Source organism: Muscardinus avellanarius (genome assembly GCF_963383645.1).
Source record: "Muscardinus avellanarius genome assembly, chromosome: 4".
In the NCBI taxonomy this organism is placed as follows: domain Eukaryota; kingdom Metazoa; phylum Chordata; class Mammalia; order Rodentia; family Gliridae; genus Muscardinus; species Muscardinus avellanarius.
The window spans coordinates 118,512,891-118,649,331 of NC_137789.1; the positions used below are offsets into that span (position 1 = coordinate 118,512,891).

Genomic DNA, 136,441 nt, shown 5'->3' on the forward strand with positions numbered 1-136,441 from the left:
ATTTTTTTTTGTTTTTTTGGTTTTTTTTGCTGGTCTGGGAATGGAACCCAGGAGCATTTGACCTCCGAGCCACACCCCTGCCCTATTTTTTATTCTTTATTTTGAGACAGGATCTCGCTGAGTTGCAAAGAGCCTCACTAACTGAGGCTGTCGCGAACTGTGATCATCCTGTCTCAGCCTCCCAAATGCTGGGATTACAAGCGTGCGCCACCAAGCCCAACTGTATTTTCACTTTTTAACGGTGTTCTTTTGAAGCCCCAAATGTTTAACTTTTATGAAGTTCAATTTATTTTTCTTTCGCTCTTTGTAGTTCTAATGTCATATCTAAGAAGGCTCTGCCTAACCCAAAGTTAGGGTTGACTTTGATGTTTTCTTCTAACAGTTTTGTAGTTCTAGCTTTTACATTTGGATGTATGGCTATTCACAGTTTTTGTGTAGTGAAAGATATCTAACTTCAGTTTTACATGTAGATGTGAAATGGTCTTATTAACTTTTAACAATATCTGTGCTTGACACAAAGGCTCTACAGATACTGGCTATGGTTTGAATGCTTGTGTCCTTCTAAAACTCATGTTAAAACCTAATCCTCAATGTAATAGTAATGGGATTAGTGCCCTTATAAAGGGGATGGGGGAATCTACTAGCCCCTCTTCAGTTCATCTGTCCTTTCACCATGTGAGGACACAGCAGCAAGATGCCGTCTGTGGAGGAGAGAGACCTCACTGGGCACCGAACCTGCTGGTGCCTTCATCTTGGATTTTCCAGCCTCCAGAATTCTGATGATAAATCTCTTTCTTTTTTATTTTATTTTTTTATGGCATCGAAGGTCAAACCCAGAAGCATTCTGCCTCTGAGATATACCCCGACCCTATTTTATTTTTTAATTTGAAATAGTGTTTTGCTAAGTTGCTGAGGCCGGCTCGGCCTCCCAAGTACTGGGATTGCAGGTGTGCACCACCACGCCTAGCTGAGAAATAAATTTCTATTATTTATAAGTGATCTACATCCTATGGTTTTAATGTTTGTTCTGAAGAATTCATGTACTGTAAACTTAATTCTCAAAGTCATATGCTGATGGTATTTGGAGGTAGGGCATTGGGGCCCTAGATAGAGTCATCAGGGTACCCATCCCCACGATGGCATTTGTGGCATTTTAAGCACGTAATGCACTACCTCTGTCTTGGCCTGTGAGGCCCTTCACCATGTTAGGATGCAGCCAAAAAGGCCCTCACCAATTTCTGAACATAGGTTAGCACCGTGCTCTTAGATTTCCCAGACTCCATGACAGTGAACTGAATAAACCTCTGTTCTTTATATATTACTTGGTTTCAGGTATTTTGTTATAGCAAAAAAAAAATGGACTAAGACACCTACCTGAGGTATTTCTTTACAGTAACAGGAACAAACTAGGAGAATATTCTACATAGACTACACGAGGGAGATACCAATCCTGATTGCACGTACTGATTTCTACTCTATTCACTATGTAAACTATAGCCATGAACTGCAAGCAAGGGTCCTTTAGCAAATAAAGTATTTATTTATTTATTTATCTATTTATTTATTATTTCTGTGTGTGTGGTACTGGGGATAGAACCCAGGGGTCTGCTACACCTCCAGACTTATTTTACATTTTATTTAGAAATAAGGCCTCACTGAGTTGCTGAGGCTGGCTTTGAACCTATAATCTTCCTGTCTCGGCCTCCCAAGTGCTGGGATTATCAACATGTGTTACCATGCCCGGCTGAAATGAAGTGTCCGGATGGTACTTAATGTGCATATGCTACCGATCCCGAATGCAGTTACAGGCGATGTTTGCCTTGCTCCGTAATACTTCTCTGGTTCCTGTTCTTTTTAAGTATGTGAAACTTAGATGTTTTTCTTCTCCCCCCCTCATAGGTGTTAGCCACAGTTTTGCTCATTCCCCCTCAGTGTTGAACACGAGTTGAAGTCACTCCTTTTATTCCGTGGAAGATTTGGTAGAATGTCAGCACTGTTGTGTAATCGGGTAGATGTTGAGTCTGTGTCTTCAATAGTTCTAGCTCTATCCAGGTTTTTCCCTTTATTTTTTTCTGGTTCAGTTTTGTCAAATTACATTTTTCTAGAAAATTTTCAGTTTTGTCTAAAAATTCACACTTCTGGGTCGAAGTTGTTTACAATCTATACATTTGCTCTGTCTTTATAAAGATTTTTTTTTTTTTTTTTTTTTTTGGTGGTACTGGGGTTCCTGGAAGCCCTTCTACCTCCGGGCTACACTCCCAGACCTATTTTTACATTTTCATTTTTGGAAACAGGGTCTCCTAAGCCAGCGCGCGCGGCTGGCTTCGAACCTGCGCGATCCTCCTGTCTCCGCCTCCCAAGCGCGGGGATTACAAGCGTGCGCCACCACGCCCGGCATTATAAAGATATTTCTGAATCAGTAGTGATGCCTCCCTTTTGATCACAGATTTTTGTGTATGTGGTATTTCTTTTTGTTTCTAGAATAGTCTTGCTAAAGATTTTTTTTTTTTTTGGTGGTACTGGGGATGGAATCCTTCTACCTCCGGGCCACACTCTCAGACCTATTTTATATTTTTATTTGGAAACAGGGTCTCTTAAGCCAGCGCGGGTGGGTGGCTTCAAACCCATGCGATCCTCCTGTCTTCGCCTCCCAAGCGTGAGGATTACAAGCGTGCGCCACCACACCCGGCTTGCTAAAGATTTTTATATTTTGTATTATTTGGGGGAGAGTACTGAGGGTTGAACCCAGGGACATTCTATCTCTGAGCTATACCCCCAGTCCTTTTTATTTTGAAACAAGGTCTTGCTAAGTTGCTGAGGGTCTTGTTGAAGCTAGCCTTGGACCTGTGATCCTCCTGTCTCAGCCTCTCGAATGCTGGGATTACAAGCCTGTGCCAACACGTCTGGCTTGGAATTTTAAATACTATCTCTTGGCAGTGAATTTCTAGCACAGATGCCCTGTAGACAGAGCAGGTTGATGCCTATAGAAATGGTTTTCTATGATCTGCTAAAAGTTTAGTTTTTGTAAATGGTGACTAGGTCTTCCTTTCAGATGTGTCTAATCTACTATTAATTTATCCATTGAAATTTTAAGTTAGGGGATTCATTTACCAAGATGCAAAAACCAGAACAAAATAAAAAGGAACGTAATGAATAATGTCTCTCTCCCCCACGTCCCTCCACAGATGTCATTTTACTTTTCTCCTTTTCAGTTTCTCTGGTGTCCCACAGAAAATTTTCACACAAACGTAACTCTAAACAGTTACTAGTATAAATAACTTCTTATTTATCCCATTTTCCTAGGAAATGAAGCATATTCTACCTTTTACTGTGAACTTGGATTTCATTATTAAATAACACAGGCTGAGCTGAGTGCTGTGGCACACGTTGATAACCCCAGTACTTGAGAGGCTGAGATAGGCAGATCACGGGTTTGAGGTCAGCCTCGGCAACTTAGTGAGGCCCTCAGCAACTTAGCAAGACCCCATTTTTTTGTGTGTATGTGTGTGTGTGTGTGTGTTTGGGGATGAAACCCAGGGGCATTTGACCTCTGAACTATACCCTCTGCCCTATTTTTTATTCTTTATTTTTGAAACAGGGTCTCACTGAGTTGCAGAGGGCTTCACTACGTAGCTGAGGCTGTCCGCGAACTGCGATCCTCCTGTCTCAGCCTCCCGAATGCTGGGATTACAAGCGCGGGCCACCACACCTGGCTCCCATTTCTGAATAAAAAAGAAAATAAAATAAGATAAGGTGAGGGTGCCGGGCATGGTGGCGCACGCTTGTAATCCCCGCGCTTGGGAGGCAGAGACAGGAGGATCGCGCAGGTTCAAAGCCAGCCGCGCGCGCTGGCTTAGGAGACCCTGTTTCCAAATAAAAATGTAAAATAGGTCTGGGAGTGTAGCCCGGAGGTAGAAGGGCTTCCAGGAACCCCAGTACCACACACAAAAAAAAATAATAAGGTGAGGGGTATAGATCTGAGGTAGAATTCCCCTGGGTTCAATTTTCAGTTCCAGTTCCTCTGGCCCCCACCATATTCACATGGCTTATCATGCCTGGCTTATTTAGTTAATTTTTATTTTCAGTAATTATTTTTTTATTTGAAAACTTTCTGTATTATTTTCTTCACTAATTTTCCCCAGCTGGCTTCAAATTTATAAGTCCTCCTGCTTTAGCCTTAGCCTCCATAGTTAATGGTATTGCAGGCCTCTACCACCACATCTGGCGCAATAAATTTGCAAACTTTCTGTACCATTCTGTTTCATGATTTTATTTTTTATTTTTATTTTTTTATTTTTTATTTTTTGTGGTACTGGGGGTAGAACTCAGGGGCTTTCTACCTCTGGGCTATACTCCCAGATCTATTTTATATTTTATTTGGAAACAGGGTCTCACTAAGTTGCTGAGAGCCTCACTAAGTTGCTGAGGCTGGCTTCGAACCTGCGCGATCCTTCTGTCTCAGCCTCCAAAGCGTGGGGATTACAAGCATGTGCCACCATACCCGGCACCATTCTGTTTCAAATTTCATGATTATGTTTTCTCTTCCTTTAAAAATATTTAAAAACATTTAAACGTGTGTGTGTGCGTGTGTGCGTGTGTGCGTGTGTGCGTGTGTGTGTGTGTGTGTGTGTGTGTGTGTGTTACTGGGGATTGAACCAGGGGCATTCTACCTCCAAGCTATACCCATAGCCTTATTTTGTTTTTATTTTGAAACAGACTCTCACTAGGTTGATGAGAGTCTCACTACTTACTGAGGCTGTCCTCAAACCTGCCATCCTCCTGCCTCAGCCTTCCAAGTACTAGGATTAAAAGCATGGACCACCATGTCCAGGTAAACATACTTGTTTGAGATTTTATATCAAGTCATGCCAATGTATGAATTCTTTGGTGCAGCCAATTCCTTATCTTATATTGGCCGACTCTCCCCTCAACGTAGCTTGCTTCCTTGAGTGATCTGCTCATAGTTTTAGACTGTGAGCTCATTCTTGGCTGCCCTTTATCGGTGGGAATCCTGCAAAACCAAAGCAGAGAACATTTCTCGAAGGCCGTTTGCATTTGCCGTTTTGAGGTACCTCCCAATTTTATCAACTCAGAACTATTTGCATGTATGTTTTGGTGTGTCATGTACTGACCATACGAGTAGTGAAAATTCAAACCTCAAATGAACAAGAGAGTAGGCCTGTGATTATGATGTTTTAAGGAGAGACTGCGCTTCCACTCAGATTTGAGACTGAGACAGTTTTCTTGACTCCCTTGTTAACAATAGGTAGGTCCTTTTGATAGTCAATCCTTTCATTGATGCTATGAGCTCTTTGAGGATCTATTCAGGTTTTATGTGGTTTCCTCTTATTGGACCATTATTTTTCATTTTATTAAGATCTTTTGGAGCTGGGCATGGTGGTACATGCTTGTAATCCTGGTACTTGGGAGGCTGAGACAGGAGAATTGCATGTTAGTGGCCAGCCTCAACAATTTATGCCCTCTGCAACTTAGTGAGCCCTTGTTTCAAAATAAAAGATGAAACAGATCTGGGGATGTACCTCAGAGGTAGAATGCCCTTGGGTTCAATCCCCAGCACAATACACACACACACACACACACACACACACACACATCTTTTCATTTTCTTCTGTATTCTTGGAACCTCACTTTTTATCTTCTAATTTTTTTTTTCAGCACAGGTATTGAAACTTGGGCTATGTGCATGCTAGGTCTTGCTAAGTTGCCCAGGCTGGCCTTGAACTTGCAGTCCTCCTGCCCCAGCCTCTAGAGTCGCTGGGATTACAGGCCTCAGCTTCAGTTCTTTACTCTCCAGCCCACATCGCCTGGTATTTATTATTCTAGCTACCCGAGTAGACTAAGAGATCTGCGTTTGCTCTGTTTTTAATGGATGAGAATAGTGAGGACTGCTACAAGGATATCTCCACGCCGCTGGTACTCATAGGAGGTAGAAAGACATCAGGATCCCTTCCCTTTTGTCTTTTCTATATTTCCCTTTCAGATTCAGAGCCTTTTTTTTTTTTTTTTTTGGTAGTACTTGTAGATTATTGAGCCCATGGGCATTCTACCTCTGAGCTATGCCCCCAGCCCTGTTCTTTATTATTATTATTATTATTATTATTATTATTATTATTATTATTCTTTATTTTGAAACAGGGTCTCACTAAATTGTAAAGGGCCTCATGAAGTAGCTGAGGTTGGCCACAAACCTGGGATCCTCCGGTCTCAGCCTCCCAAGTACTGGGATTACAAGTGTGTGCCATCTTTCCTAGCTTGCCAGAGTTCTCTCTTTCTCTCTCTCTCTCTCTCTCTCTCTCTCTCTCTCTCTCTCTCTCTCTCTCTCTCTCTCTCTCTCTCCTTCCCTCTCTTTTTCCTCATTAACTCTTCACTTCCACCATCTGGCCTTCTTGTCTCATTTGCTTCCGGTTCATTCACATCTGTTTAAAACTGGCAGCCTCAGCTCCCCTACTTGGCTTCGTGCCCCACTCTCTTGATTTTGGATAGCACAGACTCCACAGTTTATAAAGAATTTTACATACATGATTCCCTCTAACACCTAACAATGTTGTGGCATAGGCAGAATGTTGTTATCTCTAATTTTTTGTTTTTTGGTGGTACTGGGGTTCCTGGAAGCCCTTCTACCTCCGGGCTACACCCCCAGACCTATTTTATATTTTTATTTGTAAACAGGGTCTCTTAAGCCAGCGAGTCTGGCTTCGAACTTGTGCGATCCTCCTGTCTCCGCCTCCCAAGCGTGGGTATTGTAAGCGTGTGCCACCACGCACAGCTTATCTCTGATTTTTTTTGTGTGTGTGTGGTACAGGGGCTTGACCCCAGAAGCACTTTACCATTGAGCTATATACCTAGCTCTTAAAAAAAAAACCTTTAAAAAATTTTATTTTAAGACAGGCTCTTGCTAAATTGTGTGGGCTGCCTTTAAACTTGTGATCCTCCTGCCTCAGCCTCCTGGGAAGAAGCTGGAATTACAGGCATTTGCCACTATTCCTGGTTTCTAATATTTTTTAGAGTTAAAGAACTGAGATCCATGGCTGGAAGCCAGCGCTCTCTTATAAGCTCGACACATGTAGCATCTAGTCAATCTGCATTCAAGGGAAATTCCAACGTCTGGAAAAACTGGATTTCTAACTCATCACTCGGCTCCCAAGTTTCCGATATTTTTATTAAAGAACAGTGGGTCTGTGATTTCTCCGTGAGAGCCGTACCTCTGACTACAGTTTCAGACTTTGGTGTGGGTTTTGTGGTTGTTCTGAGGGTCTGCCTCTCACTTGGTATTGCCCCTCCAGCCATGTTTTGCCATGGCTAGAAATTGTTACTAGTGGCCAAGGACTTGTGAAAACATAAATGTCCCCCTGAGCTCAAACCTGAATGGAAAAAAATAAGACATTCTGAGTAAGAGTTTGACTAATGACTCTTTGGAAGAAATGGAGCAGTGTCTGAGACTTTCCACATGCCTTTCAGTTAGAAAAGTTTCCTCCTAAAACCTCATAGCCCTCTGCATTTGACCCACACAGTGCACGAACACAGTCATCTATCACGTCACTCATTGATGAAGTCTTCCTGATGGTTACAGAGGAGCTGCAAAGACACACGAGACGGGGTTCCATCCTTAGAGGGGCCCACAAACCATAGAGGCTAGGTGCTAAACTTAGGTGCTAAAGCACCTGACTGAGCCAGACTGCCTATCAAAACCCCTCTGCCGCTTCCAGCTAACGGTCTGCCTTGGATAATATCCAATCTCTTTAAGCCTCAGAGTTCACATCAGTAAAAATACCACTTGTTTTTACCCACCCAACAATGCCTAAAGTTTAGAGTGTTGATGTGAAGGTTGAGGGACTGTGTGTAAACGGCTTGGCATAAATGGAAGATGTAGACAAAAGGTCACTTGCATAAAATCATAAGGGCGTGGGATAGATGGCTTATAAGAGGATCTGTGGTGGTCCAGAGAAGGGAGCGGTTGTTCTGGGTAGGGCCCAGCCAATATTGTCACCAGAATTAGATGCTCTAGAAGGATGGACAGGTACAGAGACTGTGGAGGCTTTCAAGGAGGAGGAGAAGAACAGGTGCAAAGTCAAAGAGGTGTAAATGACAACCTTTGGTGATGTAACGTGTGTTAGCTGGGTGTGCTGATGCACAGCTATAGTTCATGCTACTCCAGAGGCTGAGGCAGGAATGAATTCTACATCATCCTGGGCAACCTAGCAAGACCCTGTCTCAAAACACAAGAACAAAACAAAACAAAGACACAATCAACCAACAAATCAAAAAACACCCAAGACTATAGCATGTGTTTATGGATAGGACTAGTAAGAAGGTACAAATGAATGGGTATTGATAACTCCAGTGATTGTATTTCATATTGAATACTCAACTGAGAGGCACTTGTGAAATCCTCCCACAAGTTGTGACATCCCCACCCCCCTTAAAGTCTTGAGATGCCAGTGGATTATCCCTCTAGGGCAAAGCTTCACACTGAGAGGCGTGGTTAAGAGTGGATCTCAGCCGGGCGTGGTGGCGCACGCTTGTAATCCCCGCGCTTGGGAGGCAGAGACAGGAGGATCACGCAGGTTCGAAGCCAGCCGCGCGCGCTGGCTTAGGAGACCCTGTTTCCAAATAAAAATGTAAAAATAGGTCTGGGAGTGTAGCCCGGAGGTAGAAGGGCTTCCAGGAACCCCAGTACCACCAAAAAAAAAAAAAGAAAAAAGAAAAAAGAGTGGATCTCAATGAAGTGAGAGCCAAGTAAAAAGAAGGGCCGGATAAAAGAGGGGAGAGTTAACACCCAGCAGTTTTCAGCCTCCCCTGAAGCCACATTTTTAAAGACTTTTTCCAGCACCACAGAAGAGGGCGCTCTAGAGTCATGAATCTTGGCCAAGAAATCCTTGCCCATTCTCCCCTCTGAGGGGCACAGAAAAACTTATCTCACTTAAATATGTGACCAAAGAGAATGATAGAAAAGAAACCCAGCCCCATTCAAGGTTCTCAGAGGAAAAATACTAATGTCTGTAACAACAGGTCATCAAACAATGAAGTGCTCTAAAAAGACATACTCACAAATGTAAATTTTAATTTAATATTTCAGAATGAAGCAAAAGATATTTAAAATATAACAATCTGGGAAACTAAAGCATAAATAAGGGCTATAAAAATTAAGAAATAAGATAACTTGACAAAAGAAAGATTTAAAAAATATTCACACAAGAGCTCAGAAAAATAAAGCAACAGGTTTTTTTTTTTTTTTCCTTAAAAAGAAAAACCATTTCAGAAATAAAAATTATAGTTGTTACCATTTTGGTACTGGGGATTGGACCCAGGGGCATTCTAACTGAAATCTATACCCCCAGACCTTTTTATTTTATTTTTTTTCTAATTTTGAGACAGGGGCTTGCTGAATTGCTGATAGTCTTACTAAGCTGCTGAGGCTGGCCTCAAACCTGCCATCCTTCTGTTTTTAGCCTCCCTAGCACCACCACACCCAGCAAGTCACTACCAGTTTTGAGCCCAAACTGGGTCTTTTTTTCCCTGTTAGACTCTCAGAACCAATAAAGAAAACCAAATCCTAATTGAACAATGAAGGAAGACTTAGTCTTGGCCAAATAATAGAAGAAGCAGGGAGATGGGCTCACAAATCTACTTTCAACCAATAGAGTTTTTGAAAGTCATAGGTTTAGGATAAAAGGAATTATCAGGAGGGGCACACTAATATAAGGGAGGATATTCATGTCTTTTCTGGAAATGGGTGGAGATTTTCCTGGAATTTGGGTGCCACCTCTTTTTGCTTCTTTTATGGTTCTTTCTGGCCATGTCATGGCAGTTGTGAACTGTCATGGTGATAAAGGATTTGCCATTTAGTATGCAGAGGAAATTATGGTGAGGTTAGAGGTTGTCTTGTGGTCACTTTGGCAGGCGTCGTAGACCCAACTAGTTTTGGCTAGCCCACTTGAAGAGGGGCTTCTGGTCTTCAGGCATCTTGCTCTCAATGAAATATGCAATAAAGGTAGGGTATAAATTCATTTAGGTCGCACAGGCAGCACACTGGGTAACAAATCTTCCCTTTCTTATTTTCTTCACAACTCACTCTTCCTCCTCCTCTTCCTCCTCCTCCTCCTCCTCCTCCTCCTCCTCCTCCTCCTCCTCCTCTTCCTCCTCTTTTTTTGGTAGTGGGGATTGAAGTCAGGGGCATTCTACATCCAAGCTACATCCCAAAGTACAAATCTTGAAAAATTTTTTTTTTTAATGGTACTGGGGTTCCTGGAAACCCTCTACCTCCGGGCTACACTCCCAGAACTATTTTATATTTTTATTTGGAAATGAGGTCTCTTAAGCCAGCTAGGCTGGCTTCGAACCTGCACGATCCTCCTGTCTCCACCTCCCAAGCGAGTGGATTATAATTAAGCGTGCGCCACCATGCCCGGAAAATTTTTAATTTTTTTATCAAAATAAATTTATTTTTATTTTGAAACCGGGTCTCACTAAGTTGCTGAAGCTGGATTTGAAACTACAATCTTTCGGTTTCAGCCTCCCAAGCACTGGGTTTACAGACATGTACCACCATTCCCAGCTTTCACTCCCCATTCTTAGGGGTGCTGGATGGTGAAAATCTGTGTTCTGTAACTTCTTTAAGTTGAGTTTGGGCATCATTAAGGGACCTGTCAGAGGAGATCGTCCTTGGCCAACCTTAAATAAGACTGATTGTGCTCTGGCGGCAGGCTTCGCTGTTCCTAACCTTGAGTACCATTATTTGTAATTTTATGGCCTCCAGACTTTTATTCATGAATGAGATTAAGCAGAGTAGGAGAGATGTCAAGAGGTCCCAAAGAAGCAGAAACCACGTAATATTTGTAGGGCACCCTTTAACCATGAATCAAACAGCCAAGGCAGGAACAACTGGACTCTAGTCTTGGAGCCAGGTTACATTTTAAAAGAGCTTATAAGTTCCTTCTCTTATGATTCCATTGGTGTTTGCATAAAAACAACAGAATGTGTTGGATACCCATCATTGTTCCTGGGAAATAGTACCTTAAAAAAAGCCAGACATTTAATCCTAGAATAAGAAGGGTCATTATAAACTACAAGACTGAGCATAGAAAAGAACCCAACCTGCCGGGCGTGGTGGCGCACGCTTGTAATCCCCGCGCTTGGGAGGCAGAGACAGGAGGATCGCGCAGGTTCGAAGCCAGTCGAGCACACTGGCTTAGGAGACCCTGTTTCCAAATAAAAATGTAAAAATAGGTCTGGGAGTGTAGCCCGGAGGTAGAAGGGCTTCCAGGAACCCCAGTACCACAAAAAGGAAGAAAGAAAGAAAGAAAGAAAGAAAGAAAGAAAGAAAGAAAGAAAGAAAGAAAGAAAGAATGAAAGAATAGCCGGGCGTGGTGGCACACACTTGTAATCCCCGCGCTTGGGAGGCAGAGACAGGAGGATCGCGCAGGTTCGTTCGAAGCCAGCTGCGCGCGCTGGCTTAGGAGACCCTGTTTCCAAATAAAAAATGTAAAAACAGGTCTGGGAGTGTAGCCCGGAGGTAGAAGGGCTTCCAGGAACCCCAGTACCACCAAAAAAAAAAAAAAAAAAAGAAAGAAAAGAACCCAACCTTACAAGAAGCCAAGTGAAGATATCTGAAAATGGGAAGGGAGGTCAACCCAAAGGGGCAAGGGGTAAAATCTCCTTTTTGACTTTGCTAGATTTAATGCCTTGCATACTTCTAATTCCACATATTAGATATGGTGATATATATGTCTCTTGGTGATCTCATTATAAGTGTAGCAGATGGTATGTGTGACTGAAGGTTCCTCTTTTACTACAAGTGATCAAGAGTACCCTGGTCTCTAAGAACTACAAGGGCAAGGGAAAATCTTTAAAGACAAAAACGAGGAGGGTTATAATAGTCTGAGAAATAATCATTGACCACGATGATTAACAATAAGAGTGTTGCCAGGCTTGGTGGCACATGCTTGTAAACCCAGTACTTGGGAGGCTGAGACAGGAGGATTGCAGGTTTGTGGCCAGCCTCAGCTACTGAGTGAGGCCCTGTGCAACTTAGTGAGAACTTGTTTCAAAATAAAGAATAAGAAATAGGGCTGGGGGTATAGCTCTGAGGTAGAATGCCCCTGGGTTCCATCCCCAGTACTACAAGCAAACAATCAATCAAACAAACAATAAGGGTGTTAATGTGTCAAACAGACAGTTTCCAGCAGAGGTTTTTTTTTTTTTTTTTTTTTTTTTTTTGTGGTACTGGGGGTGGAACCCAGGGGCTTTCTACCTCCAGGCTATACTCCCAGACCTATTTTTTTTTTTTTTTAATTTGGAAACGGTCTCACTAGGTTGCTGAGAGCCTCACTAAGTAGCTGAGGCTGGCTTCGAACCCGTGTGATCCTCCTGTCTCAGCCTCCCAAGGGCGGGGATTACAAGTGTGCGCCACCACGCCCGGCTCCAGCAGATGTTTTTATACAAGTACTTTGTATGTAAGGTTATGGTGGCCTCTGTGCAAGTGTAATGGTCTGTTATAGCTGGCCTCCCCTGGGAGGAGAGTTGTTCTGGGTGCCCTGGTTAAGGCTACATCATTAGGTAGAAGAGGGGCTGACCTGAGTTTAGGGTAAGAAGCAACTGTAAGTTAAAAGCATCCTAGCATAAGGGATAGACATTATCAGATATATGCATGTTTTATAAAAATACAGATGTCTAGACTGTGCTTCCAGACTTGCCAAATCTCTTTATTTGATAAACTCAGAATATTATAACAATGCTTTGTTTGTTGTTAGGATGTAGGTTGTTAGGATGTATTACATCTCAGGATTATGTTATGAATCAAAATTATTTTTTCTGTACAAGAGCATGTTCATTTTCTGTTTAAATTAGATGTATCCCTTTACTGACTTCCTTGAAAACAGGCTTAACCAGGACCCTTAAAGATATTTTACTATACACTTTTGGGAATGTTTTTATTGTCTTATTTTTCATGCCACATACACAAAGCAAATTTGCTTGCCAGTTGAATTATTCTTGTTATTCTCTGGGCTGCAAAGTTGGCTACGTTGGCGTGTGCACTGACCACAATAACCTTCATATTGGCTCTTGGCACAGGGACTATGCTGAGTCCCACCTGCCAATCATTGTGGATGCTACTGGCCACATCCTGGGCCACTTCTTCAGAGAGCCAGGCTTGACTCTGGCTAGGTAATGCTGGCAGCTAGAGCTCTGGGCATGACAGTGGGTGGGTACCGGCAGGGGAGGCAGGACATCCTACTCAGAGGGTGCAGGAACCGTGGGACCGCAGGAGCCTGCCTGTGTCCACCAGGAAGGAATGCTAGTGGCAGAGACTGGTTTACGTCCTCACCCTCCCCAGCCCACCATGCTCTGGACACAGGCCTGCAAACACACTGGCACCCGGAGCTGTTGGCTGTGTGGCAGGGGCTGGGGTGAGAAACAGCAGAAGGAAGATGCCCAAGAGGAGGGACCAGGCGGCCATGGAGCTGCACACAGGGGGCACCAGGGAGTACGAGACTCTCCACAGCTTCGGCCGCCTTCCCTCCTCCCAGCATATCCCCGTGGGGATGTATGAAGACCCCAGGAGCATAGCAACAAATGCTACCGCCACGTGGCGGGTGAGGACTGAGAGATAAGGGCCCCTCACCATCCTGTGAATGCAGCTGGAGGCAGGTGGCAGGATGGAAACAGTTGCCCAAATGTCATCAGCTGTTGTTTACCCTCCTGTAAGCAGGAGAAAGATGCCAAGGAGTCCCTGGAGCTGAACTGTGGACCATGAGGGTCTAAACTGAGCCCAGGTGCTCACAGGGCTGCTGAAACCAAAGCAGGGGCACCTCCCCTTCCCCCAAATTGACCACTTGAATCTCCATCAGCAACATTTCTTCGTATGACTGATAAGCCTAGTCTGGGTTTTGTGTTTGGCTTTCGAATCTTGACCCTGATGTGCTCAGCAGGGATTGCATGCCGGACCCACCTCCTGCCCAGCCAGGTGCTCACGCCCCAGTGCTGAAGTTCCCTGGGCATGGGGCTCTGTGTCCTGTGGACCTATTTTGAAAATTCAGTTGTGGTCAGTCACTTCCGAGAGGGCGCTTCCTCTTGGCCAGATGGGGTGGACGCTGGCAAGGTCACAGCTCAGGGGCCCTCGTTTTGCCTCTCGTAACATGCAATCTAGAGACCTTTTTTTAGCTTGATCCGGATTTGAGTCTTCACACTGTACTTTAATTCTCTGTGCACTTTGCTCTCTCTGTGACCCTGTCCTCCTGGGCTCTCCAGAGAGCTCCACCCAAGGCCCATGCTCAGCTCCGCGGGCCCTAAATAGCCATCTGGTGCCTGAGTCAGGGGCCCTGGGAGGAATTTCTGACCCGGTTCCCACCCTACCACTTCCCTGTTTCCCAGTGCTGACTTGGCTAATTGATCTAGTGGTCTTGCCAAAAACACACCCCGGGGGGTGGCTATGGAGTGACAGTGAGCGGGGGTGCAGGGCCCAGCTGTGCTCAGCTGCTTGGAGTTATAAAAAGAGCAACAGTGCCCATGGTGGGCGGGTGACTAATGGTGGCTGCTCAGGATGTCACATCAGCCACTGGGCGAGGTGATGTGTATCAGCCCCGCTCGGTTCCCAAGGCTCATCCTTGGAGGCTGACAGTCTTCCTCACGGTCCAGACTGTGGGGGACATTTCTGCCATGGACACAGGACTTAGTCAGCAGACCACTGACTCCCCTGGTGCCTGGCTGCGATCCAGCCCAGTTCCAGCCTTCGTGGCAGGACTTGCATCTGAGGAACTGTTTTGAAGCTCAGAGTTTGGTGAGCAGCGATAAAGCTGAGTGTATGCAGACCCTACAGGAGCCTGGAGAGGGTGGATATCGGAGCCCAAAGAGCTGATTCCAAGTCCCAGCTCTGCCACTTATTAGCTTAGTGACCTTGTGCTAGTTATTTAATTTCTCTGAATCTCAGTTCATCTTTTCTGTAAAGTGGGAACAATACCTACCCCACAGGGATTGCATGAAAAATATATATTTTTTAAAATTGTGCTACTGGAGAGTCAACCCAGGAGCATTCTACTTCTGGACCTAAACTCTCAGCCCTTTTTATTTTTTGTTTTGAAACAGGTCTCCTTAGGTTGCTGAGAGTCTTGCTAAGTTGCTGAGGCTGGTCTCAAACCTGTGATCTCCTGTCTCAGTCTTCTAACTATTGGGATTATAGGTGTGTGCCATCATGCCCAGTAGTAAAATCAATTTGAACCTGATCTTGTGTCCTAAAAAAGAAGTTATCCTTTGCTGGGTCACACTTGGTATATCTAGCCCTTCTGAGTACAGGTGTGAGCAGAATGAGTCCAGTTTCTCAATAGCAGCAACAGTGTGTGTGTGTGTGTGTGTGTGTGTGTGTGTGTGTGTGTGTGTGTGAGAGAGAGAGAGAGAGAGAGAGAGAGAGAGAGAGAGAGAGAGAGAGAGAGAGAATATATTACTAAGTTGCTGAGACTGGCTTTGAACCTGCAATTCCAAGTACTGAGAATACAGGTGTGAGCCACCATAGTTGGCTTCACTCGTGCTATCATCATGTTAGTTAGTAGGAGAAATGCCTTGAAGACCGTTTTCCTTAAGCCTGGGTCATTTAACCAAGGTGGTGACAGTTATCTCGGCCACACTATTGGAGTGAGCGCCATCCTACCTACCACCTGGAGCTTGGCCAGCAGGTTCCTACACTAGCACAAATGTGGATATTTTTCGTCCTAATCGAATTCCTACATCCCTATTTGTACACCCTTTGTGGTGATGAGTTCACACTGTAGAGGAATTGTTTGCCACCTCCCCCCACCTTGGAGATCTTGTCACCCGGTGCGGGGGGCTAGGGCTGGGTGCGGGGTCACCACTTATTATTATCCAATGCTCCGCACCTTTATTACACATCTATGGTGCCAAGCTCTGGTGAGAAAAAAAGGTAAGCGAGGAATTGCCCCTGCCCTGAGGAAATGTCTAAGAGAGGAGAAGAGGGATACAACTCAGTGACAGCGAGCTGCTTAGCATTCAGAGGTGTCTGTCTCTGAGGACCATAATAGGAATTTCCTAACACTTAGAGACCATAAAAGTCGAATTAAAGTCAGGTGTTATGATGTTCACCTGTAATCTGTATGCTTGGGAGGCCAAGACAGGAAGATCACAGGTTGGTTTGTGGTCGATTTCAGCGACTTAGTGAGGCTTTCCAGAACTTAGTGAGTCTCTGTTTCAAAATAAAAAATAAAATAGGGCTAGGGTTGTAGCTCAGAGGTAGAATGCCTCTGGGTTCAATCTCCAGTAAAACACACACACACACACACACACACACACACACACACACACTCATGCATTGATTCAGCAAACATTTATAAAACCCCTTACCATGTTCTGAGCTCTACACTCGTCAGTTAAGGTGAACCGAAACCTTTAGTTTGTAGTTAGTATAAGCCAATGAATAGTTTCAGCACAGGCAGCCCCCAGGAGCTTTATGTCTGAGGCATTGAAATTGAGCAGAAGAGGGAGCACTGAATGGTTTGCAGGTGGAAGGGTAGGGGTAGTTCTGTGTCTGGTAGAGTTTTGTGAAGAAACTGGCCATGGAAAAAGGATTTAAGAGTCAAAGCTTGCCAGGGGACACCTGGAGAAAAGACACCTCGGGCTAAAGAAACAGCCTGGTCAAAGGCGTGGGGCTGAGAGGCAGCGGGGAGGTGACCTCATCCGCCCACCGGGGTTCAGATGTGGCTGCGGTGCAGAGGGCGGAAGGGACAGCTCCCCAGCTGGCTGGCAGCAGAGATCAGACTGGACTGTGGCCGCCTAACTCCCAGCAGGACTGTTTTCTTGCTGAGCAAATGCTGGACGTCAAACACTACAGTATCTTCCCTGCTTCAGGCTCACAAGGGGCGGGCATACATCCAGGCTGTCTAGATTTACTTCAAAGTATGGAAGTGGGGAGCTGAGCTGGGAGGGCTGATAGTTACTGGAGACTGCGTGGTGCTTTTCAGAGTGCCAGACATACAGTAGGTGTTTGATAAGTGTCTGTGGAGCCGGGCATGGTGGCACACGCTTGTAATCCCAGCATTTGGGAGGCTAAGACAGGAGGATCATGGTTCGTGGCCAGCCTCAGCTACTTAGGCCCTTTGCAACTCAGTTAGACCCTGTTTCAAAAATAAAGAATAAAATATAGGCTCAGAGGTAGAATGCTCCTGGGTTCAACCCCCAATACCAAAAAAAAAAAAAAAAAAGAAAGAAAGAAAATCAAAACAACATCAACAAAAATTATAATGTCTTACCCATAATACCTTTGTCACACCTAAGAACAAAAATTCCCTTAAATCATCTTATACTCACTCATTGTATTTCCTGAGGTATCATACATTTTTTTTTTTTTTACAGTACTGGGGATAGAACACAGGGGCATTCTACCTCCAAGCTACACCCCTTGCTCTATATTTTATTCTTTATTTTGAAACAGGGTCTCACTAAATTGCAAGGGCCTCATTAAGTAGCTGAGGCTGGCCATGAACCGTGATCCTCCTGTCTCAGTCTCCCTAATGCTGGGATTACAAGCATGCGCCACCATGCCCGGCTCAGCACTATTTATTATTATTATTATTATTATTATTATTATTGTTGTGTGTGGGTCTGGGGATGGAACCCAGGGGCATTCGACCTCTGAACTACACCCCCAGCCCTATTTTTTATTCTTTATTTTGAAACAGGGTCTCACTAAGTTGCAGAGAGTCTCACAATATAGCTGAGGCTGTCCGCAAACTGTGTTTCTCTGGTCTCAGCCTCCCAAATGCTAGGATTACAAACATGCACCACCACGTCCGGCCGTGCACTATTTATTTTGAAACAGGTTCTCACTAAGTTGCTGAGGACCTCTCTATATAGGTGAGGTTAGCCTTGAGCCGGTGATCCTTCAGTCTCAGCATCCCAAATACTGGAATTACAGGCATGCGACACCATGCCCAGCTTGCTTTAATTTTTTTTTGAATGCCCAAGGGTATTTTACCACTGAGCTACACCTCCAGCCCCTTTTACTTTTTAATTTTTGAAATAAGATCTCACTAAGTTGCCAAGGGCCTTTTTAAGTAGCTGAGACTGGCCTCGAACCAGCAATCCTGTCTCAGCCTCCCAAGCCACTGTGCCTGGCTTTGTTTTGATTTGTTAAAAAAAAATAGAGTTGTTATCTATTAGCTACTGATATTAAGTGGGACATAATGTCTGGGATTTGCTTTCGGATTACCCAGGGCATGGGGGGAGGGGTAAAGACGATCTAAGTCTGGGTACGTGATCATGAGTAAAGCTGCGCGATGGGTACATGGAGGGGTCTTTATACTATTTTTCTTTTATGTGTTTGAACATTTGCATAATAAAATAAAAAGGGGTAATGAGAAAGCACCCTCTTCTGGTGCCTCTGGTCTTCGCTGCATCTGGTGAAGGAATTCGTGATGCTTGGAGGTTCTCAGTGATTTTGTGACTAAGGGGGGGACAAGCCTAAAGATGAGCCAAGTCACCAAGCATGGCAGAGTGGAAAGGGGAAGGGGCTGAGGTGCTGGGATTCTTTTGGGCTACAGATCCAGATGACTTTCTTTAGGACTCTTTTTTATGTGAGATAATAAATTAAGGCATATTTAATTTCTTTCTGGTTACATGTAACTCAAAGTACCATAACCAGTTTAGGGAAAGGAAAACGATAGAGGCCTAGTCCCTCTTTGCTACAGGATGCCACCCAGGGCATCTTAGAGGACACCAGGGTTGAAAGACAAGCTTTGTGAGGAACAGGCCCTTCTCCAATCCTGCTGGCAGCTTCTGTCACCCACAAAGGGCTCCAGAAAATGGGGAAGGTCTTTGCTTTTTCTACGTTAGCACTCTCAAACCCCAGAGTCCAATGGCAGGCCCTGGACTTTGGTTAGGAGACTGCAGATGTTGCAATCATGGACGGACAGTTTTAGGAGAGGAAATGGCAGAGCCAAGGTTTGGGAAGGACAGCTGGTCTTTCTGGCCTCCTTCCTTACAAGGAAAAAGACACCTCCTCTCTCTGTACCCCTCTCCATGCAACGATTACATACAGGGCACAAACAGCATTGTTTCTAACTGACCTCATGGTTCAGCTGGTCTCGGGGGGCATCCAGGCTGTTCTGTAATGCATGACAAGTCACTGTGCTTAGCTTAGCCCGTCCGGGTCGCCTGGATACCGGCACCAGTCACTTGCCAAAAATGTGCAGGGGGAAGGCTGGAGAGAAGGAGGAGGAGGAGGCATGGAGGAAGGCCACGAGGCACGTTTCTCTCTGTCCATCTGGATTTTCCTGGAGCTCAGATAAGGACCCAGCCTGGCCTTTGGAGAGTGGGATGGGAGTCAAGGGCAGCTGCCTTTAATTAGAAGCAGGTCACACTGAGCTTATTCTTATACTAATTTGGCCCCAGTTTTCAAGGCTTTGCTTAGAACAGTGATGATTCTTAAGATGGAGCGCATATTAGAATCCCTCAGTGAGCTTGTTAAAATTGCCCCCCACTCCCCAAAGTCTGCCTTTCTCTCTTTCTTTCTTTCTTTCTTTTGTGGTGCTGGAGATTGAACCCAGGGGCATTCTACCTCTAGACAACATCCTTCACCCTATTTCTTATTCTTTATTTTGAAACAGAGTCTTATTAAATTGTGGAGGACCTCCCTAAGTATCTGAGGCTGGCTGCGAACCTGCGATCCTCCTATCTCAGCCTCTCAAGTACTGGGATTGTAAGTGATCACCACAATGCCTGGCTCCCCCGTAATTTCTGATTGCATAGGTCTGGAGTGAGCACGGGAACTTGCGTGTCTAACAAACTCCCGGTGATGCTCATTCTGCCTGTGGGAGGGGCCTGGCTGGACAAACACAGGTTTAGAGCTTTTTTTTTCCTTCTTTTTGAGATGGAGTCTCTCTATGTTCTTCAAGCTGGTTTCAGACTCCTGGGTCAAGAGGTCCTCCCACCTCAGCCTCCCCAGAGCTGGGTCTACAGGCGCACACCATGGTGCCAAACTGTAGCGTTTCTATGCAGGAATATGGCTTTCAGGTAGCAGGAGGAAGGGATCCCAACTCTGCTCTCTCTTCCCTCTGGGTTGAGTTGAGAACCAACAATGAATAATCAAAGGACTCGTGGTCCTGGATGGGAAGAACCAGGATCTCTAATGCTCTAAGATCCCTAGATCAGAACCGGAAGGCGTAGGATGTCAGGAATCCCCAAACAGATCTCACTGTGTGGCCTCAAGAAGCAACATCTACTCTTTGGGCCTCAGTTTGCCTCTCTGTAAACTGAGCAGGTAACCCGTGTATATATTATAATTCTTTCCCTTCCTTCCTTCCTCCCTCCCTCCTTTTCTCTCTCTCTCTCTCTTTCTTTCTTTCTTTCTTTCTTTCTTTCTTTCCTTTCTCCCTGGTGGTCCCTGGGTTGTTCTACCTCTGAGCCACACCCTCAGCCCTTTTTATTTTTTGTTTTGAAGCAAGGTCTCACTAGGTTAGCCTTTCTAAATTTAAAATTTAAGTTTAGTCTCTCTAAATTGCCGAGGCTGGTCTTGAACCTGTTATCCTCCTGCCTCAGCTTCTCAAGTACTAGGATTACAGGTATGCACCACCTTGCAGGGCTTATGTAATTTTTATGGCAAAACATTTGTCAAAAACAACAACAACAACAACAACAACAACAACAACAACAACAACCACCACCAAAATGAACTCTGTGAGCTGGAAGGGTGTGGAGGAGGAATCTTGGGGGAAAAAGTGTGCCTGGAAGCTGACTTGGGTTTGAATACGGCTCTGATGTTTACCAGCTGTAAGAACCAAGGCAAATCTCCTGACCTGGCCGAGCCTTGGCCTCCCCATCTGTGACTGGAGGTAAGATACCAACCTTGCAGGGTGAGGGAGACTGAGGTAAATGTGAACTGCCCCTGGCCAGCAGGTGTCAGCTGTGGCGCTAGTTTCTGCTTTCAATATCTTCTCAGGGCACATGGGAATAGGAAGTCAACTCTTCTTCCCCAGCCCCGCCCCCTGGAGCCTGGTCACCTTCAAGGTGATGATGGGCTCGTCATCCCAGGCCTGACTCATGTTTTTCCCTGGAATGATGGCTTCGTTCTCCAGCTCTCATTTATTTGATTACTAATTTAATATTTATTGAGGGCCTACTATGTGCCTAACATAGGACAGGCGATGGACACGACAAGGGAAAAAATCTCACAGATGGTGCCTGTCTCCTGTGGGGCGCACAGGCTGGGGGGAAGCAGATGTGAATCTCTGAATCACACAGAACCAGGTGAAACTCAACAGCCAGAGCTGCCAGGAAGGAGGTGGAGATGATGCAGCATCTGGGGATTTGGCTGAGCTGAGAGGCTAAGCTGAGCTCTGGGAAGGGCTGAGTGAAAGGACCTCTGAAGGCAGCAGGAACTGACTGGGTGAAGGAGCGGGGGAACCTTCAGGGTAGAGGAAAGAGCCTGTGCAAAGGCCCCGGGGTAGGATAAGCATGGCTCCTACAAGGGGCTAGCTGGAGGACTGTGGAAGCAGTAGGGTGAGCAGGAGGGAGGCTAACCTTTATGCCAAGACCAACAGAGTCTTTGGAGGCCTGACCGCAGAGAGAGCCACAAGACATGAGCCAGGTCCCACATATCTCCTCTGGATGTAGTTGGAGAAGATTCCAGGGGCCAGAGAAGAAGGGGGAGGGTGATCTATTAGAACAAAACTATGGCAGCATCCAGAGAATAGATACTGGTGGCCTGGACTGGGGAGGGGGTCCAGATGGAAAAAAGTAGCTTTATTTGGAAGATCCCTTGGGCTCGACTCCAGAGGACTTGGAAGTGACTGATGCGGTGGCCCCGTGGCCTGGCTCCCTGGCCGGGTGTCTCCGGTAGACGGGGGTGTCTTTCACTGAGCTAGGGTGAAATTCCCCTTCCCTTCTGAGTGTTTCAGAGCCCGGCTGGTCACTGGTTGCACTGTGTTTTGGGGTCCTCGTCTCCTCCAGATGGGGATATATCATGCAAAGGGCTTAGCACAGCAGCTGTGCTCACCAAATGCCAGCCACCTGCTGCGCCCCCGCCCCCAGCTGTGACGCACTGTGCCTCAGGTCACCCGCGGCAACCTCTCTTGGGAGCGCGCTCCTTGGCTCTTGCTGAAGACAGGTGTCTCAAGCTGACACTCTTACTTCCTTTGGGGGCATCTGGGACTGCCCTTCATGTGGGGAGGTTATGTGTCTCAGCCTTGACCTACTTCATCTTCATAGGGAAGCCAGGAGAACTCTAACTCACTCTCTCTCTCTCCCTTTATCTCCCCATCTCTCCCTCTCCCTTTCTCACTCTCCTTTCTTTTTTTTTTTTTTTTGGTAATATTAGGGATTGAACTCAGGAGCTACATTCTGCAGCCCCTTTTTATTTGGAAACAGGGCTTTGCTAGGTTGCTGAGAGTATTGCTACATTGCTAAGGCTGGTCTTGAGCCTGCGTCCCTCCTGTCTCAACCTTCCCAGTACTGGGATTACAGGCATGTGCCACTGCACCTAGCTGAGGTAGTGCTTTTGCAGGTGAGTGAGCAGGTGTCTCAGATCTGAAGTCAGAAGTCTGGCCCTCCTCCAGCTAGCTGTGTGACCAGAGGGGAATTCCTTTGCCACTTCAGACCTCAGTTTACCCAACTGCAGAATGGAGGTGGGGCCAAGTGTGGGGTGCGCATCTGTAATCCCAGCGACTCAGAGGCTGAGGCCGGAGGATTGCAAGTTCAAAGTCAGCGTCATCAATTTAGCAGGAACCCTGTCTCAAAATAAAATAAAAAATGAGCTGGGCGTGGTGGCGCACGCTTGTAATCCCTGTGCTTGGGAGGCAGAGACAGGAGGATCGCACAGGTTCAAAGCCAGCCTCGCTGGCTTAAGAGACCCTGTTTCCAAATAATAATATAAAAATAGGTCTGGGAGTGTAGCCCGGAGGTAGCAGGGTTGCCAGGAACCCCAGTACCACACACACACACACACACACACACACACACACACCCCAAAACAAAATAAATAAATAATAAATAAAATGAATGGGAGTGTAACTCAATAGGAGAGCACATGTCTGAGGTCCTGGATGGGGCATTGTCTATGCTTAAGAAGGTGGCAGGAGGCCAGGACTGTGTCCCTCCCCAGTTCTGGGGTTTGCTCCACTCTAGCCCACCCATCCCATCTGCCTCAAACTTGCTGCACGACCTTTTGGTGCTGGGCACCTCTATTTTCCATCTTTCTGAATCACGGGCTCCAGTTCGTCCACCTCTCTCCTCCTGCCTGGGACACTCACTCTAGGCAGGCTGGCCACCTCCTGCCATGCTTGGCCACCCTCTGAGCAGGACCCTGTGCTCTGGCCCCTCTCCTGCAGAAGCCTGGGCTCAGATCCTCCGTGACCCCGTCTACCTGTCTCCCCTGGCTTTCAGACTGTCTCTACATGAGCCCGGCTCTCCCCATTGCTCCACACAACACCAACATTCTGCATTCTCCGCCCGCAGGAACTGGGCTGGATGTGGTAAAAGCCTGAGGAGACCACTAGCCAGAGAAACAAGCCCTTCTCTCCTGCACCAAGTTCCAAGCCAAGCTGGGAGGGTTGGAGATGTAGAACTCGCCTTCTCAGGAGGGTCCGCAGCCATGCCCATGGAGTTCTTTGCTTTGGCCCCATTTGTTTGCAGAAATGGGGCCACCCAGTCATTCCCCCACCTTCTGGCCCAGACTCTGAATTATGCCCCCATATTCCCTCTGCCTAACAAAGGCTTCCTCAGTGGAAAAGAGCTTGGACACACAATACTTGCCAACAAAAGCAACCATTGTAGCCCCAGGGCGGGGGGCGGGGGCAGTGAAACAGGGTGAGGTTTGCTTTCAGATTGCCAAGTCTGGCTCCAGGGAAGTCCCTAGTGCCCTGCTCATGAGTCAGAAGCTGGGGTCCCAGCTGCAATCTGTCCCTCTTGACTTGCCCTACTGGAGGCATGAGGAAGGGGTGAGGTGGGGCCAGGGCACCCTAGTTTCTGAGGGGAATTTTCTCTGGGATGGCCTCTCAGCAGAGGCAGAAAATGAGCAAATCTTATGATATGTGTCTCTTCTGTCCCCACAGGGTCCCCGCTCTGCAGCTTGGAAAACTGCAGCCCAGCAAGGCGAAGCCACCATCCGTGGTCATTAGCTGGCTTGCAGAGGGCTGGAGCAGAACCTCCCCGACCCAGCCATGGTTCAGCTGCTTCTCCTACTGCTCCCCTTCACATTTCTGTTCCTTCATCCTGCTCAAAGCCCTATCTTGACTTCACAGATGTTACAGGACCAGAAAGAGGAGGAAGAGGAGTCATTTCTGAACTTAGTGTAGGTCAGTTTGGTGGCGGCCTTTCTGATGTTACCTGCAGTATATAATACACGTCAGCTCTCTGAATCCGCTTCAGAAATGACTTGGCTCTGAGAAACGTCAGCATCAGTTCAGACGTTCTTTATTTCACACTTACAATAAAAAAAAACCACCTCCTTTCTCTAATTCCTACCTCCAAATTGCTTAAAATATAATCAGTTTGCAAATTCTTAGGAAGGAACGTGTGCATAGAGTAAACCAAAGCATAGGTTGGGCCCTTGGCCCTGAATTCTCAACACCTGCAAGAAGGAGCGTCCACTGTCATCTCTCAGACTCTCGGCTCTTCCCACCGCGGGCCACAGCTGGTCTGGCGGTGCCAGGGTGGAAGCCAAGGGCACTCGGGTATGGTGCGTGTGCCTGTGCTGCAGTTCACGCTCATTTCACAGAGGGGTAACTGAGGATCAGAGCTAGGATTTCAGTCAGGGCTGCTGACTGTGAAGCTTGGCTCTTCATTCCTGTCCTGACTAGGATACAGGACAGTCGGTGCACCTGGGACCCAGGGAGCTGTAGTTTGCGAACTGTAGATGTATGGGGGTCAGTGGTTCCAGCGCATCGAGTTCATTATGAGAGGGAGGCGCCTTCTCTTGGGGGGCTCACCACCCCCTGCCCTCCAAATGCAGAGAGGCCAGGAGACCGGATTCGGGCCATCACTCCGGAGAGCCCTGGCGTGCGAAGGTCCCGCTGCTCTGTGCGCCGGGAGCCCCCGCTCGGGTCCGCGTGGCACTTCCGATCCGGGTTGCTCCGCAGCACTCCCCAGCCCGCGCCCCGCCCCCGGGCGCGCGACGCCCCCCGCTCCGACCCGCGCCCGGCCCCGCCCCGCCGGTGTGCCCACCCCTGGCCCGCCCCCGGCCCCTAGCCCTGCGCCCGCCGCGTCCCGGAGCGTCACGGCGCGGGCGGGCCGAGCCGCGGGCCCTTGGCACCGGGCGCTGGAGCCTCGGCGGCTCTGCGGCCCCGCGGCGGCCTCTGGAGCCCGAGCCAGCGGTGCCGGCGGCGGCGCCGTGCGGGGTCGGCGCGGGCGGGCGGGAGGCTGCGAGGCTGCAAGGAGACGGAGGCCGGCGGGCGGGCGCTCGGGCACCCCCGGCGCGCCCCACCTCGCTCGCAGCCGGGGCCTGGGGCTCCCGAGCCTGCCGGGCCCCGTCCCGCGCGGCCACATGGCTCCGCTCCGCGCGCTGCTGCTCTGCCTGCTGCCCCTGTACTGCGCCGCCGCGGGCAGCCGGACCCCAGGTGCGGGCAGCCGGACCCCAGGTGCGGGCAGCCGGACCCCAGGTGCGGGCAGCCGGACCCCAGGTGCGTGCGGGTCGGGCGCCAGGGGACGCGAGGGGTCCGGGGTGCGTTCCAGGGAGGCTCCAGAGGACAAGGCCATTGGGACAGGGTTCCAGCCTGTGGGAGGCAGTGCGCATTTTGGGACTGCACTGCTTGCTCAGAACCCCCCCCCCTTATTTTTTTCCCCCCTGTCACTAGAAGTAGAGAAATCTCCAGGAGGGGATTTAGGAACCTTGAGTCGTCTTAGGGTGTGTGTGTGTGTGTGTGTGTGTGTGTGTGTGTGTGTGCCTACCTGCGTGTGAACATCCTCCCCTTGCCCCACTGTCTTTCAGCACAGTATCTTCTCTATCTCCAACTTGTGCATGCGTGCGTGCATGTGTGTGCATGTGCATGTGTGTGTGCATGCGTGCGTGTGTGTGCATATGCATGTATGTGTGCGTGCGTGTATGTGTGCGTGCGTGCGTGCGTGTGTCTGTCACATACAGAGTCAGGCTAGCAGGTGATCGGCTTCCATCACAATGAATATTGGCCACTCACTTCTGCCCTGAAACACACCGGTATTCTTGGTTCCCAAACCCAACACAGTTTTTTCAGACTCTGCAGATACCCCACCTCAGTGGCCTTGGACCAGCTTGAGGGATTTTCAGGACACATCGTTTTCTGTTTTATCAGTGCTATGAACCAGAGAGGTGAGGGATAGAACTGTGTGGAAATGAAAATTCTCCATGAATCACCAGGCCTGGGAGTCAGGAGCTGTCATTCCCACCCAGCCTGGCTGCGCGCCGGGAGAGCCTGGGGAGGATGGGGTGGCATGTGGCCTGGAGCACTGGCCATGACCTCACGCTCCACTCAGCCCAAGTGGGCAGGTCACCCCCTGGGTGTCCTTTTATTTTTGAAATTCTATATTTATTCTGCTTGGGGCTGGGCCATGTAGAAATCTCAGCAGCCTCTGTGAGGCATTAAAAAGTTTTCTTTCTAACCTTGAGGGGGGGGGGAGTATAGAATGATGTATTCCGTCTCACCTCCCCATCTCCACCTTTTTTTCATGACGGGACCACGGTGAGCCCGTTTCTAGGTGTGTTTGTTTTTCCAGCTGCATTCCTGGGAGCTTGGCGAGGAGGGCCCTACCCCAGGCAGGGCTGGTGACTTCAACTCACTGAGGGATTTGGGCAGATCTAGCCTTCCCTCTCTTGCCCTGGAGGATTTCAGAGAATCTCAGTCCTTTCCTAGGCAGTGCCCAGGGTTGGAAGCCTTGTTGCTAGAGGGATAGCACTGTTCATCATGTGTTTTCTTCTGCTGAATTTAAAAAGGACCCGAGGGCTACGGGGAGTGATTTATGTGGGCAAAGCACCTGAACACCACTCACCTGAGTGTAGAGCCCAGGAGCTCAGGAAGCGGTGGCCGGCAAATGGATGCGCTTGAGCTAAGGGGTCCATCCGATGTGCTACTCAGGGTTGCCACTTCCCCTTACCTCTGCCCATGGAAGTGACTCTTTGCTTACCTCCATAGAGCTGCACCTCTCTGGGAAGCTCGGTGACTACGGCGTGACAGTGCCCTGCAGCACAGACTTTCAGGGCCGCTTCCTCTCCCATGTGGTGTCTGGCCCAGCAGCAGCCTCCACAGAGAGTGTGGTGGTGCACCAGCCACCCATCCCGCCGTTGCGCTCCAGTCGCAGGGTGGCCCGCAGCCCCCTGCGCCCAGAAGGAGAGACCTTGCAGCCTGGCAGGGCGCGGCGCCACTTCCTCTACTTCAACGTGACAGTTTTTGGGAAGGAGCTGCACTTGCGCCTGCGGCCCAACCGGAGGTTGGTGGTGCCAGGAGCCTCAGTGGAGTGGCAGGAGGATTTTCAGGAGCTGTTCCGGCGGCCCTTGCAGCAGGAGTGTGTGTACTCGGGAGGTGTCACCGGAATGCCTGGGGCAGCTGTTGCCATCAGCAACTGTGATGGATTGGTAAGGGGCTCACTCAGCCTCGCTCTCCTGTGGGCCTCTCCACCAGGTCTAGCTCTCCTGGTTTTCTCCTTGGCTCCCTGGGTTTGGGATTCTTATAGGCATGTGTAGTGTGGTCTAAGTCAGGGGCTGTGTTGCCTTCCAGAGAGGGTGCTGCGTGCCCTCCTGGCCACCAGGCTCACTCTGCCAGGCAGGCAGCCACTGCATTGGGATCTTGTTCATCTCTTCCCCATCCACAGACCCACCTGGGCCATGAACTACCTGGCTGGAACCTCTGTGCCCAGACAGACAGGAGGCCTCCCTCTCTATCTGTCTCTCCTCCCGCAGCCAGCCCAGTCTTTCCTGTGCTGTGCAGGGTCCCTGTCCGAGGCCCTTGCCCTTCCTCCTCAGGGGATGCACCTACTGGCTGACTCCCCATTGCAAATCAGAAAGCCGTGGTGGCTTCTTCCTTGCTGTGGCCTGGGGCTTGCTCTCGCTTCCCTACTGCTCCCTCCCTGTGTCAGCCATTGTGAATTTTGCCCTGGTGAGTGGCTCTTTCCACAGTCCACTTTGCCAGCAACATCTGGTATGTACTGATACATCCCAAGAAGGGACCCACTTGCCCCTGCGCCCTTCAGCTTTGAGAGGCTAAGTCAGATGGGGGGATGGTAAGGAACCCCTCCTCCCCCTCCCCCGCTCACCTTCCCCTCTTTAAGGGCTGTCTTCCTGCTGAATGTCAGGAATGACTACCTGTGTCTAGGCCTGTGCTTCTCAATCTTATTCATGACCAGCCTCGTAACAAGCTGTTTTAGACGTCCCCCCACCTTTATCCTCTCCTCCTCCCACCTCATGAAGGTGTATTACCACAGGTATGCTGATATGCTTGTGGACATCTGGGCTTTATATAGAGAGAATAATTTTTTTTTATTTTGCTCTCCCCCAAGCCAGTTCTCATGCCACTTCAGGTAATAGGATGATTGAGAGTCACGGTCTAGGCAGTGGTTGGCTCTCAAAGCAGAGCGTGTGCTAGGATCACCTGAATTCCCTGTCAGAGGCACAGAATGAACTTCTCCTGGGAGGGACCCAGCATCTACATCTTCCACTAAACTCTCCAGGTGATCCATAGGACAGACTTTGAGAGACTCAGGTTGTAGGGTCAGTGGGAGAAACCTTAGACATCGCCTGGGTTTCAGGGAGAGCTTCCCTGCCAGCCTGCCTGGGCTCCACAGTTCTGTGCCACAGGGTCCTCGGTGCAGAAGCTGTACCATGGCCAGAAGTTCTGGTGGATGTGAGGAATGATCTGGGGGTGTGGTGTCTATGCAGATGGAGAGACAGAAAGCGCTGGTTCACTCCAGCAACTTTGCTAAATCACACAGGGAAGTCTTTCTCAGGTGAGTAGCCGGGTAGACGGTTAGCTCGACAGTCCCAATTCTCTGAATGTTCTCTCTGAGTGAGTCAAGGAGGAGATCCCCAGTCAGTCCAAGCTGGGATCCCCACTGAGGCACCAGGGCATGATCGGCACTGTTAAAACCTCCTCAAAGACCTCCTTTATCTGAACCAGTGCAGAAGTCTGTTGACAAGTCATGACTGGCTGCCAGAGGCTGCAGGGACCAGGGCCATAAAGGACTTGGTCTAGCAGCCCTTGAGGCATGAGCACATGTCCACATGGCACAGCACACTTGATGACAAACTGTGCTCTGCTTGTGGCTGGAGGAGGAGGAGGAGGCAGAGATGTTCAGTGGCTCTGGGTTTGGGCTTCCTAGGATGATGTTGCTGACTTTTGATGGCGTCTGAGAAAATGTTCTCATTAGCTTTGTGACCTTGGGTGAGTTTCGCCCTATCTCTGGGCTTTATTCTTCTTCTTTGTCCAAAGAGAGGCTGCAGTTTGATGCTCCCTGGCAGGTAGGAACTGATTCCGTGTGCCATTCTCAGAGTCCGGAGAAGGTCTCAGGGGATGTCTGTGAAAGACCTCCGGAGCTTTGTTCTGCACTTTGTATAAAACTGAGGCTCAGGGAGTGACCTGCCTGGATTCCCCTGCTCTTAGCAAAGGCTAAAGTGGACCTTACTTCATCAAACCTCAGGATGGGGCTCTGCTTACCTCCAGGCCACTGCTGGTGCCCTTGGGGGCCTCCAGAGGCCATTCCTGAAGTCCAGCATCCTTGACTGCCTGTCCCCAGGGGTGTCAGCACAGTAGCCTCCCTAGCTCAGCAGCCTCCCCTGGTTGGGGTTTTCTTACTCCCAGCCCACAGGAAAGAGCCCAGAGTCCTGTGAGAGCAAGGGGTGGCCTCGCATGACCCGGCCGAGCTCACCTATGGATTCAAAGCCCCGGTGTAGCATTTCCAGTGATAAGGTTTAACTGCACTTCTTTGTGGTTGCTGGATTCCAATCCCATTTTGTCTAACATCTCAGGCACCAAAGTTATTCAATCCAAAATAACTAAAAAAAATGTACTAAGAACATATTGAACACTGGCCATGGGCAAGGTCCATGGGGAAATCATAAGAAAACGACAGTAACACAAGTAAGACATTGGGCATGAATTCACTGCAACGCAGTGTCTGTCCCCGGTGCCCATGGTAAACCACTCTGTAGGTGTCAGGAGTAGAAGGGGCGATGGTTGCGGATGAGGACCGAGCCATCCATTTGGATGCTGTGCTTTTCACCAACACAGCGGACATGCCAAGTGGCCACAAGTCTATCCACAGACAGGGAGTTTTCTTCTGGCTCTCAGAGTTACTCAGCTATGAGGGCCGAGCGCAGGGACGAGGCAGCTCTCCTTTGAACCTGCAGTCCTGCCCAGGCCTGACACAGAGCTAGTGCCCAGTACCAACCAGGGAGGGGGCGTCCGCTGTAGGTTTATAGGGCTTGGCTTCAAACTCCTGCGGTGGGGCCTGTTCCTTGGTGAAGCATCAATACCAGAGCTGAACATGGCTCCCTGGAGGAGGTGGCGCTGGCTGGAGACTGTTTAAGCATTGTAAACATGAACAGAAGTGCTGGGCCCCTGGCCAGCAGAGAGAATGCCTGCCCAGACAGTCCTGAGGATGTTTAGGGCAGGAAGTAAGGGATGTGGGGAGGCTTGGCTGCACCTGCAAAGCTTTTTCCCTGGGTTTTGGAGCTGCTAGCCTGGGATGCTGTCAGACCTGAGTCCCAGATTGGAAACGTGTCCAGGTGGCGGCAGCAACTGGATGGGCTGCTCTTCAGAGCCACCGATGCTCTGCATCTGGGAGGAACCTGGAGGCCTGGGCTGGAGGCCAGATCTCTGTGGGACCTGGCAGTGTTGGAGGATACAGGGATGTGGATGGCAGAGTGGGGTCCCTGCTTCTTGGTGGGGCTGAGCACTTGCTGTGTCCATCCAGAATCCATGACTCCAGTCTCCGGAAGGGTTGCTTCCCCCACTGCCAGCCATCTCGGCCTCTCTAGTCCTGGGCCTTGGTGCCTGTGCTGGGCTGCGGGGCCTTGGCTGTGCCAGGCCTCCCCCTCCGCCTGCAGTGCCTCCGTGAGTCAGGGCCTGGCGCGGAAGCGGCCACACGTGTAAGATTTGTCACATCTGGTTCCGTTTTTCACTCTGTGCAGATCCTGCATTTTTGACGGGTTACTCTGAGGAGACCCTGGCAGGCGGCAGGAGGGGACTCTGACAGGGAGGCAGAATCCCAGCCCTGCCCCTTACCACGGAAGCCCTCGGAGCCGGAGCCGCAGTCCTTGTGTCTTTAAGATGGGGCTTCAGGGACCAGGAGGCGTGGAGACTGGTCACTCAAGGGCAGGGCTTTCTTTATGGAGTGATGACAGTGCCTCATGATGGGTTGTGGCTATGGCTGCACAGCTCTGTTTTATTCGAAAACCCATTGTGTACTTCAAGTGATGAGTTGTATGGCCTGTGAACTACATCTCAGTACACTGTTAAAGAAAGTGTCCGACCCACAGGAAGGCTGCAGCAAGGCGCTGCTAGGTGTCCTTTGGAGGAGGCAGTCTACAGGGTGGGATAAGTGGGCTTCGACTCTGGTGCAAATGTGTTTGACCCCAAATAAATTTCTGGATTTAGGTTAATTTCTGGGTTTAAGTTCCTCATCTACACAGAGGGGAGCAGAGCAGTTGTCTCTGTGGGTGTTCAGAGGATTAAATGAGATCATGTAAAGTGGGGCCTTGAAAAGTGGGGATCATTGCAGTGACTATTCATAGTCCCATTTATTACTCAGTAATTGTTATGGTAATTATTAGTAATGAGAAATCCTAGCTGGGTCCAGTGATACATGCTTATAATCCCAGTACTTGGGAGGCTGAGGCAGGAGGATCACAGGTTCAAGACCAGCCTCGGCAACTTGGTTGGATCCTCAGCAATTTAGCAAAGACTGTTTCAAATTAAAAAATAAGAAGGGCTGAGGGTGTATCTTGAAGGTAGAATGCCCCTGCATTCAGTCTCCAGTACCGAGGGGGGAGAAATATAAATACGAAAAATATTTCTAGAGTCCTCTTTATGGCAGTGACCATCAGTGTCATCGGAGTCCCGGCCACCTCTGGCTTTGGGGTTGCTGAGCTTTACGTCCCCCAGCACTGTGGTGGCATTGTCTGTACAGCGTGAGTTATTACTGCTCTGTAATGACTCTGACACCTCCGAGGCAGGGGAGTGCCGAGAGGGGCCGAGTGGAGCCTTTTGTTAAGGTCTCTGGGCCCCGCCCAGGCAGTTGACCAGGTCCTGGGGCTGCAGTAGAGAATCTCAAGGTGCTGTTCCTGGATTTGGGAGGCCTGCCCACCATTTGTAGGGAAGGCGGTGTGCATGCCAGGCAGTACTTAGCTCCGGGGACTGGCAGGAATGTGGAAAGGGAGGCACATGCCACGGGTGGCACTGAGAAGAAGAGGGGCACAGGAGAAGGGACATTTAGGCGATGGAGGAGGAACTGTGGGAACTGTGTTTTCCCTTCAGGGAAAGCAGTCCTGTGTCTTCACAAGACTTAGGAAGTGGCAAGTCCTCCCAGTTCTCCATGGGCAAGGAAGAATGGCAAAAATAGCAAATATGATTTGGAAAGTCTTGACCTTGCCGTGGAGCCACCGAAGTTTGTAAACAGGAGTCGCATGGACATTTGGGCCAGATGCTCATCTTCCCAGCTGCAGTGCTGGTGCCTGAAGGTTTGCCTGTGTCTCCTTGGTGGGGGCCGCTCCTTGCTGGGTGGTGGTGGGCCATCCTGCAGGGGGGCCCTGCTTCTGCCCACATTCCACCCCTTCCCTGAGGGTGTGAGTGTGTAGGCCTGCTGTCCTCGCTGTGACCGGGCCCTTGTGCAGACGCTGAATGGCTGGTCCCCTTACAACTTGTCTATACCTAGACCCTGGGGGCCAGGGGGGCACCAGTGCCTCATGTCTGGCATCTGCGGGTGCAGGCCATGTCGCCTTGCTGACCTGCGTCCCTGGCCTCCTTGGCAGTTTCAGCTCTACAGCCCTCACCCCAGCCAGGCCTGTCTGCTCCCGCCCCAGCCTTTGCTCATCCTGTGTGCCCCCTTCCCTCACTCCATGCATTTCCTGTCTCAAACACCAGCTCCTAGAAGTCAGACACTGTCTTAAATTTGTGCTGGAGTACATAGCTGGGCCCCAGGGCTGAGGGGCAGGAAGTAGACATTGCAAATGGTTTCAGGTGGGTGACAGGGGAAGGAGCAGAGGCCAATAGGAGGAGGAGGATGGAACATGGTGCCGGGGGAGGCCTTGTCCTCCAGTGTGGTCTGGTATTGTGAGTGATTTGAGTATTTTTAGAAGAAATCAGAAACATGGATTTTTTTTTAAATAAAGTGTTCAATGTTTAAGATAGTGTGTGAACCAAACACAGCAGAGCGATTAGCTAGAGGCCTTGGATTATCACTGAGGTCTTAGTCCTCGTGTACTGCAGTGCCCTGAGACTGGGTACTTATAAACAACAGAAACCGATTTCTCAAGGCTCCAGAGGCTGGAAGACCAAGATGAAGGCGCCAGCAGTCTGGAGCCTGGGAGGGCTCTGTGCCTGCTTACTCCTTGACATCTTGTGGCTGTGTCCTCCCATGGCAGGTGCACTGGAAGGCAAGGAAGGGCAAAAGGGCCTCACTAGTTGCCTCCAGCCTGTTTAGAAAGCCAGTGACCCTGTTCTTGAAAAATACGCTCTTGTTAGATTCAATTACCTGCTGTCTCAGTCAACATTCACATTGCTATAATCCAAGGCACCTGACCACACAACTCAGAGGAGGGAAGCTATATTTGCTCACGGTGTTTTGGAGATCTCAGAATGTCCGTCCATGTTAGGCTGGGTTATGTCTGCGGAGCTCAGGGCGCGATGGCGAGAAGCAGAGAGAGGGAGAGAGCAAGGGCTCTCCTCTCACCTCATGGAGGCGAGAAATGAGAGAACAAGCAAGCAAGGAGATTCAAAGTCTAAAGCACATTCCCCAGGGCTGTACCGCCAGGGATCTACCTTCCCCAGCCACACCCCACCTGCCATAAACCCATCACAGTGGGTTTATACACCAATGGGGTTACAATCATCATGACTTAATGACATAAACTCTGAATCTTAATACATGAACTGTTCAGGGAACAATCTACATCCAACTTTAACTCCTCCTAAAGCCACACTTCTTAATATGATTGCACTGATGATTGGGTTTAACATATGAATTTGGGGAACTCATTCAGAAGATAGTGGTGAGGCAGTATCTTTAGAGATAGAGATGAGCCTGTGACCCCTGGGTTGAAATACAGCTTTTTCTTTTCATGCTGTGTAACCAAGGGCAGCTCTCTAACTCCTCTGTGCCTCAGTTTTATTATCTGGGGAGTGGGCATCCTAATAGTCAATTCTTCATAGAATTGTCAGTGTGGGACTCAACACATCAGTCATGGCTATTAAGTGGTGTGACTGTTGGCTGAGTCCACAAGGTGTGAAGATGGTGACAGGAAGGAAGGGGAAATCAAGAGCACCCCATTTGCCTGACACCCCAGACAGGTCTCTGGGCTCTCTGCTAGGTGCACAGAGCCCACGCTGGGCCCAGCCTCACTCAAAGCTGTTCGTTCTCCTCAGCTGGCTCTTCGTCCTGTTGGTGCTCTCACCGTGAACACTCCTGCTAGTAGTTCCTGCAGGGCTGGGTCTTAGCACGGTCACCTGTGTGTCCCTCTCACCCCAGCATGGGGCTGTCCACAAGGCAGACTCATAGGGGATGCTGGGAGAGAGAACATAGAGGGCTTGCTTTCAGAGGTGACACTAAATTCCCATTTGTGTCTTTTAGCCCCAGCTAGATGGGGAGGGTCAGCACCTCTTTCATCTTTGCCGTGGCCAGTGGTCCATCTGCCTCTAGGTCAGAGATGACAGATAGTGAGCTGGCTTCTCATGCTTGCTGTTTAGATTTAGATAACCCAGTTCCCTTAGAAACCCTGGTCCCTTTCTGGAATCTATGTTTGCAGCCTGCAGACAAGAACTGGACACTGGAGAGAAAGTGAGCTCCCACTTTCTAAGGTGACCCTGGAAAGTGCTTTCTTCCTGCCTGTGGGGTTGTAAGGGCCTGGAGGAGTCACACCTGGGGCAAGGCTCAGTGTGAGGGTGACCACAGCCTGATCCCGGGAGGTGGGCAGCTCCGGCTTTCTGGGAGCAGCAGGCAGAGTAGGAATGACTGTCAGTTATCCCCTGCTGTGTAATAAAGCAGCCTAAAGCAGAGAAGCTTCTCAGCGACACTGTCCTTCCTCACTGTTCCTCACGCAGGCTGCGGCTGCTCAGCTGGGGGGTGGGCTGGGCTGGAGGGTGCCAGCAGGCTCAGCCACGTGCCAGGTGGTGCTGGCCGTTGCTGGCAGCCTCAGTTCTCTTCTCGGTGGCCTCTCGCCCTAAAGCAGGCAGGCTGACTTCCTTCCCTCAGTCTCAGGGCAGCACTCTAAGTAGGGAGGTGGAAGCCATTGGACCCCTTACCCTATCTCTGGAAGTTGTGTGTTGTCACTTCTGAGTGTTCTGTTGGTCTCAAGACCAGATATGTGGACAAACAGACTCCTTCTCTTGAGGGGAGGAGCAGCAAAGTCTCATCACAGAGGGACTGTGCACAGGACAGGAGTATGGATAGCTACAGCCGTCTTTGCAGGCGTACCTCATACTGACCCTACACCAGTGACTTGACCTTGCTGAGTCTCCGTTTCTGCGGTTGGAAGGTGGGTGTCTCTACTCTGTAGTTTCGATGGGTAGAAGCATATATTTAACGTGAGGCCACAGCTCTGGGGACAGTGTTTATTATTCTTGTTGCTGGCGTCTTGTAAGGGAGCTGTGGCGGAGTGTGTAGCATGTTTGCTTGGGGTCCTCTAAGACATGGCTCCAGGGCTCTTCTTGAGGGCCAGAAGGCCCTCCTGCCCAGCCGCAGCTGTCTGAGCAGAGCTGGATGCTGGTGGTTTTCCAGTCTTGAGACAGTCTGGTCTCGCAGTCTTGCCTCCTCCTCTCCCCATAGCCAGGCCTCACTGTCCGCCCTGGATTAATAACTTATTTATGATATGGAATAAAAGCCAGACATCACCTCACTGCTGCTCCTGCGGAGCAGAGTCAGCCTCTCCTGACCGCCAGGGCTGCTTTTATTTTTCTTCCTGGGCCATGGCTGTGTCTTCAGGCCATGGCAGGGAGGGTAGCCCTTGGCTGCTGGGGTTGGGGGGTCTGCTGAGTGTGGAGGGACTGTACGTGTCCGGCCATCTGCTTCCAGACCCTGGGGCAGACAGACCTGGGTGGGCTCTCAGCGGGTGCCTGTGGGATCTCCCAGTCTCCTAGGCTTTACAGTGGAAAGTTCTCAACCTAGGCTTTACAGTGGAAAGTTCTCAAGCCGTCTCCCAGGCCCTAGTGTCTGTTTCCAGTATGTGAGCCTTGCCTGCCTTTAAAGCCCCCAGAAACACCACCACCACCACCACCACAATGTAGACATGCTGCCTTCTCGGCAGCCTGGAGCTGCCTGTGACACTCAGAGTCTTCTGGTGGCATGTAGTGACTACCTCCTGTGGTCCCAGCTCAGGGCAGTTCCCACCTGCCATCCTGACCCTGTCCCTGCCTGTGGATGGAAGAGGCTCTGGGGCCTCTGCATCCCTTTTACTTTTCCAGCTGAGGAAGCTGAGGATTAGGGAAAGGAAGAGACTCCAGGCTCACGCAGAGCAGGTAGATGTCCCAGTGGGGCCATGGGGCCCATGTTCTTCCACAACCCCAGAGGCACTGGAAGAGGATCGAGAGTGTATGAACAGTAACTCCAGGCCATTAACAATGTGATGTCCAGGAATCAGCGACCGAGGTAACAGCTTTAGAGGGATAAAAGCTGCAGCACCTGGCTTGCGGCTGTCCTGGGAGCCTCTGGGCCTGGTGGGGTACTGAATGAGGTGTTTATGAGGCACCGCAGCGAGGGGTGGGCTGCTCAGCTTCTGCATGGTGTTGTCTTCCCTAAAACCTGGAGGCCAACTAAGAAAAAGCAGACACCTACAGCCCAGCTAGTGGGATCTGAAGCACTCACGGAACCGTCTGGTATTTCTCAAGCCCCAAGTCACCATGGCTGCTGTTTCATCCATTTTCAAAATACTAAGGCAGGGGAGGAGGAAGGCAGCAGTCTGCTATTGTGTACAGGTCTCTTGTCATGGAACATTAAAAGCCCCGCAGCCAGATCTGCTGTCAGCAACACAGCTGAGGGAGGAACGGCCCAGTTAGAAAAGTATCTGAAGGTGGAGGGAGCCTCTGTCAGGACCCGGATCCCAGCAGGCTGCTGAAGGCTCTTGTCAGCCAGCCATGCATTTACACCTTTCAGAAAAGTCTGCCTCCTGTCTGAGCCACCCGAAACCCTGCAGAGGTTGATGGCCATTGTGTGAGGCTGGTAGAAGCCCACGCTGCCTCAGCTCCACCATCCTGAATGCTCTGTGCAGCCCCAAAGACTGCTGGCCTGGGAACATGGGACATTGAATACTGTGTTACCATGAACCCTGCATGGAGACTCTGGGTGAAATATGGCGTCCTGTCACCCACAGCCATATTCCAGGGAAAGTCTCTCCTGAGGGCCCATGACCAGGAGAGGTTTCTTTTTCTTCCAGTATTGGGGATGGAACCCCGGGGCATTCTACCTCCTAGCTATACCCCCAGCCCTATTTTTTATTATTTATTTTGAAACAGAGTCTCACTGAGTCACAAAGAGCCTCACTAAGTAGTTGAGGCTGTCCACAGACTGTGATCCTCCTGTCTCAGCCTCCCAAAGGCTGGGATTATAAGCGTGTGTCACCATGCCTGGCTCGTTTGTTTTGAAGGCTTGTAGCAAAGGATGCTTGGTGTGAATCAGGTCTCCTCTTGCCCCAAGCTTGAGGACAGATGGAGATATCTGGTGGGGTATAGAGCATGAGCCAGGAGCCTGGGTGGGCACGGAGGAGGGAGCGATGTGTTCCCAGGAGAGCTCAGAGCAGGACACAGGTGTGGAACACCTTGTGAACATGTCTGGTTCCAGGTGCAGGATGGCTGTGCTGTGGAGATGCTTGTTAGTCATTCTAAAAGGGAAACAAACTGGGCCTAATAAGAATAATAAGCCCTGGGCGGTGTGGCCGCCTCCTGTCTCCAGATGATGGTAATGGTCTCCTCCAAGGATTTCCTGGGGAGAAGCTAGCCAGCTCTGGGTCATCCACCACCTCTCAGTCCAACCCCCTTCCTCCCTGTGTGAACATTTCTCCCCAGGGTTAGGGTTAGGGCCCCTCAATTCCCTCCTGCTTTTGTTCAAATCTGCCCAGTGCCACTCTCCCTGATTTCTTTATTTAAAGTTCCAGCCTCTGGCTCTCTCTGTCTCTGCTCTTTTCCCTCCATAACTATTTCCACTTGGGAGCTACAGTTCACCTTACTCGTTGCCCGTCTCAGCTGTCAGCAGGAAGGGAGGTTTGGGCTGTGCCCCCTGCCCCTAGAGCAGGCTCTGCCCGGCTCTTCTCTGATGGATGAGTGGCACTGCAGGGAAGGGCTTGGGATGGGCAGGGTGGACCTGGAACAAGTGGGGCCCTGGGTGAACGGCCTGTGGCTGCAGTGCGCGCACCCGTGTTGCCCATACCTGGCAGCCGTGCTTCGGGAAGATGTCAGTTCTGGAGATTGGAACACAGGCTAGTGGTGTGGTCTCTAGGATTTACCAGCTTTTGTCTGCTTCCTTCACTCTCCCCAGAGGAGATGGGTGATGCAGGGGTCAGGGTGATGTATGAGGAGGTACTCCTGGGGCTGGATCCAGGCGGCACAGGGATTCAGTATCTAGTCCACCACTTTTCCATTCTCCCTTGCTTAACTTCGTTCATAGGAACCTGCTCTTCGGCCACCACTGAGTCCCCTATCTGTCATGTTCTAAGACCCGAGTGTGTCAGAGCTGGTGGTGAACATCTCCATGCAGCATTGACAGCCATGGAAGTACCTGTCTGGCTGGGCCAGGGGGGTCCCAACTGGGACAGGGACCTGCTGGGCCCTCTTGGTGCCTTTCCCTGGTGCTGCCCACCATCCCTGCTGGCGTCTGAGCTGTGGGGCTCAGACCGCAGAGCCTGCATGCAGCAAGCTGCTGCTCAGCTCAGTGGCTGGCAGCCCCGCTGCCTTCTGGCACTCAAGAGCTGCTTCCTGTCTCCTCGTCCCAAAGCTGTAGCGGCTGCCAGGACTTGGGGCCAGGCAGGGGGCCAGGCAGAGCTCCCGGCTCGAGCATGGTGGGCTATAGTTGTGGAGCCTCCCAGCCACGTGGCTCCTGGGCACAGGGAGATGGAAACTAGGAGTGCCTGACTGAGGCTGGGTTCTGCGGCAGGTTTGCAACTGAAAACGAGCCTCTGAGACCTGTGGGTATGAGTCCTGCTCTGCTTCTGTGTTGGCACCCTGCCTCTGAGGGTTCGGGTCGGGTGAGAATAGTTAGTGAGCGTTTAATGATCTGAGTAAATTAGTCCCAGTTGGTGTTAAGGATCAGAGTTAATTATCATTACCATCACCAAAAACCTCAGCGGAGGTGTCCTAGTAATAGTTATCCTCATTGTAAAACAGGGGTTCTGACATCATTGCCCCTCACCTCTTCTTGGGTCTTTCCCCCTTCCCTAACCCACCTCCCTTCTTGGACAATTTTGGCAAGTTAGTTTTCCAGGACTTGTGCCTTGCAGGAGGCGGCGGCTCGGTTCTGAGACAGCACCGAGGTTTCGATTGCCATCTCCAGGGCTCTGGGTCATGATGTGAGGGATGTGCAGAAGCCAGCCTGTCTGGACTCCGCCTCTGCCCACTGCCCCGTTCAGGGCCCGGGCCTCTGGTCCACTCATTCCCTCTCTTTCTTGCCTGTTCCCTGCATTACAATGGGCTCGTTCTGGTTGGGGACCCCCTTCCCCCAGGCTGGTCTTGACCTCTTTCAGAGCTGTCACTCAGACATTTTTTTTAGTGCCAGGTCATTGTTGGAAGCCTCCAGAGTTCAGGTGAATGGTCCTCAGCCCTGGCCACACACCTGAACCCCCTGGGCAGCTTCGAGAACACGCTGATGCCCGAATCTCACCCACTGAAATTGGATTCCATGGGTCTGGGGTGTGGCCTGGGTAGCAGTAGTTCTGAAAATTCCTCAGGTAGTCTTAACGAGCATCAAGGCTTCCAGAAAGTCTACTGTGTGTTTGACAGAGAAACTGTGTCAGGTGGAAGGCCAAGGAGGAAGAGAAGGAAAAGATCCTGCCCTGCTGTGGGCCAGGCCCAGGATGGGCATTCTCCAGTCCTTATTTCATTTTATCTATCCAACCCTTTAGCTTCAGATGTGGAAACTGAAGCTTGGGGAGGGCCTGGGTACCCAGCTGGGAAAGCGTCTCAGGTGTGTCACTCCCTGGTGCAGCCTCTGAACCACTTGGTAGGAAAGTTGGATGACAAAAATCGGAGGTCCATTGAGTTCATGCTATAGTTTGGATCAGGAGTGTTCCTGAAAGGTCCATGTGTAGAAGGCTTGGTTGTCAGCCTGTGGTGCTACTGGGAGGTGGAGGGACCTTTAAGAGGCGGGGCCTAGTGAGAGAAGTGAGGTCACTGGGGGTGTGCCCTTGAGGGAGATATTGGGACCCTAGCCTCTTCCCCTCTCTCTGCTTCTGACAGATGTGAGCAGCTCTGCTCTGGTATACACTCCTGAGCATGACATTCTGCCTCCCCACACCCCAAAAAACAACTGGGTCAAGCAACCATCCACTGAAACCTCTGAAACTGTGAGCCCAAGAAAGCCTTTTTTTCCTTTTAAGTTGATTATCTCAAGTATTTTATCACAGGGACAGAAAACTAACATAATTGGTTTTCTTCAAACTGTTTTAGGGGAGGGGACTTGTATAATATCGCCCACTTGTAGTAGGCCGCCATTCTGTGCAGAATGGGCTTGCCTTTGAGATAATGGAAAGTTAGGTAACACCTAAAAGTTTAGCTGAGCATGGTGGTGCAGGGTTGTAAGCTCTGTACTTGGGAGGCTGAGATAGGAGGATCTTAGTGAGGTCCTCTGCAACTTAGGCCCTGTTTCAAAATAAAGAATAAAAGATAGGGCTGGGGATGTAGCTTGGAGGTAGAATGGCCCTGGGTTCAATTCCCAGTACTGCAAAACAAAACAGAACTTGTTAAAGTTTAAAGAGAAGAAAATTGCATATGATTTTGCCACCCAGAGATAGCTCCCTAACAGCTGGGTATGTTTCCACCCCACCTTTTGTCTACAGGTGTTCTTTTACTCCTTAAAAATCACCCTCTACCAGACCTTTCCCCTTAGGATAATCAACCACTGGTATTTTTCTCCCTCTTAGGGATATGGCCCTATTTACTGACTAGGTCAAAACCAGGCCATGGTGGAGCCAGGAGTTAGGGAGAAACCACAATGTTGCTCCCAGCACTGAGCCCACCATCCCTCCTGAGCCATCCGGGTCCCCAGATGTAGTTTGAGTGATGATAAGGACAGTCATGACAGCAAATGCAAACACTTCCATAGCCTTTGCTGCAGGTCAGGACCATTCTGGGTGCTCCATGCATGTTAATTTCGGGAAACATTTCTACAAGATAGGTGCTGTTGTAACCCCAAAGCACAAGAATGTTGTCTTTGCCCAAGGTTGATTTGAGGATGCTGGAATGAATATTTGAACTCAGGGACACTTTGGCTATAAGGTCTCTGTGTTTCTCACCACCTATCATATTGCTTCTCCTCAGAGAAAGATTCTTGTTTCCAATGGGCTGGACCCAGCGAGTCCTTGGTAGCCTTTTTCCAGCAGCTCCTATGGTCTGCTGAGGCCACGGCCTGGAAACTGAGGCCAAGCTGTCATCCTGGATACCCTTTTCTAGCTGGTGGAAGCTCTCCTTGTCTGGTGTTTCTTCCAGCCTTTGGCCTGTTCTGGGAGTTCCTGTGCTGCTGTTCGGGGCACGGCAGAGCCTGCCAGCAGAGGACACGCCTGACTGCTTTCAGTCCTCTCCTCCAAGGGCTCCTTGCTCCTACCTGTCCCTAAGGCTATGGCTGGATCAGAATGAGCTTGCAGGCTTTCCTTGGCTTGGGTAGAGGGCTTGGCTGCCCCAGCCTCCAGCAGAGCTCCCGCAGTCGGGGCTTGCACATCAGAATTGAATTATATGAAATCTCAGTCTGCAGGCTCTGAGTTGTGCTGACTCACACTTTTATGGTAGTAGGCAGTTTGTGCTTCTCCTTCAGCTTCCTGAGTGGGCATCATTTCTTTTATTCACAGTCTTAGGAAATGTAATTCCCATAACATATAATTCACCTGTTGAAAGTGTACGATTCAAAGGACTTTTATTATATTCAGATAGGTGCATCTGTCGCCACAGCCAATTTTAGAAGATTTTCGTCACTTCCAAAAGAAATGTATAAGCCGGGCGTGGTGGCGCAGGCTTGTAATCCCCGCACTTGGGACGTGGAGACAGGAGGATCGCGCAGGTTCGAAGCCAGCCGCTCTGTCTTAAGAGACCCTGTTTCCAAATAAAAAAGTATAAAAATAGGTCTGGGAGTGTAGCCCGGAGGTAGAAGGGTTTCCAGGAATCCAGTACCACAAAAAAAGAAAGAAAGAAAGAAAGAAAGAAAGAAAGAAAGAAAGAAAGAAAGAAATGTGTACTCTATCACTCCTAATCCATCTTTACCCCAGCCCCTGACAGCCACTAATTTATTTTCTATCTCTGTTGATTTTCCCATTTTGGACATTTCATGTAAATGGATGCATATAGCTTGTGGTTCTTTGTGTCTGGTTGCTTTCACTTGATATAGTGTTTTCTAGGTTCATCCATGTTGTAGCATGTATTGGTATTTAATTTCTTTTCCTGACTGAATAATATTTCATTATATGAGTATACCATATTTTGCTTATCCATTTTTTGTTGATGGGCAGTTGGGCTTCCACCTTTTGCCTGTTATAAATAATACTGCTATAAACTCTTCTGTATAAGTTTTTGTATGAACCTCTGTTTCATTTCTCTTGGGTGTGTACGTAGCAGTGGAATTTCTGGATCATGTGGTAGTTTAATCATTTGAGGAACTGTCAGACTGTCTTCCAAGTGGCCACACCATTTCACATTCCCGCCAGCATGCAGGAGGCTTCCAGTTTCTCCACATCCATATCATTAGGGGATAATTATTCTGGTCTGACTTTGATGCGAGCCATCCTAGTGGGTATGAAGTAGTATTTCATTGTGATTTCTATGTGCATTTCCCTAGTGATTAATGATACTGAACATCTTTTCATGTGTTTATTGACCATTTATATTTATTCCTTGGAGAAATGCCTACTTAGATCCTTTGCCCATTTTTAAATTGGGCTGTATTTTTTTTTCTTTTCTTTTCCTTTTGGCACTGGGGGTTGAACTCAGGGCCATTCTACCTTTGAGTAACACCCCCAGCCTTTAAAAAAAAAATTTTTTTTTTGAAACAGAGTCTTGCTAATTTTCTGAGGCTGGTCTTGAACTTGCAATCCTCCTGTCTTAACCTCTTAAGTACTGGGATTATAGTACTTTCCCAATAACTGGGATTACAGTACCATTCTCTGCTTGGGTTGTGTTTTAATTACTGAGTTGTATGTGTATATACCAAATACAAGTCAGTCCGTTGGCAGGAAAGCAGAGGATGGGCTCTGGTATCTTTTTATACCTCCGCCACTCCCCTCGGCCTAGCATGTAGTAGACGCCATATAATCATGAGAACAGGTGGAGGGAGGAAGGGGTCTGGGTCATCTTGAAGAGACAGGTAGGAGCCGCGTCTCGGTGCAGGAGTGCGTAGGGTGGAGCTGCCCTTCACCAGTCAGAGACTACAGCCCAGCACGTCCACAGTAAGGTGGCAGGAGCCTTGAAGTATGAGCCTGGGGGCAGTGTTGGAAGTCTGGACGTTTGGGAAACCTGGGAAATACATGTACCACCAAAGCCCAGCAGAACCCCCAGGTGGTGCCCCACACATGCGAGGAGTGTGGCTGGGGGTTTCAGTCAATGTGAATCACACGCTCGACACACACAACTTAGAGGGTCAAAGATGTATTTGTTCTGGAGATTTCAGTTGATCTAAAAATATAGTCCATCTTGCATCAGCTCCAATCCTCCCTCCCTCCCTCCCTTCCTTGTATATTTCTATTCCCTTTTTCATTTTTTGTTTTGAAACAGGGTGTCATTATGTTGCAGAGAGTCTTACTACATTGCTGTAGCAATGGCCCTTGGGTTTGTGGTTTTCTGATGAGAACATGTTTTCTAATCCATGTAGATCCTCCCTGGAGATATTTTTGTTGGTCCAGTATACCCTTGTCTCCCAATTTACATACAGTTTTAGAAAAAAGCACATTTAGCTGTAATCCCAGTACTTGGGAGGCTGGGACAGAAGGATCACAGGTTTAAGGCCAGCCTCAGGAACTTAGTGAAACTCTGTTTCCAAATAAATAAAAAGAGCTAGGGAGTGTAACTCAGAGATAGGATGCCTTGGATCCAATCCCCAGTACCAGAAAGAAAAGACACATGCATACATACATATGTATACATTTCAAAATAATTTGGCTTCAGTTATCTGCTGAAATATTTGGGATCTTACCCTGATAGTAGATAGCAGATGACCAACTATATTAGCTCTCTTAGACCCATGATTTCTAAGACAGCACTCCCTTCTCCAATTGCTATGTGACCATGTCTTCTTCAGTTACCCTGGAATTGCACCCTGGACTTAGGGCTTCCCCTGAGGGCAACCTGGACCTCAGATAGTGTGGTCCAGAGGCCCCTTGAGAAGAGGAAGATGGAGATGATGCTACTGAGTTGTCACTAGTAACACTGGAAACTGTCATCCCCCAGGAAGGGTCCCTCAGAAGCAGACACAGGAGAGTATAGACCAAGGCTGGGAGTGGCCAGGCCTGCCCATTGCAGTTTCCATTAGGAGAGATTGGCCAAGGGCCCATGCCGTATGTGACTCCTTTGCATGTAATCAATGATTCTTTATTTTTATTACATGAAGAGCCTTTCTAGTATATATTTCCTACTTATGAACTGTTTGCAAAAAAGTAAGGTATGGGTGGAAACAGATATGCTTGAAATTTATTTTTCTAGCCTACCAGAATTTATATTCCCCCCTTGTTCTTGATTTCTTATCCAAAAATTTGATTTGATTTTAGTGCTTTAAAATTAGCTACCACTTTTCAGAAATATAAACATCTCATAAATTGAGAGACTGGAGTAATTTAGTGAGGGGCAGAGAGCCAGGAGGTTCTCCGTGCCAGTCTGTCTGCCCTGCGTGGTGCCTGGTTTCCTGGCCAGGGCAGAGATTCAAGGGAACGTGGACCAAACCCCTTACTGTGCTGAGGGGGAGACTGATGTCTGCTGAGAAGGGGCTGGGCCCATGCTGCCCAGGGAGGGCAGACCTTGAAGGCCTTGATAAAGGTTGTTTTCTTAAAACAATTTATTTATTTATTTATTTATTTATTTATTTATTTATTTATGGTACCGGGGATTGAACTGAGGGGCATTTTACCTCCAAGCCACTCCTTACCCCTATTTTATTTTTTATTTGGAAACAAGGTCTCACTAAGTCAATGCAAGCCTTACTGAATTACTGAGGTTGGCTTCGAACTTGTGATCCTCCTGTCTTGGCCTCCCAAGTACTGGGATTACAGGCATGCACCACCATATCCAGCTCTTGATAAAGTGTAGTAGTAGCTGGAGCCAGGTGCTGGGGTCAAGCTTGCTTTCTCAGGGGCGCTTAGACCTGGAGAAGTCCCATGGATAGTACACAAAATAGGACCAGGACAATTGCGGGGGGTAGGGGGACAGGCGGTAGAGTTCTGTCCTTGATCCGTGGAGGAGATGGTAGGATCCATAGTCACAAAGAAAGTCAGAAACTTTTTTCTCAGTTTGCTGGTCTGGCTTTTTTTGTCCTAACTAGTTGATGGGAGAGGGAAAGGCAGATTCTTTGACTAGGTCTGAGGGCAGGGAGGCTGGATCAGGCCCCAGCACCTGTGAGTTCCACTTGTGGTAAAGAACAGTTGAGGGGCGAGAGGAGAGTTTGTGCAGGGCTGAGATTCCTTTTAGACTGAGAGGCTGGATGTCAGCTGCGAAGTGGGAGGGGACAGTTTTTTTTTTTTATGGGCCACCTGCTCCCATCAGTGATGGGAGATGGGCTGGCTTCCAAGGGAAGCTTTTGTTCAGAGGTAGAAGTGTTCATTCTTACTCTGCAAGTGAGACTAGAACAGAGGCCAGAGATTTGCAGGGGGGACTAGGCACAGAATAGTTCCTTGCTCCCAGAGGCTTCTAAGGGCAGACGCAGGCCCAGAAATGACCCAAGGTAAGAGAGCACTGTGGCTAAGACTACACAGAGCCAGGTTTCTGTTCTAGTGTGATCCTCTCTGGGTGACTTTGGGAAAGTTACTTAACCTCTCGGAACCTCTATTACTCATCCATGAAATGAATCTAATATTAGTACCTATGTCATAGGGCTGTGAAGAGAAAATGCTAATATATACATATATATATATTAGCTATCATATATTATATGTGTATATATTTACAAATATTAGCATTATATATTTAAGTATATTAGCTTATATAAATATTAGCACTATATAGAAGTGTGTTAGGTACCACTATTAATAATAACAGTGACAATAATAAGACTGTTTATAAGGTAGAATATGGGTATGTATATTTCAGCTCAGTAGAATGTTAGGAGTGTCTTTACACAGAACATGTTGCATCCCAAGGAAAAAAGCTCTCTGTTGCTCCAGGCTTCCAGGAGAAGGTTAGAGGTCCCCTAGCTGGTTTTGTTGTTGATGTAGGAAGCCTTGGACTGAGACAAGCACGATACTCTTGAAAGGTCTGTGGTCCATGATTGTGGGCTGGAGGGCAGTGGCTTATAGCTTAGCCCTGCACCATCCAGATCATTCTGGAACCTGCATCCATCCCTCCTCTGCAGCCACATGGATTCTTCAGACCGTGAGGCAGGCATGCCCCTTTGTGCAGTTGGCTAAGCAAGTCCCAGAAAGGGGGAGGACCGTGGTGAGATGGCCAGTGTGTGGGACCCAGGCCTTCTGCCTTCTGGTCTGGAGGATTTTCCTGACCCAGGCTGCCTTGAGAGGTGTGAGGGCCAAGACAGCACAGTTGGTTAGTTGGGCCTGGAGGCCCCCAGCTGTCCCTTCTGCCCATCATCCCTAGTAGACAGCATTCAAGACAGGCCTCCCTTGGCGGGTCTGCAGGTTATTTGGTGACTGAGTCTCTGGAATTTGGCCATCACTCCTGTCCATGTCCAGCCCCTGCCCACGAGCCTGAATGCTTCTCTGGTCCCCAACACTGTCTTCACTAACCAGGTCCCTCTACCTGACATGCCTTTCCATCTCAGGTGGGTTCTTTATCAACCCTAACAACTTCTCCCTTATCCCCATGTGGTTATTCTCCAGCCTCTGGCTCCAGGGTGATTGCGTGGCTCAGCCTGGACCAACCACACTTCTCCCCTGGACTGTGCACATAGGCTTTAAAGGGACCATCTCCTTATTTTCTCGGGTACAGGTGGAGATGTGCCTGCCTGCGTGGTAGCCTGCCAAGGAGAATGAAGCTGGTGCAGGAGGAGCTGAGGGCATTTGGGTCCCTTACTTCTAGTCCCTTGTTATGGGGCCAACACGTTCCCCATTGGGCTGGGGGGTTTGAGTTGGATTTCTGGCTCAACTAGGAGCCTGATACATGCCCATCCTTCAGGACTGCCTGTGGGATGTCTGGCCACACCCCAATGTAGCACTGGGAAAGACGTGTGGTCATTGTTGGCTGTGGAGCCACACCAGAGACTGGAGAGTTCAGATAAACTGTTGACCTTTCATTCACTGCTTTGTGTTCACAGCCACAAGCCCAATACCTAGTATATTGGTGGCACTTAATCAATACTTGTTGAATAAGTGAACTAATTCAGCAAATATGTATTTATTAAATATTGCCTCCTATTTTCCATACACCCTGGTAGGTGGGCTGGTCTTACTGCTTAATCCAGATGATGTGTATGTGTGTGTACCCATGTGTTAACATGAACACATCTATTCACATGTTTTATTGACTCCTCTGATTATTGTCTTCATTGGAGTCTAATATCCCATTTGCTGGGCTTGGCCAAGATTATATTTTCGTGTTTTTATTCCCAAAGCCAATACCTGAGGTTTTTTTTTTAAAGGAAATATTTTGATGCAGGTGAAGAATTAGATTGAAAATAGACCGAGTGCTCCCGGTGCACTGCCTGGCTCTTTCCTCGTGAGGTGTGTTAGCTGCCCCCAGGTATGCATGCTCACATGCTGTAAAAGTAAAACCATGGCACTTGTGCTGGAGGGGGGGCGCCGCCCACCTTAGAGGTGAACTTGGTCGCTAAGATTTCCTCCTCCTGTCTGCCAGTACATCAGGCTAATCCACATGATTGGGTGGAACGTGGTGACTGGGTGAATGTGCACACCCCATGTGCCAGTGGTTTCCATGCTCCTCTCCCCCAGCCTTCACAGAGACGGGACCCTTTGCTCAAATGAAATTGGACATTATAGTATATGGGGATCTGCTTTGCTTGAAATGTCAGTGCTTCCCCAGCACCTCCCTCAACTGCCCTGCCATAGGACATCCTGGACCCCTGGGGCTCCCAAGGCCACAATCCCAAGCCCTGGAAGAAGAGTCCATGGAGGGGTGTGGTCCTGCACGCTTGTACTTGCAGATGTCCAGCTGTCACCTGCTTCTTATTCACAGTTTTCTCTCTCCCCACGTCCTGCCAGGCTGGCCTCATCCGCACAGACAGCACCGACTACTTCATCGAGCCGCTGGAGCGGGGGCAGCAGGAGAAGGAGGCTGACGGGAGGGCACACGTGGTGTACCGCCGGGCAGCCGTCCAGCAGGACTGGTCAGAGCCTCACCAGGACCTTCACAATGAAGGTAGGCTGTGGGCACCGGCCCCAAGCGTGACCCTCGTCCTCTCTGCCAGGGTACCTTCTGGCCTTAAGTACCTGACCTTGGTCTCCTCATCTATAACATTGCTGCATAGAGCTGCCGCCCTAGCAGAGAAACCCTAGTGCATTGAAGCTGCACCTGGCTGGAGTTAGGGGCCAGCCGAGGACCCTGTGATCTGCGCTCTGGTCCTTGGGACTCGAGACATCGCGGAGGAGCTCAGCTTTGCTTCTCAAGGTTCTTCCTGAGCCAAGGCAGAAAGTGGAATGGTTCTTCTCCCTCAAATTCAACGCCACGCCGCAGGTGGTGTCCGGGCAGCAGGACAGCTTTGTGTTCTATAGCCCATTTAAAAATCCTGCCTCCTAGCCGGGCGTGGTGGCGCACGCTTGTAATCCCCGCGCTTGGGAGGCGGAGACAGGAGGATCGCGCAGGTTCGAAGCCAGCCGCGCTGGCGTAAGAGACCCTGTTTCAAAAATATAAAATAGGTATGGGAGTGTAGCCCGGAAGTAGGAGGGCTTCCAGGAACCCCAGTACCAAAAAAAAAAAAAAAAAAAATCCCGCCTCCTGCCAGGCGTGGTGGCGCACGCTTGTAATCCCCGAGGTTGAGAGGCAGAGACAGGAGGGTCGCGCTGGTTCGGAGCCAGCCTCGCTGGCTTAAGAGACCCTGTTTCCAAATAAAATAAAATATAAAATAGGTCTGAGAGTGTAGCCCGGAGGTAGAAGGGCTTCTAGGAACCCCAGTACCACCAAAAAAAAAAAAAACAAACAAACAAACAAAAAAAAACCTGCCTCCTACTGTTTACTCTGTAACCCCAGACAAGTTCCAGAACATCTCTGAGCCTCACTTCACTAGTCAATGAGGTGGGGATGATCAATGTCGACCTTATAGAAGGTTGTTTTATATATATTGGTATGAATGTGTACGAAAATCTCAGCGTGGAGCTTGGCATACAGTAGGTGCTTTATAAATGTTAGCTCTCATTACAGTTCTTGGGGCAACCACTGGCCTGTTGGGGGTGGGGCCCCAAAGGCAGGGGTGGCTTTGCATCCTGGAGACAGCATGGGGGCCTGCACGCCATGGCACTCAGGACCCATGGTGGAGTGAATTGAACGATGCCTGTGGCCAGCTTCATCTTCAGACTTGGGCTTGGTCATGAAGCCGCCTTGGCCAAGAGGAGATGACTAGGGCCTGCCTGGGTAGAATCTGGTCCCAAGCATGCCACACCCTCATGCCAGGGCTCCGGGGGATTGGGCCTCCAGGAAGGAATGCCTGGAAACAGTTGCCCGGAAACCAGTTGTCCCCACACTCGATACCTGCCCCCAAGTCCCAGCTGCTCCCTGAGTGTCTCCCTGACAGGCGCAGGGGCTTCCGCAGGCTGGGCGTGAAGCACAGAGAAGAGTGTGCAGCTCGGGTTCCTCTACCAGCAAGGCTCCCTGACACTGCTTTTTCTCTAGTTCTGAACGGCAAGATCTGCCTGTGGGGAGAGGTCTTGGGGACGTCCACCCCGGCCCACCCACACGAGGCCACTGCAGGCCTGAACTCTTGGAGCTGGGGTAGGAGTTCAGGTCCACGGGAGCATGGGTCCTTCTCCTCAGCACCTCGGGCTGTCTGGCTGACATTCTGTGGGCCAGCCCACCTGTGCTCAAGGGACAACAGGAGGCTTCTGGGACACCTGTCACTCTGTTTTGAGGTGGTAGTGGGCTGAGCCTGCGCGTGGAGACACCCCCTTGGGTGTGGCCTCTTCATGTCACCTGCTCCAGGGAACAGAAGGCTCCTATTTCTCTGGGCCTGCAGAGCAGCTGGCAAGGGAGATGCTGAGAGCTTAGCCAGCGCAGGGCCTCGCCCTCAGCCCTCAGCCCTGCTCCCTGTCTCTGCCTGTCCTGGCCTGTGCAGTGCCCCTCCCTGGTCCCTCAGACCCCAGGGTGCGCCTGTCCCCTCCCCTCACAGGCTGGGAGGTCCTGGGGGACAGATCCCAAGGCTTCTTGCTACTCACAAGGCTCCTCTCCCCATGGGGTGTGGGGCTTCCCTGGAGAGAAGAGAGCGAGGCTCCTGGCAGAGGGACTATTCCTCTGGCCACTCAGGGTGTGGCCTTGGCTGCTGCTTTTTGAGGTGTGCATGCGTGTGTACTCACACACCCAAGCACCCATACTAGCACACTGGTACAAACATACACACACCTACTTCCCCACATCTATGTGCACACACATACACATAAACACACACACATCAACACGTGACCATACAGACCCCCTCACACACTTGGGGATGCTGCTGCCTTTTTGTGGGGGAGGGCAAGCACTCTATTACTGAGCTATATTCCCAGCCCTGCCCCTGCTTATTTTATTTTTGAGACAAAGTCTTGCAAAGTTTCCTAGGCTGGCCTCCAACTTGCAATCCTCCTGCCTCAGCCTCCCTAGTAGGTGGGATCACAGGTATGAACCACTGTGTCCATTGCTGCTGCATTTTTAAAAAACTGAGATAGGCCGGGTGTGGGGGCACACGCTTGTAATCCCAGCATTCGGGAGGCAGAGACAGGAGGATCACGGTTCGCGGCCAGCCTCAGCTACTTAGTGAGGCCCTCTGCAACTTAGTGAGACCCTGTTTCAAAATAAAGAATAAAAAAATAGGGCAGGGGCTGTAACTCGGAGGTCAAATGCCCCTGGGTTCCATCCTCAAACCCGCAAAAACAAAAACAAAAAAACAAACAAAGAAAAAATAAAAAACTGAGATAGAATTTGCCATTCTAAAGTACACAATTCAGCATTTTTTTTGCTTTATTCATAGTGCTATGCAACTATTGCCCCTGTCTAATTCCAGAATGTTTCTATCACCCCCATAAAAATCCCCATACCCATTAGCAGTCACTTCTGCCTTGCCCTCCCCAGCTGCCTGGCAACTTTCTATCTCTATGGATTTCTTGTTCAGGACATTTCCTATAAATGGGATCATAGATGTGGCCTTTGGTGACTGGTTTCTTCAGCTAGCATATCTTCAAGGTTCATTCATGTTATGCTATGTATTAATTTAATACTTTACTCATCTTAATGACAGAGTAATGTTCCATTGGATGAGTGTACCACCTTTGGTTTATGCAGTTACCTGTCGGTGCACTTTTGGGCTCTTTCTACTTTTGACTGCTAGGACAATGCTGCTGGGATTGTTTGCGCATAGATTGTTATGTGAACACATGCTTTCAGTTCTTGGGTACATACCCAGGAGTGGAATTAACGGGTCATATGGTAACTCTAGGTTTATGTTTTTGGGGGACTGCCAACTGTATTTTCAAAGCAGCTGCACCATTCACATTCACTTGGGGCTTCTTGGGTGGGCTCATCTAAGCCTCCCAGTGTTGGCTAGCCCCCTGCTGTGCCTGAAGGATGAGGAACACAGAGAATCCAGTGTGCCCCCCACCCTCCAGCATCAGTGGTTGATGTCACTTCCCTCCCCCTCAATTTTTCCACATGTTTGCAAGAGGGAAATCTGGGTGGGCCCTGATATGTTGTGTTAATTTAATGGAAGAGGGGAGACATGGGTTTATACTCTGGCCTCTGGCCATTAACTTGCTGTGTGACCTAAGGTGAGTCAGGCAACCTCTTTGAGTCTCCCTTTGACAGACCTGGCAGGGAGGGCTCCAGTTCAGTATTCCACTGGTAGCATTTAAACTTACAGGCACTGCTCACAGATAGGCGGTGACTGTCAACTCCCCCCACTCCCTGGAGAGAGCCCTTGTCCCTTCCCCTCTCCTCTCAGAGGCTCCCTCTTCCTCTCTTCTCCCAGTGATTTTTCTGGGAGCTGTTCTACTCACCCTGGGCTGAGATGCCAAGGCTCCAGGAGTTGGTGCATTCAGGACACGTTGGATCTGGGAGCATTCCCAATTTGGGGTTATAGATGCTCAACTGACAAAGTCTATGCAGATATTCCCAAACCCGAAAACTGTTTCTAACCCTTTCTTATTAGGGGTCTTCAAGCTGCATATTGTGACCCTCTGAGTTCTTAGGTCACCTCCACTAGGCAGTGGACTCGAGGGCAGGGGCCCCCACCTCCACCCATCCATCCACGTGCGGGGCCCTCTTGCAGACTCGCCCTTGATGCATGCTGAGGGTGCAGTGGGGGCCTCTCCACACCCCCAGCCCTTGGCCCACTATCTGAGGTCCTCTAAGGACTGTGCATGATGAGTGTTCTTAGAAATCAGTGCTGCAAGTATGGTCGCCTCACTCGCTTCCCCTCCTGGTTGCAGCCTTTGGCCTGGGCGACCTTCCCAACCTGCTGGGCCTGGTGGGGGACCAGCTGGGTGATGCGGAGCGGAAGCGGCGACATGCCAAGCCGGGCAGCTACAGCATCGAGGTGCTGCTGGCGGTGGATGACTCGGTGGTTCGCTTCCATGGCAAGGAGCATGTGCAGAGCTACGTCCTCACCCTCATGAACATCGTGAGTGTCCCTGAGCCCTGGGGCGAGGTGGGGTGGCGGGAGGGGGTCACTGCTCACTCCTCAGCCCAGTGTGCAGTGGGTGCCATGGTATAATGGCCCCAGCGGGCCTGATGTCCATCCCAGACCACTTGGGTGTGCCTGCACCGAGGTGGCCATCAGTGTGGGAGCCTGTCAACAGTGGCTTCCAGGTGTCAGAGCCTGGGTCCAGCATGGCAAGGGCCTCCCTTGCCTTGGAGTTGAGATTCACCCCCCTTGAGCTAGTGTCTAATCCAGCTGGGAGAGGGTGCAATCCATCCATCCTCCTGTGAAGGGGGCTCCCATACCTCAACAGGTACGGAAGAGTACATACTCTAACAGTGTCTCTTCCTGCCGTTGTGATGTTGGGGCCAGTTCTAACCCTCGTGCATGTCCTCTTCTTTAATTTTATTTATTTCTTCATTTTGTGGTACTGGGGATTGAACCTAGGGGTATTCTACTTCTGAGCTATATCTCTAGCTACCCCTTTTTTTTGAAACAGGGTCTTGCTAGGTTGCTGAGGGTCTCACTAAGTTGCTGAGGTTGTCTTCAAACTTGCAATCCTCCTGTCCGTTTTATCTTTTCAAGTACTGGGATTACAGGCGTCTGCCACCATGCCTGGCTATTTTAACTTCTCAAAAAAAAAAAAAATCAGGTGCTTGGGATTGAAATGGGGCCTTGTGCATGTTAAGCAAGCATTCTACCAGTGAGATGCACCCTTGACCCCCCCCATCTACATTTTTAAAACACTAACAGTTCTGACTCCAACAGGATAAAATGAGGCTCTCAGTGCACAGCACGGCTTCTCACGCAGCAGGAGCTCCCAGTGAGTGATTGCTGATGATAATGATGTGACTTTAATGGCGTGAGTGGGAATGCATTTCTGGGAACTGAGCAGTTGAAGACAATTACAAACCCCACAGCCATGCCAGGCCCCTGGAAACATCTGTGGATCATAAAACCCCCTGATGCTGCAGCTCTACTTGGGGTCCGTAATCTGGCTTTACCCTTGGCGAGTGGCTGCTTCAAGGGTAGCTCCTTATTAGCTGTGTGACGTCAGGCAAGATGGCCGGCCTTGTTCAGGATTCTGTAGGTTGCAACTTCAACTCAATCAAGATACACAGTTTTTGTTTTTTTTTTTTTAGGGAGTTTGTTTACCCTTCTGTTGCCTGTGCCATTGAAATCATACCCAAGAAATCACTGCCAATTTCAATGTTGTGAAGTTTTATGACCCAGATTTTCTTCTAAAAGTTTATAGTCTTAAGATTTATATTTAGGTCTTTTATCTATTTTGAGTTAATATTTGTATATGGTGTTAGGTAAGGGTCCAATTTTATTCTTTTTCATGTAATTATTATTTTTCAACAATATTTAGTGAAAGGATCATTATTTCCTTCACCAAATGTTCTTGGAAACCTTGTCAAAAATAACTTGACCATATATGGAAGAATTTATTTCTAGACTTTTTATTTTACTCCACTGGTTTATATATCTGCCTTTATAGCAGTACTACACTATTTCAATTAATGTAGCTTAATAAGGTTTGAAATCAGAAAATGTACATATTCTAGCTTTGTTCTTTTTTGAGATGGTTTTGGGTATTTAGAGTCCATATTTTATGTTAGGATAGATTTTTTTTCTGAAAAATAAATAAATAAATATGTGATAGTTTCACCTTAAAAAAAAGAAAGAAAGAAATATCCTTTGGTAAAAGCATGGGAAGGAGGGATGGGGAGGGAATGGGGTGGGGATCGGGTAGGGGCTAATTGGGCGATGTGTGCATATATGTCTACAAAAGTTTTTTTTATCCCATTATGATGTATGAATACATTGCACCAATTAAAAAAGTTAAAAAAATTAGAAAAAACACAGTAACCTGTTGGCTTGTGGGACTAGCTGGAGCTGGCTGAAGAGTAATTAGAAATAGAGCCTTATGTGGACTTTTTTTTTTTTTTTGTGGTACTGGGGTTCCTGGAAGCCCTTCTACCTCCAGAAACAGGAAACAGGGTCTCTTACGCCAGCACGGCTGGCTTCGAACCTGCGCGATCCTCCTGTCTCCGCCTCCCAAGCGCGGGGATTACAAGCGTGCGCCACCATGCCCGGCCTTATGTGGACTTTTTGTAGGTTCCCTTTTCTCTCTGTGATATCCTAATGCTCCCTGAATGACTTCTCTATAAGACGGATTCTGCCCATGAGCAGCATGAGGCCGGCTCCTATCCCCATAACTCTGTGGCCAGAGAAAAAAGAAGTTTCTCCTATGGTTCCCAGGCAAAAATTCCCAGGCAGGACTCTGGCCTAATTTGGGTCAGATGCCACCTTTTGGACAAATTTCTGTTTGTTAACAAAGGAAATAGTTTCCCAAAGGTATAGAGGGGTTGGATACAAACAGAACCAGCCATGGAGTCTGTGTGTGAGAATATTTAACCCCTCAGCACCTCCTCTTTTTCATAATGCTGTCTGTTTTGGGGTTTGTTGTGAATGTTAAATATATGTATAGTATTTAACAATACACATTGTGAATACTCCACAATGTTAAATACTATACATATATTTGTGCTTTCCTTTTCTTCTCTTTTCTTTTCTTTCTTTCTTCTTTTTTTTTTTTTTTTTTTTTTGCAGTACTGGGGATTGAACCTAGGCACATTCTACCTTTGAGCTACACCCCAGTCCTATTTTTTATTCTTTATTTCAAAACAGGATCTCACTAAGTAGCTGAGGCTGGTAGCGAACTTGCCACTATCCTGTCTCATCCTCCCGAGTACCGGGATTACAAGCGTGCACCACCACGCCCATCTTCCAGTAATGTTTTCTGTTGTTATTATGAGCTCTGTTATTTATCCTCTGTGTGTGTGTGTGTGTGTGTGTGTGTGTGTGTGTGTGTGTGTGTAAGTTGTTCTTTGCCTGAGTCTGACAGTGAGCCCCTTGACAGGAGGTACTTTGTCTTATCTCTTCTTAACTCTGACAGCACCTAGTACAGTGTCTGCAACCTGACAGGTGATTAGTGAACGTGGAAGTGAATGATATCTGCGAGGAGGAGCGCGTGGCCCACACCCTGGACAGAGGAAAGAAGGCAGCAGGCCGGCCTTCCTTCCTTCCTTCTTTCCTCCCTTGCTCTGAGCCTTGTGCATGCCAGGCAGGCGCTCCACCACTGAGCTTCACCCCCAGCCCAAGGCAGCAGATTTCTGTCTCCAGTGCTGGCATGGATACAGGGCAGGGCTTGAAATCAGCTCCAGTCGCACAGGCTCTGGGAGGGGCGGTGCTTGAAAGCTTGGCCAGGCAGCCTCTGTATGAATACTTCTATCCCTTGAGCCTAGCACTTGGTTTTATACCCAAGAACAAAGGCTCCCCTTGGAGCTGCTTGAGAGGGGAAGGGGGAAGATGGCAGTGAATGTGAACCCCACCTCACCCCAACACTTGACCACCCACTCAGGCTCTGCAGAGCCCAGGCTCAGCCCAGGACCACACAGCTGGGTCGGATCCATGGGAGGCCAGTCGGAAGCCACTGGAGCCAGGGGTGGAGGCCACGAGAGGCTGAAAGGGAAAAGGGCGATGTCTGGGGGCCTGGGGCCTGCAGGCTAAAGCTGGGGCCAAAGAACCCAGGAGTGTGAGCCAGGCCCTACGGCAGCCCCAGATTGCTTCTGTTTGTTCAAAGATAAATCCTAGAAAAATAAAATCAGCCAGGCGTGGTGGTGCATGCCTGTAATCCCCGCACTTGGGAGGCTGAGACAGGAGGATTGCGCAGGTTCGAAGCCAGCCTCGGCTGGTTTAAGAGACCCTGTTTCCAAATAAAATATAAAATAGGTCTGGGAGTGTAGCCCGGAGGTAGAAGGCCCCTGGGTTCCATCCTCAGTACCACACACACACACACACACACACAAAAAAAAAAAAAAAAGATAAAATCATGACTCTCCTACAGAAATAAAAATGAATGTGTGTTCCAGGTTTTACTCTGACCGATGGGGGTACCAGACAGAGTAGAAACGATGATAGATCAGGAATTTTGAAGTGAATGTGAAGATAGAACACCGACAGGGCAAGACACTTCCCCTCTACCAGAGTACACAGGATGTGTTCATCCGAGAGATGAGACTGTTCCTTGCTTTCAGACAGCTGTCTGCAAAGCCCCTGTTGTGAAGTGGCTTTGATGACTGTGATCATGCCTAGTTTCCACTGACTACCAGTTTTCATTCTCCAGGTGTGAGGAGTCTGATCACACCTCTTCCCTTCAGGCTGAGCCCGCACTCCTGGAGCAGAGGGGTGGCAGCTCCCCTCAGCTCACACTCGAAGGTTCTGGCAGGAAAGACCACAGAGCTCTCTTTCTTCCTCATGTCTCAGAGGAATCCCTCGGGAGGTTCCCTTGAATATCTCCATGGACATTCCTGTTGCCTGGTGGGTTGAGGCAGAGCTTCCCCCAGGGCTCCACTCCTCTGGGGAGAGGCTCATAGCATCAAGGTGGGCCGTGGCAGACCTGCCACTGGGTAAGCGGGCCGGGTGGAGTTGGCTTCCTGGGAACATGGAATAGCCTTTCAGACTTTCTGCCCCTGGAGGTGAACAGATGGGTGGCGACAGCCTCTCTCTCCCAGGGGACCTGCGGGCATCCTGCCCATTGCAGGGGCTTTTATTCAGCTGGGCTGCAGGAAGCACGGACTGCGTGGAGGGGGGAAGGCTGCCTGTGACCTTTTCTGATCCTGATTTCCGGGGCCAGGGCTGGGATGGCGAGATCAGAGAGGAGCTTTGGTTACCTGGATGGACAGTCTCATTGTGTTCAACCCAGGAGGAGGGACAGAAGCTGATAGTGAGGCATGGAGCATAGTGGGTGGGAATGCGCAGGACTGTCCTGTCTTCGTTTTTCTTTTACTAACTTGAAGATGTGCTCAGAACTCTCTCTTTATTCTTCCCTCACCTGCTGCTAGGCCTTGGATGGACTTGACTTGCTCCACGCCTCAATTTACCCATTTTTCTTTTACTGAATTGCTTTCCTTAAAGCTTCTTTAAATCTCAGGAATAGAAAATCACTTGAACTGGGTGTGGTGGCACACGCTTGTAATCCCAGCATTCAGGAGGCTGAGACAGGAGGATTGCAGTTCGTGGCCAGCCTCAGCTACTTAGACCCTTTACAACTCAGTGAGACCCTGTTTTAAAATAAAGAATAAAAATAGGGCTGGAGGTGTTGCTCTGAGGTAGAATGCCCCTGGGTTCATCCCCAGTACCTCAAAAAAAAAAAAAATCACTTGAGCCCTTTAACTTATATGGGGTAGTTTCTTTCAGCATCCAGTGAGTACCTGCTATCATAGGCAGACTGGTTCTAGAAGTTTTGGTTTGGCTGCAAAAACAAGCTTCATTCCCTTGGACTGGATAATTAGGGAACCACTGAGGACAGTCTAAAGCAACTTAGCGGAGGTGGCTGTCCCTGCAGACCGTGGAGAGAGGAAGGCCTTCTGTAGGGTCTAGAGCCGAGCCAAGCTTGGGGAGCTCTGTGAGGGTTAGCATGGTGGCAGTCCATGAGACTGAAGCACGGGCTTATCAAGCAGGAGAAACAGTTCCTGATGGTGGCATCCTGGGTGGATTCAGGGACTGAAAAGATGGACTGCAGGCCTGCTAAGGCTATGAGGGGCTGGTGGGGAGCCCCAGGAGAGGGACTCTGCAGCCAGCCCCAGCCACCACAGTATCATCCCAGCACCTGCCTCTGTCATCTAAAGCTGAGCACTTTATAGATGGCTCACAGAGTCCTCACCTGGAAGCCTTATGCAGCCACGTCCCGTTCACCTCTGAAGGTCAGGGAGCCAAGCAGCTTGCTCAAAATCTATGCGGCCCATAAGTGGCAGAGCCAGGCTTTGGGCCCAGATTTGCCTCATTCCAAAGTTTATTCTCCCTCTCCCCGCTGCTGTTGCACATCTGTGGACAAATAGCTCTGCCAAGGGGGAAAGGGAAGAAGACCCTGAGCCCCCGGGGGCGAGGTGGGAAGAATGCGGTGCCTTTCTAGAAAGAGTGTCGCCTGAGATGGTTCTCCTGAGGGAGTCAGGCTCCAGAGTCTTCTCTCCCAAGCATGTTCCTATTCTTGGCTCCTGGCTAGATGACAGTAGCACTTCAGATACTGGGTACTGCCAAGGGCCCTGTCCTTGCCTGGGTGTTGTTCTTAATGTCTAGGATGAGGACTGCCTTGGTCATGAGGATCTGGAGGTCCTACTGGGCTTGCACCTGGGCATCAAGATAGAAGAGGGACAAAGAGGCCCTTTGATCCTTCCTTACCTAGCCAGGCCATGGCAGAAGCTTCCAGTCTGTCTTCTCTGGGACCTTCTTGGCAGTCCACCTGTGAGAGCCTCTGCCCACCTGTGCTCCCCACCCTGCCTCACCTGGCTGACAATACAAAGGTGTTGGGGTTGATTGCTGGGGAGACATTGTTGGCAGGTGCCTCTGCCAACTGTAGCATCCTTCCAGTTCTCTCCACTCTGCCTGGGAGTCCTTTCCCTTCGTGGGCCACTCAGACACCTGTTTGAACGAGCTCGGTGTCCGTCTAGATACAGAAGGCTTTGTTGTGAATGGCTGTCAGACAGGTCCTTGGTGGCTTCAGCCTGCAAGGGTGGCATTCTGTTGGCACATGACGTGTTAAATATTCATAGCTGGGAGTGGTGGTGCACGCTTGTAATCCCAGCACTCAGGAGGCTGAGACAGGAGGATCACAGGTTTTTGGTTTGCAGGACAGCCTCAGCTTCTTAGTGAGGCCCTTTTCAACTCAGTGAGACTTTGTTTCAAAATAAAGAATAAAACATAGGGCTGGCTGGAGGTGTCCCTTGGAGGTAGAATGTCCCTGGGTTCCATCCCCAGTAACACACACACACACACACACACACACACACACACACACACACACACAATTATTATAAAGCCTGGTTAGGAGCATTACAAAAGCAGTTTTCATAGTGATGGAAAGTGTGTTTGCAGACCTTTTCCTTTAGACATAGGTGGCCCTGGAAAACAGTTTATCCTCCTGACTTTGGCAGGCTGCAAAGCCTCCTCTGCCTCTTTTTGTTGCTTCTCCTTTCTTTTGTCTTCCCCCTCACCCTAGAGGCAAAAACTCATGCACTTTCAGGAAGTGTGTTTTTGTTTTGTCTTGTTTTGTTTGGCAGTGCTGGGGTGCAATCTAGGGCCTCTAGGTAAGTACTCTTCTCCTAAGCTATACCCCCAGCCCAAGGCCAAGGTTCTTAGCTGCTGGCATTAGTAATGTTTGGAGCTGTTGTGTTGCTGTTATTACAGCTGGAGGTGGTGGGTGCTGGTGTCATCTAGTGGGTGGACGCTAGGGGTGCTGCTAAACATCCTACAGTGCACAGGACAACCCCCAACTGAGAATGATCACCACCAGCCTGGGTAGTAAACCACTGGTCAGGGAGCCACACTTTCCACAAAGAAAGGATGAATGCTCAACTCTGGCACGAGAGGGATAATAACAGTGCTTTATGGGCAACAAAGCACTGTCTTATACAGCATCCCACCCAGCATATTGGAGGTAAGACTCCTGAAATGCTGTCTCTGGGACGATCTGATGGGCTCCTAGAGTGGACAGCAGCAGTTTCTTTTTTTCCCTCTCTCCTCTCTCCTCTCTCCTCTCTCCTCTCTCCTCTCTCCTCTCTCCTCTCTCCTCTCTCCTCTCTCCTCTCTCCCCTCTCCCCTCTCCCCTCTCCCCTCTCCCCTCTCCCCTCTCCCCTCTCCCCTCTCCCCTCTCCCCTCTCCCCTCTCCCCTCTCCCCTCTCCCCTCTCCCCTCTCCCCTCTCCTCTCTCTCTCTCTCTCTCTCTCTCTCTCTCTCTCTCTCTCTCTCTCTGTGGTACTGGGGTTCCTGGAAACCCTTCTACCTCTGGGCTACACTCCCAGACCTATTTTTAATATTTTTTTTTAATTTGGAGACAGGGTCTCCTAAGCCAGCAAGGCTGGCTTCGAACCTGTGCGATCCTCCTGTCTCCTTCCAAGCGCAGGGATTACAAGCGTACGCCACCACGCCTGGCAGAGCAGCAGTTTTAAACTAACAGATCTCATTGACTGAGCGCGTGCTCTGTGCGGGGCCTCGCTCCAAGTGCATGACATCTGCCCTGGACTTCTTTTCTCCTGCCTGCACCAGTTGTGTTTCCTCCACACCCACAGGTAAGCCCAGATGGGCGCAGAGAGGTGCACTTGTGTTGCAGCAGGAGACAGCAGAGCTGGGGCTTCCTGGCCTCCATGCTGCCTCTGTTTATACGTGGGCAGCCTGGCCTGGGAAGTAAAGGCTGCCGTGTTTTGCAAACAGGTTGTGGGGGATAAATGCTGAGCATTGTGGACTTGTCAAAGGGGCTCTGTTGGTCTGGGTGGTTCCGTCCCTGTGCCCTCTGGAGCCACCCTGCACAAACAGCCTGGGCGTGAGGTGGACTGAGCAGTTAGATCCCAGAGGGGACAGCCCCAGCCAGCCTGTGGGCTCCAGGGAGCCCTGGAGACAGCCACACCTTTCAGAAATGCCCTGGCTCAAAGTTGTTGGCACTGCTCATGGGTAGCCCATACCAGCCCTTTGAAACATGGGCCCTGGTTATAAGCTTGGACATGGGGACCTGAGCTAACAGGAAGCAAATCAGGAGACTTAGCACCTTCCTTCCATGGCCCTGAGAGCAGCCTCCATCCCAGGATCTCACTGATGGCCACTGAAGCAAGGCCTTCAATGTGGTGTGTAGGGAGTGTGGTGCCCTGGCCAGGGTGATATTTAATATTGGGAAATTGGCCAGCCCTGGCTGCTGTGTGTGTCAGCCTGAAGGCCGAGGAGGGTAGCATTGCAGGTCACAGGCAGCAGTATACTGATGCGTATCCACACTACAGGCATACTCATGCAGACATATAATGCATGTGTTTGTAGACATGCACACACACACAAGCACACATCTAGTTCATTCACATAGGAAATATGTGTTTGTATAGATCCATATACCTGTGTGGTCCATGCCAAGTCATATGTGCCCAAGTAGAGGTTTACACATGTGTGGACATGTACTTAATATATTTCATCAAATCCAAGGCCCAAAATTGTCAGATGCCCCATTATTTTTTGTACTTAAGAAAGAAAAAGTGAGCCAGGTGTGGTTTGCACACACCTGTAGTCCCAGTACTTGGGGGGCTCAGACAGGAGGGCCATAAGTTTGAGGCCAGCCTCAGCAACTTGGGCCCTCAGCAACTTAGTGAGACCTTGTTTCAAAATAAAAATGAAAAAGGCTGGGGGTATAGCTTGAAGGTAGAATCCCATGGGGTCAATCCTCAGTACACATCACCCTCACATTCACAAAGTTTATTACAGGTGGAGTATCCCTTTTTTAGAATAATCATGTATACATAATGAGCTATCCCGGGGATGGGATTCAAGTCCAAACATGACATTCATTGATGTTTCCTATTTACCTTAGACACATATCCTGAAGGTAATTTTATACAGCATAGTACTTGCAGTGTACCTGCCCTTGGCGAGCTGTTTTAAGAGCCCAGGTGTGGAATTTTCCACTGTGGCATCGTGTTAGTGTGCTCAGAAAGTTTCAGATTTTGGATTTGGGGATTAGGGATGTTCAACTTGTAGTTAAAAAGAAAAGAGGGCGAGTGTGTCCACCTGGGCAGATTGCTGTGAGGATCAGTGGGCAACACAGGGGGCGTCTGTGTTCCGCGCTAGCCCTTGCTGGGGAGTATCCTTGCTTCTGTGTGAGCACAGGTGGGCTGGCACCCCGGGCCCGCTTCCTCGGCCCCCTTGTCTGAGACCTGTCTGTACCTGGATCCTGAGCTGGCATCCTGTGATCTGCCCTGTGACTCCTTGGGAGGGGTGTCCCTAGGAGAGAGGGAGCTTGGGCTTTCTGAAGACCATTCTCTGCTGGGATCCCCTGTCCTTCCTCCACCAAAGGGGCTGGTCTTGGGCTGCCACAGAAGGGAAGGCTGCCCACTGACCTTCCATGGGTGCCGGAAGTCTTGGCTTCTCCCCTCTAGCCATAGACAGAAGTGCAGGCATTCCTGCCTCGGGCACCAAGTCTAACCCTCCCTTTGGGAAGGAAAACAGAAGTCCAGGGAAATATGGAGGGTTCTTGCTGTTTACTAGACAGAGGAAACCCACCTCCACCTGCACTGGGAATCAGGGAGCCTGTTGTGATCCTGATGTCAGGTGTGCATTTGGCAGGGAGCGTTTGGGGGCAGGTTCCAGAAAGCCGAGTCATGGGGTCCAGCCGATTGTCCTGCTACCTGCTCAGTTGCCTCCTTGCCCGTTGCTTCCTGGCCCCCAGGTAATTCCTTTCCTATTTCCCCTTCCGACTTAAAGACCCTTTCTCTCCACAGGGTCTTCATTTGCCCCTCCATTGGCTGCTCCATGTTCAGGCCCTCTTCTCACCCCATTGCCCCCTCTTCATCTCCCTCTAGTGTGACTCATCTCTACACCTGGTTAAGTAGACAGGGAGGCATGGCTTGGAGAGCACAGTGCTGCCGGGGCAGAATGATCATGGCCAGCACTGCCTTCCAGCCCTCTGTATCTGCTTCCTGCTGACCACATCACAGTTGGCTGAGACAGGCTCTGGGTCTAGATTGTGGGTCCAGGGAAGGGCTACAAACTTCCCTCATCTTTGCCAGGCCAGAGAAAGCCCATACCAACCACACTGGCCCAGACTGGTTTTGTATAGCATTTGAGTATAAATAGGTATAGAATCACAGAGATCTGAGTTCAAATCCTGGCCTTCCCACTTCCCAGCTAGGGGACTTTGGGCAAGTTACTTAACCTCCTAGAACCATGAATTTCTTGCCTATGAGAAGAAACTCTTCCTCTCTCCATAAGGTGGTTTTGAGGTTGAATGTAGAGCTCAGCACTGTGCCTGCTACATGTTGGTGCTCAGGGAGGGAGTAGCAGCTCATTCCTTCAGCTCCAGCACTTTTTTTTTTTCCCCAGTACTGGGGATGGAACCCAGGAGTATTTTACCTCTGAGCTACAAGCGCAGCCCTATTTTGAAACAGGGTCTCACTGAGTTACAAAGGGCCTAAGTAGCTGAGGCTGGCCGCAAACCGCGATCCTCCTGTCTCAGCTTCCCAAATGCTGGGATTACAAGTGTGCACCACCACGCCCAGCATTACAGCACTCTTGACTCATCCTCCCTTCTGCTGTTTTGTCTCTCAGTGGCCACAGTCCTGATCTTTGCCTGTGGCTATCTCAGGCCGATGTATGAGGTCAAATCCTAACCTGAGAGTCCTGGCACAGGTGACCTTGAACTAGGCTCAGAGGTGAGAAGCAAGGCACACTGCTCTTTCTGCCCGTGGGTGTGTCTTGTGACAGTCCTGCCTTGGCCCAACCATAGCAAGCAATTGATGATCTTCCCTGGGCTGGCTCTGGGCCTCACCTCTGGCATTTGGGAGGCAGCCGTGGAGGACTGAGGCTGACAGAGCCAGGTCCTGGGTGCACAGCCAGGTTAGAGCCTGTCAGGGAGCCCCTGTGAGTGTGTTCCAAAAGTCAGGGGTCCTGGACCTCCCAGGTGACCGCATGCCCTGACTGTGGCGTCTTGTGTCTGGTGTCCTCTGCAGTCCCAGCTCACAGGGCAGTACTGTCTGGCCATTCTCTTACCCTGTGCAAAGCTTCAAGGCAATTCCAGCCTAATGAGAGCCATGGAGGGCCCTACTCAAGGGCTGGGGCTGGTAGGGGTGTTAGCATCTGTTCATCTGCGTGCCGGGGCCCCAGAGAAAGACTGGGCCAGGCAACTTGGAATGGCAGGGCTGCTGCACAGCCAATGTCGTAGGCGGGAGATGGCAGTTGCTGGAACAGGGCCATTGAAGGCTTTTATGAATGGATTTGGCCTGTGGAGTAAAGGACAGACATGAGTACAGCCATCCCTCTGTATCTGTGAGGTACTGGCTTTAAGACCCCAGAGGATACTGTAGGTGCTCAAGTCCCCTATAAAACTGATATGATCCTTCCATATACTATTATTTATTTACTGGGGATTGAGCCCAGGGGCATTTTACCTCTGAGCTATACCTACAGCCCTTTTTTATGTTGAAACAGGGTCTAAGTTGCTGAGGCTGGCCTTGAACTTGTGATTCTTCCACCTCAGTCTCCCAAGTACTGGATTAAAGGTGTGCACCACCACACCCAGCAATCCTTCCATATACTCTAAATCATCTCTAGATTACTTATAATGCCTCATGCAGTGTAAATGCTATGTAACTGTTATATTATTTAGGCAATAATGATAAGAAAAAGTGTACATGTTCAATACAGATACTTTTTTCCCCCAAAGGTTTTTAATCCCCAGTTGGTTGGACCCAGGGGTGCAGAACCTGCAGATATAGGGCCAACTGGCACATATCAGGTTTCTGACAATAGTCTGTAAGGTGCTACCTACCAGAAGAACATGTGGAGGAAATCAGTGGCCACTCAGGAGCCCAGAAAATGCCCCAACCCCAAATATCCTAATGAGTCCTCTCTTCTCTCTCCTCTTAGGACAGTAGTGGATTGCCATGTGTGATGTGGGGCACAGATGTGGTGATGTAGTGTGCCTGGCTGGTGACCCCACCTCGGTACAGAGCACATCAGGAAGGTCCATAGCACCTCAGTCCCTGTGCCCATGATGAAGGGGCTGGGGAGCTGGAGTTAGTAGGAGTCACTCCACCTTAGGTATCATTGCAGAGATCAGTAGAGAATCCTGCTACTGAAATTCTGCTTGGGAGCACACTGTGAGGCCAGATGCATCTGCAGCTCTTCTCAGGATATGCCTGGGGCTTGCAGGTTGAGGAAAGTTTGTTCCCATGAAATATTTGCCCCTGCTGGGGAGGGCAACAGGGTGGAATGAAGCCTGGCACTGGCCGTTCTGTCCATCCTGCCTTGTGGTGGAGAGTTGGCAGGAGGCTGCTTGTCCACAGGGAGTGCTAGGCTTTGGTCTCACTACTCAGTAGGATCCAGACATGGGTACCAGGGAGCCCCATGGCAGAAGCCTGATGCTGGTTGCTCTGAATTCTGCACACTGATAAACTGGGGCAGCTGCCAGTTCTGGGCACTGGGACGTGGGACTCTGGTGCATGTGCTTCTGCTGCTTGGAGTGCTGAGCCCACAGCCCAGTGCTGTCCTCAGCTGGCGTGGAGGTGTGTGTGGGCGAGGGAGCAGCTCTCCAGTTCTCCTCCCAGCCTTCCTTTCCTTGCAGGATTTGCACATGTGGTTGGAAGAGTTCTCTCTCTCTCTCTCTCTCTCTCTCTCTCTCTCTCTCTCTCTCTCTCTCTCTCTCTGTCTCTCTCTCTCTCTCTCTCTCTCTCTGTCTCTCTCTCTCTCTCTCTCTCTCTCTCTCTCTCTCTCTTTGGTGAACAATAGTCCCTTTTGGGGTTGTATATTGGGTTTCTTTGCTTATGAGTGGAAAAGAAATGATGGGGCTGAAGGGCTCATAGAGACAGAGTGGTGAGAATGAGAGTAGGCATGAAACCCCATCGCAGCTCCCAGGAAGCCACGTGGGGAGGAGTCACAGGCTGGGCTCCACTTCTGTCTCCATCATTGACCGCTCACCGTGCCTCGGGGCTTGTTCGCCTCACTTGTGGTTCCTAGACATTTACACATGCTGGTCCAATGACAGCCATTATTATCCTCATTCTGCAGCAAAAGAAACAGAAGTTGTAAGGGGTTCCTTGCTGTGCCCCAAGCCAGCCAGCTCGTTAAAGGCAGAGCTGGGTCCCCGTAGCTACTTCACTAGTGTTGTGTCATACTATCAACTTGCTAAGCAAGTCATCACTTGATTTTTTTTTGGTGGTGGTACTTGGAATTGAAACCAGGGGTGTTATATCTCTGAGATACACCCCCAGCCTTTTAAGTTTTGTTGTTGTTTTGAAACAGGGCCTCACTCTGTTGCTGAGAGTCTTGCTAAATTGCCAAGGCTGTTCTTAAACCTGTAGACCTCCTGACTCAGCCTCCCTAATCCTGGGATTAGAAGCATAAGCACCACGCCCAGTTCATCTTTCTTCCTGGGCAAGTCACGTCTCTCAGTCTCTGAAGCCCCATCCAGGGGGTTAGTTATATAAGTGACATCATGTCCTACACAGGCATTAGAGATTGTGATTTTAAAGACACAGAGAATTTTCCATGAAACAAGCAAAATCCAAATAGTATATTAGTATGTGTTCACTTTTGTAAAATAAGACACAAACATGTGGCAGGAAGCTTGTTAATCATGGTAATTATATATTTGGCTAATAGTAATATGGATGATTTCATTTTCTTTTTAGGAAGGGTACTTTTCCAATATTTTCAACAGTGAAATGTTTTATATTATTAAAAAGTTATATAAAATAAAACAAAAACTGGAGTGTCTTATGAGACATCTAGGGAGAGGGGGTGAGCTCCCTGTCCTTTGGGGTAGACAAGCAGAGGTTGGGTGTCTGTCCCTCCCAGTCACTGCCCAGCACTTTGTGCGTGGGGGATGCTGGAGCTGGTTGTTTGAACTATGCAAAGCATTTTCTGTAGGTCTTGGGCCTGTGTTTGAGAGGAGTCATCTTGAGCAGTGTTTCTCAACTTGGCCAAGCCTAAGGACTGCCTGGGATCTTGTGCAAATGCAGTTCCTGACATAGGAGGCCTTGAGGGCAGAGGGGACTTTGCATTTCTAACAAGCTCCCAGGTGTTGCGGATGCTACTCGTCCAAGGTCCCTCCTGGCTTACCCTGGAGAAGAGCCCAGGGTGGCCTCCCCAGTGCCAGGAGCTAGACAAAGGACATTATTCTGGTGGCAGTTGGGAAAGTGCACACGGTTTTAGGCCAAGCTCCTTGAAGCAGGGTCCCCTGGGCCAGGCAACATTTCTGGAAGAGAGACTTCAAAGATGTGGAAAGATGAGTCAGGGTTGCTGAGTTTGAGGCTGCCCCCACCCCTACACTTTGGCTTTGTGGAAAGAACTCTGCCTTAAGATTAAGCAGTCCAGGATTTGAATCCCAGCTCTGTAACTTGTTATCTGTGTGTCTTTAGGGAAGTCATTTCTCCTGACTCAGCCTCGGTTTCCTTGCCAGTTAAGAAGAGGTAGAGATGGCTGCCTGGCGGGGTCTCGGTGGATGCAATAGGGACCTCGTGGCGGGCATATCGCTCAGTCCTGGCCTGCTGCAGGCCCTGGTGAGCCTTTGCTTCCCTCAGCGTGTGCTCTGCTCCTTGCAGGTGGATGAGATTTACCATGACGAGTCCCTGGGGGCCCACGTGAACATTGCCCTCGTCCGCTTGATCATGGTCGGCTACCGACAGGTAAGGGCCTTGCTTGTTTGCGGGTGGGGTTTGGGGAGAAGGGCTGTGGAGCACAATGGTGGAGCAGCTATGGTGGGGCGGAGGCTCAACATGCAGGAAGCTTTACCTCCCAAACCAGAACCCTGAGACTGTGAGAACCCAGGCTTAGGGAAGAGGCTTTAGGGGCGTTGGCAAGAACGCACAGTTTCTTTAGCAGGGGGCACTGGCGATCTGTCCTTGTGGAGGGAGCACTTCTTCTTGAGGACTGAGGGGAGACACAGGAGCTCAAAGGGGGAAGTGACCAAGAAAAGCCCTGCATTGTGGAGACCTGGGGCCCCAGGCTCTGCCATCTTGGCCCAGTCACTTATTCTTCCTAAGAGAGGTGACAGCCTTTCCTCTGAGGACTACTATGGAGATCAGAGGAAAGAGTGGATTTAAAGGGTAGGGAGATGCTCAGAACAGCACTTGCCTTGCTGGTTAGCTGATGGGATTAAAAATAGTATGTGTGAAGTCAGGCATGGTGGTGCACACTTGTAATCTCAGCATTTGGGAGGCTGAGACAGGAGGATCGCGGTTCACGGCCAGCCTCAGCTACTTAGAGAGGCCCTTTGCAACTCAGTGAGACCCTGTTACAAAATAAAGAATTAGTAATAAGGCTGGATGTAGCTCGGAGGTAGAATGCCCCTGGGTTCCATCCCCAGTACTGCAAAAAGAAAAAAAAAAATAAGAAAGTGTGTGTGTATGTGTGTGTGTGTGTGTGTGTGTGTGTGTGTGTGTGTGTAGATTCTAGCAGACACAGTGCTTGTGGGAATACTCCTAAGGCAGGGACAGCCTAGCCTAGCACCAACAGCTGATGATCTTGGGATAGGCACTGCAGTCCCCTGGCCTTGGCATCCCCACCTGTAAATGGGAGGAGAGCTTCCCTGGGCATCCTGGGGCTCTGATACCTGCCGTGGACTCTCCCACTCCCAGTCCCTGAGCCTGATAGAGCGCGGGAACCCAGCCCGTAGCCTGGAGCAGGTGTGTCGCTGGGCGCACTCCCAGCAGCGCCAGGACCCCGACCATGCTGAGCATCATGACCACGTCATCTTCCTCACCCGGCAGAACTTTGGGCCCTCAGGTATGCAAGGTACTGTATTTACTGTGGTTAGGTGTACAGCCTGCAGGGCAGAGGTGGAGCCTCGGGGCTAGGCCTGGGGACAGATGGGCTCTCTGTGGGGCCTGCCCCAGGGAGGCTGGAGGGCACGAGACCTGGACAGAAAGGTGAGTGAGTTTGCAGTTGTTTCTTGGGAGCCAGAAAGTGAAAGGTTCCTACTTGGGTGCCCACTGTCTTGGGCCAGCCTGCAGGAAGCTATGAGTAGTTAGACCCTGGGTCCTGTGTTTAATGTCCTAGAGCTTGGCTGCTTGAAGACCCTCTAGAGATCTAGTGATGTGGAAATACTGTTGTCACACATGTCCTGTGTCCTTGTTGCAGACTGTGGGCATGGGGATGTGTGTGGCTGAGTGGCCTACAGGAATGGCCGTCCATGCCCCTAACATGTTTTGTTTCATGTCTCGCTAGCCCAAGGATCCAAGATCTCTTCATCTCCTAGGTTTATGCAATGCTTGAATGGAGAAAATCATGATACTCACTTTCCTCCATTCTGTGGCAGCTCAGAGGGCCAAGGGATGGCCTGAAATGTCTGTGTACAGAGAGTTGACAATTGAAAGTGTCTGTAAATATGCAGCTTTGACATAGGAAACTGAGGCATGGGGGCATGAACAGGTTTGCCTCTGCTCCACAGTAGACCAGAGGCAGACCTGGACCAGCCTGGCTCTCCAGGCCCCACATTGAGGGCTATTTATTTTATTTATTTTTTTCTGGTTTAATGCTGGAAATGAGTCAGCCAGCCCTGCCTTCCTAAAGGGCTTCCTGTCTGAATCACCAAAGTCCTATTTGTGGTTCAAAGACATACATATATACATAGATATGCACACACACATGCACAGACACATTCATACCTGGGGGTGTGGGACACACTACATATATGTAAAGACACAGAGACACATGTACAGATACCCAGATATTCAAACACATGTACACATATAAATCCCAGCCCTCCAGGACAACAGTTCCCAAATATTCTTCCTGCTGCGGCCTCTTGTTATACTCCCCAAAACCATGTCAAACGAAAGAGCATTTCAGCAACAAGACAGGGAAGGCTCACTGTGGTCCACTGCAGACCCAGGGAGAGGCACCTCCTGCCGCCCCCCTCTTCAAGGTCTTCCCCACAACCTGTAACTGGGTCAGGTTTTTGTTTGTTTGTTTGCAGTACTGGGGATTGAACCCAGAGCATTGTGCATGCTGGGTAGAGCTCTATGGCCCTGAGCACGCAGGCTTCATACACAGGAGTGCTCGGTACACATTGGCCATGGCTGTTGCTGTCCATGCCAGCCCTGCTGCTGAGCCACAGTTCCTGTGTAACCCGTCTGCATCTTTGCCAATGTCCTCCTGATCTCTGGAGAGTCATCTCGCCTGTCCTCCAGGCCCAGCACTGCTACTCCCATGAGTTATTATTATTATTTTTTGGTGGTCCTGGGGATGGAACCCAGGGGCCTTCTACCTCTGGGATACACTCCCATACCTATTTTATATTTTATTTGGAAACAGGTTCTCTTAAGCCAGCTGAGGCTGGCTTCGAACCTGCATGATCCTCCTGTCTCAGCCTCCCAAGAGCGGGGATTACAAGTGTGCGCCACCACGCCCGGCTCCATGAGTTATTCTTGGTCCCCCTCAACCCCTCCCTTTGAAGACATTCCCTTCCCCTTCCCCAAGTCACCCTGCCCCCCACCTTGAACTTTCAAATCCACTCTGATGTAGTCACCTCTTTGTTCCTAAGTTGGACCATCCTCAGTGGAAGGCGTGTGCCGTGGGGTGAGAGTGGGGGCACAGACTTGATTATGCTCTGCTTTCTACATATTATCTAGAGTTTATTTTTTAGATGGGGCTCTCACTATGTTGCCCAGACTGATCTCAAATTCTTACGCTCAAGTGATCCTTCTGCCTCAGTTTCATAAGTAGCCGAGACTGGAGGCACACAACCTTGAGCATGGCTCCCCATTGTATCAACACAGTGCCATTCCCTGCCTCCACATAGAAAACATCCCAAGCCTGTTTGTTGACTGACTGACTGAAGGACTGGAGGGAGACTGAGTGGAAGTGGAGTGCGCACAGGCTCAGGTGTGCGTGGGAATCTCACCACTTGTGTAGAGAAGCAGACTCTAGGAACCTGTAGACCAAGAGGGAAGCTAACCAAGCCCTAGGACATGGGAGCTTCAAGCAGAAAATTATACAACATGACATGGGAGCAGCCAGGCCCAGGTTTACTCTGCTGTGGTGGGACTCTGAGCATCTTTCTTCTCCAGGGACCATCCAGCACTGGCCAGGTCACGATGTCCTGCGGTGGCCAGGCTGGACACAGACCTCAGCATGTCCTACCTTCTCTGCCTGTGACCTCTCTCCTCTCCCTGGCAGGGTACGCACCTGTCACTGGCATGTGCCACCCCCTGAGAAGCTGTGCCCTCAGCCACGAGGATGGCTTCTCTTCAGCCTTTGTGGTGGCCCATGAGACTGGCCATGTGTAAGTGTCGCTGGGAGGGTGGCGGGGCTGGGGGCTGTGCCATGAGCCCTGGAGAGTCTTGAGACTAAAACCCAGTGTTCCAGGAGATGGCCGCAGAGCATGCCTGCTACTGAGGCACAGTCTCCAAGCTGCTGTGGTAAGAGGCCCTGCCCTGTAACCCTGGGCCTGCCTTGGAGCCCAGGCTCCCAGTCCCGGGCCATGGGGACCAGGTGTGGCTCTGCCTTTGGCTAGATCAGCTGTAGTGTCCCTGTCACGGGCAAGGCCTTGCTGTCTGGGTGGTCTCTGTCCCTGGCCTCCCTCCATTCTGTCCTCTCCTCGGGCCCTTATTGACCCATTCCAGTTCACGCCGGCACTCTGTGCTCACTGAGGAGCTGGCTGGAGCCCATCATAAACAGGCACTTAGAGCCCAGGCAGCGGGCCAGACAGAGGCTGGCTGGCTGGTCCTGCAGGCTGGAGGTCGCTGAGAGCATATCCATTCATTCATATATCTAACCAGGATTTCTTGAGCACCTAATGTGCACTAGGTCTTGTTATAGGAATGGGGCTATAGTGGAGGACAGGTAAGAAAAGCCCTCAAAATCTACAAACTCGACAGACACCCACCCAGGAGCAGCGTCTAGCATGTCTGGTGGTAATGCACACACTACGGTCCCGCCTCCCGCCTCGTGAGTGCACAGGGCAGAGCTAAGGGACACCATCCACTCTGCTGGATTTCACTTGGCTCTGTTCTTCTCAGCAGTGGTTCCCCTCTCCCTTGGCCTCAGTTTTCTTTCCCGTGACACATACGTTGAGGCACGGGAATCCTCTGAAGCTCTCCTTTCTATGGGTCTCAAAGGCCCCCTGTATATTCTGGAGCCAGTAGTTTCTGTCTCTCTGTACAGGGCAGGAGATGTCCACTCTTCACGGAGCAGAGAATTCTCCCTGTGGACAGACAAGTTGGAGCCTAGAGGCCCGTGTAGTGGTTAAGGCCGAATGCAGCATTAAGACCATTGCGTTTTGGCATTGAATGCTAGCTGTAAGAGAAAGTTTTAAGTTGAAATCATCATGGGATTGGTGTTTACCTTGTGCAGAGCACTGTGCTAAGTCCTCAGGGTCAGGGGAGCTTAAGGGTCTGGCACACCAAGGGGCTTGATGAATGAGGCTGAATCAGACTGAATGAGAGCTAGTCTTTACACTCAAAGGCCTTGGGTTTGGTGGTGGGAAGACAGTGCGTAGAACGTGAGCTGTTCATGGTCGTTCAGATGGCCCCACTATGGCAGTCAGCCCCTGGGCAGGGCAGCTAGGGGCGGTGTTCTGGAGCAGCCGGGGGCCTTGGAGGCTTGGATGATGTGGGCAGGGCTTGCGGGAGGAGGCAGGTATCTGGAAGGAAAGAACGGGGGAGCCGAGGGTTGTTGGGCAGAATGAGCCTGACCCCACTGGGGACAGCTTCCCCCAGCAGCCTTGGAGAGGGATGTTGTTCTTCCCTGCTGGGTGGTCAGGAAACAGGCCAGGAGATGCAGTCTGAAACCCTGGCTGGGCAGGGTCTCCTGTCTTGCTAGGCGGGCTCCCCAGAATGATCAGAGCGCCGCTCTGTCCTGTCTTCCAGGCTCGGCATGGAGCATGATGGGCAGGGGAATGGCTGCACAGATGAGAGCAGCCTGGGCAGCGTCATGGCGCCCCTGGTGCAGGCCGCCTTCCACCGCTTCCACTGGTCCCGCTGCAGCAAGCTGGAGCTCAGCCGCTACCTCCCGTAGGTCACCCCCACTCTCGGGCTGGGGGCTGGGGGCTGGGGGCTGGGGGCAGAGGTCACACAGCTGGCCTCTCTCTCAAGGGGTTACCAGCACCCTGACTCATTGGCCCTTCTAAACCTCACTCCCACCATCTGGCCTAAAACACCCCCCTTAGCACCACAGGTGGGTCAGCCTTGTATTTCAGCATGGCCGGGTGACTACCTACATAGAATTCTTATTCAGAACTTAGAGCCCCTGCCCCACCCCAGATGCTGATGAGAATCTGAGAGGGCTGGGTCTGGGAATCTGGATTCTTCCAGTACTGCAGACTATACTCATGCTAAGGGGTAGGAACCACAGACTGGGACTGGGGTATTTCTATGTCTCTCCAGGACCCCAGAAAAAGGGCATACTGAGGAGAGCTTTTGAGGTATAGGCATGTGCTAGCTTGGGAACTTGGGGCCCAAGAGTGGGACCAACATGGATCTGGGTGGGGAGGTGGAGGCAGCTGGCCAGGGAAGCCTGCCCAGGCTGCACTTCCACCTCTTCTCTTTGGTCAAAATAAGCCCTTGAACTGTCCATTAATCAATTTTTTTTTTTTTTTGCGGTACTGGGGATGGAACCCAGGGGCATTCTACCTCCGAGCTACACCCCCAACCTTATTTATTTATTTATTTATTTATTTATTTATTTATTTATTTATTTATGGTGCTACTGGAGTTCCTGGAAACCTTTATATTCTGGGTTATACTCCCAGACCCATCTTTTTTTTTTTTGCGGGTCTGGGGGTGAAACCCAAGGGCATTCGACCTCCGAGCTACATCCCCTGCCCTATTTTTAATTCTTTATTTTGAAACCGGGTCTCACTGAGTTGCAGAGGGCATCACTAAGTAGCTGAGGCTGCCCGTGAACTGGAATCCTCCAGTCTCAGCCTCCCGAATGCTGGGATTACAAGTGTGCGCCACCACGCCCGGCTCCCAGACCCATTTTTTTAATATATATTTTTATTTGGAAACAGGGTCTCTTAAGCCAGCAAGGCTGGCTTTGAACCTGCGCAGTCATCCTGTCTCTGCCTTCCAAGCGCGGGGATTACAAGTGTGCGCCACCATGCCCGGCTAGTGTTTTTATTTTTGAAACAGGGTCTCACTGAGTTGCAAAGGGCCTCGCTAAGTAGCTGAGGCTGTCCGCTGTGATCCTCCAGTCTCAGCCTCCTGATCGCTGGGGTTACAAGTGTGCACCACCACGCCCGGCTCATTAATCACTTCTTAATGTTGGCCATGGTGTTTTCATTTAACATGGGTACAAACTGAGTTCCTAACCCCAGTGCTGGGGGCCTGTTCCTCTTTGCAAATAAAGCCCTCATGGTTACTGGTGGAAACCAAGTCCCAAGCGAGGGGAATGGCCAGGGCAGCCCATCTTCCCTGGACGGGACAGCTGGGCAGAGCAGTGGCTGCAAACTCCCTTAGGACTTCCTTACTGCAACCCCATGAAGCGAGAGCCTGGCCTGCTACCTGCAGGCCGGCTCACCTCCCTTGTCTCTGCTGGCAGCTCCTATGACTGCCTCCTCGACGACCCCTTTGAGCCCACCTGGCCCCAGCCCCCGGAGCTGCCTGGCATTGACTACTCAATGGATGAGCAGTGCCGCTTCGACTTTGGCACCGGATACCAGACCTGCTTGGCAGTGAGTATCCATCTGCTTGGCCAGGCCAGGGATGTCAGGGCCATGTTCTCCTATGACCCAGGCTAGTTCCTCATGGGCCACCTTACCCTAGCTGGCCAGTGGGCCTGCGAATGGGCCTGCGGGCTCAGCATCAGCCACCATGGAGGGTGTAGGGTGAGCAGGGCACAGAATCTGCCCACTCTGCCCTGTGTTGGGCAGATGCATGCAGAGGCCTGAGTGTGCCTCAGGCCTGGGAGAGATGAGAGGGCAGCAAAGAGGGAGAGTGGCTAATGGGGTCCTGGTGGGGCTGGTCAGCAAGCAGCTGATCTCGAGGTACTCTTAGTGTCAGACCAGGTTTTGGGCCTAAATTTCCACCCTGGGGTCTTTTTCAGGGTGCTTTAGCCTAAGTCCCCACTCCTGTACCTGCATATCACTTCTCTCCAGGGGTCACTTCTATATCCCCATGCCCATGCCTGAAGCCATAGATCCCAAGGAATATGATCCTAGCTTTTCTAGGACAGGGTGGGGGAGACCCTTGGAAATAAGCTTGCCCAGGGAAGAACCAGGTGGTGCTAACTGCAGGGACCTACACTGAGGATTGGAGAAGGGGACATGTCAGGGTAGAGGGCTCTCTGAAATGGCAGGCCTTGGTGACCTGAGAGCTTTATATCCCTACCCAGGAAGTGCAGGTCCATCCTCTCTGCAAGGCAGGAGGCTAGATTTGGTACCATGTTGTCACCTTCCTGCTGTCCAAGCCATGCTGGGGGATGTGGTCTTAAAGAGCATAGGATTTCAGTGCCAGAATGCTACATTTATAGGGTGTTTGTCTTGCTTGTAGAGATGATGAGCTATATTGAGGATATACGAGGCAAGTGGAGCTTTCCTGGACAATCTGGAACCTAAATTACCAACCTCTGGCCTCACCGGCTGTCCACAGCAAAGGGAGATGGGGATCTTAGCCTCATCTGGGCCCCTTGAGGGTCCCTATGTGCGCAGGAATTTGGGGGCATCATGGGCCCAGACCTCCCCAAAACCTCAAATCCTGGTTCCATCTCAGTGACAGAGTAACTTCTGTAAAAGAGGGGAGAGGGGACAGGGGCTGTGGGTGGTGCTAGCCCTCCTCAGTGCCCCTGGGGGAAGCCGAGAGAGCGTGTGGGGCTTGGGCTTCCTCACAGTGCCCTGGGCCCCAGCCTCCAACACTCCCTCCTCTCTCCATCACTGTGCTTTGTCCCCTGGACAACTTGTGAGAGCCAGAGTCAGCCTGGTGACCCCGTCCCCTTGTCACGCAGTTCAGGACCTTCGAGCCCTGCAAGCAACTCTGGTGCAGTCACCCTGACAACCCTTACTTCTGCAAGACCAAGAAGGGACCCCCACTGGACGGGACTGAGTGTGCACCAGGCAAGGTACCTGCAGAGGCTGCAACGAAGTGCCTTCCAGGCTGTGGGGCCTACATGGCTGGGATGGGTGTAGGTCCCAGGGCCCTCCCTGCCTGTGCATGTGTAAAGGAGGGACCGTGATCTGCCCAGCACCTTCCTACCACCTAACGCACACGCAAGCTTCCTTCCTTCCCACACCACAGCCCTTTGCTTCTATAGCTGGCGGGGTCAGGAGGGTCTCAGATGAGATGAATGAGGCCTAGACCGGTTAAGAAACTTGTTGGGGCTGCACAGGGGTGATTAGCACACAGGGATGAAGGGAGACTCCAGGTTCTTGCCTGCTCCCTCAGCCTGCCCTTCACATACAGCCTAGTATGTTCTCTCGCACTGTGTGGGCTCCAGAGCTACATTGTTCAGGAGACCTTGTCACCTGGTCTGAGAGCCCTGAGCTGACGTTCTGCTCTGTCACTAGCCCTGTACCTTGGGCTATTCTCTGAACTTCTCCAGCTTACCCCTGACCAAGCATCTTTCCCCTTACCTCTCAATGGGGTTCTGAAGTTAGTGGGTCATGTTAAAGCAAGCAGGAGAGCTGAGAAGGTGTTAGCATCAGCTATAGCTATAGGCACCTACCCCACTACCAGCCTGCCCTCTGACCTGTGAACTTTGCCCCAGTGAGGTTTAGCCTACTCTTACCTGTCCTGCTGGGCCTCTCCTGGGTTTGTGCCTTCACAGATGGATGGGGCTTCCTGTGGCCCTGGACACAGTGGGCTCCAAACCTGGCTGGCTTTCTTCTAAGATGGTTGTATCTATGCCAGGTCTTTCTACTTCTTACGTGTTTTCGGGTATTTTCAAAGTTCAATCCCTGCTCCCTCCCATTAGAGTTTTACATGAATAGTTAATCAGTGATCCTCAATTTGGGCTGCATATTTGGAATCATCAGGGAGCTTTAAAATTCTCCGCCCCTAAATTTAAATGGGCACAGAGGACCTTTTTGGGGTAGTGGAAATGTTCTGAAAGGTTGCAAGATTCTGTATTTATGAAAAGTTATGCAACGAGAGCCTTTTCTGGTATATCCTCATAGCTTCTCAAAGCCCTTATGCCTAACCAGGTGTGAGGGGAGGATCGCAGGTTCAAGACTAGTGAGTGACAATTTAGCAAGACCCTGTTTCAGAGGAGAAGGAGGAGGAGGAGGAGGAGGAGGAGGAGGAGGAGGAGGAGGAGGAGGAGGAGCAGCTCTTATACCTAGAGATTCTGACTCAGCTGATTTAGGGGAAGCCTAGGCATTTGGAGTTTTAAAGTCCCTCAAGGTGACTCCAACGTTAAGAACTACTAGGCTCATCTCTTGAGAAAAACCCAGAGAGCTTTGCTATCTTTCTTCCATGTTACCCTACAGCATGAGGGGAGGAGGGGGTTTTTTAACTGAGCCCTCCTTTGACTGTTTGACCCTCTGCTCAGGGCTTTGTGGGCTTTGGAATAGCACCATTTAACAGGTGAGTTAACCTAGTCTCAGCAATGTGGCCACAAACAGCTAACAATGGCTGAGCTGGGATTCAAACCCAGGCCTCTGACTTGATGTACACATTCCCCTATGGTGTGGACAGACCTCCCTGAGTGGCTGGCTTGCCTCCCAGTAACATAGCTGCTTGCGGCCCCTGGAAGGTGATTTGAAGTACAGAGCCAAGATCAGCTCTAGACAGCGTGGGAAGATCGTGTCCTTTCTCCCCTCTCAGCTCTGTATTTCACCCCGTGGCAATGATAGAAATAATTATGCATCTGTTAATGCATCTATTATCCTCATCAGTCTTGCTGAATACTGTCTGCCATTTCTGGGGAGCCATGTGCATGGGATATGAACACTCTGGCTGGTGTACAGCTGAGGACTAGGCTCAGAGAGGCCAGCCCTTTGCCTGTGGTTGCTCAGCTTGAGGTAGGGGTGGGAATACGTGTAACCCCAGGCTTGTTCTCTTAACATCTCTTCCTCTGGGCTCCCCTATGGTGTCACCAGCTAGCTGTTCCTTGTGCCACTTGAGCACCCTCCGTGGCAGCTCCGCTGCAGTGGCCTAGGGTGACCTCATGTCCTCTGCTCCGCCCCAGTGGTGCTTCAAAGGTCACTGCATCTGGAAGTCGCCGGAGCAGACTTATGGCCAGGATGGAGGCTGGAGCTCCTGGACCAAGTTTGGGGCATGTTCTCGGTCATGCGGAGGTGGAGTGCGATCCCGAAGCCGGAGCTGCGACAACCCCCCGTGAGTTTGCTCGGCTGGGGATCCCCCTCCCTGGGGCTGGGGTCTTGGAGGGGAAGATAGTGGGGAGACAGAGAGCAGGAGTGAATGGTCTCAACAGATGGTTATGTGTTATATGCATGAGGATCTGTGATTGATGGGAGGAAGAGGGGATATCACTGCTATCAGCATTCACCAGTGACCGGTCAGGTCACTGCGAATGTGTCCAAATTAGTGATTCTCAAGTTCTTATGGGCAGAAGACTCCCCAGAGAGTCTGGGTGGGACCTAGATTCTGTTAGTTAAACACGTCCTCCCATGATCCTGGTCCTCTGGTTAAACTTTAAGTGGACACTGATCTAAATGTGTTGGCACATGACTCCTGAGTTTATTTTCCACCACATGAAGCAAAACTTCCTTAAGTTTTTCTTAACTTACCTCTCTAATATTGAGGCCCCCTGCCCCATCCACATTCCAGCACTCTGGGGAGACCTCTGTTTATCCTTCTCATCCCTGCTGTAGGGTCTTCTCCACTACTATGGTTTTAGAATTTCTGAGCACCAGCTCTCTGTGGTCCGCACTCCCATCCTCGTGAGAGATGGGGGCTGGCCGAGGCTGCCAGACAAGTCAGCTGGCCCTAGGGACCCCCACACAGACAGGGCCTGGCCCACCTTCCTGGCACTGAGTGGTTTGATGAATACTGTAGAACGGGACCACAGGGCTGCAGTAACTCTAGCATCCTCATAGTAGTGGACACTCACATCCTGCTGTTCATCGGCAGGGATGGGGAGCTCACTACCTATCAAAGTCATCTCTTCATTGTTAAAGAGCTATATTGACCTCCTACAGGTGGGCTGCCTTGTCATTTTCTTCTGTGGGAGATAAAACAACCAAGGTGATAGGAAGGCATAGTGGTACCCGCTCCACTGAATCACCTTGCAGTTATACTGACAGTTATCCTCTTGATCAGAGCTACCATTTATTGAGCTTCTCGGTAATAATAACTTTATTTTATGAGGCTTATATGGAATAATACAGGTCTTCAGCACTATGGCCAGTAAAGATTAAGCACTTAATAGATGACAGCTGCTGCTGTTTTTATTACAAATTATATCAAACACTTTGAGTTAGGCAGGATGCTAAGCACTTCTGTGCAAAGCCCTTGTAATTCTCTCACAATCGGTGAGCAGAATATCTCCTGCACTTGGGTACTTTGTATCAATAGTCTTACCTAATCCTTTTCACTTGATAGAGAAAAGAGTACATAGATTGTTTTACCATACCCCTTCTTATCATTCTTCACAGATGCACCAGGAGGTAAGTAACAGAAGAGCTATGATGGTCTTTTTCTTCAAGGGGAAACTGAGGCGAAGCCAAGCCAAGTGACTTAAACAAGGCTGCACGGCCAGGGCTTGGAGCCAGCACCTGATTCTGAATCCAAGTCTCCTGACCCCTCCTTAATTTCTGATTATATTAAATGGAAGTAGAAGCAAATAGGAGTAGTTGGGTCCTGCCAGACCCTGTGTAATGGCTGAGAAATAGATGGGGAGGAGTAGACTGACACCAGCCTGGCTGGAAAGGGTTCATCAGCCCCAGTGTCTGTCTTCCTGACCCCCTCACCCTCGCACACTGTGGAATGGTGGTATATATTGGAGGATCGAGTGCTCAAGGAGGGACCTGGAAGCAGCCATGCTGAGGGGCACTCTCTAGTTTATAAGTTAGTACAGTCCTCATGATGCCGCGGCAAAGGTCGAGCAGCTCCTGGAAGCCCCTCCCAAGCCTCACTAGCCAGGTCGCCCACTTTCTCTGTCCCTCCAGCCCAGCCTACGGAGGCCGCCCGTGCTTGGGGCCCTTGTTCGAGTATCAGGTCTGCAACAGCGAGGACTGCCCAGGGCCCTACGAGGACTTCCGGGCCCAACAGTGTGCCAAGCGAAACTCCTACTACATGCACCGGAATGCCAAGCACAGCTGGGTCCCCTATGAGCCTGAGGACGGTGCGTGGCCCGCTCCCCACACCCACCATGTGCTGGTATCTGTGGGGCCTCGTGTTCCCAGGCAGGGCCTCCCTCTCGGGGAGGTGCCAACGAGGATGTCACATTGGGGAGTCTGTGCAGGCCTGCGCATCGTGTATTCTGGGTCTGCTGTCTCCACCAAGGCAGTCCCTCATTTGTATGATTCTAATGGCAGTTTTCTGGCAGATGTGAGGAGCATGGCTCGAGGAGGGGGTGTTGTGTTTGGGGGTGCTGCAGAGGCGGCGATGGTGCTGGGGTTGGGGCTGATGCCTATGGGCATCTGTTCTTCCTGCATGGGCAGGTATCCATCCTAAAAAGGAGGTTGCAGAGAATGCAGAAACATTGTGCCCCTTGGAAAATGGTAGGTTGGGGCTGAGATGACTTACTGGAACTTGTCCCTAAGCCCTGCTGTCCCAGAGGCCTCCCAGTCCCAAGAAGCTCATTATCACACACGCCAGGTTTTTCGGTCTCACTGATCGGGTCTTCGTTTCAGCGGTCACTGGAGGTGATTTGAAAAGAAGGCAGGCAGGAGCCTGTGGGATCTTCATCCTGACCCTCCAGGTTGCCCAGGAGCAGAAACTGGCTTTAGAATTCACACAAGGTTCTGAATTTTGAGCCACACTGGTACCGGTTTCCACCTGTCTTGAGTACATACACTGAGGGTTCCTGTAGCAGCAGAGGACGGGTGAGGGCCTGGGATTCCTAGCCTAGTCTTGGAGCCTTCAGGCTGGAAGGGCCCTTGCCTCACCTTCCATCCCACCTCTCCCTTGCTCTGTGTCCTTCCACTGGCCCAAGCTCTTTCTCTTACTTGGATTCTTCCTGCTCTGGGGATCTCACTACTCCCTTGACATTGTTGGCTGACTTCCATTGCTGCCCAGACCTGTCTGCCTGGGTGAACTCAGGATCCTACTTGTCCTCTGGAGGGTTGGAGCCCCCAAGTCCAGGTCCCACTGTGAATGGCTCCCATGTAAGAAAACCAAGGTAGTCTTGGATGTGTGGCTCCAGGGTGGAGCCCTGAATGCTATAGGCAAAAAGTCTTCAGGTATCTTGGGAGCTCAGGGACTGGAAGCAGGAGCCAGACAGGTCCCTTACAAGTGGGCTTTCCCTGGAAGCATTCCAGCTCCATTCAGAAGCCAAACAAGCAGCAGAGGCATGGGGAGGGGAGTGCCTGGGGATCCGTGGGGCAGCTGGACCTTGGACCTTTTCCCAGGACTTTCAGACAAATTCCAGGAAACTAGCTAAGCCCCCAACCTCGCTTTTTCTAAGAAGCCCTGTAAGTGTTTATATGTTCCCTGGAACCTCCATTTTAGGCCATCAGCAGCCCAGATAAAGACGAGAGCATTTCATTATTAGAACAGGAAAAGGGTCCTCTGCCCTCTCAGACTGCCACTCTATTTACAAACACAATCCAGACCACCACTCTGACTGATTTTCACGCTGTCTCGTGATGTGTGTAAATGTGTGAAGATGTGCAGTCACACAGCAGAGTGCCTGGTGGGGGATGTGGAGGTCAGAGCAGGACGCAAGCCAGACCATGGGATGAGAGGCTGGCCTGCTCGCTGCTGCGCCCAGCGTGTTCCTTACCTCTGACCCTTGGTTTTCTCCTCTGTCATGCTAGATCCTACCCCACTGGGGTGTTGAGACTGTTAAATGTGTTAACTCATGAAAAGGAAGTGTGTGTGTGTGTGTGTGTGTGTGTGTGTGTGTGTGTGTGTGTGTGTGTTTTACTAGGGATTAAGCCCAGGGGCAGTCTACCTTAGAGCTATACCCCCAGCCCAATTTTGTTTTTATTTTGAAACTAGGTTGATGAGAGTTTCACTATTTGCTGAGACTATTCTTGAACCTGTCTCAGCCTCCCAAGTACTAGGATTACAGGCATGTGCCACAACGCTCAGCTCATAAAAAGAATTTAAAGTTGTGTATCAAGGGTGTATATAGAGGCCAGGCATGGTGGCCCACGCTTGTAATTACAGCATTTGGGAGGTGGAGACGGGAGGATCGCAGTTCGTGGACAGCCTCAGCTACTTAGGCCCTTCGCAACTCAGTGAGACCCTGTTTCAAAAATAAAGAATAAAAAAAAAAAAATAGGGCTGGGGGTGTAGCTCAGAGGTAGAATGCCTCTGGGTTCCATCTCCAGTACTGCAAAAAAAAAAAAAAAAAAAGGTGTATATAGGTTTTGGGAACATCTCGTACATAGTAAGCATTCACTAAGTGTTAGCTTATTATTACTATTATTATTATGACACTTGGTTTTTCTCAATAGTCCAGTGTGGCATTATATTGGCCAGGGATGATGAAATTGGGAACTGAGGCTGGGAGAGATTATAGCATTTGCCTCAGGACACAGGCTAATCATTAAGTATGCAGCTAGGATTTTAAGCCCTGGTTTCACACATAGTGCTCCCGGGCTACCCAGAGCTGGCCCCCAGATTGAATGCTGGGTGGCCTGCTTTCTGCAAGCCCAGCTGGGGGCTCAGCACAGTTCCTCTCCCTGCAGACTCCCAGAAGTGTGAGCTGATCTGCCAGTCAGAGGACACCGGGGATGTGGTATTTATGAACCAGGTGGTCCATGATGGGACACGCTGCAGCTACCGGGATCCTTACAGCGTCTGTGCCCGTGGTGAATGTGTGGTGGGTGCCCCTCTGAGCCCTCCTGGCTCTTGGAAACTGGAAGGCTATAGTACCACTCTCTGCCCCTTGGAAAGATAAGCACGGGTATACCTGTGGTGCTCAGGACGCCGCTTGCTCCTCAGTACCGCCCTGGGTTCTGGAAGGGGCTACTTGCTACCCAGATCCATCAGACAGGAGAGGAGTTAGCTACAATTGCACCATGCAAGGCTTAAGACCTCGCTTGGGTTGCATGGCGAGTTTGCAGGAGATCCCTGTGCTAGAACACCTGTCTGCTATGGTTTCCTTCTTGGCCAGGGCCGTGGGGACCAGGGAGGGACCCAGGGGCTGCTGTTAGGAGGCTGAGCCTCCTCCCCCTTACCTTGCCTCAGCCCGTCGGCTGTGACAAGGAGGTGGGGTCCATGAAGGCAGATGACAAGTGTGGCGTCTGTGGCGGTGACAACTCACACTGCAAGACTGTGAAGGGGACGCTGGGCAAGGCCTCCAAGCAGGCAGGTGAGTGGGGCTGGGTGTCCCTCGAGGCCCTCCCTCCCTGGTCTGTGCATGGTGGGGTGGGGGGTTCTGAGCCTGTCTCCAGACTTCTCAGGCTGCCCTGAGCATGGAGCCGGAGGCAGCTGCTCATCACTCCATCTTCTGGGCATGCTGTGCCCTCCAAGAAGCATTGTGCTAGGTAACATGTCATAACAGAAGCCCAGACATCTCTCTGGCCCTGGGCTTGTTGATGGGGGTGAGGAATCAGATAGATTAGGAAGGGTGACCAACACTGCACTGGGAATTCCTCTTTCACCTCTCATTTGTTAAAAACCTAGGTATGACACCTCCTGCTTTGGGCTCCTAGTACCTTTGAACTCCCCACTTCCAAACTGACCAAACTTGTGGAAAAGAATCAGATAGTAGTTCTTTACATCTTAGTGTGAACTAGATGTCCTCCCCTGGGGGCTTTTCCAGCTTTGCCTTGTCTGTCATTGTGTGTGGCAGGGGAAGGTTGGTGACTCTGAGAAAGACTTATTCCCAGGCCTTGAACTGGGGAGGGCTGGGGCCCAAGAGAGTCATGGGGTCCTTCATGGCCTATTTCATCTGGATCCCCCCAGTGAGGAGGTGTGAGGAGAAAGGGGAAGCTAAGGTGAGAGGAGTGTAAGGAGGGGAAGGGGGGAGTGAGAGAAGAGAGTCAAGAAGAGAGTCTCCCGTGCTTGCTTGCACTTGCATGCAGAGCTTATGGGCACGCAAAGCTGTGGCGTCTCATTGGATCTCCCCAGCATCCCGGTGGATCAGGTCCCTCCTCAATTTTACAGATGAGGAAACAGGTTTAGAGAGATTCTGTGACGAACTGGGATGTTTGTGATTCCCTGGTGGAGGTGGGGTGCTGGGCAGTGGTCCACTCCTCAGGGTGCCTCTGTTTTTCCGGATCCCTTTCTGTGGTAGCAGCTGTCAAACTGGTGCAGATTCCAGCGGGTGCCAGGCACATCCAGATTGAAGCACTGGAGAAGGCGCCCCACCGCATTGGTAAGTGCTTGGTGCTGGGAGGGACGGGCCCTGCCCTCAGGTCCAGGGTACTGGGAGAGAAGAGGATAGCATCCCAGTGTAGGTAGAATTTCACAGATCGGACAGAGAGCACCTTTTAATTTCTAAATTTATGCAAACTAGGTAACCTGTTCATGGTTCAAACTTCAGAAAATCTAAAAGGAGACCTAGGGAACAGTCTCCCTCATACCCCTGTACCCCAGGGGCAGTGTCTTTCCCAGAGGCCACCACTGTTAAATATTCTTCTGCACATAGATGGCTTTTAGAGGAAAATTGTTTTCACAGTGTATCAGTCAGCTTTTGCTACATAACATATCACTCCCAAAACATAGTGACTCCAAATAACCACTGTTTCTGAGTCATGGTTCTGCAAGTCACTGGGTCTGGGCTCAGCTGTGAGGTTATACTTCCTGCCTGGATAGACCTATGCCAGTGCTGTCAGCTTGTAGGGCTTTGAGGAACTTCTGGGTCTAGAATGTTGTGGGGTTGGTACTGGCTGTCAGTTGGGCTTATGTTTATCAGGTATCATGTGGTCCTTAGCAGGAGAAAAAAAGCAAAAGCCCCAGAGTGCAAACACTGTCTCAACTTGCATCATTTTCTAATGTCCCATTCATCCCAGACACATGGTCAAGCCCAGATTTAAAGGGTAGAAAACCAGACTGCCTTAGTGGGAGAAATGGTGACGTCACAGTGCAAGGGGGCATTGTATATTGGAAGAGAAGGAGTTTATAGCCATTTCTGCAGTCTGCCACATTGCCCTAAACTACTCTTATATAAACTATATATATATAGTTTAAAGCCTCTTGGAGAACTTACATGGCCTCTCTTTGGCACAGCTGTGGCTGACTCCTCACTTTCTGCTTTGGACAGTACCTGGGATGGCACTGTGCTCACAGGCAACAGGTACAAGTGCAGGCTGAGGCCCAGGTGGACGTACGGCTCTGATTTACCCACAGGGTGGGGTAGTGCCGGTCTGAGTTCAGGACCCATGTCCCAGCCCCACACCCTGGCCAGCCACACCCCTTTGATATGGGGAGCATGCTTTTGGAGGTCACTGGCTCAGCTAACTCCTGTCCACTGTACCTGCAGGCTGTGGACAACTGTGCAGGAATGGGGGTGGGGAGGAAGGGGCTTGGACTCAGATGCTGCTCCTCCTGCTTCCCTGGGGCAATTCTGTAATATCAGCAGCCAGCTCTTTCCACTCTCCTTGGAGCCTAGATCCTTAATATGTGTAGGTGGGGAGCATTTTCTGTAGCTGACAGGTCAGGGAAGAGGCTGCCAGCACTGGGAGCAGGTGGAGTGTGGGTAGGTGAGGTGTGAGAACACTCAGGAGCCTGGAGGGGTGGGGAGGTGCGGCGGCCCAGAGTTGAAGCCTGAGGTCCGCTCAGCTTGCACAGTGCTGTGCGTAGGGACAGGTGGGCTCAGTGTGTGAAATGGGTGCATGAGTGTTTGGGGGGGTGGGTGCCACTGTATGTGTTCTCTGCAGATGCTCATGTCAGGGGGCAGCCTTTGCAGTGAAAGCCAAGGCTCTGTCCAAACTTAAGCCCTGTTTTCATTTATTATTTAAGTCTTACAACAGTCTATGAAAGAGTCTTAGATCTCATTTTGCCTTGGGGAAACAGAGGCTTAGAAAGGTTAGGTAGTTGCCCAAGGTGCAGAGCAGGCCAGTGGCAGAGGTGGGTCTGGAGGATAGAGTTGATGATAGATAGTTGATAATAGATGCTACATAGATAGATGCCAGACTCCCTAGCACCCCAGAGTGAGGAGCACACAACCAGGCATCTGTGATGGCTGTGGGGAAACTGGGAGCTGGACTTTGCCTGAGGCACTTCTCAGCTCCAGCCTAGGCAGGCTGGGGGCTGAGAGATGGGGCGGCCAAGGAGGAGGTCTGGGTGAGCAGGGTAGTGGTGGGGGCCTCTCCTCCCCGCTCACCCATTTCCTAGTTCCCCTTCGCCACCATTTGCTGCCTCTCTGGAGACCTGGCCTCTGGGATCGCTCCATCCCCAGCCAACTGTGTGTCCAGGGCAGACCGCTGCCCCTCACAGAGTCCAGGTTCCCGTCTATATTACTAATAGCCCAGGCCCTAGGGTATGAGCAAGGATTCTGGAGAGTCGGCAGAGTGGCTGGCATGCAGTTAGGTCTCAGATCCCTAGCTCTGAGGTTAGTTACCTTCATTTTAATCTAGATAATGGGGCTCTGAAGTGCCTCCCTCCCAGACACCTCAGGGCTCTGGTCCTCCCCTCCCCACCACACTCTGTAGCTAAGGAGCTGGGGTCCTGGCCGTGGCCTTTCCCAACCTCGGTTGCTTCCAGGGTGGGCCCCAGGGGCCTTAGCCAGGTGTCTGCACCTACACATCTGCCCCCACCTGCCCCCAGCCTCTCTCAGTAACAAACTGCCAGGCACTCACTGACTGGGACTTTAAGAGGTAGAAATTTACTAATATTTTCGAAGCACCCTCTCTGTGCAAGTGCTTGGTCAGGACACTAAGGTGGAGATGTGCTGAAGGGCACCTATCAGTCACTGCAACAGTGTAGAGTCAGGTGCTTTTCAGTGATCCTAGTGATAGCCTAGTGCACGTCACACCCTCTGCCACACTCTCACCTGTAAGAACTCCTTTTGTTGCCTAGAAGGCCTGCAGAGGGTGGGGTACCGCTATTACCCTCTGGGGCAGCTGCCCTAGGTATTGGATATAGTCATTATTCCCATTTACAGATGGTGAAACTGAGGCATTGTGGGGGACAGCTACGTAACTTCCCCATGATGAGTCTGAGAGTGGAATCTGGACTCTTAACCTCTGTGCTCTGTCACAGATGCTTCAGGGAAGGAAATCAAACAAGGCTTCCTGGAGGAGGAAGACCAGGCCAAGCTTTCATAATAGGTAGAGGTTGGTCAGTCAGGAAGAGGGGAATGTGGCGACGGTAGGAGCAGTGGTGTGCCCGCATCCAGAGGCAAGACAAGTGTGTGTAGGGGGCGTTGTGTTGGCCTGATGGACAGGGCTCAGGTGGGAGGGTGGCAGGTTGATGGGGAGCCCCTTCCCATGTTGACACTGGGAAGGCCTTGGTGGTCATACCTACCTCCCCCTGTGTGGGGAATAGAGATTTGTGTGACCCTCTCCCCCGGCCAGTGGTGAAGAACCAGGTCACGGGGAGCTTCATCCTCAACCCCAAGGGCAAGGAGGCCTCGGGCCGGACCTTCACTGCGCTGGGCCTGGAGTGGGAACACGCGGTGGAGGATGCCAAGGATAGCCTCAAGACCAGCGGGCCCCTGCCCGAAGTCATCACTGTCCTGGTGAGCCCACACCCTGCGGTGGCCCTGCCGCGCACTGTCTCCACTGCCGAGCCGGCACCAGGCTAGTGGCCGCAGCTTCAAGGCCAGCTTCAGCAACTTAGGCTCTCAGCGCTTTACCAAGACTCTATTTTAAAGTACAAAATAAAATAAGGCTGGAGTATAGCCTGGAGGTAGACTGTCCCTAGGTTTAATTCTTAGTTCCATTCTCACCCCCACACATACACACATACACATATGCACACATACAAGCTGGCAGGAAGAGCTGGACGCACTGGCACATGCTTGTAATACCAGCTGCCCAGGATTCTGAAGCAGAGGGATCCCAAGTGTGAAGCCAGCCTGAGCAATTTAGTGAGACTCCATCTCAAAAATAAAATAAAAGCCAGGCGTGGTGGCGTACCCTTGCTTTCGGGAGGCTGAGACTGGAAGATTGTGGTTTGCAGACAGCCTCAGGTACTTATTGAGGCCCTCTGCAACTTAGTGAGACCTTGTTTCAAAATAAAGAATAAAAAATAGGGTTAGGGGCATAGCTTGGAGGTAGAATGCCCCTGGGTTCCATCCCCAGTACCACAATCAATCAATCAATCAATCAATCAATCAATCAATCAGCTGGGGGAATAGCTTAGTGGTAGAGCACTTGAACAGCATGTATGAGGCCCTGGGAAACAAATGGTACTGAGACAACTGTATATTCACAAGCAAAAGAATGAAGGTAGACCCCTACCTCACACTATTTGTAAATATTAACTCAAAATAGATCAAAGACCTCCATATAAGAGCTGAAACAATACAGTTCTTAAATGAAAACATAGGGACAAATCTGTATGGCCTTAGATTCTTAAGTATGACACCAAAAGCATAAGCAACAAAAGAAGAAATAGATAAACTAGATTTTATCAAAACTGAAAACTTCCGTGCATCAAGAAGTGGAAGGCCCACCCACAGAATGGGAGAAGACACTTACCAATAACATATCTTGTAAGGGCATGACATCTAGGTTATGTTTCTTATCTATCTTCTAGGGTCCAGCAATGAGAAAAAGAGACCTTCAGATATGGGTCCTGCTCGCATTAGAATGCAGGTCCTTGGGAGGGAAAAGCCAGCATGGGCCCCTCTGGGGCCTGGCACACAGCAGACTCTTAGTTTAGGGAGCAGGAATTTGTCACTTAGCCACTGATGCAAATGCCCTTACTGCCCCATGTAAGCCATGCCCAGAGTCATCCCTACCCCAGTCCTGACCCTGCATCCTTCTCTTTGGCCCTTCTCCCCATCCCCTGCTGATCCTGTGCTGCTGCTGCCTCATCTGCCCTCAGCTGCTCCCCCCAGCCGAGAGCGGCCCCCAAGGCAGTCTGGCCTACAAATATGTCATCCATGAGGACCTGCTGCCCCTCATTGGGAGTAACAATGTGCTTCTGGAGGAGACGGACACCTATGAGTGGGCACTCAAGAGCTGGGCACCCTGCACCAAGGCCTGTGGAGGAGGTACCTGCTCCCCTGACCCTCCAGCCCTTGTGGGGGCAGCCCAGGGCCTGAGGGAAGGGAGGAGACTGGAGTGTGGTGAAGGTCCTTGGGCTGAGGCTTGGGCTGCTGGAGAGGTACTCAGGGCAGGCCCTCTGCTGGTAGGAGCTTGCCTGCTGCAGGAGAGACAGCCATTCAAAGCCACTTGCTCACCAGTGCTGCTCCAGGAGCAGGGCATGGGGCTGATCAAGGAAGGCATTCTGCGGAAGTGGCTTGGGCAGGAGGGGGTGAGAGGCATAGAGGGAGATGGGATGGGCCTCTAGACTTTCAGAAGATATCCTCCCCAAGGGCCTGAATCAGGCCCACAGCAGCTACCACCCACAGGGATCCAGTTCACCAAATACGGCTGTCGGCGCAGGCGTGACCACCACATGGTGCAGCGACACCTGTGTGACCACAGGAAGAGGCCCAAGCCCATCCGCCGGCGCTGCAACCGGCACCCATGCTCCCAGCCCATGTGAGTGCTCCAGGGCTCCAGGAGCTGGGCCCCGCCTACCAGCAGTTTCTTACTGGGCTCTGTGTTCCCTAGTGATGTTTATAAAAGTACAGTAGATTGTGGTGCTTCCCGGTCCCAAGCTCTGGGCCAGGATTCTGGGATTCTCCAGCATGAGAACAAAGGCTCTTTTGAGCACAAGTTCTTGGGACTATTTGGAGGGACTTTCAGGGAGAGGCAAGGTGGATGGCTTGAGGAGGATTCAAGGTCAGGCCTCTGAGACTATGGTGGATCCAGGTCCAGAAACTCCTCAGCCTCTACCTGGCTTCCCTTTGTCTCCCAAGGCAGGCCCAAGGGCCGCTTCCTGTAGGGACTGAAGAGGGCCTTGTCTGTCATCCTGCTTCCCCAGGGATCCTTCCTGGGTGGGGTGGGTGCTGGCTGAGCCTCTGAGCTGACATTTGCTCCTATGTCCTTGGGTGGGGAAACCCCAGGCTGAGCCTGTGATCAGGGGGCAGGGGAGGAGCTGGTGGCTACCCCTAGGGTCTGCTGTGGCCCTCCTGTGCCAGGCCCAGGCCGTGACATGCAGCTCCTGTGCCAAGGACGGCATGGTCACCAGCCCTCTGTGCTCTCCTTCCACTTGACCCTTTATGCTAGCATTCAGACTTACTGTCTTGTGGGGAGCAGGGAGCATGTGTGCTGGGTGAGCGCTGCCTGGGGATTTTGTATTTCATAGCACTGGGATTCAACCTAGGACCACCCCACCACCAAGCTGTGTCCCCAGTCCTTTTTATTTTTTATTTCGAGACAAGGGTCTTGCTAAGTTGCTGAGTCTCTCTCTCTGAGTTTCTGAGGCTAGCCTCAAACATGCGATTCTACTCTACCTCAACCTTCCAAGTAGTAGGATTATAGGCACGCATCCCCGCACCTGGCTTGGAGTTTTGTTTTTTTAAAGCAAGGGATTAACTTTGAAAACGTGCCACAAAGAGCTCTGACTTACTAAAAAGACATGTCAGAAGACAGACAGATTGACTTGGCTTGGCTCAAGTCTAGCTCCTCTGATGGTGGCTGCTTGAGATGCGAGCGGAAGTCACTCAGCTGCTCAAAGATATTTGCAGACCACCAAAGGAGCTGCTGGGATGATTCTGTGGGTGAGGATAGACATTGTAATAGTGCTTTTTTTTCTCCATGGGAGGAGATACCTTTGGTCTGTTTCGTGTACTGCTATGATGCCTCAGCACCAGAATAGTGCCTTCCAATAGCAGGCACTCAGATCTTTATGGGATGTTGAAATAATACTAACTTGGAGAAGAAGTTAGTCACCAAGACTTACTTAGTAGCTTACCCAAGGACATACAGGATTTACATATGCCTCATGCCACTTTTGTAGATGAGGAGGTGGAGCAATAGAGACTAGTGGCCTCCCTGAGGCCGCACAGCCAGGCAGCTCCCGAGCCTGGTAGACAGTTGTCCTGTCCCAGAGAATCCTGAAGCCCCCGCCCCCAGGGTGAGAGGTGACACCTAGGAGGATGTGTCTCCTTTGCTCCCCTTCCCCCTCCACCTTTTTTCCCTGTCTGTCTCCAGGTGGGTGATGGAGGAGTGGAGTGCCTGCAGTCGGAGCTGCGGGAAGCTGGGGGTGCAGACTCGGGGGGTACAGTGCCTGCTGCCCCTCTCCAATGGCACCCGCAAGGCCATGCCGGCCAAGGCATGCCCCGGCGACCGGCCTGAGGCCCGGAGGCCCTGCCTTCGCGTGCCCTGCCCTGCTCAGTGGCGGACGGGAGCCTGGTCCCAGGTGAGTGTCCTCAGGGGGAGGGAGGCCTGTGGGAAGGAGGGGGTGTAACGTGGTGAAGACTCTGAGGGGATTTCTGGCACTCCCTGCAGGCAGAGAACTTTTGTCTGCATCTCTCCCTACACCTGATCGGGCTTTCCTTAAAACAAAGTAGAATGCTCCTGTGTCTACTGGGCATGGTTCTGTGTTGGGCCTTTACATCCATATACGTCCCCTTTTAGCTCACACAGCACCAGGAGGCCTGAACACATATCCGTGTGTCCCAGATGAACAAACGAAACACATGCTTACATTCCAGAAATATTTACCGAGTGCCAACTACATGCCAGGCATTGATGCCAGGCATTGTGCAAGGAGTGCTGGGAACTCAGTATGAGCCAGCCAGGCAGGATCCTCGCCTTCCTGGACGCCCAGTCCAGAGGACGTGAGGCAGTAAACCAGTAACTGAAGTAGTGCTTTCAGGTTGCAGCTGTCACTGTGCAGGGCGATGGGATGTGACCAAGGACAATGGCAGAGGGCGATCGGGGAGGGCCTGCTTGAAAAGTGCCTACTAGAGTACTTTTAAAGAGCCCAAAGTGGTACCCACTGGAGCAGGGCTGGGGATGTAGCTCAGTGGTATAGTGTTTGCCCAGCATGTGGGATGCCCTGAGTTCTATCCCCAGCACTGAAAAAATAAAAATAAAAGACAGAATCCCCCAATCAACTCATGAAGATTTTATGTTCTCCCAAACATATAACTTCCTTTGTTTTAATATATAAATAAAGATTTCTGATGCTTGAAGGCCTTAGAGATAAGATAGATGATAGAACACACAAACCCTGGTGACACTGGTAAACAGTCAAGTGTTGTGGCTATTGTCGGTCATTATTCATCCTGGAAGGATGGGCCATGATTGTCCCATAGTGCTCTGTGACCTTTATGTCTCACTCAGTGGTCACAGGCTCCGGGATGACAAGTTGAGCTCTTCAAGTTCTTCCCCATCCTGCTACAAGAGCCAGTGCCTAAAAAGTGACCCAGTCACATTGGCTAACCTTGCTTTCCCACGGTCTCTGCCCCCCATGATCCACTTATCCCAGTAAGAATGTGTCAGATCCAAGGGCCGGTGAGTGTAGCAGCCCTTGCACCCGCTAGCCTGTCCCCTGCCCCTTGCTCCCACACCTTTCTCTCATGGGGAAAAAGACACCACGAGCATCTCTGTGTAACCCGATGTTGGGTAAATCGAGTCATAACATGATGGAATCTCAGGGCCAGGAGGGCCCACAGAGACCCTGTCACTTAGGTTTGTCGGTTTATAGAGTTCAAAACTGAGCCGGTGGGAGAGCAGGCGCCACAATCTAGGCTCCTACAGGCCCTGAAAGTATTATCAAGTAAGCCACCCTGCCCAGGTCACACAGGGGAGTGTGGTAGAGGGATACACAAAACATTTATGACTTTTTTTTTTTTGGTGGTACTGGGGTTCCTGGAAGCCCTTCTACCTCCGGGCTACACTCCCACGGGCTACATTCCCAGACCTATTTTTTAATACTTTTTTATGTGGAAACAGGGTCTCTTAAGCCAGCGCGGCTGGCTTTGAACCTGCGCGATCCTCCTGTCTCCGCCTCCCAAGCACGGGGATTACAAGCGTGCGCCACCACGCCCGGCCCATACACAAAACACTTATGAACCTGCGTATGGACAAGATGCAGGTGGTCATAGCTGGAATAGGTCGTAGCTGGAATAAGTCCCCTCCTGAGCCAGATATTCTTGGTTGAGGTTGTGGAAGGGCCCGTGGGATCTTAAGCTTGGAGCAGCGGCTATTTGTCACTGATGGAGGGCGAGCTGACCACGTGGGGTCCTGGTGAGGCTAGTTAGAAGCAGTCTTTGCATCTCTGGGCAAGTGAAGGTGAGGCACCCTCCTTTATATCCTTTCTGTCATTGGGCTTTGACTGCACTCTGAGCTCACTGGCCCCTCCTGTCTTTCCCTCCACGTGCCCTGATGCTCCTATGGCAGTGCTCCGCCACCTGTGGAGAGGGCATCCAGCAGCGGCAGGTGGTGTGCCGGACCAGCACCAACAGCCTTGGGCAGTGCGAGGGGGACAAGCCGGACACCGTCCGGGTCTGCATCCTGCCTGCCTGTGGAGGTGAGCCAGATGGGATGGGAATCCTGGTCCAGCTCCTCTGTCCTCAACCTCACACTCAGCCCTGTCTTGCATCTTGGCCCCAAGTACAGGTTGAGCATCCCTGACCTGAAAATCTGAAATCTAAATGCTCTAAAATCCCAAACTTTTTGAATGCAGACATGCTGCTTCAAGCAGAAAATTATACAACATGAGGCTAGACATGGTCAAAATGCAGGTGCACAACTTGGAGTTTACTCAGCATCCCCAAGGGAGAAAAGACCCTTTGTCTTTAACACGCAGACTTTGTTTCATTCCCAAAGTTGTGAAAAATATTGTTTGAGCTCAGGCACAGTGATGAAAACCTGTAATCCCAGTGTTTAGGAGGCTGAGACAGGAGGATCACAGGTTTGAGGCCAGAATGTGGTAACTTAGCTAGACCCTGTTTCAAAATAAAGAGGGTAGAGGGTGTATCTCAGTGGTAGAACACCCTTTGGTCCAGTCCACAGTACCCTCCCAAAGTGTAAGATTACCTTCACATTGTATAAGAAACAAATTTTGTGTTTAGACTTGAATGCCCTTCCGCCAAGATATCTCAGTATATATATGCAGACATTACAGAATCTGAAAACATCTAAACTGAAACCTTTCTGGTCCCAAGCATTTTGGATAAAGGATGCTCCTCTGTACTACAGCTGCTTCTCCTTGCTCGCAGGAAACCTCCAGAACTCTACGGTGAGGCCTGAGGTCCAGGAGCTCGTGACTCCAGAGGGACAGTGGGTTCCACAGTTGGGGCTGCTGCCTCCCATGAACAAGATATCATCAGGTAAGTGTAGCAGTGGACTCCTCCCCTTCCCCAAGCCTTTCAGGCAGAGCTGAGCCTGCTTGCAATCTGTCTTGTGGCCTCAGCCTCCCTGAGCCTCCTAGGCCACAGCTAGGAACGGGGATGGTGCTCACCTTGTCCGTGACCCCTTGTCAGTGATTCCAAAACACTGAAAGCTTTTTTTCCTAAGTTGGGTGAAAATTCCTTTGGTGGCAAAATCTGACCTGGCCTAACAAGAGATCACTTACTGTTTTGCTATAGAGACCTTGCCATATTTGGTTATAAGGTGATATCTCAGAGCCCTTTGAGGATGTTATATAATATAAATATACAGGGTTTTCAGACCCCCCCCCCAATTTTTCAATTCTGAATCATATTTGGGTCAAAAATTTTTAAAAATGGATGTAATTGTATATAATAGTGAGATTCACAGTGATATATTCATATATGGTTCTACAATTTTTGGATGAGCACTTGTGGGTCTGAGCTGCCTTTCTAGGGCTATTGGGAGAATGAGATGAGAGAATGTTCCTGCCCAGTGGTCAGCTAACAACAGAATGCTTAGCAATCTCTGCGTCACACTCAGGAGAGCAGCAGTTCACCTTCCTGTCTCTCCATGCATTCCTCCCAGGAATAAAGGTTTGCGGAATGCCCGCTATATGGCAGGCTGATTCTATACTCCCTTCCTCATTTCCTCCTCTTGCTCTTTCTCACCCTCCCAAGAACCAGGGTCTGGCAAGATAAGTGGCAGGAACATCAGGCCCAACTTCTAGTTAGAGGACCAGGTGGCTGTGCGACCGTGTGCAGATCCCTTGGCCTCTCTGCCTCTGTGCTGAGGCTCAGGCTCAGCGAGTTCCTCAGCTTCCTTCCTCTTGCTCCAAAAAGCAATGTGGGGCCCTGATTCTGGCCCTGGAAGTTTGGCGCCATCTAGAGGCCATTGGCTTTCCATGTTCTCTGCTTTGTTCCCTAAACTTGCCCACCTTCCCCTAATCCCAACTCCCTCCAGCCTTCTTTCTCTGTATTCTGTCTAGACAGACCTACCTAAATTAATCACAAAAACACTTTATATGCTTTTGAAAGCAAAGAAAACTAGTATAGTGAGCACCCTCTGTGCCAGGTGGCAAATAAATGCTACTTGTAATTTAATGTTGGCATTCATTGGTACATGGCAGCACCATACCATTTGAAGGCCAAGAAATCGAGGTTTAGAAAGTTTGACTTGTTCAAGACTTCACCGCTTTTAAGTGGTAGAGCCTGGGTTTGAGCCTTAGTTTTCTTAATTCCAAATTCAGTGGTGGCAGGACTAATGATCCAGGTATCCCTGACGGGGCAAGATGTGGTGTGCTTGTTACATGTGTGAGCTCCCTGGACAAGGCCTGACTGTGGCTGGAGAGCTCAGAGTTCTTTGGGCAGAGTAGGAGTGGGCAGGGGCCCCCACTGCCATCCAGGATGGGGTTCTCTGCTCTGCTGCAGGTTCTATGGGGAGGGGGAGGCACAGGCTCTTCGTGAAGTTCCCCAGGTGGTTCTGTGGGCAGCCAAGTCTGGGGTGACTTGTGTGGGTCCTCAGGTTTCCCCCATATTGGGATCCCCTGGAGGGCTTTGTTCAAATGTGCTGGGCCCACCCCCAGAGTTCTTGCTGGGGCCCCAGAATTTTTATGCCATCAAGCTTTCAGGTGATGCTGCTGCTGCTGCTGAGGACCACAATTCCAGAGGGTTTAGTTATTTTTCAGTAATGAAGGGCTCTCTCCTGCCAGAGGACTTGGGGATTCCCCTGGGGAAAGCATCATGAATGTGGTGGAGATGGGATGGAGGGCAGGCAGGTGATGGGGAGAATGAGAGACGGGCCCATGTGCTAGGGCCACCTGGCTGATGGGTACCTCCTGGCCTTAATCCCTGTGCTGTGTGCAGCGGAGCCCTGCGTGGGGGACAGGTCCATCTTCTGCCAGATGGAAGTGCTTGGTCGCTACTGTGCCATCCCTGGCTACTACCGTCTGTGCTGTGAGTCTTGTACCAAGAAGGCCTCAGGCCTCAACACCAGCCTGGAGCCCAGCCTGGCCTCACCACCTCCATTCACGACTCCTGGGAGCCCTTTACCAGAACCCAAGGCTACTCCAGAGGCTGTGGAGCCCACCAGGGGGCCAACGGGACCTGAGGACCATCAGCATGACCAGTCCACGCAGCTCCCAAGACCACTGGATGGCAGCTCTTCAGTGGCTCAGCATCTCCTGTTCCCCCAGACGCTGAGCCCTGGAGCATTCGGGGGCACTTCTCCCACTACCACCCAGGGGGCACCTTGGGGCTGGACCCGACCACCAGTGCCGGCCTCGGAAGGTCAAGAGCATCCCAGGGAGGACCCTAGGCATCCAGGCACCAGACTTCCTGCCACCTCCCCAATGACATGAGCCATGCCACACCTATCCCACCAGACATGTTTACACTCTGTGCTTCCCCACCGTCCCCAGCTCAGAGGACACACACAGTGGGACAGGGGCAAGCACAGACTTCCTTTTAAATTATTTGCCTTCTTGATCCTGTTTGGGGGCTATGACACCTTTACCCCATGATCGTGATCTTGTTTGGGGCTGTGACACTTTTGTCCCATGACAAGGGGTGGGAAGATCAGGGAAAGCCCTAACCAGAGATACCTCAGCCCGCAGTCCCCAGACTGGACCTCACAGGTGCTCCTGTGTTTGAACACCAGCTAAAACCCCCTCCCCACAGCCACTGGGCCCACGCAGGTCTGAAGCTCATTCTGGGGGCCATCAGGGTTGCCTGCTTTCCTAGGATTTGTGGGGATCCCTGTGAAGGGCCCAGGAAGGCAAAGCAGGGCAAAGAGGAAGTGGGGGGCTGCTTGCAGGGCAGGCAAAGGAAGGGGCTGGGTGAGTTTGTCAAGGAAGCTCCCCGCTGCAGGAGCAGATGGGGGTGAGTTGGTCTCAGGCCCAGGTCCTTAGCCGAGGGCCCCATATGGCTCCGCTTGCCGAGGTCAGACAGAGGTCAGCTCACCTTTGCTAGGTGGTGGGCAGTGTTGGTGACCACACTCTGCGCCTGCAGATGTCACTACTGCTATTTATGGTGACTACAGGTTACAGATTGGCCTCCCAGTTGCACACCCAGAAGGCCAGAGAGGTGGGTCCAAGACATCCTGGACCCCATGTCCTCCTCTGGGGTCTTCATACTGGTGCTTGACCCCTGGCTGGACCAGGAACAGCAACTTTAGTTGTCACTGGGTCTCAGAGGGGGCCTGGCTAGAAGGTGACTGAGGGACACAGAAGAGATAGGGTTTTCTTAGACTGTGCCCCTCTGTCATCACTTCTCTGGGGCCAGAGGCCTTCTCCCACCTGCCTGCCAGGACTGAGGGCCCACTCAGCTGGGCCCTGGGATTGGCAAGGACAGGATGCCAGCTTCTGCCCCGGTGCTGGGCTGGGAGGACACATTGGCCCATGGTGCTGCAGGCCCCCAGCCAGGTCGGCTGCCCTCCCTGTCACCTCCAAGGGATGGACAGCCCTTGGCCCTCTGGCTCTCAGGTTTCCAGGATGCTCCCAGTGTTCCTCACTCCTAGGATGGTCAAGGAGTCTTTCAGACCCTCACCTGGCAGTACAGGTGCTTGTTAGTTCTTCCTCCCTTTCTAGAGGAAGAGGAGCCATGGGCTTCTGGCTTGTGGGGGTCTCCAGGTGCTCTCCCTATTGCTCCCCTCCATAGGTTGCTGAGGCACACACTGAATCATTCCTGTGAGAATCAGCTTGGCTAGGGCTATGTGTAAGCCCTGTTGCCTTGGAGATCCAGATCTTTAAAATGTTACGTATTTATTAACATTGTCTTTGGCATTTTGTTTTGAACGCCAGAAAGGAGTGTGTGTGTTTTTCTTTTTTCGCTTTGTTTTGAGGAAGAGGTAATGAAGCCAGAGCTCTAAGGGCTGGGCTGGAGCAAGGTGGTGGTGGGAGTAGGGAGGAGGCACCAAGGAGCCGTGCAGCCTTGAGTGAGTCACCACTCCAGGCGGATGTGCCTTGGAGGTGGTCTTAGGGTACACAGGGAGAACTGTTTTGATAGCCAGAGCTTTCCAAACCTGCAAGAAGTGGTTTCATTGAAAGGAGGTAAGAACTCTTTCCCTGGATGGATACAAGCAGAACCTGGATGTCAGGTAGGAGGAAGGAATGTGATGTCTTACTGGGCAAGGAGAGTTAATGTGAAACATGCTATGCAATTTAAAAGTTCCAGTCTATGCCGGGCATGGTGGCGCACACTTGTAATCCCAGCATTTGGGAGGCTGAGACAGGAGGATCATGGTTTGTGGCCAGCCTCAGATACTTAGTGAGGCCTTCTGCAACTTAGTGAGACCTTGTTTCCAAATAAAGAATAAAAAAAAAATAGGGCTGGGGGTATAGATTGGAGGTAGAATTCCCCTGGGCTCCATCCCCAGGACCCTACCCCCCAAAAAAGTTCCAATCCATGCCTTGGTGGTGTCAGACACCATGGGTCCTTGGCCATACTGTTTCAGTGTGTATGCACAGCTCCTTCCCTAACATTTGTGGGACCCACAAAGAGTACAGACAGAGGCCTCTGAGCGCATGTGCCATCCCTTCCCACCTCCAGAGGTTTAACATGCATGTGTGTGGCCAAGCTAGGCCTGTGGCCAAGCTCCATTGACCTCCCTCTGGACACAGCCTCTCCTTGGGAGCTACCTTTTTGCAAACAATATCACCATGGCCTTGGAGAACACATGTGGTGACCCAGTCTCACCTCAGGGGGACCTAGGAAGATGCTGACACAGGACCCAGAAGTGGACTCAGGATGATTCAGGCAGGAAATTGTGTCAGTCCAGGTCCACAAAGTGATCTGTAAAAAGAGGAGCATGGTCCTGGCTGGGCACATCCCTTTGGCCCAGCATAGTCCTTGCCAGAGGTGGTAGTATGAGTAGATAGGGGCCCTTTAAGAGCCCTGGCACCCCAGCTCTACAGCGGTGCTTGTGTGTTACATAGGCAGAGGTGACATCTGAGAAATGCATGCTCATTTTGTGCTTGTGGCAGACACTGCCAGTCTGTCACTGCACTGTGACTGTGGGCAAACCTCTCCCCTCCCCTGGGCTCAGCTGCTTCTATAAAACAGGTGATTTGCTAAAGGCTACTGATTACCAGGTCCAGCCGAGAAGATCAAAGCACTCAGCTCAGCACCTAGAGGCTATGGGTGTGTGAGTACAGAGCACCCAGGGCACAGGGTCCTGGAGCTGAGCATGCTGGGGCAGCATGCTGGAAAGGGGCAACAAGCGTGCAGGGCAGGCTCTCAAATGCCATGCCAACCTGTAAACCATGGTGAGGACTACAGTGCCGAGAGCGTGTGCCACAAGGAACAAGGATCCATGTCTCCACAGCTTCAGTAGAAGACCCAAATACTAATTTTCAATGTTCAGAAACAAAACACAACACCAAAGGTTAGAGAAAACTTATCAACTGAGCTGCTGGAGGGAAGGCAGCCCACTGAGCCTCCAGCAAAGGAACATCATATAGAGGACACACCCCACTTGGCCTTGCCTTGGCTTCTGAGTCCAGGGTGCCCAGCTTCAAGTCAAGGTACGTTAAAGGGCCGGGCTTTTGGAAGGATAGACTCCCTGACTCCAGCTAGACCCGCTTGGAAGGGCCACTGCTAGCAACTATAAAAAGAAAGAGGCAGGAGATCTGGGTTCTTGTGGTGTGCCCGAGGGGATTTCTCCTCCTCCTCCTCCCCCCCCTCCTCCTCCGTGCTACCCAGGGACAGACAGATGGTTCGAGGCAGAGCAAGGTGTCCACCCTTCGATAAATTTTGGGAGAGGCCCTGAGATGTATATGCTGACTCTTGGCCCCTTACCCAAGTGCCATCCATGATCAGGAATGGACAATTGACCATCTTCCTGCATGGTCAATAAGACTATCAAATAGTAGCATTTTTAGTGGTCTGCCCTATTGGAGAGGAAATGGCCAGATCTGAGAGAGCTGCTGACAGACACTGTTTTGGTTGTGCTTCCTGCTGGCAGGTAGAAAGGACCTAAGCAATAATTTACCTTTGGTTAATGATCTCTGATCGCAAATGCAGCTTAGCCGAATGGAAAAAACAGAGCAGAGGCTAAACAGGAACTACAGCTGGATGTAATACCGGCTATTAAAGTCAAATCAGCCAAAGACATCCGAGTTTAAGTCTGTGGTCTGGCAAAATCTAATTTATTGACAGGGGAATGAGGAGAAAGGCCTGTGGAAATCCTACAGGGGGCAGGAGCCCTCCTATATTGCAGTTGGTTGTTTCCAAGGTGAATGGGTTTTGCACAGGGTTAACTGGTGATTGGGTGCAGCCATGAAGCAAGGGGTGCAGCCATGAAGCAAGGGGGCTGAGCAACTGGGCAACTCCAGGAATACCCAAAAGTAGCGCCAATGGCTTGGGGGGCCTCACCCAGAAAAAGTAATAATAGCTCAAAGAGGGGATGTTATGGCATTTCTTGTTAACTTTGCTGCTGGTTTAGTCCCTGTCTGTTCCAGCTTGAAGAATAGCAGGCTGCTCTATGCGTGTGTGTGTGTGTGTGTGTGTGTGTGTGTGTGTGTGTTTTCAGTCTAGGTTGGTTTTCATGCTTTTGGTCTTGTTCAGATTTTACAACTCCTTGTCATCGACAATTAAAACACAATTACTATGAGGGAATCTTTGCTGCTGTTTCTTTTCACATATTGAATTAATCTAAAGAAAGTACAAATAGCAAGGAACAAGCCACCTAAGTTGAAACGCATAAAGGTCAACTAGCAATGGAAACACTTGAGCCAAAGTGGATGAAGACAGCAGAAATGAGCAGGACCCTTGTTCCCAAAAGTGGTACAATGAGACAAGCTGAAGTCTAAAACTTTAGGGTTCCCCCACGTTTGGTGGGAAAACAACAGTGGCTTTGGGGGCCCCGGGAAGAGATGGGCACTATGACATCTGCTATTTATCTTCTGATAGGGATAAAAGAGCATCTCAGGTGGAGACAGAAAAACTGCTTATACGCACTGTGTTGGCCCTCCCAGCTGGCAGGAAGAAAGTATGCAAGGAATCGTTACCCCGTATTAATCATTTTCTACGGCAAACAAAACCTTAACTGGCTGGAACCCATGAACTGCTGGGCTACCCAAAAGCAAACAAAGATATGAGACCTTCAGCCATAAAGAACAACGAAATCATGTCATTTGTGGCAAAATAGAACTAGGGAATGTTATGCTAAGTAGTATCAGGCAGTCTCAGAAAGTCAAGGGTCCTACCTTGTCTCTCGTATGTGGGAGCTAGAACGAAAATCAGAAACAAAAGAGACTTCAGTCAAATGAGTAGAGGAACCAGTGGGATAGGGAAAGGGGTTGGGGGAGGGAGCTGGGAAGAGAAAAAATGAGGCCTGAGGAAGGGAACAGTTCAAATAAGGCTATGTCCATGAAGGTATCCTTACCAATCTCACTAACACATATGGGGGGCCTAGGAATGCTGAAGGAAATGTAACAGGTGCTGGGTGCAAATGTGTTTGTATCACTTTGAATTTCACTTTGATGAATAATTACAATGCACAATAAACATATAAAAACAAAACGAGACCCTTGGGCCAAGAAGTCCCTGTTGAGCTTTCTTTATAGGGCTAGGGAAGTTCCAGGCAGGATGGAGTACAGTGGTTGTAAGCAGGGATCCTGGAGCTGGACATCTAGGATTTGGATCCTGGCTCTGCTACCTGTTAAGTGTGGGACACTGGACGACCTGTTTCACCTGACCTTTAGTTTATTCATCTACAAAATGGGGCAATGACACTACTATTCTCCTGCATGGGGCTGTGGGGAGGATCAAATATAGCACTGCATATAAATTATACAAAAACAATTCATATAGCTCTTTACCTGTCACTGCTTTAGTACCCAGCACCTGGTAGAAACTAAAAAATGGGTGACAGTGAGCATTCCCAGACTCTTCTAAACTACCCAGAGTCCTGTGTGTTTGGCTCCAGGAGGGACAGAGCACCCTGGGTCAGTACCATGTGGGTAGTGGCTGTTGGCTTTGTCTGTGGGAGAGTGTGACTGAGTGCAGCCCTTCCTGCTTCCGGAACAGACAACCCAAGTCCAGAGCGGCTGCAGCCGGGAGACTGGCATGGGTCTCCCAGGGAAGGCAGGGTTTTATTTGATAGACTTCTTGTGGTAGGCAATTAGGGGCTGCTGTTGGGGTGTGGGGGCTGGGTCCGCGGCGCTGTTCTTGAGCTGGGCCTGCAGAGATCTCTTGCTCAATCCCTCGCTCAGCTTTCTGCCTTCCTCTTGGATGCTTTCTCTTCCCTGTTTAGATGCATGCGAAGGACTTGTGCTTTTCCAATGTACTCTGGGGGACAGGAGAGAGAGCAGGCAGGAGAGACTGAGGAGGGTCCGGACCGTGACTGGTGGCTGCCCAGAAGCCCCGGGAAAACCCCTTTTGGGCAAAGGCCAGGGTTGGATGTGAGAGTTTTTATTTGTTGTCTGTGCTCCTCCTCATTAAGATAGGAGTCCCATGATGCAGAAGCTTATTTAAATGCTTCTCCAGTGATTCCCCAGAGCCCAGAATGTAGTGGGTGCTCAATAAACACCTGTTGAATTAATAGGTGAAAAGTCACCTAGATTCCCTGAGGAATGCAGCCAGATTGGGCCTCGACAGCCCGGGCAATGACCCGCTGTGTGCTGTCTCACCTGGTTTTTCGCTTTTTGGCAGAGGTGATGTTTTCGTCTTCTTCAGGGATTGACTATAAGCAAATACAAAGGAGAGGCTGGGGAGGTCAGGCCTGCGGGGGCGGGTGGCTGGAGAAGTGAGCAAGTGTGTTCAGCTCCAAGGAGAGGCCAGTTACACGTCCTGAAAACCTGGAACACCCACCCCTGTCCATGGCTGGACCCGGGCAATCCCCCTGCCTCCCCCAAGCAGGGACCAGACTGGAATTCAGTGCCTGCTGTGGCCACGGGGAATGAAGGCTGTTCTATCCCTGGAGTTGTAGGGGGCGGCCCCTTAAGCACATGGCCACTGTAGAAGTCCTTCCCCACAGATCCCTTGCCCCTTCCCGTCCTCCTGGCAGATAGAGCCTTGCATATAAGAGTGGAAAAGACGGACCAATGCCTCTTGACCAGATTTCCTAGAAAATGAGTAAAGCTCTGTCTGGCATGGGACTTTGCAGGGCTGCAGGCTCTTTAATATACCCTCATCATCTTCTGCTGTGACTCTGGCAGGGGCTTAGAGGGATGGTGAGGAGGAGGTCCGTGACAGGTATGGCTTGCCCAAGGTCACACTGATGCCACCTTCTTTACATGCTGTTTCTCCTCTGGCCTCTCAAAGAAGACAACCAAACCCAGTCCAGGGCCCGTGCCTTCAACAAATCGGTTCTGCTTCCCCACTCTGCCTACCCCCCCCCAAAAAAAAAATTTCACCCACCTACGCCATCCCAAACTTCACATTCCCAGAAGCACACACATTTTTGACATCACGCCTTCACCTGGCCTCATCCCATGACCAGGGTGGCTTTCCCCATAGTTTCATTTGCTAGTTCAAATACAATCTGCATTCCCCAGGCTCTGCTGGAGATACTTGGGTGATGGTTAAAAACACAACTTCCTTTCTTTCCGCTCATGCTGCTCTATCAGAATACCCAGGGACCTGCTTTTCTCTTTCCCCTGGTGCTGGGCTCAAGCCTTGTGCAGGCTAAGCCCACTATCACCAAGCTACTGCATTTTTAACATGCTCTCTAGCTGAATTTGAGTGGCACTGGGCTGGGAGTCAGACCGGCCCCAGGCTGAATCGCAGCTCTTCTGCTGACCAGCCAGGTGACTTTGGGCAGGTCATTCAGTTGTTCCTGAGTCAGTTTTCTCATCTGTAAAATGAAGGCGATACTACCTCCATGGGTCGTTGTTAGACTGGAAGTAAGAGGAGATGCCCTGCAGTGCCAGGTAAAGCCTGTGGGCCCTCAGTATTGCTGCTTGTCTCGCTGACATACAGGCCCCACCCACCTGCCTCATGAAGCCTTCCCTAGTTTCTAGTCAGTCCCTTTCTCCTCTAGCCATCTAGAGCCCTCAGCATCAGCATAAAGTGCCAAAGCCTGCCTCAGTCGCCTTCCTTCCCTCCTTTGTTTTCCTGTAGACCTAGAGCTCGGGGCTAGGTGGAGCTCACCTGCCCTTATCTGGTTACTGAGACACCCCCCGCCCCCAGCAGGCAGCAGAGTCTAGTCTGACAGGTGGACCTATGGGCAGCAACTGGAGGGTCTTTGGGCAAGTTGCTGGGCCTCCTGCTTCAAGGTGGGTGTGGTCAGCCCAGGCTCTGGCTGGGCTCCCTTCTTTGGACCCTGTAGGTCTCACCTGGGAGGCCAGATGCTGAATATGACAGCAGTTTTGGAAATAGAAGGGCAGGCAAGGGGTGCAGAGCCCACCTGTAGGATGGTTGCTGTGTCTCTTGAGTTTCCTGAACTTCCTGGAGCTGGTTCAGGAGTTTCTCCGCTGGAATAGACACTAGGGGATTGGGGAGGAGTTGAGCTACTGCAGTCTGCAGGAGTCCCAGCGCGAGATCTTTTTCTGGAAGCACAGCACAGAGTGGAGTCTTCAGCCCCAGCCCATCCCTCCATGGCACTCTAGCCCAAGCAGAGCCTCTAGCTCCTGCCCAACCCTGGTCAAGGGCAGCCTTCTCTAGCCGTTCCACACTCTGCCCACATGTCATTGCAGGAGGTCCCCATGTCACTCTTGGCCCCCTGCACCAACCACTTCCACACACATGAGCATCTGCGCACCTTGCGTTTAGCCCCATTCCACACAGGCATGCATACATGCTCAAGAATGCCATGGCAGCCTCTGGGAAGTTGGCAGGGGACTTCCTCCCTCCTTCTCCTCCTCCTCCTCCTCCTCCTCCTCCTCCTCCTCCTCCTCCTCCTCCTCCTCCCCCCTCCTCCTTTCTTCCTTCTACTACCTAAGAAGCCTTCTCTAATCAGCTCACTCTCCCACTGCGATGTACCCTCTACCCACTGTCCCAGTGTGTATCTGTTATATCTGTGTTCTTGTGCATACATGTGGGTTCTTATATTTGCACATGTGGTGTGTGTGTGTGTGTGTGTGTGCATTTTCCACAGTAGCCTGTGAGAGGCTATGTCCGCTATGTACAATCTTTAGATTTCTCCCTCCCCAGTGCTCAGGTCTGAGGTCAGCATGAAGAAGGGGTCAACTCCAAGACGTGAAGCCACTCAAAGTCTGCTGAGGAGTCGGGTAGAAGAGAGCAGTCGTATTGTCCATCTGGAAAAGGAGCTCCCAAAAGGAGGAGAGAGGAGGCCCCGGGATGGGGGCCCACTGACATCTGAATCCCATAGAACCTGAGAAGGAGGACAGGATCTTAGCAGTCTCCGCGCGGAGACGGGGCTGTGTGGTTGTGTCCTTACCCTTCTGGGGAGCGTAGAGCAGCCAGTACTGAATAGCAGTCAGTGAATCTGTTTGCAGAAGCTGACAAAGTAGCTCCAAGATCTGTGGGCAGGAGAATGGGCTGGCTCAGCTAAGAGTGCAGTTGAATATGAGTTCAATAGACATCAAGAGGCTCCTCCCCCTGAGGTGGCCCCTGGAGCAACATGCTTGGCTAACTTGGCCCCCTTGATGGTGGCTGCCCCTTCTGCGTGTAGCCTTGGACTTTTCAAGGGCTTTCTCTCACAACAGTCTTGGAGGAAGATTTCATTTCCTTTTTGGTGGTGGTGCTGGGAATAGAACCCAGGGCCTTGCACATGCTAGGGAAGCACTCTACCACTGAGCCACTCCTCTACATCCCTGGAGGAAGATTCTTAACCTCCCTGATCAACAGGTGTACAATCCAAGGCCTGGAGAGAGAAAGACATCTAGCGGGGACTTTGTGGCAGAATTAAGCCTCAGACATTAGATATGTAGACCCCTCATCCCTTAAGCCTCCTTGGGCTGGTCGTACCCCATGGTCCCTCACTGGGAAGGCAAAGTCAGAGTTGGCCAGCCACCTCCTCAGAGACGCACCGAGTCCCACAATCCTGGGTCCTCTATGTAGGGATTCCAGGTACCCCACAGGCTTCCCCTCCCTGGAGCTCCCAGAGCCTGGAGATGTTAGCAAAGAGGTGGGGGAGTCCCACTGGGCAGCCCAAGGCTCCTTCCTGTCGAGCAGCCTGGACGCTGGGCTCCAAGCTGCATCCTCAGCCTTTGACAGCTTTGCTACTTCTGAGCTCGTTTTCCCCTGAGCTCGCCAGTCAAGTAGCAGCAGCAAAATCTCCAGATCTGTCTTGGATGGGCTACTGAGGCTTCCTCGGCCAAGATGCTGATGGTGGCTCTGGCTATGGTGGGCTGGTGTTGGGGCCCATGGTGGGAGGTGGAGCCCCCGGAGTCCTAGGAAAGTTGGGTTCCCTCATCACTTGGGCAGTTGGTCTTCCCAAGCTCTGGAGGGGCCCGCAAGACCCTGGTTGGTCTGCCTCATCCTCAGCAGAGTGAGATCTGTGCTGGGTCTCTCCCAGGCCTGTGCCTGCTTGGGCACCCGCCCTTACCCCAGGACCCACCTGCTGCAATGACCCACCCACCCTGGGCCCTTCTTCGTTCTCCGCATCCAACTTACCTGCCCTGTGTCCCCTCCCCACAGGGCCCGAGAACCTAATTCCAGGTGCAGTGAGGCCACCCTACAGTGGAGAAAGTGTTGGTTCTAGTCCCCTGGGCTGGGGAGCTCAGGCCCTGTCTGATCTGTCCACTTCATTGGACTGTTGCAGGGCTCTGAAGGCACTGTCTGAATGTGCTGTGATAGGAAGGCAGGGAGATGCTGGCTCTGTGTCTGACCTTTCCTGGAGGACTCCTGTACATTTTTACAGGGACCCCCAATGTCTTGTCCCACTGGAATGAGCATGGGCTCATCTCAAGCCTTGTCTACAGGGAAACTGAGCTCAGAGCAAGTGACTGTGTACACAGCCAAAGCACAGGCCAAACTCCTCAGGTGGAGGCCAAGCTTGCAGGCCTCCTGGGTACCGTGTTTACACACTAGGCTGGGCTTTTGCCTGAAAACCTCTCAATCCACACTGCAGCTCCAGGAGCTCATCAGATACTGCTGCTGGGATGCACCTTTGATGGTAATGTGCACTGCTCCCAGTTTGGCTAGATGATGGAACTAAGGCCCATGAGGCAAAAGGACTTACACAGAAAGGGACAAGCTCACCTATAGGCAGAGGGGACAATTGATGCCCAGGGAGGGGATTTCCATCTTACAGTTTCAGGTGCTGATATTACTAGTTGGGATAGCTGGCAGCCTGGGGACAGTGACCACTACAGCCTCTGCCCCCAGAGCAGGGCTCACCAGCAGCTCCTGGTCCTGCAGGAGGGAGGCCTGGACTCCTCCATCCCTGCTGGCAGGATGGCTCTGCTGGCCCTGGCGGAAGCTTCGGCGACTGAGAGCTTGGGTGGAAGCAGGGATGAGTCTACCAGTTTCTGCTGAATATTTTGCTCCCTGTTCCCTCGAAGTTTCCTCCTTCTGCTGGGACAACTCCCGGAGCCAGTGAGAGGGGAAGAAGAAAGCAGAGGAGAAAAGATGAAGAGTCCAGGTCACACCTTCAAGGCACCCTCCCTGTCCCAGTATCACAGCATTGTCAAGAATCCGGGATGTCATCCAGGATACGCCAACCTGTCCTAGATCCCCCCTTCAGCAGCCCTGGCTCATGCCCAGTGGTGAGCCCTTCCAGTGTACAGGCTCAAACTGGACAAAGCCTTTCCTCCTGGACTCAGCATCTGAGGGGCAACTGTGGAACGCCTTGGCGGCCCTTGTTCTTCCTCCCAGGCAGGTCCTTCATGATGCCCCCCCAGCCCCTCAGAGATTTGAAAACAGCACCCTGCATCAAGTCCCCATTGTCTACCTGGATTTCTAACTCAACCATCCCCAGGTACCCCACAAGTTGGCATCCTTTCTTTGTCCTGGAAAGCCAGGCCTCTGGGCACAAGCCTTGGGGTTCCTGCTCTTGGAATTCCAGATAAGACTTGTATATCCTTCTCTCCACTTTAAAGGTAAGAAACTGAGACCCAGACTCTGAACTGAGTCACTCAGAGTGCCACAGTGAGTTAGCTGGGAGCAGGGACCAGCAGCCAGGGCCCTACTCTGCACTCTGGCTTCCTAAAACAAGAAGCAGGATTAGACTTAGCTGCAAAGGTCCAGGCCTGTCCTAAGACCACCTTCCAGCTGCCTCCTGATTGTTTCCCTGTTTTATCACCAAATAGCATTCAGGAGGTCATCCCATCTTGTTTGAAATCCTTCAGTGATTCTCTATTCCTTATGAGGTTAGATACTCTATAAGTTTGGAGATTAAAACAAACTCCTCTCCACATTCAAAGTTGGCCTCTTTTCCCCCAGGGCTGCCCACTTCCTCCCTGTACTCTCTGCCTTGGTCTCTAAAGATGTCCTGCAGTTGCCAGTTCTGAGCTTTTGTGAAGGGTGCCTCTGCTCAGATGGCCTCCCTGGAAACATCCCACTTATATATGGATGCCACCTCTCCTGAGAACCCTCCTTTGGCTTCTCTACGAGGTATGTTCTCGCCCTCTATTGGCCCTCACTCCCTTTTCTTAGGCATTCTGACTCCTCTCCCAGGACCAAAGCAGAGCTCTAAAGGGCCTTCCTTACAAAGCCTTGAGTGTGGGAGGAATCCATTTCCTCTTCCTAAACTCGCCCCTTTGTTGGGTGCCCACCTCTTTGTTCTTCAGTTCACTCTCCTTGGTGAAGACAGCCACCTGGGAGGTCAGCTCCTTCAACTCCTTCTTCCAGGCCTCTGATGAGAGATGAGATACTGAGGCCTTGCCCCCTCTCCGTGGCACCAAGGCTGGGAGGGCTGGGAAGGCTCTAGGTAAGAGACTTCCCTCCTTGCAGGCCTTCTTGCCCCAGTCTTAAGGGAAAGGAGAGGGGGACCCCTGGAGGGAGAAAGGTCGGGAATTGCACCATGGGTAGAGTGTGTGGTGACTTCACTTCTGGAGGGGGTGATGTCCATGTCCTGCCTGTGGCATTACCTGAAGATGCTGGAGAACACTGGGCCACTCGTATCTAGGGACGTGTAGTTCAATCTAGCTCTGCCTGCCTTAGGTACCCGAAGCCAGGACTGAGACTCGGGAGATAAGTTGTGCCCATTATTAAGACGTTGAATGACTCCCTGGAGAGGGCGGTGTAGAGCTCGGTGGCTAGCCCCCCAAACCTCTCTGCCCTGCTCTGGCTGCCAGCCCTTCCCCAGGGTCCTCCCTCTCCCTCCTGTCTGACTTTGCCACACCCTAGCAGCAGAGGGTAGGGCTTGGCAGGACGGAAGCTTCCAGAATGCTGCTCTACATCCTGGCTGATAGAGACTTGCATACTTGAACATACAAATGACTAGATATCGCAAATATCATTCCTGTTTGCAGCGGTCACATGACTGTTGCCAAAATCGGCTTTTCTTCTGCCTTTTATTACTCCTCAGATCCAAGCAGGGGCACGTGTCTGAGGGCTAGGACCTGGAGCACATTTCAGAGATGAGGCTGCCCGAGGAAATTAGTGGGAAAGTAGAGTCTTCCTAATTCCCCCCAACCTAAGAGCAATAGCCATTTCCTTCTCAGGCACCTGCCCAAGTGATGCAGCCCTTGGGGAGAGACATGAGCACCCCAGGGAGAAGGATATAACCCAAGTACCCACCAGAAGAAAGCTGAGGTTTCCGATTGGACTGTGGGTCCCCGATGGGGACAGAAATGGCGGGTTTCTCCATCAGACAGCGAGATAAAAGTGAGGACCGAGGCAGGGAAGCCAGAGAACACTCGTCCTTGACAACACAGACAGGCTTCCCGGTGAGATCTGAGGAAGGTTAGAGGCTGTGGGGTAGGGACCTGGTTGGACCTGGGATCTTCAGGAGGCTGGAAAGACACTGGGGTGGAGAAAGTCCTGGCTCTACTTCTTCCAGTAACCACCAGCCTATAGATTGTCAGAGCCAGGAGGGCCCTTACAACCATCTGGACCAGTGGACCAATGACCACCTTACTCATGGGGCACTGAGAAGGGATGGAGAGGGACCTGCTGAAGGTCAGGCATTGAGTTGGGCAGAGATGAGACAAAACCCCACCCTTGGTGGGACCCTAGTCCTAAGGTCCTTCTGGTTTCTGTGATAGGCAACAAATTATAGGTGTGAGTACAGATAGATGGGCAGCTTAAAGATGAGGACATTCTGGAGGGGCAAGAAATCCCAATCTGTAATGGGAGGAACCTGGGCTCCAGTTACAGGGAGAGAGATGGAGAAGACCTTCTGAAGAGGACCTCTGCTGTCTGTCAGCCTGGTGTGTCTGGAGGGGAGCAATTTAAGCATGAAGATACCCTCCTAGGGTCTGGGTGACTGTGAAGTCACTATTGAGAGCTAAGCTTTGAGGACCAGCCTGGTTAGGATCTAGCATGGCCACTGTTTCCTTCCTGAGGCAGGCTCCTTTTGCTCCTAAGCCTTTCCCTCTGTGGACTCCTCCAGGGTCACTGGGCTTTCCTCCTAAACTCTGCTGATTTTTTTCCAATCTTCTCAACCTCTTAACCTTTAGGGCCCACCCCCTGGTTCTTTTATATCTCCCTGACTCCTATATACCACCTAGGCAAGCTGCTTAAAGCCCCTTCTCTTCTCAAAGGGCTCTCATGTTTGCCTCTCCCCTGGCCTATGCTGAACCTTCCCCTGTCCTCTAGAAGCCATCTGGTATTTCACACCTGTCCCATACAAAAGCCAATCTCAATTCCTCCCCAATTCACTGGCCCTTGGGTGGTTTCTTGGTCTCCGTGTAACCCAGTTCTCCAAATGGTGGGAACAAGAACCTGGAAGTGAGCCCTGACACAACTCTCACCCCGAGCTCTACTTTCAACCAATCATCAAATCCTGACCATTGTCCTGCCCTGAGATGACCTGGCCATGAGCACACCAGTCAGTGGCTTACACAACTGTCATACCTTCCCTCCTTCCTTGCCCCATAAAAAGCTTCTAGCCTGTAAGGAGGCAAGCTTTTTGACTCTCATGGGCTCCTTTCAGGTTTTATTCCTAGATGAAGCCTGTTGCTTGCCTTTGCGCCAGGTGTTCTTTACCCCCATGTTCCCCAACAGAGCCTCTGCCTTTGCTGCTGGTCTGTATCTGCATGGGCATTCTTGTTCCTGAAATGGACATCACTTCTCCACTCACTTCCTTCTGTTCTTTGCTCAGATGTCAAGTTATGGGCCAGGTCTTTCCTGACCACCTTTTTGAAACAGTATGTTCTCCTCTGAGGCCTTGATACAGATGCCTGATCTATTTCCCACCCTTGCCCTCTAGAGGTCAGCTCTAGGACAGCAGCAGCTGTGTCTCTTTTGTTCATTTCATGTCCTCTGGGCCTCGAGAGCACGGTCTTCTAGTTTGCAATGGAGGGTGTAAATATTGGTGATGAATGGCCGAGTTAGTAGAGAACAGCTCTGGGTAAGAGCATTTGTCCCTTTCTCTAGTTTGTAGAATGGAAAATCTGGCAGGACGGAAATCCTACAGGGGACCCCAATCTACTTTTGGAGCCCATGCCTCGCTCCCTCCCCACCCAAGTCATTCCTGGCCTGGCTGGATCCCTGCTCTCTGGGCCTTGGTCGCAAAAGAAATGGAGGGAGGCAATGCTTTCTCTCCAGTTTTCAAGACCATTAGTGACCCCCCTCCAGGGCCTCCCCAGCCCCAGGCAAGCCTGGCCCTACCTTGGATGTGGGTCACCCGCTGTGGGTGGGGATGATGCCGGGAGAAGAAGGAGTGATGGCTGAGACGGCCGAAACGGTAGGTGGCCGGCGTCTGGGGCTTGGGACTGCTCAGCACCTCTTGAATCAGCTCCAAATCTACCACGCCTGGGACTATAGGCCCTTTCTGTGGCCCACAGTCCCCGTGACTGCGTGGCCTGTGCTTTGACTTCTCAGGTTTTGGCTCAGCCTTGGGACTAAAGGGGGAGGGGATTAAAAGAAAAGCGAATGGAGCCTCCTTCCGCGGCAGTGCCCACCCAGAGCCAAAGCTCAGTGCTGATCACAGAGCTCATTCTCCAGAGACACAGAGAGCTGGGTGACCTGCTGAACTCCACCCCCACCCCGGCATCCAAAGCTTGGCTCCCCCAGAGTCCTGTCCCAGTGATGCGATCCAGTCCCAGGGAGCCTCTGTCCTCCTAAGATGCCTGCGCAGGGAGCTAGGATCCGTGTGTGAGAGCTCAGATGGAAATCTCCCAGGACCCCAGTTTCTCCCAGACACCAAATCTAAAACCAGAAAGAGAAGCCTCAGACCCACCAAGTCCTCCAGATACCTGGCAGGGAACACAAGAGCCCTGTATGTATACCCCCAGGGGGCAGGGGCTGGCCCCAGAGCCCCTCCCCAAGCCAAACATTTGGCAGCCCCTGAGAAGCCAGCTGTGGGCCATCACCTCCCATGTCCCTCAAGGGACAGTCCTGGCCTAGACTCGGCGTCCGTGTCCAGAAAGAATAGCTGAAGCCAAGACTAGACAGGCCAGAGAGTCCCTTTCCCATAGGGCCCCTTCCCAGAAGATGCACAGCTGATGGACAGCTGCCAGGTCTGTGATGCTACAGGGAAGCCACAGCACTCTCTGGGCTCCTCTGGAGACCCGCTGTCTCAGGTCCCCTGATCCCCACCCTGTGTCCATGAGGACTCAGTGCCTCTGCCCTGGAAGGAAGATGTCCAGGTCAGTCCAGCATGGGTCCAAAATTGGGCCACTCCCACCTGCCTGGTGGCTGTCTGCACTCCCTTCTGGTAGCCCTGGCTGAAGGGGGTCCCTCTGGATGGGTACAGGTGGACTCTGGATATGCTAAGCAGGTCCTGCTGCCCTTGGACCCTCTGAGGACTTCGCTGACAGGGCCCCTGAGTTGCCCGGTCCAGTCTTGGTTTGCCTCTAGGGAATCTGAGACTTAAAGAAATAAAGTAAACCTTCTCTTTGAAAGCAACAATTAGCTACCCCCTACCCCAGAAGCCACCTCCTGAAGCCCTAGGGATGCCTGTGCTCCTGCCCATGCTCAGGTCTGCCCCTATCTGACCACAGCCATGCCTGCAACCTGTGCTAACTTAGTGAAGGACCCCCTGGGGGCTGGCTGATGGCAGTAGAAGGTGAGGAAGGGCTGCCCCTCTTGGACTCCTAGTCAACTGAGTCTCCCCAAGGCCACTTTGTCTTCCACCTGCCCTGTCCCACCCTCAATCCTCAACGAGCGGATGGGCAGTTAGGGCCTTACCTCATAGGTGGAGGATGTTCAGCCAACTGAGTCCTCACCTCTGTAGTCATTGTAGAGTTTCTAACAGAGTAGACCTGTTTGCTTAGCACTGGTATTCTAGGTGGATAGAAGGAATGTTCATAGTCTGGTGGTAGGTGTTGGGGATGGGGTTGGGAATATGAGCTGGTACAGATGCTTTGGAAAGAATAAAAGGACAGAATCTTGTAAAATCATGGCAATTTCTCTTCCAGATAGATGAGAGAGGCTTGCAGGTATGCAACAGGGGTTATTTATAAGAATACCCCTGACAGTGTCCAAAACAGCAAAAACCTGGTCACAGCCCACATGTCCAATGGCAAAAGAATAAGTAGGCTGTGCTGCATTCAGACAATGGGACAGTGTATTGCAATAAAGGTATAAAATAAATGAAACACAGCCATGTCCAACAACATGCAACCTTACAAATGCAATGTCAAATCAAGGAAGAGCATGTTTCAGGAGACCAGCGGCATGAAGTGCTTTTGAAAAATAAAAGCCCAAAGGCAGGCAAAATGATCATAAACATGCGCTCAGACAATAACGGCAAAAAAGCAAGGAGGTGTGAAATCCAAGTAGTGGCTATTTCTGGGTCTGGGGAGATGGGTAGGTGAAGAGCAGAGAAGCATGTATGTGAGGTCCCAGCCACGATGTTCCAGTTGGTGGTGTGAGCAGTGCACCTACCGATGCTCACCGGACTGTTAAATAAGCTAAGTAAATGAAACTGATGAAAGGGGCAGCTGTCAAAATCTTAAATTATGATTAATCAGAATCTATGGACCTTAATATATATATATATATATATATATATATATATATATATATATATATATATATGGGATATAGATGCTAGGTGCTAGGAATGCAGTTGGACAGGAAGTCAGTGCATTCTTAGAATAGGGGGACCCAGAGGCCTCCCAGTGCCAGCCTTTATCAGGTTAGGGTGCAATGGATTGGCCTTGTCTGAGATCAGAGAAGGGGAAGAACTTGCTGAGGCCAGACGGCAGAGACCAGGCATTCTGACTTTCAGGCTCTGGTTTGGTTCTCTAAAGATAATGGGCAGAGCTTCCTTTTAAGGGAGCTGTGGGGCATTCTCGATGCCAGGTGCCAGGCTCCAGAGAACTTAAATGCTGCATACTTAAGGACAGAGGATTTAGAAGCCCTGAATTCACTTGCCTATAGGAAGAAGTACTCTTTAGAACAGATATTTTCAAATACTTCTGCTCATGATAACAGTAAGAAATTCATTTTCCATCACAACCCAACTCATGTGTGTATGGGTACACTTCTGTGTATATGTGAGATTGAAACTAGACTACCCAGAAGCAATACTTCCCCATACAACATTTGATGCACACTGATACTTTTATCCTATTTTGTTTTCATTTTGTGCATGTTAATACATAACCCACTAAACTGCTTCAATGAACTACTCATGAGCCACTATAGAGAGATCAGCAGGGTACCCAGCAGGCCAGGTCTGTCATCTCCAGAGCCAGACAAGTGGGACAGCTGTGGTCTGTTCTCACCTTGCCTTGTCTCTGCTCCTGTGCCCTCTGCCATCCAGCCACAAGGGGTCTAAGGGCTACCACCACTCCAGCCATAGGACTCACTCCCCTCCATCCTTGTCCCTCTGGACCCTCCTGTGGCCCTGTCCCACTCCAGGTTCTTTTACCTCCTGGAGAGGTCCCTGGACTCACCGAGGAAGGTGCCTGTTATAGCAGGTGGGTGAGAAGCCCTGCTGCCAGAGCAGGGAGGCACTGGAGGACCAACCAAGAGTAAGGCTCATAGGTTCTGCCGCTGGTCTGCCGCTTTATGACTACATTGAGCCCAGTGGTTGCTAGGTTACTCTTTCCCCACAACTCCAGAGCCACTCCTCAGCACCCCTCTCCCCCACCCCCAGCCAGCTCATCTTTCTTGTCTTTCCAAGCTCCTCCTCCACCTCCCATCCAGCACTTCTAATGGGGACCAAGGGAGAGAAGGTTGAATAACTGGCTCAGAGGGAAGGAATCTGGCCAAAGACGCTGGTTGAGCTGGGTCCCAGCTTGGTCAGCCCATCCCAGCCTGGTGCTACTATGGAGGGTCCATCTTTGTTGTCCTGTTTGTGGGGATCGATGTTCAGGGGAGTTATCTCTGGGGGGGGGGGGCGAAAGGAGGGCAGCCATGAGCTCTAGAAAGTCCCTCCAGCCTCACTTGGTGGGGTAGCCCCTGGGAAGATTCTGGGTTTTCTGTTGGACTCAGATTCCCAGTGGATTCGGACACCTCCCCGCTCTGTCACCTGAAGCTGCCTGTGCTGCCAGAGCTGTGGGACATAGGTAAGAATCCTCGGTTTAAATGCCCATTCTGCTACCTCCTAGCTTTGTAGCCTCAGACAATTTACTCAATGTCTCCGAGTCTCCGTTCCTGACTCTCTGAAATAAGAGTTGACATTCCTATTTATTTTCTCTTGGAAATATTGAGTCAACATACATTAGAGTGTTTAGAATAGTCCACCGCACCAAATATGATCTCTTGCTGTTATGACTTCACTGGGGCCTGTAAAATGAACCCTCTACTTCTGAAGAAAAATTAGCTAATGGAAGTAAAGTACATAGTCACGTGTCTGGCACACAAGAGATGCCCAAAAAAGAATATTACTGTTATTGGTTCCTTAATGGTGATAGGATTATACAGTGGGGTAAATGCTTAGTTCAGAATTACTGTAGGAAATTCACTTTATTTTTCTGAAGCTCAACATACACACCTGCAAAGTGGGGGTCAGTATAATCCTTGGCCCACAAGGCTGTGATGAGATTAGAGTCTGTGAGAGGTGTACACAGGCCGTGTCACTATGGGAAGATTGCCAGTGGAGCGGATGCTGTTCTAGGAATGAAGTAGCTGGCCTTCAAAACCAATGGGGTGTGTCTATTCAAGGCTCTTTGATCATGGCACCCCAGGTCTAGAAGACCCTGAAGCTAACCCCTGGAAAGCAAATAAAGGAGGCAGCAAACCCAAGCTCTTCTAAAGTTTCGTTCCTCCTTGCCAAGGGTGGATTCAAGCTTCTGTGGCCTGACTTCCTGGGCCTATCTCTGCAGGATTGAGGTGACCCTTTAGAAATCATTCTGAAAATCCCCTCTCATCTGGGCATCCTGGTGACTCTTAGATAATATTGTGTTTGAAAGAAGAGAAGCTTTCTTCCCATGACCAGCCCTTCCCTGCAGCTTTCTGTTTCGGGGGGATTTTCCACCATGTGAGCTGATACAGCAGAAAGAAAACCCACTCCCTCCCTCCCCATGGGCGCCTTGTAAAGCTTCCATTGTTTTGAGAGCTGAACTTGGGGTCTGCATGCAGACTGTAGTCCTGGAGGTTTGTAGAAGACCCGAGGAAACCCTCTGACTTTCTTTGTGGAGCATTAGAAACAGGAGAGAGCTCTGCCCGGGGATGGCTTGAGGTGCCGTCATTTGCCTCTGTGCCTCAGCTATGAGAGGAGCACTGTGAAAGGTTTTGGAACACTTCCTTTGTTTTAAGCACTGTGCTCACCCCTATAGACACATTATTTCATTTAATCCTATAGAGGAAACTGATGATCAGAGAAATTCTTACCTCTCTGTGTTACAAATATCCCCCATCTGTATCTTTCTCTTCTGTCTCCAGTGTGTGTGTGTGTGTGTGTGTGTGTGTGTGTGTGTGTGTGTGTTAGTGGGGATTGAACCCAAGGGCATTCGACTTCTAAGTTAAACTCCCAGCCCTTTTTATTTTTATTTTTTTGTTCTGAAATTGTCTTACTAGGCTGCTGAGAGTCTCACCATATTGCTGAGCTTGGCCTTGAACCTGCGATCTTCCTATCTCAACCTCTCAATCACTAGGATTATAGGCATATGCCACTATGCCTGGCCACTGCAATCTTTTGATAAAGATAAAATTCTAATTTCAGTACAAACCAATTTATTCATCTTTTCCTTGATAGTTAATGGGTCTTAGGTCCTACTTAAGAGATCTTTGCCTACCCAACATTATAAAGATATTCTCCATATTATTTACTAGATTTATTGTTTATCTCTCAAATTTAGATCTATGCTCAATCGGGAAATTATTTTTGTGTACAATAAAATAAGGGGCAACCGTCATATTTTCCATATAAATATCTATTTGACCCAGCACTGTTGTTTAAAACATTGTCCTTGTCCTGCTTCTCTGTAGTACCCTCGTTATCAAAATTAAAGTATCTATATATGTATGAGATTGTCTCCGAACTTGTCATTGTACCAATATTATATTCTCTTAATTACTATAACATTAAATATAGCTTGGTATTTGGTGGTATAAAGCTTCCAGCTTTGATTTTAAAGTTTTTAAAAGATTGTCTTCACTATTCCAGTTCCTTTGCCTTTTTATAAAAATTTTATAGTAATTCCTTCCTTGCTTTTTTTATTATTTATTTATTTATTTATTTATTTATTATTATTATTATTTTGGTCTGTGGTTCTGGGTATTGAACAAGGGGGCGCTCTATCACTGTGTGACATCCCTATCCCTTATTTTTAAAATTTTGGTTTGAGACAGGGTCTCTCTAAGTTGCCCAGGCTGGCGTTGAATTTGCAGTAGTTGGGATTACAGGTGTGCACCACTGTGCCTGGTACTTTCTGGGATTTTAATCAGAATCAAGTTAGTCCTGTGCATCTATTTGAGGATGGTTGAAATCTTTACTATGTTGAGTCTTTCAGTTCATGAACATGTTATGTCCTTGCTTATTTATATTTTGGGGTGTTGAGGGTTAAACTTAGAGCTCCCCTGAGCTAGGCCCTGAACCCTTGTTTATTTAATCATTCTTTGTTTTCTTTAATTATCACTGTGTAGTTTTCAGAGTAATAAGCCCCATACCTGTTTTATTATTATTTTTAAGATTTTCACTTAAGGATTTCAGTTTTTTGAGCAACTGAAGATGGTATTCTATTTTTTATTTCAGTGTCTATGTATGAATTGCAAGTATTTAGAAATACAATTGATTTTTGTAAGCTAGTTTTATATCTTACAACCTTGCTAAACTCACTTCTTGGTTCTGGGAAATATGTTGTAGCTTTATTGAATTTTCAATGAATCAAATACATAATAAAATCGTCTTCAAATACCTATTATATTACTATTATTTTTTATTTATTTTCAATCTGTATGCCTTTTATTTTATTTTATTGCCTTATTATACTGCTTAGAACTTCCAATACTATATTGAATTAAAGTGGTGAGAGTGAACATCCTTGCATGCTCCTCTGTAAACAGTAATCATAGCCGGGCGTGGTGGCACCTGCTTGTAATCCCCGCGCTTGGGAGGCGGAGACAGGAGGATCGCGCAGGTTCGAAGCCAGCCACGCTGACTTAAGAGACCCTGTTTCCAAATTTAAAAAAAGTATAAAATAGGTCTGGGAGTGTAGCCCGGAAGTAGAAGGGTTTCCAGGAACCCCAGTACCACCAAACATAATAAATTTTATTATTATAATAATAATTATTATTAAATTTAATGCTGGTTGTAAGTTTTTGTAGGTGTTTTGTATCAAGTTGAGAAAAATTCCTTTTATTTCTGTTTTTCAAAGAGAGTTTTTGTTGTGAATGGGTATTAAATTTTGTCAAGTGCTTTTTCTGGATCAATTGGTATGCTAGTGTGACTTCTCACTTTTAACTTGTTAATATGATGGATTACATTGACTTTCAAATATCTAACAAACCTTTCAGCCCTGGAATAAAACTCACTAGGTCATAGTGTACCATTATTTTTGTGTATTGCAGAAATCTGTGTGCTAATATTTTTAAGGATTATTGGACTTCTGTATCTTGGTATCAAGATAATATAGCTTCATAAAATAAATTGAGAAGTTTTCTTTTTTGTTCTATTTTCTGGAAGACATTATATAAAATTGGCATTAGTTCTTTTTTAAAATGTTTGCTAGTTTCTCCAGTGAAACCATCTAAGTATGCAGATTTGTTTTGAGGAAACTTAAAAATTATAAATTCAATTTCTTAATAGTTATACTATTCAAATTATTTACTTCATATTGAGAAAGTTATAACAGTTTGTGTTTTCCAAGAAGGTTGTTCATCATTCCTAAAGTATCAGATGTGTGTGTATAGAATTGTTCGTAAATTTCCCTATCCTTTTGATGTCTGTAGAGGATACTCTATTTCTTGTATTGTTAATTTGCAATTTTTATCCTTCTCTGTAAATCTTTCTGAATGGAGATTTGTTAATTTTATTAATCTTTTCAAAGAACCAGATCTTTGCTTTGCTTTTCTATTGTTTATTTTCCGTTTCATTAACTTCTGTCATCTTACTTCCTTTTTCTGCTTGCTTTAAGAGTTCTGTTTTTTATTTTGTTCTTTTTCTAGGTTCTTGAGGTATTTAGATTATTGACTTGAAACTCTTCCTCTTTTCTAATACAAATTTAGTGCTCTATATTTCTCTCCTAGCTCCAGTCCCACAAATCTTGATGTGCTACATCTTTAGTTTTGCTCAGTTAAATTTTTAAAAATTTTCCCGCCGAGAGACTTCCTGTTTGATTAATGGATTATTTAGAAGTATATTTGTATGGTCAGATTAGAATATCCCCTGAAGATCTCATTTTTTAATGTTCAGATTGATGTAATTTAGTCATGAGGTCTGTTATCTCATTAGTAGGTAAATTCATGGTAATGGATTTTCTGGGTGGGAACCAAGGCAGATGGGGGGTGGCTGGAGAAGGTTGGTCCCTGGGAGTGTGGCCTTAGGATTGTGCTTTTGTTTTTGAATTCCCTTGATTGTTCTCTCTCTCTCTGCTTCTGGCCTCCACACATGTGAGCAGAGTTTTGCATAGAACCTTTCTTTCTGCTTCCTGCCACCATGTCCTGAGCCTCAGACCCCGTCCTCACATGGGTTGATTCAAAATCTTTAAAAAAAAAAAAACTAAGCTGGGCGTGGTGGCGCACGCTTGTAATCCCCGCACTTGGGAGGCAGAGACAGGTAGGTTTGAAGCCAGCCGCTCTGGCTTAAGAGACCCTGTTTCCAAATAAAAATATAAAAATAGTCTGGGAGTGTAGCCCAGAGGTAGAAAGGTTTCCAGGAACCCCAGTACCACCAAAAAACAAACAAACAAAACACAAAACAAAACCTATGAGTAAATAATAGTAAATATAATCAGCATTTGTTGAAATTTTTCTTAACAGCAGAATACACATTTTTTCAAGTGCCCAATGAATGTATACCTATATAGACCATACCTTAAACCATAAAACAAACCTTAACAAATTTTTTAAAAATTAAAATAAAGCCAGTCACAGTGGTGCACACCTGTAATTCAAGTACTTGGGGATGCTGAGACAGGAGGATCACAGGTTTGAAGCCAGTCTCAGGCACTTACTTAGCAAAGCCCTCAGAACTTAGTGAGACTCTGTTTCAAAAATAAAAATAAAATAGGGCTGGGGGTGTGGCTCAGCAGTAGAACACCCCAGGTTCAATCCTAGTACTGAAAAAGGGAATTAAAATCATATTGGTTATGTTCTCCAATCACAGTGGAAACAAACTAGAAATCAATAGCCGGATAACAGAAATTTCCAAACATTTAGACAATAATAACATTGTCACAGTTGATATTCTCACTGCTGTAATACAAAACAACTGTCCGTACAACTTAGAGGAAGGAAGATTTATTTACTCATAATAATCATAATCAGAACTTTTTATTTTGAAACAGGGTCTTGCGAGGTTGATGAGTCTAGCTCTAGATGCTGTTTGTTGGTCATATAGTTGAGTTATTATATATTCTTGCTGGTTTTCTGGTTGGTTCTATCAATAGTTGAGAGAGGTTTGGAAATTCCAACTATAATTGCAGATATATGTCTTTTTCTTTCCCTTTTTATTGTACTTTTTAGCAGCCCTCTTCCTTCTTCCTTCTCCTCCTTCTCCTACAGATTAAACTAGGCACCTACCACTGAGCTAAGCCCCTATCCCTTTTTATTTTTTGAAATGGTCTCACTAAGTTGTCAAGGCTGACCTCGAGCTTGAAATCTTCCTGCACTGGTTTCCCAAGTCACTGAGATTACAGGTGTGTGCTACCATCTAGCTCTTGTTGTTCTGAAACATTGATAATACAAATTTTAGTCTTGTATTATAGTTTCACAAGTTCCTGAGGCTGGCTGGCTTCTTTCTTTCTTTCTTTCTTTCTTTCTTTCTTTCTTTCTTTCTTTCTTTCTTTCCTTCTCCCTTTCTTTCTCTTTCTTTCTGCCTAGTTTATCTTTTTTCAGTCTGTATTATTTCTGTTGTTTTATCTTTCAGTTCACTAATTTTTTTCTGTGATCCCTCCATTCCTCTATTGATCTAATCCATGGAAATTTTGATTTTGGTGGTTATGTTTTTCAGCCCTAAAAACTTCATTTTCATTTTTTATTCTTTATTTTATCTATTACTGTGTTGACAGTATTTATTTATTTATTTATTTATTTATTTATTTATTTACTTTTTGTGTGTGTGGTACTGGGGATTTAACCCAGGGGCCTTCTACCTCTGAGCTATACCCCTAGCCCTATTTTATTTTTATTTTAAAACAGGGTCTTGCTAGGTTGATGAGTCTTTCTAGTTGCTGAGTCTATCCTCAAACCTATAATTCTCCTGTTCCAGTACTTGTAATCCCAAGCACTGGGATTACAAACATGCACTACCATGCCTGGATAACCCTCATCCCTTTTTAATTTTTATTTTTGTTTTGTTTTTGAAACATGGTCTCACTAGATTGCTGCGAGTCTTGCTATGATGCTGAAACTGTCCTTGAACTTGTGATTCTCCTATCTCAGCCTTCCAAGTACCTAGGATTACAGTTGTGTGCCAACATGCCTGGCTCCTTTGTTTATGTCTTTTGCTCATTTCTCTGTTGGCTCATTGGTCCTTGTTATATGGATATGTAGATTCTATATAGTACAGAGATTATGTCTTTGGAACATAAATAATTTTTCTAGTCTGTTTTCTTCTTACTTGGACTATGTTGTCATATTTTAGATTCTTCTTCTAAACTGCTACTCTGATAAAAACTTATTCACCTCTCTTTGGAGCTCAACTCACTATGCTTTATTGGACTCTCATTTAATCCCATGAACATTTCCACAAAACAGAGATCAGAAGCACAGGCTCCAGAGACACTCCGGCTACTGTTCTGTAGCTGTGACTGTAGATAAATTTTGACAACATCTAGACTCCTGTTTCCTCATTGATAAAATAGAAATAATAATTCTGCTAACTGTATGGGCTGTTTGCATTTTAAATAAGACAATGCCTATATAATCACCTACTACAGGACTTGGCCCATAGCAAAGGCTTAAGACATGGTATTTTTTTTTAATTATTGTTCAACAAATCAAACAAACATTGCTTGAATGGCTGCTGTATTTTGATGTTACTCCCTATCAACGTGTAGGAGAAAATCCTATGACGACATTCCCTTGATTCACCTGCTCTTTTATCTTTGTACTGGATCATAGCCAATACCACTGGGTGCTTTGATGAAGGCTGGGATTTCGTTGCCAAGCTCATGGAGTACACCTACCATGGCTCTGCCTGTGTTCTTATTGTCCTGAGGTCTGTGTGACCAGCAGGAAAAGTCTGACAGTCTTTTAGGGAACTAGGGAGGAAAGAAGCGGGCCAGGCTAAAGACCCCACGTGGCTCACCATCTTATCTTCCCTGGGAAGATCAAAGTTGCCTCATTACCGGTCACCTGAGCAAGATCACAGCTCTGGAGCTGGCGGGTACAGACTCGCCTAAGCCAGCACTTAAGGTCACTGAACTGGAAGAACAGGCAGAGGAGAGAGAAGAAACCTGAATTGTCCAGAAAGCCCAAGGTCAGAAACCAAACAAGCTTTCTATATGTATCCCTTTTGTATTTAAATGTCTCTTCTCTGACATTCACCCCTAGTTCTCCCCTTACACTACCCAATGATTCTTCTATAGCTCTCTTCTAGCCTATAAGCTTCAAGAAGCCAGAGGCCACAACTGTCATGTTTTTACTAAGCACAGAAACCTGATCTGTGTGATGGTTACATGGCTATGTTTTTGTACTAACTCATCAAGTACCTGGTTCAGTTCCTGATGCCTAGTATGCATTGAATGGGAAAATGAATGAATGAATGAATGAATGAGTCAATCAGCCAATCACAGAGTCTCAGGTATTTATCTAAACCATTCATCTATTGCATGCTTGAATCCTTGTCTCATTCTTATCATTTGAGACTCATTCAACTCATCACTTCTAGTGACAAGAAATTCTATATTTCCTATGGCTGCCTATTCACTTTCTGTGTAGTTTTGTTGGTTGAAAAGTTCTTCTTTATATCGAGCTGAAATATATTTGTTGAGACTTCAAAGAAACAGATATTCGTATTCCAGTCTTTATGGCCACACAAATCAAATATAGGCTTTCTTTGCTATGACAACCTTTCAGAAATTTGAAGTTAGTTTTCATATTCACCTCTTTTCCAAGAAAAATAAAAAATCATTTATTAGACACTTGCTTGTTGAGCATATAGAGCATAAAATGCGTTAGAAAATACAAAGGTAAAAAATTTAATACTTGACCTCTGGTCTTACGAGGAACCAGAGAAGTTAAGATAGACAGTGATGTTAGTGAAATGGACATACAGGGGAAAGAAAGTCTAAGTTCATCTAAGAGTCTTGGGGGATTCCACCATGGAGTGGGTATAGAATTTTCTCCAAGTAGATCAAGAAGGGGAGGATAACACAAGAAAAGGGAATAGCATATGCAAAAGTGTGGAGTTATAAAGCCCATGGCACACTGTGGGAATTCTAAGTAGATCCACGTGTTTAGAGAAACCAGAAGTCCTACGTTGCTCAGAAGAGTCTAATTATGCCCGTGGTCTCAGAGAACTTAATTATGTCCTCTGTCTTAAAAGTTCTCAGACATAGCTGGGCGTGGTGGAGCACGCTTGTAATCCCAGCATTTGGAAGGCTGAGACTGGAGGATTGCGGTTCTCGGACAATCCTCAAGTCAGGTTTCAGCTACTTAGTGAGGCCCTCTGCAACTCAGTGAGACCACGTTTCAAAGTAAAGAATAAAAAATAGGGCAGGGGGTGTAGCTTGGAGGTCAAATGCCCCTGGGTTCCATCCCCAGACCCGAAAAAAAAAAGTTCTCAGACCTGATGAAAATGTATATGGTCGCCATCAGTATGATTTGGGCCTAAGGTCTAAGGCTGAGATAGAAATGGGGGAGAAGAAGGTGGAGAATGGCAAAGGCTGATCATTAAGAGCCTCACGTGCCACATTCAGGAAGAGCATTCAGTTAACTGGGCTTTGTGTGGAGTCTTTATCTAGATCTGATCAAATTCATAGGTAAGTTAGCACATTCATCAATAAGTGGTTATTATAATCAATTTTCATTTATGGAGATCTTACCAGGTAAATATTTTCTGCATGTTTGGGTGAGGCCCAGGCAACATCTGCTGGCTGGTCCCTGTTGATACATGCCCTGTAACTGATTTTCTGCCAACTTGGATTTTTATTTGTTGTTTGGTTATGACAACGTTGGGTAATCCCCAAAGAGCCTTCTGTTCCCAACTAGACACTTTGTAAGGCTTCCCTGGAGGCTGGCATCTTGGGTCACCAATGGGCCTACTAGCTATAAAAATTTGTTTTAAAGGAGTGTTGGCCATGGTGCATGACTGTAATCCCAGCTACTATGTAGGTTAAGGCAGGAGGATGGCAAATTCAAGACCGGCCTGGGCAATATAGTGAAATAACTGTCTAAAAAAAAAAAGACTGGTATAATTTGTGTATAGAAAAGGCTTTATTGCAGTCAAAATTCTTATTGCTGTAACCTAATCACCTGTCACACAAAATGTAGAGGAAGGAAGGTTGATGTTGCTCACTAATCAGGAGATTTCAGTCTTTATACACACATCGTCCATTTTACTAGCTCCTTAGGGCATCCCAGAGTCAGATGCTGCAACCGTCACACACACACACACACACACACACACACACACACACACACAGTCCTGACCACATCACCAGGGACCCTACCCTAGCAACCAGGTTCTGCCGCCAACATTGCTGTCTCCAGTGTATTAGGTGTGGGGACATTTCAAATCCAAACTATAACAGATCTACAAGCATATTCAAATGAAATAAGTTTAGTTGGCCCTAAGATGATGGAATATCTGAGGCCGCTGAGCTGGTTGTTTGAAAGGGCAGCCAGTGAAAATGGTTAAGACATTTGGAGTAGGTGGGTTAAATGGACAGTGGATAGTCAGAGTGGACGACTGAAATATGTCTGAGTGGTTTCCTCCCAGTACCTCCTCTAACATCTGACCCTAAGTGGCAGGTGTTAGTCTGTACCCCATAACTGAAACTTGGTCTCCTCAAATATATCCACAAAGACTAGATTCACTCAACTTTGTCTACCAGTAAGCAGTGGCTATAGAAGGACTCTGGACACCTCCCAACCTTTGCCACTGCCTGTACGCTGATGCTCAGAAGGCTATTCTGTATTTAGAATGGCCACGTCATTCTGCCCTTTCCAATCTCCCTTTTGTGTTTCTTTAATAGAAAACTACAGACTGGGTAATTTATAATAATCAGAAGTTTACTGGATCGTGATTTTGGAGGCTGGGAAGTCAAAGACTGCATCTACCAAGAGGGAAAGATAGAATTAAAGGGAGTTGAACTGGTGCTTTTATCAGGAACTTGCTCTCAATGACAATAGTGGCATAATCAATTCATTCGTGAGGGCAGAGCCCTGGTAGTCCACTAATAATCTCTTAAAGTTCCCACCTCTCAACAGTGACACCTTGGTAATCCTTGGGAATTTCTTTTGTGGGGGAGCAATTCTGGGGATTGAATCCCAGAGCAGTCTACCTTTGAGCAACAACCCCAGCCCTTTTTATTTTTTTTTTTGGTTTTGAAACAAGGTCTTGCAGGGTTGCTGAGAGTCTCACTAAGTTGCTGAGGCTGTCCTTGAACCTGCAGTCCTTCTGTCAGCCTTCCAAGCACTGGATTAAGGTGTGCACCACATATCTGGCTGGGGATCAGATTTTCAACACACAAATTTGGAACGACACATAGCAGGTTCTGAACAACTAGTTGCATTAGTTTGCTAATTAGGTTGGCAAAATAAAGTATTGCAAACTATGAACATGAGAAGTTGTCTCACAATTCTGGAACACTTGGAGACTGAGATGAAGGTGTTGGTAAGGCAGGTTTCTCCTGAGGGTGGTGAGGAAAAAACAAACAAACAAAAAACATGTTCAATGTCTTTCCCCTAGTTACTGGGGTTCTGCAGGCAACCTGGTGTTTTTTGTCTTCTAAAATCATCACCCCGATTTCTACCTTTATTTTCCTATGGCATTATCCCTGTGTGCATATCTGTCCAAGTTTTCCCTTTCTATAAGGGCACCAGTCATAATGGTGCTCTATTCCAGGACTGCATTTTAACTAATTACATCTGCAATGATCTCATAATAAGGTTTCTGAGGAACTGAGAGTTCAACACATGAGCTGTTGGGGGACATTATTCAACCCGTGATACCCTGGGTACTTGGGCATAGCATCAACAGGAACAACCGCCCTATTGGTTACTGCTGCAAACAACTATTTCATAGGAAACCAATCAGGTCAGAAAGAATCTAATGGTTAGGCAAGAGGCACCCCAATCTGCTGCAATAATTGAAGGTATAGACTGCTAGGTATGGGTTCGTTCACCCTGAGCTCTATGTGTGACTCCCTGCTCCCCAGTCTTGGCTTGAGGGGATAGGTGGAAGCTAGCTGGTTATGCATAGGTTAGCTCATGGCTTTGAAGTCTTGTTTTAATCTGCCATCTCACTTTCCAGAATATCATCTTCTGAATTGATACCATTCTATATAAGATCTTCTTCCTTCTTTGCCTAGAAGGATCTAAAAGCCTTTGTTCTTCCTGTTTGGATCCTCTTCCAGCTGTTTTTTATGCTATGCAGAGAGATCCTTTTTTTTTTTTTTAATACAAATGTGAGCCAAGTGTGGTGGTGTGTACCTGTAATCCCAGTACTTAGGAGGCTGAGACAGGAGGATCACACACTCAAGGACATCCTCAGCAACATGGTAAGACTCTCAGCAACTTAGCAAGACCCTGCTTCAAAACAACAACAACAAAAATACAATAAAATAGGGCTGGAAGTATAGCTCTGAAGTAGAATGTCCCTGGGTTCAATCTCTAGTAACACACACACACACACACACACACACACACACACACACACACACACACACTATATATATATATATATATATATATATATATATATAGTGTATATATATATACATATACATATACTTGTGTATATATATATATATATATATATATACACAAGTGTGGTACTGGTGGCCCCAGTACCACACTTTATGGTGGTATGGCTCTTTGGTTGAAGATCAAAACACTGTGTCCTTTAGGACTCTGAGATTTCACACAAGAGTTTTGCCACCCACATCTGCTTCAGCTGCATTTATTTAAAAACAATTGAATTGGGTTTTCTTTCCTTTTTCTCTCCTCCCTCTTCTTCTTTGCAACACTGATGGGGGAGGTATTTGTTTCCTGGTCTGGGTGGTGCTGAGCAATGGCGTTCACTCTATGAATATTCATCTAGCTCCACTTTGATTTTGTGGACACTCTATGGAGTATGTTGCGCATAAAGCAACAGCAAAACAAACAAAACTGCAAAACAATTGAATGAATCGTCCAAAGTCTTGGCAGTTCTTTGGTCACATTCCCTTTATGACCTTTTAGATTTCTTAACAATCTTCATACAACTAGAGATTTCTTCTCTCCATCTTGGAGGGAAAAAGATGAAATTAACACACAGAAGTGATTCAGCGAGTTACATCATGGTCATAAGACAAACTGCAGACAAGAAGAAAGCCATGTGGTCCTACGCGATCCTGGGTTCCTTTTTGTGCAGCAACTGTGCTGGCTTGCTGTTTCCTGTTGCTAACTATAGCACCGGGCATCAGCCCCCAGTGCTCAGTGGAGTTGAGAAAGGTGACTGTGGATGGCAGAGAGGGTGTTGCTTCCCTTAGAGGCAACAGCCTGTCTTCCCAGCAGAGTTCAGGCAAGCAGGGGGCTGCAGGACCTCCCACCACCACCGTGTCTGTTACAGGAAAGGAGCAGCTGTGAACAGCTGGGGCATGTGGAAAAAAGGAAGCTCTCTCCACAGTAGGCTGGAAAGGCACTGCTGCTAAATATCTGAAAGCCACATTGATGGGGCAGGGACAAGCCCCTTACCTGCGTTCTGTCTCTTAAGGACTGAAATTGTTCCCATTATTTAACATAAAGAAACAAAGTAGGCCTAGCAAAGAGAATGAGAAGAATCCCTGACATGCCCCCAAACCAGATCCTGGGATATCACAATTTTACATTAGAGAGAGGAACTGGGGTGCAGCTCAGTGGTAGAGTACTTGCTTAGTATGTATGAGGCCCTAGGTTTGATTCCCAGCACTGTGAAAAAAATAATAAAAATAAAATTGAGAAAATGTATACACACACACACACACACACACACACACACACACACACACACACAATTTCTTTTCTTGGAAAATTGAGATGTTGGGCCTTTAGTGCTGTGTATACGTGTGGTGTACTGGGGATAAAACCCAGGGACATTCTACCTCTGAGCTATACTCCCAGCTCTTAAAAAAAAAAATTTTTTTTTTTTGCTTTGAAACAGAGTCTCACTAGGTTGTAGAAGCCTTGCCTCTAAAGCAAGTACTAGGATTACAGGCATGTGCCACTCTGTCTGGATTTACTTTCTGTTTTGAAACAGTATCTCACTAAGTTGCTGAGAGTCTTGCTAAATTCCTGAGGCTGACTTTGAATCTGAAATCCTCCTTCCTCAGCCTCCCAAGTGCCACTGTGTCCGGCTTGCCGTTCTATTTGTGACTGCAGTCCCTGTGACATCCAGCTCCAAGCTCCATATTCTCTATTTTTCCCCTAGTCGGCTTTGCCTCTTTCTTTTTCATGATCCTCAGCACCTTTTATGTAGTTCACTTGCTTAGGATGTTTACTTGTCTTCACAAGGGTGTCAGCCACGTGAGGGCAGGGATCTTTGTGTGACTCAGTGATGCAGCCCAAGCCCGGGGCATTGCAACCAAGCACCAAATAGTTGAATGAGTGGATGAATGAGCCCAAGGCCTATATTCCCAGGTGGCAAGTCACATTACTGCCCTGTTCCCTGAAGTCATGTGCATTCACCACACCTCCTCTGCACATCTGCCTAGCTAGTCTGTGTGCCAGCCCTCCCTCACTCTCTGGCTACACTGGCCTCCCTGCTTCCTCCCTCGGTCGAGGCAGGTGCACAGCTGGGACTGCTCCCTGCCCTCCTCCGCCTGCCTAACCCCTGCTTGTCCCACACTCTTAGTTCAGCTCGTCCTCCATCCCTCTGATAAGTCAATTCCTCTGAGAAAAGAGAATAACGCCCTTAGATATTTAAAAAAATCTATTACATAAAATTTTTATTCTTAAAGACAGACAAATCTTTTCATCCCCCGTGGAGATGGGCCTCCCACTCCATTCCCTGACCTCCAGGCTGGAACTGCAGGTGTTTTCAGCCATTCCAACCCCTCTGAGTCAACTCTGAAAACGGGTTCTACAGGGTTAGGGAAAGAGAAACTGTGGGCCAAGGTGTGTAATTACCCCATGTAGCCTCTGTTTACCCAGGACTTATTTTACACTGGGCCTCTTCATTAGGTTTCATCTGTGTCAACAAGGCAAAAGCGGGCCTGCCCTCTCAAGGCATTCTGGTAACTCTGTCCCCCTCACAACCAGACCAGGACAGTCACCCTCCCCAACCAAATAATCTCGTGACAGATGGCCCCTCCTGGGAAACCGGAGACAGAGGGTAAAGTTATCAGATAGAGATATCTGGGAAATGGAACTCAAGTGCACCATGGAGAATTCTAGGTAGACATAGAGTGCGTTTTCTCTCCGTACCCGGTTTTGAGATGGGGAAATTGCAGCCCAGAGGGTGAATGTTACATCCTAAGCCACACAGCACATGCATTTCAACGGCAGTGTAAGAAAACCATAGATTTCACCACATTTTCTGGGCCTGGGCTTCTGGGAAGAGAATGTTAGGGGCTTTCGGTTCAGTCTCTACTAGCTGCAGGACCAAGGCACAGAAATAGATGACAGTGGATAGAGTTTAGCAGCTCCATCCAGGGCTGTACAATCTGCAGATGCTCAGACCCCACTCCTTATTCACTTGGTCTGCAGGAGAGCTCCCACATGTGAGGTTTTTGTTTTTTGTTTTTGCACTGAAGGCTGCCAGGGGCATTCCACTTCCAAGCTACACCCTAGCCTATTTTATTTTATTTTTGAGATAGAGTCTTACTAAGTTGCTGAGGCTGACCTCCAATCTGCGATCTTCCCAAGTACTGAGATTACAGGCATGCCTGGCTTCATCATGTGATTTTAAAAAGCTCCTTGGAGATTCTGATGTTCAGTGCTACACAGTGAGCTCGGGCCTGGAGGATGCTTCAGTCCTTCCTGGCTTGACAAGCATCCAGCTGTAGATTTTAGAATGAGGTCTATTCCTGTCATCAGCCTGCAGTAACATTCTCACTGGGGCAGTGTGGTCCACAGAGAGCATCCTGGAAATTAAAACACTCCTGGTGGTCACAATGATGGGAGCGGTTCCTCTGGCATTTGGTGATGGGATGCAGCCCCTCACAGTGAAGAACCTTCCAGAGAAGGTTCTCTATAGCCTTCATCCTGATGGAACATTTATGTATGTGAAAAGCCAGTTCAGAGGCACGTGAGCCCAAATCCTCATCACTTTACACACAAGAAGCGGTGTTTTGTTTGGTTTTATTACACATCCTTTCTGGAGTGCAACTACTTTGTTAAAAGTTGCACATGAGCCGGGCGTGGTGGCGCACACTTGCAATCCCCGCGCTTGGGAGGCGGAGACAGGAGGATCGCGCAGGTTCAAAGTCAGCTGTGCTGGCTTAGGAGACCCTGTTTCCAAATAAAAATATAAAATAGGTCTGGGAGTATAGCCCAAAGGTAAAAGGGCTTCCAGGAACCCCAGTACCACCGAAAAAAAAAAAAAGAGTTGCACATAAGATGTCATTCACTGTGTTTAGAACGTCATCAACTTCTAATTTATATGGAAAATCACATCATTTGCAGGAAAACAACTCAAGTAGTCACGGAGTCACCAGGACGTTACCGCTCTCTGGCTCTTCACGTACGGCTTTCCATCCCTGAGTGTGCTTGGTCCTATGACAATGCCACGTTAGTCCTTATTGCTTTGGCATGCCGAGGGCTTTGGATTAAACAACCAAAGACTCTCTGGCCTCTTCCTGCCCCATCTCTTGTCCCTCTTTCTCCTCTGAAGCACAGAAGCTTTCTCTGAGGCATTCTTATATGCCTAACAACAGCTTCTCCATCAAATAACTCCATTGCCCCCCCCCAAGTAAAATACCTAATCAACCAGGGAAAATGAATTGTGTCATCAAAGGTGTCACCACCAACTTTGTCACAGGTTAGCACCTACAGTTTTTTTTTTTGGGGGGGAATACTAGGAGTTGAATTCAGGGGCATGATACCCTTTTATTGGTTGGGCAGTCTCCCAAACTTTTTATTTTGAAACAGGGTTTTATTAGGTTGTTGAGCACCATGCTATGTTGCTGAAGCTGGTCTTGAACCTGAAATCCTCCTGCCTCAGCCTCCCAAGTACTTGGATTATAGGCATGCTCCATCACACCTGGCTAGCGACCTATACTTCTGAGGGCTGTTTCAGGCCACTTCTATTACCTGAGCGGCTTTTTTTTTATTTTTTTTGCAGTACCGGGGATGGAACTCAAGGGCATTCTACCTCTGAGCTATACCCCCAGCCCTATTTTTTATTATTTATTTTGAAACAGGGTCTCACTGAGTTGCAAAGAGCCTCACCAAGTAGCTGAGGTTGTCCTCGAACTCGTGATCCTCCTGTCTCAGCCTCCCGAATGCTGGGATTACAGCGTGTGCCACCATGCCCAGCTTACCTGAGGGACTTTTTATCTGCATAATAAGACAACCTTTATTTATTGTACACCCCCCACATCTTGTGTTGCATCAGTATGTACCCAGAAGCCCCAAGCCCTTATTCCTTTCTTTTCTTTTCTTTCTTTCTCTTTCTTTCTTTCTTTCTTTCTTTCTTTCTTTCTTTCTTTTTTTCTTTCTTTTTTTTTTGTGGTCCTGGGGATGGAACCCAGGGGCTTCTACCTCCAAGTTATACCCCCAGCCCTATTTTTTTTCTTTATTTTGAAACAGGGTCTCACTGAATTGCAAAGGGCCTGATAAGTAGCTGAAGCTATCCTCGAATCACGATCCTCCTGTCTCCCTTTTTCCTTTCTGTAGCTCCAGGTGCTATGTAAACTTCAACCATCTGCCCTACCCCGAGTCTCATATTTTGTGGGGCTTCTGTGCACATGCACATTAATGAACTCATATGGATTTTTTCCTTCTAATATGCCTGTTGGCTTATTTCACAGACAAATTATCAGATTTTCAGAGAGTGGAGAGAAAATATTTTCCTCTTTATAGTTAATAAGAATTTGATTGTAGGGGAGTGAAAGGAAATTACAGTTGGGCACAGTGCCGAACACCTGTAATCCCAGTTACTCTGGAGGCTGAGTCAAGAGGGTTACAAGTTCAAAAAATGTTTGTTGTAAACAGGGTATTGGATCTGGTTGGTTTAGAACTGAATTATCTATAATCAGGAAAAGAATAAAAAGAGATAAATAAAAGAATAAAGAGACAAAAGATAAATGAGAGATAAATAAAAAGAGCTCCATAGCTCTCAGACAAACGTAACAGATGCCCAGGGTATTCTAGAGAGGGCAGGGACTCACTGGCAGGACTAGTTAGTATGTTAGAATCACAGGTAAAAACTAGATCAGGCTTAGGTAATCACAGAGCTTTGATTGGCATCTGTCTGAATGCACCCTGGGTATTGGGGGAGAGGTCTGACTAATAAATTCTTGAATACCTACTGTGGGTCAGACCTCTTATGTGTGAGTGCCTTTGTCACACTGGCCCCAGGAGAGATGCTATTAACCCTTGTTTACAACTGCAAAAGATACAGTCTAGACGGCTAAAGCAACTTGCTCGCACATCTCTCTGCTTCCCCAGTAGCCACATTCGACACCCCTAATATGGTTGAGATGAAGAAATTCAGCAAATCAAAACCGAAGACAGAAAAACCCACTGTCTTCAAAAGAAACAATGGAAAAGAAGAGGCAAACTGGCGAATTGGAATCAGGCCAATAAGAGCAGAGCAATCCACAAGCATCAGCTTCTTATTTTATTTCTTGCAGCTGTTTAACTTCATAAGTGACTAAGAGGTTGAGCTGGGCATGGTGGCATATGCTTGCAATCCCAGTACTTATGAGGTTGAGACCGAAAGATTGCAGATTCTAGGCCAGCCTCAGCAACTTAGTAAGACTCTGTTTTAAAATAAAAAAAATTTAGAAAAAGGGGTAGAGTGTAACTCCGAGGTAGAATGCCCCTGAGTTGAATCCCTACTACACACACACAGAAATGTTTAAATGACTGTGTTACCCCCCTTTAACATCGAAGAACTGAGTACTGACAACAAACTTGCGCCCGCTTCTCCCATCTGCCAGTCTGGCTGGCAGAAAGAAAAAGAATCTGCATGTTGTGAAGGGAGAAACTGGGTGAGGCCACTGTGCAACCGAGAGAAGGCCAAGCTGGTACGAGCTGTCCTGCAGTCTGTAAAATGCAGCTTAATCAGAGTGCCATATTTTTGTTCAAATGATTTTTTTTTTCTTTGCGGTACTGGGGATGGGACCTAGGGGCATTCTACCTTCAAGCTACACCCCCAGCCCTATTTCTTATTCTTTATTTTTAAACAGGGTCTCATTTAGTTGCAAAGGGCCTCACTAAGTAGCTGAGGCTGTCCTCAAACTTCGATCCTCCTGTCTCTGCCTCCCAAATGCTGGGATTACAAGCGTGCGTCACCACGCCCGAACTGTTCAAATGAGTTTAATGATTGGAGTGCACAAATTTTAAATATGCAAATAGAAGTTTTAAAATTTGGAAAAAAGAAATCCTTGCTGAAGGCTGCGGTGCTTATCTGCCTGCCTTGGAAGCTGTTCTGTCAGTGCAGGTCTCCGCTGGTTTCCTTCTGCCAAAGGAAGTTTATGTTTCTTTGGTTTTTGATAAAGTTGCTCATCTTTTGATGTTTTGCTACAGGTGATTGTATAGCTTATGGTGGCCTTTGTGTGTGTGTTTTGTCTTGTTACTAGGGATCGAACCCAGAGGCATTCTACCTCTGAGTTACACCTCCAGCCTTTTTTATTTCTTATTTTGAAACAGGATCAGTCTAAGTTTCTGAGGATCTCGCTAAGTTGTGGTGGTTGACTTCAAACCTGCAATCCTCCTTTCTCAGCCTCCCAAGTACTGGGATTACAAGTGTCTGCTAACATGAACTGCCTCATACCTTCTTAGGAAGGGCGAGGCTTCTGAGGGAAATACGTCTCTGTTTTCTGAGAGCTTGACTGCTCTGACTTGGCTTGATAGCCCCTGGGATACGTACCTGGGAAGGCCAAGGGGCCAACTCAGGCCATTAGAAGGCAGTGACTCTGCCTTCTGCTCCTCTAAGCGTGGCAATGTCTGCACACTTGCTTCCTGTCGTGGGTGCTCCCAGTCCGGTTGGCCTTTAGCCTGTCTTTCCCTTCGTGGTCAAGTCTGTGTGACCCACCCAGTCTGTTTGGGCATTCTGACCTCTGTAAACTGTTTGCTAGTTTCCTGCAGGGAGCTTTAGGATGGGCCATTTCTTTCCCAGGGAGGCTTGGAGGCTGCAAACGCCCTCAGGTCTGGTCCGCCCATATCCTGTCCTGAGGTGAGCTTCCCAAGAAGGTCCCCAGCTGAACAAGGGATGTCAGAAACAGGAGTGGAGGTGTGTGTGTGTGTGTGTGTGTGTGTGTGTGTGTGTGTGTGACACGTGCTGCTTTTTAGAGTGGGAAGTGTGTGCTCACAGATGAGGGGAGGGGTGTCACTAACTTGGCTCTGGG

The 136,441-nt window shown here is 49.4% G+C and overlaps 2 protein-coding genes across 3 annotated transcripts; one reads left to right on the forward strand and one right to left on the reverse strand.

The window, feature by feature from the left end:
• Window positions 1-25,322: 25,322 nt before the first annotated feature.
• On the forward strand, window positions 25,323-97,591 carry ADAMTS14 (ADAM metallopeptidase with thrombospondin type 1 motif 14; the record flags this gene model as incomplete). 2 transcript variants are annotated; one of them, XM_080693992.1, is made up of 22 exons in its annotated part: window positions 25,323-25,571; window positions 27,120-27,559; window positions 48,689-48,845; window positions 53,096-53,286; window positions 68,438-68,521; window positions 69,473-69,629; window positions 72,015-72,120; window positions 73,706-73,849; window positions 75,378-75,510; window positions 76,779-76,892; window positions 78,960-79,108; window positions 80,902-81,077; window positions 83,593-83,726; window positions 84,095-84,218; window positions 85,146-85,226; window positions 88,369-88,532; window positions 89,846-90,014; window positions 90,375-90,507; window positions 92,065-92,272; window positions 94,261-94,390; window positions 95,082-95,192; window positions 97,098-97,591. In XM_080693992.1, the coding sequence occupies 22 exons, from the start codon at window positions 25,499-25,501 to the stop codon at window positions 97,589-97,591; spliced, it is 3,672 nt and encodes a 1,223-aa protein (XP_080550118.1). The 2 variants fall into 2 exon arrangements, with proteins under 2 accessions (XP_080550118.1, XP_080550117.1); XM_080693991.1 differs by having other exon boundaries at window positions 25,499-25,571; window positions 69,473-69,620.
• A 5,849-nt stretch (window positions 97,592-103,440) lies between these two features.
• Window positions 103,441-114,424, reverse strand: TBATA (thymus, brain and testes associated; the record flags this gene model as incomplete). Its single annotated transcript, XM_080694819.1, has 9 exons — window positions 103,441-103,553; window positions 103,862-103,914; window positions 105,580-105,721; window positions 106,573-106,654; window positions 108,477-108,653; window positions 109,853-109,932; window positions 110,820-110,975; window positions 112,854-113,086; window positions 114,375-114,424. 9 exons carry the CDS (start codon window positions 114,422-114,424, stop codon window positions 103,441-103,443), a joined length of 1,086 nt encoding a protein of 361 aa, XP_080550945.1.
• Between the last annotated feature and the right edge of the window lie 22,017 nt (window positions 114,425-136,441).